This window comes from Acanthopagrus latus, chromosome 4, assembly GCF_904848185.1.
Source record: "Acanthopagrus latus isolate v.2019 chromosome 4, fAcaLat1.1, whole genome shotgun sequence".
Lineage (NCBI taxonomy): Eukaryota > Metazoa > Chordata > Actinopteri > Spariformes > Sparidae > Acanthopagrus > Acanthopagrus latus.
The window spans coordinates 11397275-11528265 of record NC_051042.1 but is presented as its reverse complement, the minus strand read 5'-3'; the positions used below and the strand labels follow the sequence as shown (position 1 = coordinate 11528265).

At 39.8% G+C, this 130991-nt stretch overlaps 6 protein-coding genes and 1 long non-coding RNA gene across 19 annotated transcripts; 1 reads left to right on the top strand and 6 right to left on the bottom strand.

Annotated features, from left to right (window-relative positions):
* Nucleotides 1-4916: 4916 nt before the first annotated feature.
* Nucleotides 4917-35871, bottom strand: celf1 (cugbp, Elav-like family member 1). Of its 9 annotated transcripts, none has more exons than XM_037095485.1 (16): nucleotides 35205-35577; nucleotides 28155-28286; nucleotides 21707-21894; nucleotides 21392-21474; nucleotides 20034-20082; nucleotides 19604-19693; nucleotides 19256-19390; nucleotides 18551-18630; nucleotides 18155-18316; nucleotides 17952-18021; nucleotides 16923-17045; nucleotides 16430-16543; nucleotides 14764-14949; nucleotides 13306-13449; nucleotides 12588-12760; nucleotides 4917-12230 (listed from the first exon to the last, which is right to left on the bottom strand). In XM_037095485.1, the coding sequence occupies exons 1-15, from the start codon at nucleotides 35291-35293 to the stop codon at nucleotides 12633-12635; spliced, it is 1773 nt and encodes a 590-aa protein (XP_036951380.1). In that variant the 5' UTR covers nucleotides 35294-35577; the 3' UTR covers nucleotides 4917-12230; nucleotides 12588-12632. The 9 variants fall into 9 exon arrangements, with proteins under 9 accessions (XP_036951380.1, XP_036951381.1, XP_036951385.1 ...); XM_037095486.1 differs by having other exon boundaries at nucleotides 4917-5714; nucleotides 35205-35576; XM_037095490.1 differs by lacking the exon at nucleotides 35205-35577 and adding an exon at nucleotides 35659-35871 and having other exon boundaries at nucleotides 4917-12760.
* On the top strand, nucleotides 33790-35194 carry LOC119018107. 3 transcript variants are annotated; one of them, XR_005074654.1, is made up of 3 exons: nucleotides 33790-33913; nucleotides 34435-34515; nucleotides 35024-35194. It is a non-coding gene; the product is annotated as an uncharacterized LOC119018107 (long non-coding RNA). The 3 variants fall into 3 exon arrangements; XR_005074652.1 differs by having other exon boundaries at nucleotides 33793-33913; nucleotides 34432-34515; XR_005074653.1 differs by having other exon boundaries at nucleotides 33793-33913; nucleotides 34403-34515.
* A 2169-nt stretch (nucleotides 35872-38040) lies between the features above and the next one.
* On the bottom strand, nucleotides 38041-46620 carry mtfmt (mitochondrial methionyl-tRNA formyltransferase). Of its 2 annotated transcripts, none has more exons than XM_037095496.1 (9): nucleotides 45854-46620; nucleotides 42881-43078; nucleotides 41754-41876; nucleotides 41583-41685; nucleotides 41420-41495; nucleotides 41226-41332; nucleotides 41074-41152; nucleotides 39167-39240; nucleotides 38041-38357 (listed from the first exon to the last, which is right to left on the bottom strand). In XM_037095496.1, exons 1-9 carry the CDS (start codon nucleotides 46063-46065, stop codon nucleotides 38220-38222), a joined length of 1110 nt encoding a protein of 369 aa, XP_036951391.1. In that variant the 5' UTR covers nucleotides 46066-46620; the 3' UTR covers nucleotides 38041-38219. The 2 variants fall into 2 exon arrangements, with proteins under 2 accessions (XP_036951391.1, XP_036951392.1); XM_037095497.1 differs by having other exon boundaries at nucleotides 41241-41332.
* Nucleotides 46621-47004: 384 nt separating this feature from the next.
* On the bottom strand, nucleotides 47005-56931 carry gpt2 (glutamic pyruvate transaminase (alanine aminotransferase) 2). The gene is made up of 11 exons (XM_037095495.1): nucleotides 56425-56931; nucleotides 55837-55926; nucleotides 54422-54530; nucleotides 53193-53326; nucleotides 52830-53073; nucleotides 51523-51602; nucleotides 50350-50486; nucleotides 49733-49907; nucleotides 48385-48540; nucleotides 47689-47801; nucleotides 47005-47415 (listed from the first exon to the last, which is right to left on the bottom strand). The coding sequence occupies exons 1-11, from the start codon at nucleotides 56716-56718 to the stop codon at nucleotides 47259-47261; spliced, it is 1689 nt and encodes a 562-aa protein (XP_036951390.1). The 5' UTR covers nucleotides 56719-56931; the 3' UTR covers nucleotides 47005-47258.
* Nucleotides 56932-61245: 4314 nt separating this feature from the next.
* Nucleotides 61246-69304, bottom strand: c4h16orf87 (chromosome 4 C16orf87 homolog). The gene is made up of 4 exons (XM_037096488.1): nucleotides 68979-69304; nucleotides 67053-67152; nucleotides 63863-64042; nucleotides 61246-62147 (listed from the first exon to the last, which is right to left on the bottom strand). Exons 1-4 carry the CDS (start codon nucleotides 69042-69044, stop codon nucleotides 62029-62031), a joined length of 465 nt encoding a protein of 154 aa, XP_036952383.1. The 5' UTR covers nucleotides 69045-69304; the 3' UTR covers nucleotides 61246-62028.
* Nucleotides 69305-71587: 2283 nt separating this feature from the next.
* On the bottom strand, nucleotides 71588-88040 carry vps35 (VPS35 retromer complex component). Of its 2 annotated transcripts, none has more exons than XM_037095576.1 (17): nucleotides 87899-88040; nucleotides 86635-86733; nucleotides 84289-84385; nucleotides 83904-84027; nucleotides 82717-82899; nucleotides 80930-81149; nucleotides 79991-80074; nucleotides 79754-79863; nucleotides 79353-79449; nucleotides 78412-78560; nucleotides 77665-77872; nucleotides 76556-76711; nucleotides 76098-76220; nucleotides 75824-76003; nucleotides 75220-75459; nucleotides 74390-74533; nucleotides 71588-73163 (listed from the first exon to the last, which is right to left on the bottom strand). In XM_037095576.1, the coding sequence occupies exons 1-17, from the start codon at nucleotides 87899-87901 to the stop codon at nucleotides 72984-72986; spliced, it is 2397 nt and encodes a 798-aa protein (XP_036951471.1). In that variant the 5' UTR covers nucleotides 87902-88040; the 3' UTR covers nucleotides 71588-72983. The 2 variants fall into 2 exon arrangements, with proteins under 2 accessions (XP_036951471.1, XP_036951473.1); XM_037095578.1 differs by lacking the exon at nucleotides 87899-88040 and adding an exon at nucleotides 87015-87790.
* Nucleotides 88041-99305: 11265 nt separating this feature from the next.
* Nucleotides 99306-129627, bottom strand: LOC119018426 (plakophilin-3-like). Its single transcript, XM_037096080.1, has 13 exons — nucleotides 129122-129627; nucleotides 119786-119874; nucleotides 116084-116703; nucleotides 115244-115367; nucleotides 114849-115053; nucleotides 114512-114671; nucleotides 113208-113316; nucleotides 110242-110406; nucleotides 107898-108077; nucleotides 107569-107722; nucleotides 107223-107418; nucleotides 106068-106155; nucleotides 99306-100627 (listed from the first exon to the last, which is right to left on the bottom strand). The coding sequence occupies exons 1-13, from the start codon at nucleotides 129327-129329 to the stop codon at nucleotides 100586-100588; spliced, it is 2340 nt and encodes a 779-aa protein (XP_036951975.1). The 5' UTR covers nucleotides 129330-129627; the 3' UTR covers nucleotides 99306-100585.
* Between the last annotated feature and the right edge of the window lie 1364 nt (nucleotides 129628-130991).

The following is a 130991-nucleotide window of genomic DNA, read 5'->3' as shown; positions in this document are numbered from 1 at the left end:
AACTCTAAGAGCCTCAGGTATCTATTTAAATGAAAAACATATGAGGAGTTTCTGGGAAATGTCTGGTAGCAACTCGTAGTCATGCACTGATTACATTCAGGCAAACTTTCCCTTTTTGGAAAAATATACATATTGTTAACTAGCTATCAAATGTAATACCTTGGGATATGGCATTTAATACGTTTTAATACTTTTCTAAGGGCCTTCATTTAGGCTAAATTGATTTATCAAGTTTTAATACTTTTTAAGACCCATCAGACACCATGTATGTAGACTGATTACTATTACAAAATCACACTGTAAGTTCAGAGGATGTGAGTAAATGAAACATCTTTATTGTGTAGTCTCATCCTTGACCATCAAAAGCAGGCTTGAGAACTGTCCTCCAATTTTCTGTGGAGTATAGTGCAGCCAGGGCACTACCTGACATGATACAGGCTCCTTGGACGCTTAGATTGTGTTTGATAAACATATTGGCAGTACCTACCAGAAATACAATTCAAAGCCCACTATTTGAGTCCGACAGAACACACAGGAAATACGGAGATTTCTCGAACATTTTATTTGTACAGAAACCAACCAACCAAGCATCACATAGTCGTCTCACACAAATAACAGTTGGATTGTGCTGCTGTGGTGCTTCATGTGGTGCACAAAGCAAAGATCCAATATAAACAATCCAAGATTTGGAGACACAGATCTCACCCCAAACAAAAGAAAACTCAGCCAGGGTTAGTTCATCAACAGTTAGTGAATCAACAAAATGTCACACTAAAATCACAACAATGTCATACTAAAAGTAATGATAATAATAATCAAATTTCATTTTTTTAATACAGTTGAGTGAAGAAAAAAAAAAAACTTCACAAAAATATTTCAAAAGGCTTCATCAGTTTATCATCAATCCATGAGCAAGTAGTTCCAGGTCAGAGATTTTACCTTTGAACAGTTTCAGTGTCAGTGTGCTGGATTGATGCGGGTTTGATTGATTGACTGACTGAAGACTGTTGCAGATGCAGGATCTTATAGAACAGTCATAACCCATATAAAAACACCATGACCCAGAAGGCACCTGGAGGAAAGACCGTTTCCAATACGTGACAGGGAATCCAACCCAATGTACCAGAGTTAGAGCATATGATTGTTATTTCTTGATGCTGTCTAAACTCTTAAGCAGAGAACACAGACTCTAGTTGGTCATGTAATCACAAAACCCATCAATCATTTAGCTTTGTAGACATGCCTTCAAGTTTGTGAAAAACACATTTCTTTGAAAATAAAGGGGCATACAGGTCCTACCGGTTTTAACTTATTTAGTTCAAATCAGGTACACTTATTGAGATCCAATTATTAGATTTTTCACATTTTCAAATTCTCTTACAAGATTTAAAACAAAGATCAATGTACTTCTAGAAGAACAGTAATGACTTGAACTAATAGGCAGACCTGCGATCAACAACACCTCAGATATACACACTGTATGTCTGTGGCCTTGAAAATATTGCAGAGAATTTTTCGTTCTTAAGCAATCTAACAAGTGTAATGTGATATTTACACTTCATACCCACTCAATCAAAGCATACACCTTCAACTGCTGTCATAACAAGAATGTAACAATAAGTATCATTCTAACTGGGCAGCCACATGATATGGGCTGACTATATAGCCAGCTGGCGCATTATTTAATTAGGACCCTCTGGTGTAACAAAAAATAAGCACTTATGCTATTAATAAAACACATACAGAGTTCGTTTAGTAAAGGTCAAATATCAGTGAGGATAAAGTGCACGTCAGAGGGAATATTTGGACAAAGCTGAACTTGAAGGTCTGCAGTTTTCAGGCCTACACAGCTACTGATAACATGAGTGTGGGGATAAAGTAGAGTTTGGGATTATCTATATTTTCCCTGTCACTGCTGAGTTGTTTTTTAATTGAGGAATATGAGGAAATGAGGTGTCTTATTCTGACTGGAAGTCTTGCTGCTAAAGTTATAATAGAAAAACGTCTTGGGGGGGGGGGGTTCATTGGCTATTGCGAAGCAGTCAGGCTGCCCCTCCACAAGCAGCCTACTGGCAAATACCAGCTTGCTGAAACCAAGTAATTCAAGCCAGGTTTGTATGGAACAGTGGCCCTCCCTGCAGACACTTTGCCTTTACGCTCTGTGTGGCCCAGAGACCCAGCTGTTAGCCTCTGGTGTGGGGGTGTTTAAAGGATAACGGACAGCTGGCAATCCACTCATCACGTCCAGCAATCCCAGACAGACCACACACAAATGCTCACAACAGCATAGCATAGATTTTAATAAATGAAAGTAAGGAACAATGTAAATGTGTTAAAAATATTTGTTTTTTGTGTCCTTATTTACTAGATTTTCCCTTTTTGCAATCTCTGGTGTATACAGAAAAAAAAATAATTTCTTTCTTTTGCTGGATTGAAATGAATAACTCAATGAACTGATGATACATGGACCAACATAAAAAAGTCTCATTTTACTCCATATACCAGCAGTTACCTAGGAGCAGATTTATTTAATTGTGTTAATTTCATTTGTATAGAGCCCACTGAGGATCATGGTGATAATCTTTTTAGGAATACTTTTGCGTTACCTAGCAATATTTTTCTTTCCCTCTGATCCTTTTGAGATGCTTTATTATGGATCAAACAAACCAGCACTCACCTCTCCCCTGGTCTTCTGCTGCTCCTGTCTGGGTCACTTGTCCAGCGCCATTCTTCATGCAGCCTGTCTGCTTAACCTAAGGTAGGGCAGACAGGCTGGAGCACAAGCAGGGCTGCACAGTGGCAGCGGACAGGCCAGTCTGCTCTAAGTAATGAGCCAGGAGACACTACAGCTGCCACAGCCAAAGTGCCAGTGTGCTCAGAGCACCGCATCAGCTCAGCAGCTGGCTGTTTTCTTTTTACAAACCAGCTGCAGGACATACACAAGGACAACCCATTAACCAGATATAACCACTGAGCATACAGTAAATAGCACACTTCTCTTTTTTGCGTTGTGATCAATCTACTTAAATGGCCCATGACTCCCTCCTTCCAGCTGTACAACAGGACTTCCCAGCCACAAAGAAGGGTGGACACAGGAGGAAAGCAGAGATCTGGCACCAGGCCTCAGGTCAGACCAATCTCCCTCCATCCTATTATACAGTGGACTAAACAAATAAAATAACATGTTTCATAAACGTATGTTTGTGTTAATCGGTTGTGCTTGTGTTTTTCTTGTGGCTGGTTTGTAAAAGCCATCAGCCAGCAGCAGAGCTGGTGCACCAGATTATGGGCCGGTTGATCTGCAGCTGATCTGCCGTCTAGCCTGTCCGCTCTACCTAAACAGCCCGGAGACACTGCAACTGCAGTGAGAGTGGCTCCAGAGAATGAGAGACCTCCAGAGTAGCAGCAGAAGACCGGGAGCAGGACATAGGAGATTGGTGTGTTTAACAGCAAGCTTCAGCTCATGAACTGCCATAAACTTAGCAGTCTGTGAGCCAGACCAACTGTGTGAGTCATAGTAGCCCTAATAAGTAATTTCCCATTTAAACACACAGACTCCAGCAGCTCCTAGCTGGGTATCTGGGCGAGAGAGTGGACAAGCAGAGTGTTCTAAGTATGCCTTTTTTAGAATATTGTGTATTAAAGAATCAAGGGTTGGTAATTTTCTGAAATTTAAAACTATATTTTCCACATTTTCAAGATACCCATTTCTTAAACTGTTATTTAGAGTTTAATCAGTAAATATTTTTCATTACCTCATCAGATATTGAAGTTCAAAGTTTTCTCATCGCAGATATAAAAACTTGTCATATATCATTATTATTATTAAAATCTGTTTCCTTATCTGCCTTCAAATTTGCTGTTTTGGCTGGACAAACCGGGGGGTCATCAATGTCAGTCTGATACACTCTCATCGTTGTGTGTCTGCTGCAGTACTAAAGTTTGGAGCAGAGGTGATAATTCAGGAGTATAGTAGAGTTAGAATCAGATGAAAACTGCTCAGTGATTCAGGTAAAAAAATAAAAAAAGAGACTCTATTGACTGTCATTAATTACATCTTCCACAAACTCATGTAAATTAAGGTTTCTAAATTTAAAATTGAACACTATTTCATGAACTTTTTAAGTTTTTCAATCTCACTCTACCTAATCGGTCCTCCGCTTTCTTGGTATTTTGTAGGTAGAACCATAAAGAACCAACTTAGGGATTTTCTTTTAGACTTTTTAAAAAAATATATTTTATTTTATATTGGGGCCATAAATGCATCACATAACAAAAAAACTACACAAAATGCAAATAAGTTGTTTCAGCTGAATAACTCATTTTTGAGGACAAGATTAATTCAGTGGACAAATTTCACATTTTGTTTGCTCAGCTGAACTGCTGTACTGTAGGAAAGGAAACTAGCAAATAATGGGAATGCATTGATTTAAAATTAACCAAATTAAGTTAATTTCATTTTTCATGAAGTTCCACAACTCTAAACCTTCTAATCCTTCTAGGATTTTTTTTACAGTCTCAATTTTGTTTCTATAAAGGAGACTGTTGGAAAATATGGGACCTGTATAATAACATTTTATTCAAGCACAAGGAGATCATGGATGAATAGTTACACTCAAGTCAAATTGCTGGTCCACTGGTCAGGGAAACAGTCAGTAGCCTAAATAAGCGTCGACCTGTCGGGTCAATGAACCACACAAATAGTAATATAGCACTGTTTAGGAGTAGGTCACTGGTGTTTGATATTGGTCTGCAAGCTCTCCTGGTATATATAAAAAAATGATTTAATGTTGCAAGGGGTCAACTTGACATTGAGCCTGAGTCAGTTCTTCAGTTACAGCTGCTGTACATGATGCCACCTGCCACACCAACCAACCTCTGACCAGTAAAACAAGTCAAATAACAAGGGGGGGAAAAACTGATTGTGCAAAACATTTGGCACCAGTTTATTCATCATTTTTAACTTAACACAAACTAGATCACATTTTGCCAAGAATTTCAGTGCAGATATTAAAAAAAACATGCATACTAAATATACTGTGACAAAAGTCTTTGTGTCTGATTCTCCACACAAAAGAGCAGAACAGCATCATGTGCTTGTGGTGGTGTGCCGACAGGCTTAAAGTAAAATCTGATTTTTACAATGACAATAAATGTTACCTCCTTATAACATCACTCAAACGGGAACTCCCAAGGATGAACCCTTAGCTAGCCTAGCATTAAATTACAAATGTCCAACAACACATGATCACTGCTTGAAAAGTTTCCCTAACTTAGGAGACACATACCGACACTCATACACAACATAGCCTAGAGAGAAAAGCTGCTTTCACACAAAAAACACAACAAAACCATAGGATGGGGCACTGGGAGGACTGCTCCACAACACAGGAGATAAAACAAAGTTAAAGGTCAGACTCGTGTCAAGCTTTGCAACAATCTAGTGGTTATTAGTCAGTTCTAGAAAAATAGATGCTCTTTTTGTTTGTAATATTTCAGATTTAACTTTTAAACATGTTCATTGGCAGTCTTTCTAGTGCCCCTGTTGGCAGCTAAGAGGACATATGGGAAACAACAAAACAAAACCTCTAAGTAATCAATGTCAAACACAAGGTCAAAAGTGAATTTGGAAGCATCAGAGAAGCGCAGAAGACAAGGACTGGACGATGAACTGTGACGCCACATCAACATGCTAGGGGCAAACAGGAAGAGATCTAGAAAAAAACAAAAAGAAAAACACAACAGGGAGACAAACCTAGGTTAAACAGCAATGGAACACAGACAGACAGAGAGAAAAGAAACCAAGAATGATCATCACTATGTGGGGTCGATCAAAGTCTAAAACACTCAACAGTCAGTGTCAGGAACAGAGTGAGGATGAGCCACATGCTACCAGAAACTGAAGTGGATGACAACAACAAATACACACACAAAGACACACACACGCAAAGGATCAGGGAGAGGTCACGCCAGGCTGCCAGACCAGTCCACATCTATTCATGTATGGAAGCTGGGGAATGCCACTGGAAAAATTACTTATTTTTTTGTACACTGATCTTTCATAATCAATTATCATAAAGAGTTAACTAGCGATTAAACTAAGTGATAAAGTTTTACACTACATGCTGTAGTGACTGAATATCTCAATGGATTTAAAATAAACGATTTTAAAACAGTATTAGAGTGCCATAGTTTTGCATGTGTTATCCTAATTACAACAAATGTAAATATTCAAGAAGAAAGAAGCTAACCATTGTGCCAATCGTGTTGTTTTGCTTTAGATCTGACGTCAATTCAAAGCAGTCACTACTTTCCATTCACTTGAATAATAGAAAGAAAATCTGCATCTCAAAATCAGTAGACTCTTAAAACTGCGTGAGTTGTGAGATTCTTCACTGTGAATGTCAGCTGTTTGATTTTGCTTAAAGTTATATTACCAAGTCTTATTTATTCAGCTGTATTGCAGTTTGCTGCATTTCAAAATGCAGCTTTGAGTGAGAAGCCTGTATCTATCTTTGTCAGATGGATTTTGCTGACCAAAGTGGACCACCATAAGGTTCGACTCGGCCCACTATTAATGTCTAGCAAACTTTTTTTTAAAAAAATACTTTTGTACCAAGGTGATGTTGGTTTTAGCGACATGTACTGACCAAAGTTCACTGAGCAGTTTCACACAAACCTAAATGGAATTTGACTACTTTTACAACAAACTGTGATTTTCTTGACTTGTAAAATTGGCTTTTAAATCAACGAACACGCGTTATTCATGGCACAATTCAATCGTGATCAAAAAAGTATTTTTCTTTCCCCATTCATGGCTGCTTTTCTGGATATAAGGTCCCATGGGGCACACCAGAAGGGATGGGACAACACCTCTCTTTAAAAAAAAAAAAATATATAAATCGGCACGGCAGGCAAGGTGACATTTTGCACTGCAGGTCAGTAAATAGACCTTTAAAACAGTAGGCATTTTGACATGATATAGTCAATATAAACAGGTGTTACTAATGACAAACAACAACAAAGTTTTCGTTCTCTGAGCCCTCATTAACGTGATTAGTAACAACTTTGTTAACCTACTATTTCATGGCATAATGGTTTCTGTGAAAAGGTGCAACAAAAGAACTTCACCCTTCCTGACTGCCAGAGGTAATGCTTAGTATTTTAATCATAAAAGTCATGTGTGACCTTGGATGACCCAGACCAGATAAAACTACTGGTATAATCCAAGCGATCAGTTCCTTATCATCTTCTCGCTTACACAGGTCATTTTCTGTAGTAGCATTAAGTTAAATCACCACCTTCATTTCCAACAGTAATCGGTAAGATCAATTGGCATTATATAGATAAGTGTGTCAGTGAGAGGAGTGTCTTTGGTCCTGATGCTAAACATATTGCTCTCTGTATCTTTGTTGTTTTAATGATGTTGGCTCATACTGACTAACGTTATGTTTGGTATCAGTGATGAGTGTTCTTGCTCCCCTCTCACTATAGTATACATTATTTCATAGGTAGTTCACAGCAGAGTGCTCTCGCTCATGCTAAATTAGTGGTAGCAGGAGCAACTTTGCCGGTCTCAGCTTAGTCTAACTGGTACGGTGAAGAGAGTGTTCATACTCCCCGCTTACTGTGTACTGTACACTGAATGAAATCCTGTTCAGCAGTTTGCAGGGTGCTATCACCAAGGCTAAGTTGATGCTTTTGGTATCAGTTGGATTTGACACCAACTGTGCCAGTGAGTAGAGCGTTCCCGCTCCCCTCTCACCGTAGTGTGGCATTTTGTTTTGTATCTTGTTCACAATTAGCAGAGCACTGTCACTCACTAATTTAGTGGGTAGCAGAGAATGTGCCGTGTCTCAGCCTGATTAATTGTTACTGTGCTAGTGAAGACAGTGTTCCCGGTCCCGTCTCACTGTAGCATTGTACATTACACCCTGCTCTCCTATTTAGCAGATTGCTCTTGCTCAGGCTAACTTGGTGGAAAGCTAGCAGAGTGTACATTTAATATCAGTTTGATTTAACAGTTACTGTGCAAGTTAAGAGAGTGTCGTCTCTCTCCTCTCACTGGTCCCCTAACACAGTCAGCCCAGTGCTCTCACTCAGTATGACTTTATCTGGCTGTACCATCTGGTGTTGTCATTTGAATCAATTCCCATAACTGTGCCCTATATGGTTCCTCTTCAATCTAAAGATGGGCATGACCGTTGCCCCACTTGTCTTGGCCTCAAACATTTGAGGGAGAGTCCCTAGAGGACTGTGCATGAAATGACTGGCCGACATGGAGTATCTAATGGGTGAGTCAGGCATCCCCTTCTATGAGCAAATAACTTCAACCAAGGCGTTGTGAGCTGGTGCTGGAGGAAGATGTCATATCTTTGGCTAAAGTGGATGGTTCAGGCTAACCAGAGCAGACAGCAGTTTTTGGGTCTGCGCAGGGACATGCCACCCTCTGGTAGTCCTAGGCGTGGCTGCTTCATCCAGACGAGGTGCAGAGCATCAGGGGTCTCTTCGGCACAGCACAGGTGGATCTCTTTGTCTCAGAGACATCAACCCTTTGGCCCACCTGGTTCTCCCTGATAGAGAAGACTAAACCTTTGGGCCAGGATGCTTTGGCTCACAAGCGGTCAGATTGTCTTCACTATGCCTTTCCCTCATTGCCCATAATTTTGTCAACACTGCTCAGGGTGCTTTATTGTGGTCACTTTTGGTGGCCCCTTTCTGGCCAGCCAGGTCTTGGTTTCACTGCTGCACCGACACTGCTGCGGGATGCCCTGGGACCTCCCCAGCAGGAAGGATATCCTGTCTCAGCTGGGGGTTCTTCACAGCATGTTAAGGCCATCACTTCAGCAAAGTGTGTTGGAGAGATCCATGCCTTGTCTGTGAGCGACACCTGTCCGAGATGGAACCCAGATAGCTGCGGTGTCACTCCGTGGCCCAATACAGCATTCCTCCCTAAGGTGCTGGCATGCTCACACCTCAATCAGCCAATCCAACTTGGACAGTTTGACCCCCCATCGGGGAGAAGCCAAGTCAAGGCACAGTGCACACCCTAAGAGCTTGGGTGCAAGCTACTGCATGTATACAACGGTCACACCAGCTCTTTGTCATTGATGGTGGTGCTAAGAAAGGTTGCACTCTCTCCATACAGCACCTGTCCCATTGGGTAGGGGATGCCATCGCTTACGCATACAGTGTGACAGGTCGTGCTGTACCATCTGTGGTAAAGTGTCACTCTGCCAGGATCAATGTCACGGGCAATCCTAAGAGGTGTACCCTTGAAGAACATCCGTACTATGGCCTTGTGGGCATCACAAGCACATTTTCCAGATACTACAGAGTGAATGTGGCCACCCCCCACCCATTGTGTGTTGTTCGTCAGCTGAGCTCCTTTGCTTCATCATTATGAGGTGGGTACCTTAGTCCTTGCAAGTCTGTTGTCACAAGTCATCCAGTGATAGCCACTGCCAGTCAGAGAGGGTGCAAAACAATGATGGTTATGAATGTAACCACGGTTCTATGAATCCTGGATGAATGGCAGACTTCTCAGTCACTTGTTCCCTTGGAATCTTCTGAGTCACGAGAAGACTCTGTAGAACTTATCGACTGGATGACACCGGTGGTATACCCGGTCAGGGGTCATCCGTGGTCACAGGTCTCACATCTGAGAAAAATACTTGTTCTGCGTGTGCAGAAGATGGAAGGTACACAGTGATACGCACTGCCTCTCACAGTCATCCAGGGTTCTAAGAACCGTGGCTAAATTTGTAACATTCATTCTATGGCATATACCATTTCATTTTCGTGCCATAAAAAAAATAATAATAATGGAAACCAAGGTCTGCCTAGATAAGAGGGAAATACACATCTGAAACCACACAGCAAGCATTTTAAAAATTGGTCAGTCAAAATGTAAGTATATATGACTTCCAGTTAAGAGATGTAACTTTTGTCTTTCCATTTACACAAGGCTGTTCTTACATTACTGATTCACATTAAGTTATAAAGTGTATCGCCAGGAAGTTGCTCTCAAGTGGCTGACAGTAAGCTGACTGCTACACCGCCCTCAGGTCAGTCCTGGTAGCAGAACAGTATCAGAGAAACACACCGGATGATTGTAAAGTTAGAAAAAAAGTCAAGTTCATAAAGTATAAATAGTAGTGGTAAACTTAGCCAAGTTCTTTGATGGGTTCACGTAACTGTTGTAAAATTTCTTTTCAACAAAGATCTACAAACTTTCAATGTAAACCCATTTATCTGGAACAGTGATCAACAACATCCTGACTGCTAATAACAACAGACTATGAAGTTCATGCCTGGCTTATTATTATTTACATCCTGCTGTAGTTTTTCAGTAGTACATTTTATGTGATGAATGATTTACAAGTCATCCAGGACCTTACCACTATTAAACAAGCTTGAAAGCAAACAGTGGTCTTCAATCAAGACACAGCTGGATCAGCTACGACTACAAATTCCCTGATACATAATCATGATTTTTGTGCAATAGCTTTGGTACACAATATACCAAGAAATTTCCAACGCAAACATAACATAAAAATGGGACAATAATTCATTACACATGACTGACCCTGGAGCAGTGAGAAACTCTCCAAGTACCCTGGTCATACTCATATTCTGCCTCAATCTATGGGCCTGAAATCAGTTTTCAAACTAGTTCCACTATTAGAAATACACTCAGGACTTCACGTAATGTAAAGTTGATGAGAAGATGACTATTAAATTGAATAGAATGACAGGACCAACATGTTGACATTGACTTTTAGAATAAACTATGCTCCCTGTGTTTGTGGAAAATGAGTGATTTATTCAGAGATGAAGGCATGTGTAACAGAGAGGGGGGTCTGTAGAAGCACTGATGGATCCTACACACACAGTCCATGCCACATGACAAGACAGTAGAACACATTACCAAAAGGAAACAACGCTGAACAGACAAGGAAAGGACACACACCAGGAGATCAAATGGAGTTGTTGGACTTAACATTTGTTTTTCAAAATAATTTCAATTCAGATAAATAATTTAGGCAATAAATAGTTCCCCGACACACAGGGGAAGTATAAAACCTATATAAAAATAGAAAAGGCATAATAGTAAATATACATCTCAACAATTTTTCCGCTTTCTAGTTCTATAAAAAAAACACACATTCTTGCAAGTTTAAGCAACTAACAGGTTTGTCTTTAGCAATTTGACATTTATATGAATTCTCCAATCACAGAAGATATTCAGTGAGAGACATAGTGGTGTAGCCCTCTATAGATTGGCTAGCAGCTAGCTAGCAGGACAGTAGCTGAGGGATGATGTTGATTTATTACAAAACACCTGGATTCACGGTTGAAACTAACTAAAACCATAAAATGTATTCATACAAAGCATTACATCTGCAGTAGACAGACTCTTGGATATCAAGATGAGTGGAGCAAGCCTATGCTGTTTGTTTTTATTGCCAAATTTCACAGTATTACTAGCAACAGCTGACAGTTGGTCTTCACAGCCACATCAGCCCAACCTATCACCAGAGTGCAGAAGCACAGGAGGAGCACCACCAAATCATGCTGTGTTTAGTCCTCCAAAAAAATCTATACTTCACAACTGCTTCACTACATGCAACATCAGCAGCATTAGAAATGCTCCAACCATCAAATAAATAAAAATATAGTTAAGGCTATGATGTGCATGCAGAAATCAAATCCAGCCAATGTTTGGATACAAGACAACCATTCACAAATGTGTAGCCCCCCCACCTGAGGCCACTCAAGAAGTGTGAGCCATGCAACTGTCACTACACCCAGACAACAAATCAGATATGAACTAGCATCAATGTGTTATCTTTAGATGTAATAAATACGTGGCAGTCCAAGTAACAGAGATAACCATCTGAGTATGAACGCTCCTTGCTCTATCAACAGAAAGTGTTGGGCAAACGCTGAATGAGGACAAATATCTTCTAAATGGTATCTGCATGTTTTGGTGGAGCTCCTCCTTCTCTACCTTACCTTACATTAAGCCTCATGGCTAATTTGGGTGGGTATCACATACATTATTTCAATTCAAGAGATAATACAATTATCCAATACATACTTAGGGAAAACCACACATTTTGGTATGTGAAAATATATATATTAACTAAGTTTGATTTCTGCTTCCTAATGACGTGTAGTTCTGTCTTTTCCGGCGGCTGCCTACTTTCATGAGTTTGATGCTGGGTCTGGGTGGTGCAGGGGAAGGAGAACAGGAAGTAAAAACACAAGGATTTGGCACCTGACTGTGAATGTGCAACACACCCTAACACTCAACTCATATGTGTATTATGTACCACAGCAAACATTCAAACTTAAATGAAAATACACCTGTTTTGTTAAAAAGGAAAACAAAGTGCATAAACCACAACATAACATAAGAAGAATCCAGTCTAGCCTGAAAAATCTTGCATGTAGCGTCATATGTCTCTTTGCCTGGGCATGTTCTAATGACCAGGTGTGGCAGCGCAGCAGACATCACCCCATAATGCACAGACAAGTTTCTGAGTGGACCAGTCTTAGTTGCGTATTCATACTCCACTTACCATAACACCACCCTGCCTAACTAAGTCTGCAGTGCCTCAGCACCTTCAGTAGGGCTTGCTGTCATTCTTTGAACGCTTCAGCTGCACTTTCAGCCTCTTCATACCAATCTGGAAACCATTCATTGACTGGATGGCTGCCTGTGATGACACTGGGTTGTCATAGCTCACAAAGCCTGAAACAGAAATATAAGGACTCATGAAAAGAGAAGATACAATCATGTGAACCACACAGACGCCAGCTTCAGTGAGAAAAAAGTAAGGGGCTACAATTTACAGTTGAAAAGTTATTAAATAACTCCTAAATTATGCAAATCGGTCAGTCTCAGGGGGTTATGGTTTAGTCAATTATTACTGTGCAGCAGATTGACATTTTGCCAAAAACACACATGGCTCGTGTATTTGAACTTCTGACATCAACTGTATCTTCTGTGCAACATCTAATACCCACTGTCAACCAAAATACTGACAGGTTCCTTGGTGTTACTTTATTTAAATGAACCACCTTTCAGTCCACCTGCTGGACGCCATAAGGTAAAGCAGGTTAAGTCCTTTTCAAATCAAATACTAAACTATCAGGGTGCTGCGTGCTCGTGATAAAACAGCCTTAAAACTTTTTAAGTTGCAGTGGAGACACAGCACTGCAAGGTTATGGAGGAACTGATTCAGATATTTTTTTGATCATAAAAAGGCTTATATTCAGTGGTTTGAATGAACTCACCAAAACACTTGCTGAGGTTAGTCTGTTTGTCAATGAAGACTTTAGCAGAGATCACATTTCCAAAGGGCATAAACATCTGGAGCAAGTCCTGGTCTCCAAACTCCTGGGGCAAGTGGTAAATGAACAAGTTGGCACCTTCTGGACCTGCCAAATCAAGGAGTCAATGATACAAACATTCAGCAAAGTCATATTTTAACTACCTATGACTAAATATTTTAACCTAATTTTAACTGTATTAATTTAGAATACAGTCATGCTCAAGTTCCCTCCAAAGGGCACATGAGGTATTAAAAGTATATTGATGAGCCAAGTGTGTCAAAGGATTAATAAACTAAGGGAAGAGTTTTTTTATGCCCATGCTTGCATCGGTTAACCCAAGTGCACAGATTGCTGAACTGTTTCTTTTCTTCAGTGCACAAGGTCTGCCCGTGAGAATTTCCACAGTCACATTTTTTCAACCACATGACCCCATAGTATTATAAGAAGTGAACTGTAAAAAGAAAAACATCCAAAAAAGAAACTGAATGACTGAAATGAGATTATCTGAAAAGGAGGGCTAATATTAACACACAAACAAGAACAAGCCTTCTGTTATGGACTTTAGCTTGTTTTAAAGTGGATTGGTTGACAGGATTATCAGAGGCCACGTCAGAGAGAAGGTGGTGACATCTTACCGGTGCTGCGACTGTCGCTGGCTGACGCAGCAGATTTAAAACAAGACAGAATCCTTAGCAGAAGGTGAGATCAACACATAGCACACACATCTCTACCAATCTGTCTACAACAGAACTTCGAAGGTGCGATATGTAAGCCTTGGCCATTTTAATTCATGATAACAGTATATCACCAGAGCAATCACTAACTGCTGTCAACTGCAGCTGCGGCTATCTAGGAAGCTCAGTTAGCCATACAGCTAGCAGTCAGGGCTGGGAGCTCAGAGCACTGGAGATGTGTTGGTGTTTACATTGCTAGCACAGAAGTTTTGAACCTGGACAGGTCAAGGCTAGCTGGTTAGCATGCTAAACATTCCGATACATAGACGTCATGATGTGAAAAGTCTTGAATGTTTGTTATTAAAAAGTAAACTTATATATTGCACCTTTAAACAAGCATCACAAAATACTGGGGAACTTGTTATTCATTATTCACCTTCATTATTCAAAACATTAATTACTGATGGCTTTTTTTCTTTGATCTGCAAAGGGAATCTATGGCAGCCTAGTGAACACAAGAGGCACATTAAGAGAAATAGTCTAAACTCACATATTGGCCAGCAGCTCCTAAGATTTTGTTTTGTCAATTGGTGTCCAAATTGGACTGAACTGGACTGAAGAAAGAAATATTTTGAAGAATGCTCATATACAGTGGCTAAATAGTAAATAGTCCCCAATTATTTATGTGTTCACTTCATCTATACTGTCTACAACCCTTTTTCCATTCCCAGACCAGAGAACCTACCTTCCTTTTGGCTGCCTGCTGCTGAGACACTCTGCTGGGACAGCAGGCTCTGGTTGTACAGGCTGGGCAGAGCAGCGGCAGCATACTGCTGGATGCCTGAGTAGGCCTGGCTCAGTGCCTCCATGGTGTTTCCTGAGCCATTAGACAGGCCTCCAGAGCCAAGGCTGCCATTCAGTGCCGCCATACCTGCAACAGAGTTACAAGAACACAACAATGATATGGGTGAAAAGGTGAGCTCTTTTCACTCAAAGTAATGTTGAGTTTCACATAAAATGTATCAGAAAACAAAGTAGTTCAATAAGTGGGCAAGTCATAATCATTGTCTCTGTTTATTATTTTTAGACATGGTAGGTCAAAGCCTCGAACAACAATAATAAACTATGTACAGACCATTTTTCAGGATAGTCGGTCTACATGACAAATTACATTACACAAAAAAGGGATTTAATTAGAGTGAAGAATAGTGCTCTCTCGCTAAGCCGTACAATGTGAAATAAAATTAAATTCTATAGATCAGTGGCGTGTTCAAGTGTGAGTTTTGTCCAGACCTAAATCTCTCACAATTGTTGTGTTCCTCTGACACAATTATGAACACCTGTAGGAAGCTTAAATGAGGCATTACTTATGTCTTCAAAGTGGCAGGCTCTCTGTGATTTCTTAAATATAAACTATAAAACTATAAAAAACCAATAGCAGCAGTATAAAGGCTGGTGTGTCTGATGGCAATTACAGGCAGCTAACATCAACACTAAGGTTGGGTACCGTTCAAATTCACATACCTGGAATTCGATGCCGGTACCCAACTGTACTTTTTCCTGTACTTAGATTTATCTGTACTAACAAAAAAAGTAATTTCAGGCCTAACTAATTAAATCACTAACTAGAGACTTGTCAGCAGTGTTTATTTATTTTTTGCACATTCTATAGTTAAAAGCATTAATTTGGTGCACTCTGAGAGAAGAACTAAGAGGCTATATCATAAATAACATTAACGTGAATGAGAAATAGAACATTTTGAATGTGAAAAAAGCAAATATTTTGGCATTCGCTCTGTTGCCTGGCAAGTAGTTACATAATTATGACAATTTACTTGGTACTACAGCTTTGACTATACACTATTAACACAAGTCTATAAGCTGTAGTCATCATCAATCCACTGTAACTAAACTCTGTTGTAACTTAAGCTTGTTACTGAGAGCCTATCATTGTGTTGTTTTAAAATGATGTGCATCTTTGAAAAGAAGACTTACTATTGTCTTCTCTGACTGGTTGAAAACACAAGTTTCATTTTGTGCACGCCTGTTCACACACAAATGCTGTATATGCTTGTAAAGCACACAAGTCATTTTATGTTAAGTATGTTTGTAAATGCATTATGTGTTAGTGTCAAGCTGGTGGATAGAGTGATTCTTGTACAAAATTGTTTTGGGGAATCAAAGAAAGCATGTTGTAATATTTCCTCATAGAGAGCATACAAAGCTCACATACTGTTGGTTTAATACCGAGGTTCCGGGCATGCTAATTAACACACTGTTTTAGTAACTAAACAGCGTGTTGGTAAAGAATTTCTAAAGCAGAATTCTGTCTCACAGTTATGTAATCAGTGAATATGGTTGGACTAAAAAGTAGTCATAGTAGAAGTACTAGTCCAGTTAAGGGTCAGTACCTGCCAGGGAGCCCATGTTGAGACCAGCTCCAGAACCAGCAGCCAGAGACTGCAGGGCCCCTAAAGAGGCCATGGGGTTCACTGATGAGGTGCTGCTGGAGGTGGGGGAGGAGCCTGCTCAGGGAATATTTAAAGTTAATGGTATAATAGACACAACTGGAAAACATGAGATAGAGCTATGTTACAGTGCTCAGGTATATCAGCATTTTTACACTGTCATTATGACTATATCTTAAACTGTAGTGTCTATTTTTTTTAAAGGGCAATTTGAAAAAAAAATGCATTTGGAGAAATATTGTTTTATAAGTAGTTGTTTTCTACCTCTGGAGGCTTTGTATATTGCTTAGTTCTAGATTATATAGAAAATAAATATGTATATACTTACATATATTTATACAGATGTTTAATAGTGAGAGAAGAATTTCCAAGATTATGTGTAAGATGTTGAAGTGGATTCGAACTATGAAACAGTACTGTTGATATGTTTATTTACCTGAGCTTGTTAGTGCACTTAGTGGGCTACTAGATGTTGTCATGGCACTGGAGCCTGATGCCGTGGCCTGTGTGGCAGTTGCTGCTGCTGCTAAAGCAGCTAAGTTCTGCATTGCATTAAGACCTGAGAGACACACACAGTGAAGTTGAAGACTCCACTCACCCCTTCATCTGACCACTAATGTACACTGCCTTGCCAAAAAAATAGTCACCACATAACTTAGCAAATAGCTAAGAGCTTTCCCCTGGATAATTACAGCAGTGTTTAGTATGTTTCATATTATCAATGAGGATAATTGGAAAAAAATTTGCTTTGGAGCACAAAAACTGGACTCTGGAGCAATGGAAAAGGCCTGGGAGTTTTGATCTGGGGTTGATTCAGTTGGTCAGGTTTAGGTTCAGCCACATTATGTCTCTAAAAATTGAGGTCAGCTGACTGCGTGACAGGTTTTCCGTCAATGGATTTTTTCTTCCCTGATGGGCATTTGAAAAGATGACAATTCCATGATTCATTGGCCATGAGGCATTCATTGTCACACACTGATTGGCCACCACAGACTCCACACCTTAAGCCCATTGAGAATCTTTGGGATTGTGCTGGAGAATAATTTACACAGCAGTCGAATCCTCCACCATCAATACAAGGTCGTGCCGAAATATTAATACAACTCTGGGTGTAAATAAACGTTTTGTCATTGCATAAGCTTTTCAAAACCATGCCAAGGCAAATGCATGCCATAATCAAAGTTTAAGGTGGTCCAATGTGTATGTGACTTCTTTTTTGGCCGGGCAGTGTATTTTTAAACAATGTATTAGGTCATGTTCTCTCCTCGATTTTGCTGACTGTACAGGTGTGATGCTAGACAGTGAAAACTGTCACTTTGACATTTACTTCTTCTAAACCCAGAGGCCATGACTGAGAATATTAGTCAGCCAACAATACATATTCTTATAGTCAAATCTTAATCTTACAAAGCAAACACCTCATGGTAGAATCTTAATGCATACATGTGTCTGTATGTGTGTGTACCTGAAACAGGGTGCAGATTGTTGAGTGCATTCCCCGTTGAAGCTGACTGCTGTAGCAGCTGTAAGTAGAGCTAAAGCCACAAGAAGACATGAGAAAAAGCATATTACATTCAAAGTTTAAAACTGATTAAATGGCTTTGTCAGTAGTCTAATCATTAACTTTTGCAAAGAAAACCCACAGGGGCTCTAGACACAAAATCTCACCGCTAAGTACTGTGGTCCCAGGCTGTTGAGCCCAGTGAGGTTTCCCCACATGGAAGCAGCACTGAGCTGCTGCATCTGCTGCTGCAGCTGTTGGGCCATTCGCTTCTGCTCCTTGTCCTTTTGAGTGTCTGCAAACTTCACTACAATGGGTGATGAGCAACCCTGAACAGAGACACAGGAAATCATCTGCACTTTGACATCTTAATACTCTGATATTCAGTAAATACAGGTGAAAACATAATCAAATAACTGAAATTATTATCAGAACTCTCCAGGTTTAATTGACAATAAACTGTTTGGGTAATTTCAATGATGGATACACTGCAATCCACTCATTCTAACATGAACAATTTCATCAACATCTTATACTGTTTTCTGTGTGAGGCAGAACTTCACCTCCATTGTCTGGGACTGGTGCATGGACTTGATGGCTGACTGGGCCATTTGTCTAGCTGTGAATGTCACAAATGCACAACCTGAAAGTGAGAAATGCAACATATCATGATTTATGCAGAGTATACAAAGGAAAATTCTACTTTGGCAAAATTTCAGCGTTGGTGAACTTGAAGAGCGTATTTCAGCTGACAATATCTCCTTATGGATGCAAGAAGAAAGTACTGAGGGAAAAATACCCTCCATTGCTATAAAGACACTTGCTTATTTACACATCCAACAGGTATGGAGCAATCAAATTATCATTCATTAGGAGTTGTGTTTCTGTTTACCTGGTGACTTTAAGTCTGAGATACACTGTGCTTAAGCTCAGATAACTACTGAGGACTTTTGTGACTCTTTCACTGTCAAATGATTAACTACGTTCAGCTAGTTGCTAACTGTGTCCGGCTGCTGTTTGGAGCGGAGCAAGTCTTTTTCACTGAAAACAGCTGACATGCTGATATGTACGATATTTGACACCTTGATCAGTGAAAGTGAAACAAAACAGCCAAGTTGTCAGAGAGCTATTAATCTAAAACAATAACGAATTACACCCCCAATGCAATACACATCAATTCATTACTTAACTTATCTAAAGACATGACTTTTTCATGACTATCAACAAGTCTGCTGTGTGCATGTGTGTTAGAAGAGAATATGACCTACCACGGCTGAGTCCATCAGGACCTCGAAGTATCCGACACTCCTCTATCTGCCCGTATGGTGAGAACATCAGTCGGATGTCGTTCTCATTACATTTCTTGGATATCATTCCAATAAACAGCTTCCTGTCCTCCACTGCTGTAGTCAACACAACACAACACAACATCAAACACACCTGCTCTGTGTCAAGGTAAATGATGCAATACAGCATTCAACATGTCCATACACTATATTACATCATGTGTCTTTTGCAACTTCATGTCAAGGAGATTGACTTTTGTTTTTGTTTTTTCGTTCATTTTCTAACTGCTGAGCTCTGTGCCACTCACACTAGGCCCAGTTGTTCCGTACCGTGCTGAAGCACCATTGTCCCTCCTCCTCTGTCTCCCACTGGCCTGCACTCACATTGCTCGGGCCACAGCCGGGCCTGAGCATGGTTACCTCATGTACATACGTCATCATGTCATAGCGCAGTCGCAGCACAATGGAGGAACAACACAGAGAACATGACTTTACTGACTTTTTTGTGGCTTATTTTGTGTCATTTTGGTCATAGATGACCCTCTCAAATTCCTGGATTTCTTGATTATGCAAGGCGGCATAATACGGATGATATACTTCATGTCCATGTTGAGCACCCCTGCTATAATTTTGTTTGTTTAAAGCAATAAGCTATATTAGGCTTGTCATTCAAATTAACATTTAATGTCACGGAATTACACAGATGTGTGCAACTATCATAGGACAGAGAGGACTGGTGGAAATGCCAGAAAATCCTTACCATTGTTTTTCTCACTGTCAGCTGGCTTCATCTGGATTGGGTGGTGCATCTGAATGAAGCAATAAATAACACATTAGTTTTCATAGCACTGAAATGTGCACATCTGTGTTGTGCAGTGCATTTTAGAAATATTAGCAGAGCTGGGGATAACAGAGTGTCATGGAATGAAGAAAGACAGTCATGGTAGTGTAGATCCACATATAAATATAAATACAGACAAAATGACTATCAATGACTACCAATGGAAAGAAACAAAGGATACAAAGATCTCTACCCCATCATGAAACAACAGAGACAGAACAACAAATGTGCTTCCTTGATTGTAGACAAATCAACCACACAAGGATGGCTCTACAAAGACAGGTTCAGACTACACATTGTTTTTGTTCGTTAAGATGGTCAGTGTGCCAGACTAGGCTTTACAGTCACAAATTCTTGCTTTCACTCGGCAGAGAGATGTTGCAGTCGCTTGGCCAGCAATCATAGCTTGTCGTTTTTCACAACCTGCATGATGTTAGCAGGAGTATGGTGCTTAAGGGCAGAGTTCCGGGAACAAGGATGTAAGTTATTCGGTCCTGCATAAAAAGCCACATATCTTGTTAAATATTTTAACTTTGAATTTTCCTTGAAATTTTTTTAACATGAAAGTATTGATATTCATTGCTTATATATTTAAAAAATCAAAGTTGCTGATTTTATTTTAATTAGACAATTTTCCTAATTTGAAGTTAACACAGTACAAATATCTACAGTTGAAATAAAACCTTTGAATGTAATATTACAGCCAGTGAAAATAAATACTAATTCTTATTATCATTATTTTTTTAAAAATCATCAACGATGAAGGAGTAATATAATACCTTTGAATTTTTAACAAGTTCACATACAAACATTTCAGTGAAATTAGAAAATAATCCTTCTCGGGAAAACTACAGTCAAACTAACCCAAAAAGTGTGATGATATAGCTCTGAAGCTTTATTCAGCCAGATCTGTGGCTCACATTTTTTTGAGCAATCAGCAATAACTATTTACATGAATACATGTTGCCAGTTTAGGGTGATTAAGAGTGAATAACTGATGACTACTATCACTATATGTTAGACTCATTTATCCATTACTGCTAGACAATGACCTCTGGACCAAAATCTGAACCAAATCATTGTTGATGTCAAATAAAAATAACCTCAAATGCATTCAAAGTTAATTGAAGACAGACAGCCTTGTATTTTGATGATCTGGTAATGTTCACTCTCCAAAACTGAAACAAGCTCTGCGCTCAAGCAACAGACAGGAAATTCAAGGAGTCCATATAAACGAGCATGCACTGAAAGGGCAGTTAAAGGAGACTGTCACGTACCCCTGGCAGAATCTTCATGTTGTGCAGAGCATTCTGTGCTTCCAAGGCTGACTTGCGAGTATAGTACGTTATAAAACAGCAGCCTGCCAGAAAATGAAAAAGACACCAATGTCACACACCAGACTCAGTTACTGGATTACACTTGTGCTGTATGGAAGGTGTGTTGTGGCTAGTTTCTAACAAAATGATTACTTTTTACATACAGTAATAAAGATTATATTGAACTGCTAAATGTAAGGCTTACATATAAGACTACAACAGAATGAAACACTGTTGTGTTTGTGCATGTGTGTTATCAAGTTACTACAGGCTGACCTTTGCTCTGTGGTGGATTCTGGCTGCGGTCTCGGAGAACATTAATCTCATAGACTGCTCCATAAGGCTCAAATAGCTCCCGAAGCTGCTCCTCAGACCAGGACCGTGGAATCTGTCCCACAAACATCTTAATAGCATCAACGTCTGGTTGGTCGGGGTGGTCCAAAGACCCATTCATCTTCTTCCCACTTCAAAGACAAAGAGCAGTGCATTAGATGGAGTCTGTCCTCTCATGCTGTCACAATCTCAGCTGTTATAATCACGCGTAGCCGAAGCCCAACATCCACAGCACTGTGTCAGTGCTAGACTAATTACTATCACTGGCTTGCTACTCAGTGCGACACCTCTGAAAAATACACCTTAAATTACAAAAAGATGCTGTAAATTGACTTGGGACGAATCCTATTTCTTTTCTCTGTAATGCTACATTGTGAGGAGGAGAGCTAGTTGGCGATTAACATCCCTGTGGTGGGTTGGCTAAGGGGTCTGAAGGTCCCTCATTATTAGCTTTTTTAGGTTCATATTTTCATTTAAGGTTAGAAACCTTAAATAAAATGAAAATAAAACAAAAACAAAAAAAAAACCAACATTTTTTTCTCACACTGTGATCCCTCTGTCTAAATGCTCTGTTTTAATACCTGTGTCTTTAAGGCCCTCTTTCGAAAAGCCCAGTCTGCACTGATCGGTCAGCTTTCAGGCCTTAGCAGACACTGTCCACTGTATAACCCTGCCTGGTGTTTATAAACGACAGCCATGCCGGAAGTCCAGACAGCATGTTTGAAGGCACTTTTTCATTATCAACAGTCATGGAGCCAAAAGCCTACAGCTAATGGAGCAAATAAACCGAAAAAGCTAAATACGCTGCAGGACTGAGAGTTTATGTTCAGAGAATCATACTGTGTTGAACAATTAAGTTGCAACTATAGATGATAATAATGTAAATAAACATTTTGATTTTGCAACAGTTTACGTTCAACTCCGAGCAGTAACAATTGTTTTTTTGGGACAGGTTCAAGACAGTGGTGAAAAAAATGTTAGTCTGGAGCCAGGCCCTAGCATGACAGTACCTTCCTTCTTCTTTTCTGCTCAACCTGCATGCCTCTTCTCTCAATCTCTTATTGCCTGTCCATCATTTTCAACTGGCTTAGTTAAGACACTTTGTCCAGCCTTGAGCTGATACGTCCATTGATGCAGAGTCTTGGTTGTCAACTAGGGATTCCATTCAGTGCCTGACTCTGAATAATGATGTTATTTCTTAGTGGTCATTTGATTGAGCTTACTAACAAGTAGTAGTGGAGCAAGCATTCAGATCCTTTACAAAAAAAATACAAATAACATACTGTGAACAGAATTGCCTAGCTGTATGCCTCTGCCACCTGGTCAAGTTGCAGTTTACATCCATGTTTACGCAGACTCATAATAAGTCATGTGACAAGAACTCATACCATGAGTTTCATGGTACTAAAACGTGATGATATTTCTTGTCAAGGTGGGCAAGTTGTCTCGCAAAATCAGTACATAACAGAGATTACCCATACGGACGTGGCTAGGTGCAAGGTAAATTCCCATTTACCTTGAGCATAACCTACTGTATCCACCAAAAAATCTGCATCATAGCAACCAATTCTTCAACTGAAAAAATGTTGCGCATCTAAAGCTCTCCGAACTGGGCTCACTGAGGACATATCATAAAAGTGTTCACTGAAAATGCCCCCTGATTATGTATAACAGATGCCACTTATTAATTTTGATAGAGAATCACCCAATGGGGAAGTTGTGAAGAGAATGTGATGTGATAATGTGTTGCTTTATTAACATTGAACCTGAGGTTATATCTTTATCACTACAATGCTTGACCTACTGTAGTCTACACCTCAAGCTATTTCTGGCCTAATAATGCCTATATAATAACTACACAAGGCTACAGGTTGTCAACACTGGTGGTAGTATAAGACAGACAAGGTAATCAAACCTCAAGTGATGAGACTGACACAATACTGAAACATGATGAGTTAAAAAGCTATCTTAGACAGACCAGCATGATAGAGTCTATTAGCATAGAAGATGTCCCCACCATTTGTTAATCATTTGTGTGGTGGCATTATGCAGGTGGAAACAATAAATGGCAACAGAGAGACAGATAAGGCACCAACAATATCTAAGAACTGTGAGAAAATAGTGCAGTACACCAAGGCTAACACAAGCACACAGAATTTACACAATGTTGACTAATGGCTTTGCATCTCATCAGCATATTCATCGCAGCTAATATGAAGCCGTTTTTCATTGGGGAAATCAGCGACTTCTCTACACACTGGAACCACTGTACACCATCCAGTCACATCATGGCAGCAATGCTTTAGAGTTTTTGCTATATACTGGGGGTAGGCTATGAAGAAAATCAGGGCTGGATTTTTGACAGATCTTGCGATTCTATGAATCTCACAAGGTAACGTGATTTGGAAATCTGGACTGATGAGCAAATTCTCAAGTTATGTGAGAGGGTTAATATTATATTGTAAATGTTTCAAACATTGCAGAATTAAAAATGTCTTTTGCTGGACATAACTAACATCAGTCAACTCATATTTATATAATATTAGAGGTATATGGTGTTGGCAAATATCTGGACATTGGTCAGTCATCTTATCAAATATTATTATTGGGCTAAAGCTGACATAATTTCTTCTGAAAAGTTGATCAATTTAAGACACAAGGACCTTAGCTGTTATGTAATCAGTACACATTTCTTAGATCAATGCTAAGAAAATGCAAAAAATATTGCAAAATGCAGAATCTAGCATCATCTAAGATAGCACCATTTTAAATGACACAATCAATCTGTACATTGAAAGTGACAGGAATATTTAAATTTACACACTACTTACTATCTACTTATTTACTCATTTACATTTGGTAAAAACATTAGTCTTAAACATAGTTTAATAATGTTTTCTTTGGTTCTAAAATCATATCTACCAAAATTATGGCTTAGGTCTCTCAGCATATAATCATCCTGCCACTGTTAACATCTTGCGTATCTTCATTATTGAAGCATCCTATATCTATGTCTATGAATGGTGCTATTGAAGTTGTTCATTAGAGCCTTGATTTAAATGCGAAGTACATGCCTCAAAGTGAGCCCTAGCGGAGGACAAAAAGGCATGGAGATGCACAACACTAACAAAATCAAATATCACAATTGTGATTAAAGATCATGGTATCAATATACAGATACACTGTGACATTACTTTAGGTATGACAGATGGTGCTTTCAGAGGAAAGTTGCCAGTAAGTCTATTATTGAAAATAAAACCAATAACATTGTGCCGATGACCATAGTGGCCATTTATTTGTTGATATCAGCTTGTTAGAGCAGCCTATTAATCATAGAACTCTACACAAATAATATGCCAAGAATCAGAGACAGATTTCCATAAGAAAAGAAACTGATTACCAGAGTCTGAATACAGAATCTGTCAAAACAGTGCCCAACCTTAATGTAAAGCGGATAGGAAGGTACCTCAACCCTCCTTGTTGCACTGGATTGCTACATGGATTCAAATCACAACAACAATATCTGACTACATTTATTATTTGACAGAAAAAAATTGTTATGTCAATGCACTTAATATTTCATTAAAAATGTGGAGTGATCGTTTGAAATGAAATGTATTGTATTAAAAGTGTTCACAGGTTTAGGTGAACAACACAAATAAACATCAGGAACCTTTAAGCATGACAAAACTACAAAAGGAAAACAAATAATCACTGTTCACTTCTCATTAGGTCAGTTATCCCCCCGACATACTACAACACAGCTGCTCATGATTCATTACACTAAATCAAATCAGATTAGTTCTTTGTAACTAATTTCCAGCGATACAGGACAACTCTGGAAAACATATAATAGCCTACATACATGGCAGGTCAGAGGAAGTTACTTACACAGGACTAGAGTTTAAAGAGCAATGGTCCACCATCATCTCGGGGAGAAAATCCAGTTTAAAAGAAGCCATGGTGGCAGAATGCTTCTTTTTCTTTGTTCTTCTGTGATGGTGAAGCTAAATTGATGTAGTAATCAGAGGGTGGTGGTAAACTCCAGATCGTACACTTGTTGGTCAGTCCCTGGTTAAGTTTATAATAATGTAGCCAACAGTGCACAAAGGGTAGAAAAAAACAGTGTGCTGAAACAAACCAATCCACATGGAGATCCTGTCCACTGGAACACCAAAGACGGCAGGCAAAATCTGACTGAGGAATCACCCTTTTTCGGGTGGAAGAAGAGTACAAATGACAGACACAAAGTGACAAGCCTTCAGGTTGGCTTTCCAGGTTCTGGGACTGGAACTAACCACTGCATGGAGATCATGGAAACAGAGGGCTGCTGGGATCACTGGGGCCAGAGAGAGTAATGGCAATTTGGGGTCCCACAATCAAAGTGCTGATGATCCACAGCCTTTTGTGAACATTTCTCCTAGGCCAGCAGATCTGGCTGCAGCGTCAGATAAACAGGGTGTCAGATTGATGGTGATAAGGCCCAGTGGGCAGAGGGAATGAAAGAGGGAGTGAATAGTACTCCCCAGCCAGTAGCTAATCCCCGGACTAGCCACACCAGGGGCTAACAATTAGGTTCCGGCCTGAGGGGGGCTGTGTTTACCCTGTTGTCCAACAGGCTGCACTCGTTTGTGTGCGTTGTGTGTGTAAAAACAGAAGGGAGCCAATGTCAAATGACACTGGCTTTAGTCTTTGTGCATCCCACAATGCACACACTAACTCACATGCACATACACATGCACACCTATTAAACAAGATACACGGGGGATGTACACTATGTAAAGTAACACTGGACTAATCTATCTGTCAACCTGCCTTCAGGTAATTGTCAGCTAGATTTCTCACCATAACCCCCGCTGCAATTGCTGCATATTGTTTTCTATTTCATAATTGATAGTGATCGGTTTTATATTATTTTTTTTTGTTCCACACATCTATTGTGCAACATGCACACAAATCCTCTAAGTAAAGCATATTTTCTAATTAAACACACATCATGAAATAACATATGTGCAATTCCTTTCTGATTAATAATGACAAACCTTGTAATTAATTGGATATATCTTTTTAATTGTTTGACAGCCCTAATAAAAACTACAGAATTAATCAAAGAAAAATATATATATAATTAAAAAATGATTATATATAATAAGATGAAATGTTATCTTATTCACATTTCTGCAAATATGCACAAATACATGCAAGCAATGGCTACTAGAAAGAAAGAAAAAGGGTTGAGAGTAAAAATAAATAAGGCCTCTGTTTCAGATAGTATACCTGGACTGCCATGTGACTCTCATCCCCATACTGAGGATTATTTTGAGAAAGTGGTTCTCCAGCACATCAAAACAAAATCCCTGCACATCTATACCCTCACCAGTATGCATTCAGAACCAACAGCTTAGATTCAACACAATCTCACCCATGAAGCTTACTAGAAAACTGAACACTTGGGCAGGAGCACAACACTGCAACTGGATATTGGACCTCCTCACAAACAGACCCAGAGAGTATGGACTGGAAGTCGCATCTCCTATTTATTAGTGCTCAACAACGGAGTCCCCCAGGGACATGTGCTCAGCCCCCTCCTGTTCACACTGCAGACCCATGACTGCACTCCCTGACATCAGAATATCTCAATTGTTAGGAAAGGCAGGTGACACCACCATCATTGGCCACATTATAAACAATGATGCGAGTTACTGACCCTAACCCTATCCCTACAGTTAGAATGCCTTGAGAGTTCGTTACAGAGCCCGAAGGACAACATAGCCACAGTCTGTTCACCCTGCTGCCATCTCGAAAAAGATACAGAAGTACCCGCAGCCATACCAGTAGACTTCAGAGCAGCTTCATTCCTCCGATTCCTCAATTCATCATCGACACTCAATTTTTATAAAATAAAATGGACTCAAACATAATTTAGTCTTTTAAACCCATGTGTTTAATAAATTTCAATAAATTGACCTTGTAACCTTATGGCAGTTTCCTTGTATATATATATATATATATATATATATATATATATATATACACACACAGTTGGTTTATGGATGTTGTAAACCAATGTTTTGTGTTCTGATCTGAGAGCTGTGACCATGATGAATCAGTATGACATTTGGCAAACTGCATATCATTGTAGCGTAATAACAACAATAATAATAACAATAACAATAACAATAATAATAATAATAGGGTCAGTGCACATACATTTTTTCTTTCTGCCATGGTTAAACCCCCTGTATTGTAGGTATATCCTCCATTATTTATAGTTTATGTATGGACTGATTAATTGATTGCTTAAGCGTGATACATGGCTGCAAGATATGCAGATTTTCTATAGTTTCCCAGGCATCAGAGAACTGGATAGAGTAGGCTGAATGCTCCTTACCCCCCTAGTGCCAAGTTGGAGACTTCCAAGTTAGGGAGAGGGAGTGTGGCCTGCCCAGTCTGCTCCGGAGACACATACAGGGTTTCAGGGTCCAGGCTATCCATCCAGGGCCTTGCGTAACTACTGCTTCTACTACCATACACAAACACAGGAGACACAATACATCAAGAACCAGAAACACAAAAAACAATTACAATTAAAAACAAAGCAACAGTGAAAGAACACACACAAAACATATTTACACATTTAGCAGAGACAATCAACGCATGAATCAGTAACCCAAGCTACAGATGTCCCTCCTTTCAGAGCACGCCATTACTGTGGGTGTTAAAGGAAGAAAAGGAAGAAAAGGAGTGGGGACTTTTATTTTATCCAGCTGCAGTGCTTGAAACAAACACGAGGTGCCAAATGTGAGCAGCCAGGACTACAGTGATAACATTAGGGCCCTGAGCTTCCCTGTCCTCCCACTGGAACCAGACACTGTGTGCGTGTGTCTAAGCATATTCATTAGCAAATTACTGTGTGGAGGAATACAAATCCTGGTTGTATATTAGTTTGTTACTCTCTTACTATCATGTGTCAGCTTCATACCAAGCTGCCGCTGGACAAACCAACATTTCTGTTAGCCTACAAACTAGATCTTGGTGTTGTAAATATTATGCGCTACAAACAGTAATCAACATCTACAATTACCTTCACTACTAACAAATAAGCAGTTATAATCTAGACCAATAAAGCTTAACAGTGCGACAACCAGAACTGCCGGCTGTAGCTGCTGTTAAGTCCAGCGTGCACACACAGGTCTCTGTGAGAGCTCATCCATCATCTCCAGGTAGAACAATTATTGTAAAACACTTACAGTCTTGCTATTTTCATCGTGTGTCACATGCAAACAGCAACAGACACTGGACAAGGCTCAAAATCAATGTGCATATAAATAAATAAATGCGGTAAAAAATCAATCAATGGACAAAATTGAATAAAACTTTGTGTCAACTTACTGACACTTTTTATGCTCTGACTCAGGCTCTTTTTTAAAGATAAATGTGCACAGTCTGCATATAGCCTTCCGTTTGCGATGACTGTGTTGTTTTTACAGGGAAAGAAGCAAAAACAAAGAAAAAACAGATGTCTTTTTATACCAGATGAAACAGTAAAAATATGAAATGACAAAATGCTGTTGCAACAGCATTAACAGTTCAGTTTGAATTAAACACGGGTATCACATATAATTGTGTACACAAGATCTGTATCTGTTTTAATTCCTCCTTTGCGATGTCCTCTTCCTTCCTTCTTACTGTCCTTTACTACTTTTATTTTCTTATTATCTATTTATTGTACCATATTCCTCTCACTTCTCATAATCTTTTTATCTATTCTTGATTCCTTCATGTGATGTTGCCTTCTAATTGTCCTGTATTGCTTGATATTCTTTTATACTTATTTTTGCATTTACTTTTTTAAATTATATATTTGTATTGCTTTTTTTTTGTTTCAATTTTTTATTAGGGATAAATTACATAGTACTGTACAGTACAGAAATACAGATGTTGCCCTATAGTTTTTTCTTTTAACATAATAGGAACAATGAACATTGTCTCCGCATAAGAAAAAGTAAATAACCTGCCTAAAAAAACATGGTAAATATTTTCCAAGAAATAAGACAATACAGACAGGGCTGGGCTGAGCTGCATGTCGAAGTGTCCTTGAGCGAGACACTGAACCCCACATTGCTCACTAGTGAGGGCCCTGCGATGAGCTGGCGACTTATCCAGGGAGTACCCTGCCCTCGCCCTGAGACAAGGCTGGGATTGGCTCCAGCAGCAACACCCCGCAACCCCATGGAAAGGGATAAGCAGTTCGGACAATGACATGACACGACATAAGACAATACAACAGACTATCGTATGGACGCAGTCCAGTTGTAAAAAAAAATAGTTTATGAAAGAATTCCATTTCCAGAAAAATTTATTGGAACAGCCTTTCACTGTACAACGCATCTTCTCCACTTTGAGCAAAAACATAACATCCTTGAGCCAAAGAGATATAGATGGCGGTTTAGGAGACTTCCAGAGGAGTAAAATGCGACGTCTTGCCAGAAGAAAAGTAAAGGATAAAACTTCTGATTGTAAGGAGTTAATACCAAGTTGTACCAGTGAGACCCCAAATATAGCAATAAAGGGTTCTGTCTTTATTTGGGTGCCTAGAGCCTTTGTCAAAATCTTTAAAAAAATCAGCCCAGAATTTGTGTAACGTGGAACAGAAGAAAAACATACAACTTAAATTACAGGCAGAGGCATGGCATCTATCACACTGGTCTAGGGTAAACTCTGTTTTAAAGGTGCTATATAAATAAAGCCAAAATAGTTAAGAATTTGTCATTTCACAAAGAAGTTTCTAAGGGAGTCTTGGGATATCACTAAAGTCTGTTCACAAATATCTGCTGCTTATCTTACAGCACAACACCTGATTAGCATTACATTGGACCTTTTGTTCACTTAATGGGCCACTGTCCAGCAGCTTCCAGACCCCGCAAGGTCAATATCCACGACCTTAAAATTGCATTTACAAAACATGTAGGGCCTACTTATACACAGTCAAACTACTACTACTACCACTTTTTAATTTACTGTAATAGTAATAATACAACAAAAATAAAAATGAAAGAAACTGACTATAATATATTGCAACAATCACAGTCTTGAATAGCCTGATTCTGAACGATACAGTTTTCACATTCCATCAGCCCATTATGTTGCATGTTGTTTACCGTTGCTATTGCAACATGTGACAACTGCCCCATCATCTGCAGAACAATAACCCATAAAATTTACAATGTGGCGTAAGTTAACAAAATCAACTACTGATTACAACTTACCAGAGCACACAATAACAAAAAAGTCTCTATCAAGAGAGGTTGTTTGACTGTGTTTTGTCTGACTCCCCGCCCACAACCTGTCCAGTTTGGTAAAACCTGTCAGGAGTCGCCTCCCACCGGCATAGCTCTTTCAGAGTTCACTGAGGTGCGCAAGCTCCCTTACCACAACAAGGTAAAAGGGGTTTTTTTTGTTTGTTTTTTTAAACTAACAGCCATTAAATTTGTCAAATAAATTCTAAGGGGTGGGGAAACAAAAAATAAGATTAATAAATTAGCACAGTTGTGGTGCTGAATGGACAGTGCCCCAAAATAATAATTGAGCAATGAGTAATACTGGATGAATATAAGGACAGATCAAGTGGCAACAGCAGCTCTGGCTGACACAGCCACTGAACCAGGACAAACAAAAAGTATCTCAAACAATACTAAGGAACTAAACTGAAAATGTGCTTCACTGTTATATATCTAGGCAGTGGAAGCAATGTTACAAAGTAATAACTTCAAATTTCACAGTAATAGGCTGGTGACATAGTAAAACATGATACGTCGGTGCTGTTAGCAACCAAGCTGCTAACTTGGATGCAGTAGCCTTGTGTAGTCATGAAGATGCAGACACACGTATTCTCCTTCATGCCCAGCATGCAGTGAAACAAGGACACCAATCCCTGATGATCAATGCCAATGACACGGATATTGTAATCATAGCCACTTCTGTTATGCCCTCTTTGATGAAACTTGGCCTTGAGAAAATGTGGGTGACTTTTGGCAAAAGAGGGAAGACAAGATGGATCCCAATACATGAGGTGGTTTCAGCCATAGGACCAGAGAAAACATGCGGTATCCTCTTCTTCCATGCCTTTGGTGGTTGTGACACTGTGTCATTCTTCCATGGCAAATCAAATAAGTCTGCCTGGAAAACATGTGACGTGTGTAAATCAGGTCTCAATCACATTTGCAATACTCAGCAACTGTCCCTCTGCAGTGGAAGATAGTGACCTGCAAGCTTTGGAGAGATTTGTTGTGCTAATGTATGACAGGTCCAGCGATGTCACAACTGTGAACGAGGCCAGGCATGCCAAACGTGATTCTCATGAGGGTGGATACGTGTGGAGACAGGCATTGAAGAAGCTGACACAGCAGCAATCTCACCATTCCAATATTCTGGTCACATTGGAATTAAATGATTGAATGATGGTGCACTTTTTCACACAGTGCCCTTGTTAGTTTTAGCACAGTCTAAAGTGTCCAATGAACTATTCCTCTTTGATCTTTAATATGCAAATGTTTCTACATACATTTATTGTCTGCAACCTTTACAGCCTCTAATAAATTGATGGTAAAGTTCTGCCCCACTTGAGTATTTTGACATACAATTGTGTTAAGATTAAACATTTTAATACGTTTACTTTTTGAGATACCACCTTTATACTAGGATGCTGACCTTTCAGATTCAACAGCAGCAACAGCAAGGACTCAAAAATAAGCATGCATCCTTAATCAACATCATGGCAGTAACTGCATCTTTTACACTTCACGAGCCATCCTTTTGGAATAAAACTAAAAAGAGCCACAAGGGTGTATGAATTGTAAAATGCTGGCTTACTTTTTAACTATAACTATTTTCCAAAGCCATACAGAGTCCTTGGGTCTGTTAAAAGACCATCTTTGGTCCTCTTTGTGATCTGTGTTTCTCTGATTGCTCATTGTAAATGTCATTAAGGCAGAATAAACAGCGGAACTGTTATAAAACTGATTTTAACAGTTTCATTTTATAATGATTGTGTCACCACAACACAGCAGCTTGGGAATATCTGGTGATTAAAAGGAAGCGGTTGATTCTTGTTCGGCTGTCTAACACAGACAAATATGTGAATGACAACATCTACACAACTAATTTGATGTATTAAACACAGCATAGTTGACCACAGAGAACAGGAGGAGACTCAACAGTGGCCATGAATTGTTTTCATCAGTACAACCGTTTCTGTTATGATTTGTTTTCATGCTGATTTTCTCAGACTACATTGCAGCCACGTAATGATTTGGTCATCTTGGCTGTCAGTCCTAGATTTTGGCCGTGAAACAGTTTCATTGTTTTCCAAATGAGAATAGGATGAAGGAGGAGATTTGGATGTTTTTATGTTGTTCAGGTATTCATTTTGGAAAGATTAATTAAACAATTAGAAATGCAAATCTTTTTCAATACAAAAATGGCATTTTAAAATCTATATGGCCTAATGTAGCCATAGTTTTACTGTTGAGTACTTACAGTTACCCAAACCCACACAGAATTTGGCGACCTCATCAAAACCACACTTACTTCATAGCATGCTGGTTGTCAAGTTTTTTAAATTACTTCATTTAGATAATCATGTACTTGTTTAACATTAGATACACTGATACTTCAAAAGTACCACTCTGCTATACTCATCTTCATACTTTGGCAGTATGTAACAACTCCTGGGGATAAACTACCTAAAACCACCTTTTCATACAGTAGCCAAGAGAGCTCAGTGCACTGCAGCTTAAGAAAAACGCATGTCAAGAGACCAAACATGAGCAAAATAAGAAAAAAATTAAGAGAACAAAACTAACAATTATAATTTACAAGATGCAAAATACCAAATACATGTGTCACCAGAGGCCACTCAGAAGCACAGAACACGACTTGGACACACTTGTTGCCACGGTAAATCAAGTCCGTCACGGGATTATATGCCAGGTTTAACACGTCTTATGTCTGACTTCTAAAACTGCAAACTGACATGACCTGCAGGACTTTCAGAGTGAAAAAGTATAATACTAGGGGTGTCACAATACACTCAGCTCACAAGACAAGACAATACACAATCCTGGATTCAAGAGAACAAGATGAGACAAGGTTTTAGCTCTATTTTTAAGAAAACATTTTAAATGATATTCAGTTAGAGGTTACAAAATGCAAGACATTCCAGGTCCATTTTGAAAAGTTTTAACTAGGAGCATTTTGTATTGAATTTCACTTCAGTTTGAATTGTCATATGGAGTAAAATCCATGAAGATTATGTGAGCACCGTAAAAGGTTTAGCCACAAACTCAACTGACTGGCTTCTCTTCCGTATGATTTATCATGAGTCTGGAGACCCTCTAACTGTGCATCTGTGAGCTTCTAACTCCTAATTGAAGCTGTTTGTGATGTAATTGAACTAGTAAAGAACAGTATAATAACAAAAACAAATGTTTTCTTAGTCATCGGTGCAAAACAAATAAATGTAAACCATAATGAAAGTAGTACTCTCTCAATACATGAAGTGCAAACAGAGACTGACCAAATATTTCTTCAAGCATGATGCAGAGCTGAGAGCATGACATAGCCATGTTCTTTTTCCAGAATATAAGCATGTCTACATTTTCTATCAGCAGCTGAGACCTCTGGCCACTAACTATGTCTCCTGCAGATGAAAGGACAAGCTCACTTGGAACAAAGGTGGCAGAGATGGAAAGGTAAGCCATCACTGAAAAGTTGCACAACTGTACAAAAACGACAAACAAAATGCATGCACAACGGGGCGTCCATTGGCATCCCATGTTCAAGCCCCATACATACTGTTTCTGTCTTGTCTGTCACTCTATCACCGTTAATAATAGATAATAACCTTTATATGCTGCCACCAGTGCTTACAAACTTGTAGCCTTGTGTAATTATGATATAAGCATTTTAGACCAGAAATTACAAACCTGTCAGTCATTCTTATGATAAAAGATCTAACATCAGGTTCAATGTTAATAATATGCCAAAGAATGTCTTGACGTTTTTCAATGTGTAACTTGAAAGAATAATATTTGAAGAGTCAGAACAGTTGAGCTTTGAAAATCAAATTGCTACATCTCACCCTTTTTGCCCTCAGTTGAACATACACCAAGTGTACACACCAACTTTTTAAAATACAAAAGGTAAAAAATAAATAAATAAATAAACATACAAGTATATATATATATTTATCTGTTACAGGTTGCAAGGGGCAGGTGGTTGACAAAAATCCATATCGTGCATCCCTACTGGGACCTCCAAGAAACTGCAGATGAACATTCATTCAACATCCAGAAACTCACATTACTGACAATACCACTGACTACCCTTGGAACAAATTAGACACATTTTCGCACACTATGGTTTGACCTAGTCTAGTTACCTTTTCAGCAAGGTTCCTTCATGCGAGTCTGAGATGACAGTGGGAGGAGTAAATGTGGCGACTTCCGCGTTCGGTGACATCACGTGCATACACTATTTTCAGATGTATAACGTTATAAAATTAACCACAAGTCCTTTAACAAGCGTAGCAAGCACCATGCCGTTAACCTAACAAGTTAACGGCATCCGAAACATACATCATAGCTTAGTTATATGCAAGCCAAACCAACTCTGTCATAACCTAGTTTTATCAACACATTACTGTCAACACGAGTCGTACTGTCAAGCTGCCGTCCAGCGGATGAAAGTAGATTCCACTTCAAGCCTTGACAACCACTGGTGCAAGCTACATGATTAAACCGACAATTACTGACAAAGCTACAGCACTGGGGGTATGTTTTGGTAACGTTAGCTAGCTGGAATAGCATTTCGTTAACTTAAAATGAACAACTTACCCGTGTGTTTTTTTTTACGCCACAGTTAATTTGACTTGTGCTTAAAACAAAATGTCGTTCTGGACGTTTGCTTACAATATCACGTTATTTATACTGTACTGTTGGAAACAAGCTGACGACTACATAGGTGAATTAGTTGTGATCTGTCACTTTAGACATTAAGCTAGCAGTCACTGTGTAAAATGGCAGTCTCCTGCTGAACCGTTACCACTCGACAGCTGCAAAGGGGTGGGGGGCTGTGGGGGGCCGCTATGAGCCAACGTTAAATGTGATATTTGCTTCAGAATATATTTAAATGGCTATATGGAGGGTGTAATCTTCCAATGGAAAACACTTTTCTGAATGAGCGATCTTTGGTATTTGCTGTTCTTCGCGACGGGATTGAAAGTGCAAGTTAAAGCTCCCTGGGTTGAGTGTAACGTGGTACGGTCCATATAAAGGAACCCTATCTTAGACAGTAATAATTTGCTAATTTCTTACAAGATGTACCAGTTAATAAATTCCAGTTTTTAAATATATAATTTCAGAGCCACAAGATACCTTCAGTACCATCTAACTAAATTATTTTCAACTAAAGTTTCCCCAAAGTAAAACATCAGGTGAGAATGAGTAAAAAGTATATCTGTGTCCTATTAAAGAGTCTTTATGTTTACATAATACATGTCAACTGTTTTAACAGAAGAACAACAAATGTGTCACAAGATCCCTTACATTTTGTTAAAAGAACGGTGACTGGGATCTGTACTGTGTAGGAGACTTTACAACATGAAATGATCAAAAACACAACAATCACAGCAAATATAACTTTAATTTAAAAAAAGGATTTTTTACTTAACTTTAAAAAGAAAAAACAACGCTGAAAGTATATCAAAAACACATCTATTGAACTTGAGAAGAAAAGTAAGAGTGAGATGTATAAAAATGCTGTCTAAAACGGCTCTGATAAAAATTGTCAGCTGGTAATAAAAACCACACAGAACATCAGATACCCTTTTTCTTTTTTTTTTAAATCAGCCATTTCTATAATTTTTTTAGACGTTATGATCTGATTGTATAATAATTTGATCAGTCATGAGGTGAATATTCAACAAGTGGCATGTTGTTCCTCTGATATTAAAAGTCAGAGAGAACAATAAAATCATTGCCATTGGGCATCGCAAAAAAACAAACAAACCTGTGGCCTTATTAATGACCAGCAGCCATGGTGCACTTAATTCAAGTAAGATTACACCTGTATACAAAGCGAAAGGGTGAGAAGTATGTGGACCGCTACTGAGAAACACTGAGGTTGTAGATTGCAACCAACTTTAAGTTCATGTATAAGTTATAGGTTAATTCAAAAATGCATTCATTGCACCCTGATGTGGCCGAAATCTGAACTATAACTAGTAGTGGAGTAAAAGTATGAAGTTGTAGAAAATGGAAATACTCAAGTCAAGTACAAGTACCTAAAAATTCTACTTAGGTACATTACTTGAGTAAATCTAGTTAGTTACATTCCATCACTGATACTGGGCTACTGTAGAAACATGGCAGACTCCATGGAGGAGGACCCACTTCCTCTGTAGATATAAAGGCTCATTAAGTAACTAAATTGTATGCTACCATTTGCATTAAACAAAAAGTACAGTAGAATAATTGTTGAGATGCTAAATTGTAGACCAACGTGTTAGAGACCAAAGGAAACGACTGAACGATTGACCAACCACACATTACCATCTCCATTGTGGCAAAAAATAATCCAGCCTTTTAGCTTTGCCTCTCTAGTGGGCATGGAACACAACTCAGATAAACCGTTTATAGGTTCATATCATTTAACACATCTTATTCCCATGTTTACGTTTTCATGTGTGCATCTTAACTTGTAATGTCAAAAATCATCATTTTTAAATATCATAAAGATGGATTTTGGCCCCTGTCACCACCACGCCCCTCTGGTAAAATGATTTTTCCTTATGTGCTATTGTCCACACACATCAGTATGTTGTATTTCCAAGGGGGTTAGTGGTATCATATGTAAAGACAAAACACCTGCAAATGAACTTAAATCAAATTCTGTAGGATCAGTCATAGTAGTTGACAAGAACCCAGCCACTATTACAACACTGTCTGCTCATTTGCAGCTAAGCTGTAAGTCGTAGTGTGTGTATAGCCTTGCAGTGATGTGTGTATAACTAGGCTCCTGGGCCACCGTTTTGCTAACTTCATCATTGGAAATACAGCATGTTATTGTGGGTCAACATGTGCCCTTATGACAGGCATTTTTAAATCAGACACTTAAAATGAAATAATGAAATCTCACATTAGACTCAAAACACACATAATAGAAATGGAATAGAAATTTAAAAAATGGAAATAATCAGGATCCATGATTTTTCCTGATATCTTTCAGTAAACAGCACATTCATTTATTCAGAGTATGCAGCATACATACAGTAAATGCCCTGTATAATCCTTTGTCTTAAAACAGACAAGAGCAAGACCAACTAAGATGACGTCATGTCTACAGTGTTCACATCGAGGAAGAAAATATTTGTCACATCACAATGTTCAGTTCTCTCTTATCTGTCGTGCTTCAGTTCCACTTTTTTTTTACTGACAAACAGTCTTTCAGCTGCCTGATGCAGGTAGCCATTATAGAAGTCTGCTGCTGTCAGCCTTTTCTTCAAGAGTACCATCTTGAATCCGACCCAGCCATCCTGAAACATTGAACCAAGATCAGTACAAATGTTGGCGTCACAAAAAGTATCAGAATGAGTTAAATGAAAAAGAAAAAGGAAGGGGGGGGGGGCTGCTTTAATTTTGCTTTTGATGCCTTCCTCTGTTTAACTGTTATTACGGGTCTTCTGCATAATGTACATTTCCACAGCAGTAATTCCATCATTGCAACAACAGTCATGTCATACTCACTTAAGAGAACACTTTCTATAGAAATAGGAATACTCTTTAAGCTAAGAAAAGACATTGCACTACGCTACACTTTGACTAGTTGTTTTGTCATCTTTTAAAAAGCAGCTGGCAATGAAACGGAACATTTTCCTACATTAGAAATCTCCCAGTGACTCAAAGAGCAAATCAACTCCCTTTCCTTTAAGTTTAATGTGAAACATCAACAGGAAACGTTAAGTTTCACAGACTGCAGATTAACAGAGATTGATGAAATGGCACACAAAAGGGCTCGACACTCACTCATAAAGACAGTCATAAAAATTATGTCCTTGGACTATAAATATACTTAATATCCGCTTGATTCAAGGAACATTTGCACAGGTTGTAAAATTCTGAACAGACCTATCCTGACCAGACTGCTGTTAGGACAATTCGCTGCAAGGAACATTGTAAAAAACGCATATTTTAAATGAATTAACATAATTAAATGAATCACCTGGCTCTTTTTAAAGAGAAATGTTTTGATGTGGCGATGGGAGTAAACAAGGACAAGCATGAAGGTTAAGGTCATTGCCAGAAACGAATAAAATAAATGTAAGTCTAACTGAGTTGGACAGACCTTACAGCAGACAGCCAGAGTATTGGACTCCTTCTGAAAGCTGACTGACCCAGGGGCCGGTCTCCTCCTCTGATCTGAAGAAAACACGAGTGATATTAAATGTCAGGGTCATGGTACTAAGGATATACATTACTTAGTGTCATAGGGCTACATACACACACACACACACACACACACACACACACACACACACACACACACACACACACACACACACACACACACACACACACACACACCTATCAAATCTCATGTTATGTAGACTCTGGTTCTCTGGTTCTCTCATTCAAAAGTGTATTTCTGATTATTAACTTAAGGTAAATCAACATGGACAATGATCTTTTAGGCAATTTAAAGACCCCATATAGTTTGTTGTGGCAGGAATGTTTAAACTTTTTTTCCTGAAATGTTCTTTTCTTTTCCCCCTGCAGATTGATATGTCAAATGCAACCACATTCTACAAAATGTGCTAAATTTCAAGCTTCCTGACTGGATGTTTCTTTCTGCAGTTCTCTGTGAAACTCAAATTGATTCCATTTCTGAAGTCATCAAGGACACAATCTTTAGAAGTGAATTATAGTTTTAGTTCAAAGCTGCTTATTGTTTGTAGTGACTCTTCAAACCGGAAAGGGATTTTAATATTTGAAATGATGTAATAGTCAATAGTACAGAAATATATATATGTCATACATATGCTATTTATTAACCCAGTAAATTACCCCATTCAAGTCAGTATTTAGTAGATGCACCTTTGACCACAATCACAGCACTGACTCTGTGTGGATAGGTCTCAATCAGGCCTACACATCTTTACACTGCACTTTTATTCCATTATTCTTTGAAAAACTACTGAAGCGCTATCAGGTTGCATGGAGATTGTGCGTGAATAGCCCTTTTCAAGTCCAGCCACAGATTCTCTATTGGATTGAGGTCTGGGATTTGACTTGGCCCCTCCAGAACATTCACCTTGCTGTCTTTAAACCATTTCTGTGTAGAAGCTGAATGCTTCGGGTCATTGTCTTGCGAGAAAATACATCTTCTCCCATTGCTTCCATGTTACCCTCTATCTCTACAAGGCAACCACAGCCTGCTGCTGAGAAGCATTCCCACAACATGAGGCTGCCACCACCATGTTTCACAGTGGAGATGGTGTGTTTGTGGTGATGTGTTTAGTGTCTACCAATGCCAACCATAGCATCTATGTTATGATAGGACAAAAAGCTCAATTTTGGTCTCACCAGACCAGAGAACCTTTCTCCAGTTGACCTTGGAGTCTCTCACATGCCTTTGGTTGAACTCTAGTGGCGATTTAATTAGCTTTCTTCAACAGTAGCTTTCTGTTTGCCACTCTCCCATAAAGATTTGACTGGTGACAGACAGGGCAAAATAGGTAGGTGTCTTGGTGGCTTCCCTCACTGGTCACTCAGTATGTGAGGACAGCCTGCTCTAGGCAGATCTGTACATGTGCCATATTCCTTCCATTTCTTAATGATGGATTTAACTGAACTCAAGGAGATGTTTGGAAATGTTTTTGTATCCAAGAGCTCTTTTCACAGAGTTTTTTGGAGTGTTCTTTGTCTTCATGGTGTAATTGTAGCCAGGAATACTGATTAACCAGTGACTGGACCTTCAAACACAGGTGTCTTAATACTACAATCACTTGAGACACATTCACTGCACTCAGATGACCTCCATTTTACTAACCTCTGTTACATGTTCTGTTACAAGTTAACATGCACCGTGAAACAAAACATTTCACTTTCTTAACCAGGATGATTTTAAATTCAAACACATATTAACCAGATACCTCAAATACCTGATAAATATGTAAAAAAAAAACAAAAAAAACATGCATGTAGTGTAAATATATTCATATACATTCAGTAATCTGTTTTTAACAAACGTACCTGATAATGTAATGTGACATCTTCCTACAAAATCCAGGAGTTTTATTGTCTCCCCCATCCACATGGTCCTCAAAGGTATCTTACAGCAGAGATAAGGGTCATTAGAGTGATATTCAACAGTCAACCATTGCTTAAAATAGACACCAACCTACATCAGTCATCATTACCCGGGATCCAATGGCGCGATACAGACGATCGATGCTGTCACAAGTCTGTTCCTCCCACACTATCCAGCTCATGGACGTACTGATCTTTGGGGCTGTTGGTGGCCAATGATGTTTTAGTTAGAAGACTTCCTTCTGTCTCACATTTTGCATGACTGTCAGTGTAGTTCAGCTCTACTTACCAAATGTTTCTCCCGTCCGGCTTTGGTTCCTTTTATGTGCAAGTCTCTCCGACAGTGTGGCCAAAGTGTCAATTAGCTGCAATCCAGAAATCAAATACAGCAACTATGTTATTATCCTGTTAAAAAGACGATCAACCATCTTCCACATGTTTCAACAACTCACCAGATGCGCTCCCTTTGTGGCAAGGGCAGCTCCAAGATCATCAGTTGTACAATTCTCAGGTACCTGATGGAGTTCCTGGTTTACAATGGGACCCACATCAAACCTGAGAAGTGAGGATATGTTGAGTTTGCAGTCCAATAAGTAGAACACTGAGGTTTTCTCTTTGTATACCTATGAGGACGTATCTGCATGATGGTGACTCCTGTCACAGTGTCGCCGTGCAGGATGGTGTGTACGATGGGTGCTGAACCTCGCCACCTCGGCAGCAGGCTGGGATGAACATTTAGAATCCCGCTGCGGAGACACATATACATTTTATGACTTAATGCTTTAAGCTGGGGTTGGTGAGATAGTAAAAACCAGACACGCGAGCTAAATTTTGAAAGTATCCCACCGAAAAAAATCCCACCCTCTCTTCAGGTTGCCCTTCAAATATACTCCTCCAAAACACCTCTATAATAAATGTCAAATAGAATTCTTACTTTTTTGACAGTCTCAAAAACTGGTATTGTCATCTTGTAGGAGGGCCACTCAAGAACTACAAGAAAGCGCAATATTTCTGAAATTTTCATTTTTTTTCCATTAATAACTTGATAGTACAAAAATGCTGTAGTTTGTATACATTTTTACAGCTGCAGATCTTTTTTCCCTTCTCTTAAACACTTATCGAAACCTTGCACTGAACTAAAAAATGAAATACATTTGACCTTTATTTCTTGCAAGACACCTGCCAACAATTCTGCTCATATTTTCTTTTTAACAGTGAAAATATATGTTTCCTTATCAACGACTTTTTTTAAAGCTTGCACTAGGCCTGCTGCGTAGTCGGTGTTCCAGGTGTCATGCCAATTACATAATCAATAGTCTGATGGACGCTGCAATTACAAACTGCTGAAGGCGTCCATTCTGTGCAGCAGCGGGGGTCACGATAAGAATCGCAGCACAGAGCAACAGGAGTCACATTTCACAAAGACCTAGGATGACTGACTGACAGGGCTATAGTGCAAGATTTTTTTGTCAACTCAAAAAGCGGCCTGGGGTCTGGTAGTTTGAGACCCATGGTTTAAAAACAGACAGTTTGGCTGATCATTTTATTGTTCAGCTTTCCAAATAAGTTTTATTCTACATCTGACTACTCGTGCGTCTTGATGGTTATGACCTATTTTTAGCACAGACATTGGTCAGTGCAATTCTATCAGACAGCTAATGGGTTTAGGGTGTGGCCTCTTCAGCCAGACCAGGGCAGAGCAACAGTCCACATGTTTTACCACATCACGGATGGACAAAAAAACGCTTACTGTGGGAACTTGTTGATCAGCGTCTTGTGGAGTAAACAGCCAAACGACACCACCACGCCAACATCAAACCGTCCATCTACATTGTCAGGGGGCCAGGTGTGCAGGGGAAGCTGGTTCTGTTGAGCAAACTTCTTCACTGGGACATTACCCGAAACAGTAACAACTTCAAGGGACTCCACTATCCCTTCTCTGGAGGTCCTGCAAACACAACATGGAAGTTAGTTGCCAGGCACTCACATCCCTTATTCCAAGTTGATGAAGGTTATGTACGAGTCATTTCATGAGTTTTCGTGCCACCTGTGATGCACTTCAGTTGTCTTTCCAGAGCTGAAATGAAGACCGGGACTTTGCTATCTGACCCTGCCTTTTATTCGAGACTCTAGGGATAAGATTTGAGTTTAATTCCAAATCTTTCGTGAGTTAGATCGTTTTGGAAATGGGATTGCCAAGATGACAAAAGAACTTATACGATGTTAAATGTTGTCTAAACTAGGGTGGGACCAGTATGCTTTCTTTGGTCCAATATTGATACAGATTCTCAGAAATTAAGGAGACTACATAACGATACCTGGAAACGATATTTATTTGCAGTGCTAATGAAATTCTTGTATTGTCCTTAAATGCAATTATAGGTACTTTACTTCAGTATTTGCATTTTCTGCTACTTTATTCTTCCTCTCCACTACATTTGTTTAATACATTTAGTTACGCAATACTTTGCAGATTCAGATTATTGAGTTTTTATGGGCTATTAAGTGTTACCAATCAGATATTGTTGTGTGTGGGACACTTAGTAAGAGGATGCTGCATAAGAGCCAAGTTAGCAGTTTCACATTCACATTTCATAATCAGAAGTCTGTATTTCAACTGGCGCCCAACCATTAAAGTCAAAGTCAAAGTCAAAGTGTCTGTCAATCAGACCATGCAATTAGTGCAAGTAATTACAAAGAGGATCGAAATTGTGTTTCCCCATACTCCAAATGTGCAAGTAATATTTTAACACACAATATAAACATAATAGTGCACACAGATATAAACAAATAAACACAACATACAGACACACAGTGGGCGTATACATTATACAGAATAGAAAATTCACAGTGTGCAAGAATTTGATTCCATTTTGAGGTATGTTACTGAGGTGCAATAATAAAAGGGTGCAATATGGCAAAGTTCAGAAAAAGCAGCATGGTATGTAAACACTATATCAGTCAATATCAGCTCAGTGCTGATATACTGGCACATGTTATGGAGACAAGGTTCTGTTGCCATACATGGGCATGACTTAAATTTGTCACTTACTACAAATAATTAGAGGTCCACATTGACAGTGGAGCTGAGCTGGCACAGAGAGCGGAGAGTGGAGAGAGTACGTGCAAGAATCCATCAACACTTAATTGCTAAGTCTTGCAGAGACTCAAGATTTATGACAGCTGCATGAATATTCTGTTAATTGTTTTGAAAGAGCCATTTTAGAGTACATTGTACATCATGGTATTGCCAGCAGTTTGGAAACAGGAAAAGTCTAAAACTCAGGTTTTAAGTTTGGTTAAGATGGCAGGAAAGATAACGCGAACACCTGAACACCACTACCCGTCACCCCATGACACATTTTTGAGCAGTCTAATATTCGGCAGGCCAATATGATACCATGTGTGGAACTCTGTGCTGATTAATTCTGGAGGGAGTAGCAGGGTCACTATGTTTAAGCACAATCGACTGTCCAGTTGCTATTCTAAGTTATTAATGGGCAGCCCCTGGAGGGCAGACAGAAGATGTAGCTCAAATCTTAGATAAATGCAGGTTCCACCCATTGCTGTTTATTTGTAAGCGAGACATATTGCTGGTTGTATGTATTTATGTGTTTATGCATGAAGTTACGCATGTTGTCAGAAATATGCTTAGAGGGGGCGCCATTCAGCTCAGTTGGTAGAACAGGTGTCCAAAGCACAGAGGTTGTGTCATCGCTGCAGCGGACCCGGGCTCGAATCCCCGCCTGGGGCCCTTTGCTGCGTGTCACTCCCCCCCCCCTCAGTCCTGTTTCCTGTCACACCTTCAGCTGAACTATCAATGAAGCCATATAAAAAAAAAAGCCAAAAGAAAAATTGTGTTATGCAGCATTTATATGCATGTAAAAGGGTCTACAAAGTGCTCCTGAAACACATGGTTTGGAGTGGAGCCTCTTCCATAACTTATGTGTGTCACTATGTAACCGGTGTTATATAAATATGTTTTTAATTATATATCATAACATATATCCACTTCAGTCATCTAGCTACTGCTATAGTATGCCTTGCTCAGCCCAACTTCTGATTGGCTACATCCTGTCTGTAAAGTAATGCACATGTGCAGTTCTCACAAGATTGAACAAAAGCCAGATGTCTCACTCTGTAGCCTAAACAGAGCGATCAAGACACAGTGCAAAGAGGGATGCTGCAGCAATACAACATATGAGAAAAATAATATGTTTTTGAAAGTTAAAGTATGTATACCTAATCTACTAGGACCCCAATATAAAAGTATGCACCTGACAATTAGCATAAAATGACCTCTTTAACTTAGTAAGTTTTAACAGTGTGTTAGACTCTGTGATGAAATTGCTGAATTGTTGATCCAAGACAAGTTTCTCCCACAGGAGTCAATAAAGTAACCTTAATCATAGCACAAAACAGGGCTAGTCTGGTAGGCTGCAGGACTATCTACACAGTAATAAGGATAACAGAGATATTAATTTCCTTAAGTCTACCGGTGGATGTTGAGAGCACATGACAGTCTAAATATGCAATGGCAAAACATCAAGAAAACGATGCATCAAGGAGCATGCCCAACAAACTTAGTGACCTATAACTCAGAATAGTAAACATCCCTCCCTGCCCTGTACATGTTTAGTGTCATGCAATGTATTTTGTGACTAGCATTTGTATGGCTAAACACTGGGTGGTGTGTAGTAGACTGCTGGTGTCAGACTCGTACCAGCTGGATGTGAGATGTTTCAGAGATTCCACAGCAAACTGGTCAGAGCCAAAGAACAGGAGCCTCCAAGGGGGTCCTGTTGATGACATATGTCTACAGAGCCAGCGATGCCGGCCATCAGTCCCCCTCCTCCACCCGGTGTGTCCACAGCACCGCTGGAGGTGGTTCAGGATTCTCAGAGAAGCTCCTGCTGTCCTGCTGTTCGTCCACATACTGACGAGAACCGTCTCTTCAGCTCAACACACCCTGTGTCCACGCTGTCGGTGCTGACACTGGCTGTGTTTCTATGACTGTATAAAATTTGCCCTATTCTTACTCAATGCCTGCAGCATAGGCGCCGCCATGTTTTCCGTTACACTTCCGCCCCGTCGTCTTCTTCGTGGATGGTGGTTGGCGATGGCAAACAAGCTTTCTGCCACCAAGTGGACACTGGTGTAATGTTTATGATAGTGTCGGAGATTTAACCTCCGATTTTTACCCTAAAAACTCGTTAAATTACATTGTTACATTACGTTTCATTAACAGGTTTTACTAGATGGGAAAATTCTATACAGGCGTAATTGTAGTCCCCTTAACATCCCACTATGGATGTAGTATCATTTACGAATAAATCCCTATTCAACAATTGGATAAATGAATATGGTCTGTATACTGACCGATATCGGCAACATTATACCTAATGAGACTGACTTTAATTTAATGTCGTGGCTGATCGGTGTGTTGTAGTGCGGTCCCTTTAAGAGATGGAGCGGCGCGTGGGAGTGAAGAGTGTGCACGTGGTGAAGCGAGTGACGAGGGCGAGCGGCAGGTGAAGTCGGGACAGCTGAGAGGAAAGTTTAGCCATCGTGACTGTCATGATAAACATTTTCTTTCCAAGTATATGTAAACTTTTGACCACAACTACACACTTGTGATTTTTTTTTTTACTTTGTTAAAAAAAAACGCAATACCAAAACAAAAACAATTTTGTAGCATTTTTGCAAACGCATTTATAGTGGTATACAACGCCGTGTACACTTTGTATGTGCGTAACAAGTGGATATGTCAAGTCCTTGGCCGAGCATGAAAAGCACGTTGGATGGTGAAGAGCAGATGGTTGAATGCAGGATTTTCAGTGGATGTTTACCGCTGAGCAACACAGCACAGAGCAATGAGAGCATGAATAACTATTTATGGGACAAGAGGATCAGTGCACTTCATATGTTGTTATACAGTCTTTTCTCTTATTCAGGGCCTCATCTGTAAACAGGTGGAGGATCCTTTGCCTTTTTAAATATCATCTGCGAGAAAGGCACACATTTATGTAACAAACCCTTCTTAAATACAAGTATAACTCAAAGCAATATTAACATTACACAAGCTGTTAATTTTAAATAGCACATTCTGCCTAAGTCTGGGGAGGGGATCAGTCTGGTTTCTTTGACATTTCTCTGTGTTGATCTTGGGTGTTTCTGTTGGTCTGAGGTTCCTGTTGTGAATACTCTTCAAGGAATCTGAGGTGGAACTCCTTCAGCTTCTCCAGGAGGACTTTCAGCTTCTCTGGATTCGGAAGGATGGTCATTCTAAGAAACAAAACGCACAATGAAAACAAATACATAGCATGTTTAAATATATTATGGTTCCATTTCAATTCATGGTCCATTTGTAGATTTAATGTTGAGATATCTTGTGTAAAAATTGGGCACATTTAGGCTTGTGCATATAACATCTTAAATTCAGCAAATGTGTCATAATTTGCCACTTTTAAAAACAATCTATCCAAGTCTTGTGATCTTAAATCCTATTGCAAATGTTAAATAAGGCTGCATTGGCGTGAGGAAGTGTTTATGTCTCACCTGAAGTGATAGGTTCCCTCCCTCTGGCCAAATCCACTTCCAGGTACCACACAGATACCAGTTTCCTCCAGCAGTTTGAGGCAGTACAGCATGTCAGGAGCCATAGAAAGGGACTGCAGACACATAAATTAGAATGATACATTCAACTGTGACTCAGGTTTCCAATAGGGTGGCTGCATGTCGACAGTGTTAATTTACTAATAATGCAAACCAAAGATTTCTTTATGCTGCGGCTTCACATTAAAATTTAACTGGGCAGACGCTTTTTAGCTCAGTTAGTAGAGCAGATGTCCCATGTACAGAGGCTTTGTCTTCGCTGCAGCGGCCCTTGGGTTCAAGTCCCGGCCAGGGGTTCCTTGCTGCGTGTCACTGCCCCTCTCTCAACCTGTCATCTCTTAAGATGTTAATGACTAAAGCCATAAAAAGGCCCGAAAAAAAAAAAAAAAAAGATGGTATTCTACTTACAGGACCCACAAGTGTTGCTCCCAGAAACCATGAACCCTTTGAGTAAATGTATTTATGTATTCAGATCTCAAACTATGCAATTAACAGGCTGGACTCAAACCCCAGGCCGCTGCATGAAGTTTATTCTTTAGTGTCCATATGACCTTAAGAGAGAATTTGTTTTCTGAAAATTCATCTTTTGTAGAAAAAAAAGGAAAAATTTCAAATTTTAGCCTGGGTTCAGTAACAGACCTGTGCTTCCTGTATTGCTCGTGGTGGGATGAAGATCTGAGGAAAGGCATACATGGCTCCTTGGACTGGGTTGCACGTCATCCCAGGCACCGAGTTTAGAATTTCCTCTGTCAGCCTGGCTTTGTGAGCCAGGGCATCAAGGACTGCCCTTTTCTCCTGGGGACCAACAGAACACATCATACATGAGGGTTAGCAAATAAACGATGACCATCATTTAAGATGCAAGTCCACACCCAAGGGTCACCTCACCTCGCCTAATGTAGGATCAGAATCAGAAATCAATTTAATGTCCCGCAGATGGGGGAATTTGTTTGTCACAGCAGTAACAGAATATTACAAAAACAGAAACATATTACAAGAACAGGAACAATAGCAAAAATAAGAGATACAATTAAAAAGGGAAGAAATAGTCATATGGCGGAACAACACAAGCATTCCTTCCTGGAAAGCATACTCCCCACCTCAGGTGTAATCACATCAGAATGTTTTAATTACTTAAGTTTGAACTGTGAATGACTGGATCCATTTCAGTTAAAGATTAGCGTGAACATGTTAGGCATCAAATAGTTATTGGCTTCTCATTGGGCTGAGACAGGCTGTGCACTGAGCAAGAGCTGATCTCCTTCTGCATGCACAGGACAACTAGTTTATTAAAAAAAAATTAAAAAAAAAAAGTCTGACAGCCTCACTCACAGCCTCACTGTGACATCACTCACTTTTCATTGGGCCATATTAAGCAAAATAATGCATTGTCACAACCGTTATTTCCATCCAGGTTGCATTCATTTTTAACGAAGATCTTATTGATGGTGGGAGGGTTAGGCCGCTGCATAAAGTCTTTTCCAGCACATTCCAAAGAATCGCAATGAGGTTAAGGCTTGGAGTCTGTGGAATAGGGTAAATCTGGCCTCATCAGACCACATGACCAATTTCCATTCCTCCAGAGTCCAATCTTTATGCTCCCCAGCAAATTAAAGCCATTTTTTCCAATTATCCTCACTGATAAATTGTCTCTCAAGGCTACACAGCTGTTAGTTCCAATCCCTCCACTTGTCTTCTCATTGCATGTGTGGAAATGCTCTTACATTCACTATTAAACATAGCTATGAGTTACCATCATTTCTTTCTCAAAGATGATGGTTCATTACTATCCATCTAGGTTTTAAGGACAGTTTAGGAGAAGGAGTATGTTTGATCCCTCAACAATAGTAATTAATGCTAATGTTAGTGACAAACAGATTGCATTTCTCATTGCTGCTTAACAATAAAAGCAACCCAGTAATTTGCTGAAAGAATGCTTGTAATGTTAAGGTGCAGCGAAGTGAAAACAGAGGCCACAGACACACACCTTGGTAAACTGAGCATAGGAGGGCTCATGTCTTTGGGGGGGATTTACAATAACGTCCATCGCTGCCTGACCAGAGACAGGGGGGCAGAGACGGACAGACAGCAATTTGACCAGCTGGGCCTTCACTTGCGGATCCATGTTCAACACCTCCATGTAGCCTCCACGGAAACCACACCTAAGTGGGAGACAGAAAAAGAAACACAGATATAATAGTTGAGTCTTGGTTCAAGGCAAAAATTAACGCTACACTGTGCCCATGTACTGACACATGCATTAATACTGAACCGTTTGAAACAATATTTCCCATTAACCAAATGATTATAGTCAAACTAAGGCCTGTATGTATAATTCACGCAGTGAATAAGAGGCTGGAGGATGTGATTCATTTCATGGGAATTAAAGGTTCCCCGTCAATTACAGCAACAGTGGAAAATTAGTTGTGGACAGGACAAAACCTGTGCACAACATTTAGTGTCATGTCTCTGAATACACAGATAACTGATGAAGACATACTGAAATTGTCAGGTTATATTAGTGTACTAGAATGTCACTCTTGCTTGCTCACCATATTATGAGAGAGGAGCTGAATGTGGGTGTTTAGTGCAGAGGATACTCACTCTCCAGTGTAGCCTTTGGAGGTGGAGTGGAAGGAGGCCAGCTCCACATTGCTGAAGTACTCAGGGCCCATCTCATAGAGGACCTTCTTGAAGGAGTGGAACTGACTGTCTGGTGAGTACACATTGTCCTGGTACACCTGTAACAACATCAGCCAGCTTAATCACAATCTGGTAGGAAAAAAAATAATCTCTCCAATTACCAACACATTCAGTTTTGCTTAAATTGCAGCCACGGTGAGCTCCTGGTGATACCTGTATGAAAATGTCAAACGAGAGCCAGTGGAGTGTAACAGAAGGCACAATAAGAATGTTCTTTTTGCTTTGTTTTTCAAAAGGACTATTAGTTATTAAAGTAATGGGACAATTGTTAGAAAAAAATCTAATATTTGAAGCAATAAATACAATGTGTACCAAAATAAATACATCATAATATAAAAGGGCTTCATAATGGATACATTATGACTCAACAAGATAATTTATTTCTGCTGCTAGACGTCCCTCTATGGAAACAAAAGATGTCTGCCGAGTGGTGTGTGGGAAGAGGCACTGCTCAGCTGCTTCAGAGCCGGCAAGCTCTGGAGGACAGAGTGCAAAGCTAGACCTTCTGGAGGACTTCACCAGGAGTACATCAGAATCTGTTCTAAAAAGGGCTGCGGAGGAGATTTCGGGATTAAAAAGTGGATTCATTTCCACTCCCATTTCTCAACCTGACTGCAGCGATGAAATGTTTTAAAGTTTTATTCATGTATGTTTTGTTACATTTACTGACTTCTTTCCTCACTCCGACACTCTCCTGAAGTTATAGCGACTGCCAACCAAATAAAATGCACACTAGCCATGAATGAAATCCAGATTTCACTGGGTTTGAACACTGCTGTATACTTGCATTTTCACAAATGTTTTCAACAAAGACATTTTACACATTGTATCTATCGTGTGCCATTTAAAAACTGGGAGCAAAGAGTGGAACTGATTTGATTTCAACTTTACAAAAAAAAAAAAACTGCTATGCTAAGTCACTGGAACACACCTTGAACCTGGGCACAGGAACAATAACTAAGGTCTAAACAGTTACGTTTTTTGGATAAAGGGATAATGATTTTCGGATGTTACAGAAAGCTTATTTCTGAAGATGTTTGGTATAACAAATTAGATGCTGGCAGTTGAAGTTACCTCATCAGCCATGACAAACAGATTCTCCTCATAGGCGAAGTGGAGCACCTCCTCTATACACTTCTTACTCTGCACCTGACCTGGAGAACAGAGTGGGGAGAGAGATATACATAGTATTACCACTGGAAGTAAATATGAAGCTGGTGTCAGGTCTTAACAGAAACTCAAGAATATAAAAACTGCAATGGAAATGCAGGGAAAATTAAATGAGTACATGTGGATGAGTGTTGTGAAACCAAAAAATTTAAGTACCGGTAAGTGGAATTGTAAGTGCTATAGCATTGGAAACTGGACTTTCTTGAAGACGTTTCAGCCTTTCATCCATGAGGCTTCTTCAGTTCTCACTCACTGGAGGGGAGTTGCAGGATTTTAAAGTCTGTGTGGGAGTGTCCTTACAGAGTCGTCAAGGACATATTTGAGCTCTGAGTTTTAGAGTTGTTATTAGGGCTAGGTGATCACAGGTTTGAGTGGTTGCTAAGCTGTCTGGGGTGAGTCCTCAGTACAGCATTGTAGTAGGGTGATAAGTAAGTCATAGGCCACCTCTTTGGTTCAAGGACAATCGTTCCAGTTCGACATATATGGATTCCTTTACTCCTCAAAGGACACATTCCAGTCTCAGTGTGTTGCTATGTTTGAAGTGAACCAGGATATGATGTTTATCAAAGATCCTGCTGAGTTTCTCAGATATTTCCCCCACATAATGAATGGCGATTTTGTTACGTTTTCTCATCTCCTCCTATACCCCTGCTCTGGATCTTTTAATGGTTTTGACGAAGGTCCAGTTTGGGTAAGCAAGGGTTTTAAATGCTATGAGCAATTCTACAAGTAGAAAGAGAATTAGAATTAAATCGAAAGTAGTAACAGAGATGATGTAGCAAATGTAATCTTGGCAGCAGAAAAGGAGTTCAACAGGTACAATTACCTCAGACAGTAAGGTATTCACCATCAGATAATCTCTACTGTGACAACAACATTCCAAGAATACACCACCCCACCCCTGTGGTATCTTTTATTGTTCCTTAATGTGTCAAAGCAGTTTTTTTGTGGCGCTGCTACGATCATCTAAGAACCCTGCCTACATTTTAAGGGTGCCATCTACAGTGGAACACGAAATGTGGAAATGTACATTTACGCAGGCTATAGGTGTCACCTCTTCACCTGTAGAGAATTTTGTGTTTGCAGCCCAGTGAGAAATGTTTCTCTTATAAGAAACCAGTTGTGGCTCTTACTGTTCATTCCAAGTTTACCATGATAAAAAGTGAGACCACATTGTTCACCGTCTCAACAAATGACTATCAATGTCCTACCTGTGGGGTTTCCGGGGTTGATGATGCAGAGCACCCGAGGCTGACAGTGGTGCTTAGCTGTCATGTAAGCTCTCTGTAGTTCTTCAATATCCAGTGCCCAGCAATTGGCCTCATCCAGGTAGTAGTTAATGTGAACTGCCTCCAACTCGGAGATGGCGGCAGAGTACAGGGGGTACTGAGGGATGGGAATCATCACGCCCGTTCTCGTTCTTCCTTGACCTGATACTAGCAGCTTCAGGATGCTCTAAAATAAAAAACATAATCACTATTATCACAAGTCAACCCAGTCATAATGCTTTCCAGTTACTTCCTTGTCACCACCCTGCCTCCTCTCTCCTGTCAATCCAAAAGAGCTGTTCATACCATGATGCCGTCACTGGCTCCTGTGGTGAGGTAGATGTTGTTCCAGTCAGCAGGGACACCCTGGTCTCTTTGTGCGATGTAGTCAGCAATGTCCCGTCGGACACACTCCACCCCCTGGCTGGCACTGTACGAGCCTGAATCAACAACAGACAACATACTGGATACACTAAGTTTGAACATGCAATAATAATAATAATAATAATAATAATAATAATAATAATAAAACTCAATGTGGGTATTACTTGCAGAAATGTCATAGATTACATCTGACTGCAGTATTCAAGGATGACATGACATTCTTGTCAGAAGTTTCTCCCCTGCTGAGAAGCACTATATTGTCTGTGGCTTGTACATAAGGCAGAGCAATCAGCTAAGATTTCCATCATGACTAACTGCCACACTTAGCTTGGCAATGATGCATAACATTAATGATACATGCGTGCACAAATGTTCTCTATTCTACCATATTCAGTAGTGAAAAACAAGTTTGTGCTACAATGGGAATATTAAACTAAAATATGCTGTGCTTCACATTGGCTGCCATCATCGAAATAATAGTTACTATAAATAGATTTTAATCACACAGTGGTGTAATTGTGGTTGTGAAGCACAGCATAGACTCCTCTGCTGCACCAGGTATTTGTTGTGGCTAACTTTGGGGCTAATCTCTTTTCCACATTATTCACCTGCTGGTAAACAAAATCACTCACATACACACAGAACAGGTAAAAAGTGTCTTTACTCCTTTACCATTTTCAGACAGTTAATCAATTTAGAATTAGCTCTGCTTACTGCTGACCTCGCCAAAACCAAAGAGTATTTCTGTGTGAACGCCTCTGACATGGACAATCTCCTGTTTTGTGCTGCATGTGTGAACAAGCAAATCAAGACAATATCCTGATCTGATTTCTGGATGTGGTCTGGAGTTCATGCCAATAATAAACTTACATGCAGGACTCTTGTCAGGTTTGTGTGTCTGCTCTCAGTCAAAAACCACTGTGAGGGGAGAAACTCCATTCTGCAACTTGTTTTGTAGTCCAGACACTCAGATCTCTTGGATTTGATTGTGGTAAATCTTTTCCAGCAAGACAATGTAGCTGGTCACATCACATCAATTTCATAGCACAAGTCAGACTGCCCCTTGTTAAATGGCTCTATTGTCGGCTGCTACTGAACTTAAACACAGACACATTCTAGGACATGGTTGTGTAAGTACAACACACACAAACCTAGGCTGTGTCCTCCACAGTCCTGGAGGATGCGCTGGGCTCGTTGTTTGGCATCATCGGGGAAAGCTGGACTGTCCATTAGTTCTGGGAAACAACACAGAGCCACTACCTGCACAAGCAGAAAGAAAAATACAATTTCAAACACAGAAACAAGGAGAGATGGGAGAGGCACATACCTTAATGTTTGCCATGTTAATAACTTAACAAGAGTGCGCATCGACAGCTTTCATGGTGAAAATTGTTTGTTGAAATGATATTTTCCTTTCAATATAGCAGACAATAAATGTAAACCTTTCCTTCTGATAGACATTTTGTGAATCTCTTCCCCAGCAAGTGAACTGCAGATAAGTGAGGTGCAGCTTTTTCTGTCTCATAAAGACAAAAATAGAATGGGAATATGCCAGACAGTTGGGTCGACCTCACGCTGGTGCCAGCAGACGGGGAAAACAAAGTGGTAAGGAGACTGTTTATCTCCACGGCAAACTAATAATAATAATAATAATAATAATAATAATAATAATAATAACAACAACAACAACAACAACAACAACAACAACAACAATCTTTTCCTTTTTGATATGGAACAATATATTTCTCTACATGTATCCCCAAGACCATGACTCAAAATTTAAGTGGGCAGCATTTATCCCTCCAAAGAATTCCTTAGACAAAACCTGTATATTCTGTAGTAATGATATTGGAACTACTGACCATATTAGTTTCATACAATAGGCTACTACTGTTTTTCATTTATTTCCATAATTGGCTGACACCTGTAGCTCCATCTTCCATCAAAACCAAATTAGCACAGCTACATTCTCTCTGCACTTTTAGCACTGTCGCAGAACTTCTTTGTTTTTTATTTATTGTAGTCTTACCCACATTGTTCCAGGTGTCTACACTATAGTACTCTCTTCTCAAGTGTGATATTTTGATATTATATGTGTTATATTATCAGTGAGGCTGGGGGACAACTTATTCTTAAACTGATTCTAAGCTTGATAGACACCCTTTGATTCTGACTGGTTGTTCAGTCCCATCTTGCTCTTCCAAAGCTTAATATTGTTATCTTTTCTTTTTTTTTTTGTTCATCGCTGCTGAGGAGGATCTGGAAGGAGCTGGTGATGGCAAAGGGACACCTGGTGGAGCCAGATGGTCTTGTTGCTACTATGATAGGACAGGTAAATGAAGATGAGGAATGAATGGTCAGCTGATCTGATGAAGACTTTTTCACAGTCACTGCTGTATGTTACTATATGCACAAGGAGATGAAAAAGAAAAAGCTGGCAACTTTCTAACAAAAAGAAAATGATCACGGAACAGAGAACGGTTTCATGCAGTTAATGACTCGAACTACAGCTGAGTGATGACAGTGGGTCTGATGCTTTCTATGTGAGTGTCTGTCCAACCCTCACCTGACGAACAAAGGTGATCGGCTGCTGACCCATGGCATGGGCATCACCAATGTTGGCCTTGATGACCTCGGTGAAAGGCTGCTTAACTCCCTAAAGACACAAGAAAACACACACACACACACACACACACCGTCAGGCTAATTAGAGACTTAATTATGCTGCTGAATACAGAACACCACTCCGATAACTGCGCATACTGTGAAATATCTTTAGAATTTGTTTAGTTTAGCGAACAAAAGCCGGCGGAGGTTTGAAGAGTACCTGCTGGTACCCTGCTGGTCTAACCGCTCCTCACAGTATGACGCAACCGGCTTTAACTCTATCATCCACAAAAGCTGCATCTTATGTTCCGTCGCTTTGGCGCTGTATGTAAAATCTTAACAACGCAGTGGAACGTTGACATTGTGTCAATTTAAATAGGGAAAATGTTGCGTTTAATAAAATATCAGACTTAATTGTCGGTAATAGTGGTTAAAACTAATTCCGTCAGCAGGTGTAGTGAGGGGGGTCTTCTCGCTGTCTCAGCGAATGTGCTGTACACAAACGAATAAACAATTAGCGGACAGACACGACCAGCGGGACGCTCACCTCTTGCAGTCCCCTCTCGATATCACCCGCCTTGATAACGATAGGTCCTCTCACGGCGTACTCCACCGCCTTCACCTGCGGGTTCAGGGTCGCCATGGTCAGCGTCTTCTCTCGCATGGTGACGGGATGTCCAGCGTCCACGGTGGCCTCTGCCGTGCTGAACCGCTTCAGTCCGTATTGCTCCGTAGGCCCCTGCGTTTGAAACCGGGCGTGCTGCCATCCATGTTTAGAAAGCGATGTCGTCCGGAGGGGGACATGCGACGAGCGACTCACTAAGTGTTTAAGACGATGCATGTTTCCTCAGGTTCGGCCCGATGGTTTATCGATCAAAACAGCCGGTTATTATTAACGATATGTCGGTTTTGAAGCCATTACAGAAAGAGAAAGGCTCTCAAGTTTAAAAAACGCTGGTACCGCTGACTCACTGTGTTCTCGGTTGTCTGTGAGACTAAATTAACATGGATGAATTACACGCGCACCATTTTATCATCCGCCCTCCATTTTTTTTTTCACGAAAACTTTATTGACAACACACGGAAAAAAGCTATTGTTAGTTTTAACTCTTAACTTGAGGTTACATACACCAGTTTATGTAAATTCAAATTGATGTGTATAGAAAATAAAATGACATGAAAGAAAATGAGGAATAAATATGGACACCACACATACACGTGTGGCCCTTCAGCAGATACACTATTTTTTAATAATATCGACAAATTGACGAAATTGAATATTCAATTGAAATTACATTTTTGTAATTTCATTTGTATTATTTGCTCTTAATATGCTATATTTTGGAGGGCGTGAATTGAGTATGATCAACGTCATTTGTAGAATATATAGTAAATGTATGTAAGATCTTGCACTTTCACAATAAACTATTTTTTTAGGATTACTCTAAAAAGAAAAAAACGATACAAACCAAATGTGTAAGCCTACTACATGTAAGCACAAGTTAAATTGTTTAACAATGCTAACTGTACACTAGATGCAAGTACTCCTGCAAAAACCAAGGAGTTAGTGCTGTTTTTAAAAACTGTGACTTCTCTGAAAACTGTACAAAGACATAGGAATAAAAAGATAAACAAAAAAACAACAACAAAATGGCTCAATACAGCTCATCCAGCATATCCATGTCACTGGAATCCCCGAGATCCCAAACTGACTTGAAGGACATCATTTAAACCCTTTTCCAAGCTGGAATTGTCACTGTAGCAGCTGAGCCAATGCTTTGTTTTCGCAACATACCCTGGAATGATTAGAAGACTCACAACACTGCTCAATATCTGACCTGTGTGGAACATTTGGGACAAAATGTGGAAATATGTCCTACAAGATATGTCACATACTACAAAAAATTCACCTGTCACTATACCTTTTGGTAAAGAGTCAGAGCAAGTAGAAGCAGCGTCTTGTTATCAGAAGGTCGTGGTTCGATTCCCCTGGTCTGCATGTCGAAGTGTCCTTGGGCAAGACACTGAACCCCAAAGTGGTCCTGATGTGCTGGTCGGCACCTTGCATGGCAGCCACCGCCATCAGTGAATTACTGTGAGTCGCTTTGGACAAAAGTGTCTCCTAATTGTAAGTCGCCAAACTTAACGTGAGTAAAAATTTAATACATGACCTGATGTGCAAACTTTTCTGCTGGAGTCTTGGTGGTTACATTTTCATCAGCAATGGTTGTTGTCTATCACTGATACCAACAACTGCCATGATCCCACTCTACCTATAGCTTTTGTTGTGATTGACAGATCTTTGACACAGCTGATGAGAATGTCAGTATCATCATCGTAGTTCCTTATGTCCTGAGCTGGACAGAGTGATGTTTGTCTTAGCCTGTGAGCCAGCACATCCACCTGAGTTGTAATCAAACATGAAAGCTATTATGAGTTTTTTTTATGAGTTTTATTTATTTGTCAAATTCAAATGAAGGGTGTTTTAAGATAAGATTTAAAGAGGCTATTTTGCTTGCCTTAGCTGGGTAAAGGAAAAACATATTTTTATAGGGAAAATTGGAGTAAACATATAGCCTGTCTGCAGTCTGCATGTGCAGAATTTTGAGCTATGGCAGTTCAGTCTGTTAAATAAATGTTGGCTTGTCTGGAGAATCTAACTGATTTCTAAAACAGTCCAGATTCTTCTGTTAAAGCTAGGGTTGGTAAGATGGAAAAACCCTCAAGCCCAGGCTAGATTTTTAAAGTATCTTGCCACTAAACCCCGCCCCCAACGCCAAGGCCTATCTCCCCGACAATGCACGTGCTGTCCGACGACTGCCGAATGCTGCCGACGGAGTCCTCACAAGCAGTGGGGAGGACAGTGTATCGGTGCAGCAGCTGGCTATGGTAACATTAGATATGGCAAAGCTAAAACATCAAGATTAGTGGTGGTATATTTTTGTTATCCTCAGTGATTCACAGAACACTGCTTGTGCTTTTTTTCTGACAAAAAAACACACCTACAACCACTTGCTTGTACAGTATATTAACCAGGGATGTAACTTGGACACACAAGTGCCCTAATCAGAATCACATTTCTTGCCAATTCCTTTTCAATAATTACAATTTTGTTTTAACACTAAACAAAGTAAGTAGAAAAACGTAAAGAAAGATGAAGGTCTTTCCAATGTAATATAAGCTGGGACATCTGTTGTTTTGTCCAGGAATGTCTAAAATATGGACAATTGAAAGAGTATGTTCACAGTACACGGAGGACAATTAAGCTCTGTTCCATAAAAATATCTAATCATGTTGCTCATCTATTGCTTTACAGGCCAGAATTCAAGGACTACATTTGGAGCAATCATGTCAAGTGCTGGAACTCTATTTGTTTTTCTGTATTCACTCCATGTCTGGCATTATCTCTGACTCGTTTGTCTTGTAAATCTAAATGATGCCCTTTTCTTTACACTTCCAGCATGAACAATCAACCCATCCCCATTACAGTTCTTACACTTAACATGATGCATTAATAAAAACAACTGAATTGGATAAGACTGTTCTTTACTGAATCTTTCAGAACACAGTGTTATTGTTTAGACAATATACAGAACAATTAGTGTAAACAACTATATACATGAAGGACATCCAAATGTTTCTTATACAGACAGGTCATTGGCCAACAGGTTCGGCTGCTGATGTCAGTGCCGTCACAGTCCTTTGTTACAACATTGCTTGTCCAATTCCTCAGCTCCTGCAAATGAAAAATCATCTCTGCAAAATGTATAATTACCAAAAACTGGAAAAGGATGGAGAACTTCATGCATTTCCGGGAAATAAGGTCACTTCTGAATGTGTTAATGGGGCATAAAATGTCACTGATTCTCTCAAAGACAAAACAGGACAGACGCTATGTTTAAAAAAAAAAAAAAAAAAAAGTAGTAATAGATGTCTGGGTCAGGATGGGTGTACAGTGTTTCCCACATTCTACTGTGGTCAGCTGACTGTCAGATCATGAATTGAAAAGCAAAGTGTTGTAATGTAAATGTAATGTGACTGGTAGGACCAGTACTTGAAGCATTTTTCTGGTGCAGCTAATGACATGATGCCATTCCTTTTTGTACTGTATCCCTGCTGAGGAGCACATTCGTGCACATAAATTATGATCAGAATCATTTTATTAGTCCTGCAAACAAGGAAATGTGTTCTTCACAGCAGCCAAAGGACGGTTATATTACAATAAACAATATTAATAGTAAAAAATAAACAATATAATAAAAAGGCAAAAAATAGAAAGCAAACCAACATGATATGACTGAAGGACACATGCATATATGAAATAAAACCATCAAAGATACATATTACATGAATAATAGTGGTCTGATCCATGTTGCTGTCAGCATCAAGTTACACTCACCAGAAATAGTGGAAACATCAGGACACGGTTCTGTCGTGAACTGATGCTTAGAAGGCTGGAAGTTGACGTGTAGTTCTGTTAAATATAGAGCACAGAAACAGGCAACATCAGCACATGTGCAAACCATCCGGTTCCAAGACTATAATGAACATCACATAATTGCCATCTAACGATATCTGCTTACAACTACAGTGCAAACTATATTCACAGATATATGCAATCCTCCCATGACTTCCAAGCAGTGGACTTGGCCTTTAACATGTGTAGCACACAATTAGTCCACCTCTCACATACACCTCATCTAGCTGATGCCCACACAGACCAGTGTAGCCGTGCATGTGTCAACGCTGCAATATGGATTACATCCACAACACGAGAAGACGCTGGCCTGCCTGTAAGCGGTAATGTTCTGGCAGTAGGCTGTCATAGCTACCTGGCAAACGTTGGCTAATACATACTACAGCAACATCAGGAGCTTACCTTAGCTACCTTGATCACATAATGCAGTTATAACACATTTCCCTCTACCAAAACAAACCAGCTTATTACCTGTCCAACAGAGACAAAGCTACTGCTTCCGTTTTCAAGCCTTTGACTCCATCAGTTGTTGCCATCGTTGAACAGCCACTCCAATGTTGACCTGTCCAACATCTTTTTGTTTGATCCAGTTGGTCTTTCTTATCTTGCTCCGTTTGGCAGTGCAAGCTGCAGCTGCTACTGAAAAGTGTGGCTGCACTTCCTCTGCCATTCTTCACAGCTCCAGCAGTGCGGTGAAAGAATTTACCACCCCCAGCTTTAAGTTTTATTGTTGGGAAGTTACAGAAACACTCTGGTGACCAGTGGGTGATTTTTTAAAAATAGAATCTGTAAAGAAGAACGTTAGAGGCCAGACAGTCTGACATATTTCGGGTGAAAGGTGTCTTTACCATGTAAAAATGTCTGTGTAAATCGTTAAATAAGAGTAACAGCTGGTAGAAAAACAATATATACTGTATTGTGATTTTATCACAGTATACAATGATGGTATTTATGCTATGGCCCATTGAACAGAACATCAATTTACCAACAATAATGTCGGACTTCCTGTATGATTCTAGGAAAGTTTGAACAATACTTGTAGAAATAATGGCAATCCAAGAAACATCTTAATTCAATTTTACACTAATGGTTTTCTTCTGAGCATCAGTCTCAATCACACAGGTATCATTTCAGTTTATAAAACAAACAAACAATGAATAGAGGTGCAGAACAGACATATCCCTTCCATTAACATGGAGTCAACTGGAGATATGCACATGATAATACAGTTTACTTCAAACAAGTGAAAGTAGTATTTATTTAGTTTCTCACTCTCCTAAATTCCATTCATTTAAAATTAAAAAGGTATTTAAAACACATTATGGTGTGGATTTATACAGATGTATGTACCTCAGGCAGGAAATGTCATCAATACTCCCTTTCTCTGGATCTATCAACAACACTCTATGTCATTACAACACATAAAGCGTAGTCTAGCTTTTAGTCCAGCAACATGTGTTTGCATGTCTGTTGTGGGTGTATCATTCCAGGTGTTAGGAGATCTGAGATTCCTTCGATGAAAACACCCCCAACTTCAGTCTGAAGCTTCGGCAGCTTTGAGAGTCTCAGTCAAAGTTCAGCTCCAGCAATTTCTGCCTTCTTTGGTCATCCTCTTGCTTTTTGAAAGCTTTTCTATGATTCTCTGTGTGTGCGCTTTTTTATTCAGGCTTTAATCTATAAGATGAGCTGTTGACCCAGAATCTTGCGGTTGATCTCAGCCAAGGCCACAGAAAACACAAAGGCCTTCTCATCAGAGAGACTTGCATAAATATCCACTTCCTTCTCCTGTTTCTCTGTAAATACAATAAAAACAGTCATTCATTGACATCTCATTTGGCAAATACAGTATTTAATGGTACAGATGCTCCATCTGGCTGGTGTGGAGGGTGAGACAGGAAGCAAATGTGTCTTTAAAATATTAAGCTATTAAAGGTACTGGGAACCTATTTAATAGGATCCAGCACCTCCTCTGTCACAATCAGTTTTGTATGATATTATGTTATCTAACCTGTCCTTTTATTTCCAACTGAAGTTTCCAAAAAAATCACTTGATGCCTATTTTGGAGGCAAGATAAAGGGAGCAATCATACCACATTGAGACTCCTGAAGTGTGGGTTATTTAAAGCGAGTTATGAGTTCTGTGCATGAAATGCAAGCTAAGCTGGTATATGGTCTAATGCTTTTTAGCGTCTAAATATGCCTGTATATGATCACTGAAAACCCCACCAGTAAGTGGGCATTTATTTGTGTTTGGTTTAGAGAGATGGCAGGTCTACGGGATGAGAGAGGTGGGGGATGACACGCAGCGAAGGGCTGCAGGTCGGACGGAAACCCTTGGATGCCGCAGCGAGGACAGAGCCTCTGTATATGGGAATGGGATGCATGCTCTACCAGCCGAGAGGCCCCTAAGCTGGCATTTGTCCTGTTAAATGATTAAATGAGTAGCTTCCCCCCCCTTGTGGCAGTCAACAAATGGAGGGAGGCAAGTCGACGGGGAAGCTCAGGGAGCGAGAGAAAGTAACAATAATTAGCTGTTACTACAAACCTTTTCCTGCTGATTTTGAGTGATTATTGTGAATGCTCTGATTAATAAATGTAAATAATATTCATAGTCAGTCTTTTTATCTTACTGTAACCATGGTAATATTTAATAATGAATGACTTTACACTTGCTTGAACAGTACAAGCAGGTATACAGTTTGAGTTTGACCTCAACTCTACAAAGTTACTCACTTGCATGATGCAACTCGTGTACAAGTTACAGCTCAACTCCTACACAATCACATAGATCTGAGGTGCCTTCAGACAGTGAGTGGTTACCTGGGGATGTCTAGGTTCTGTATTTTGAAGGGGAAGTGGCAGGTCACTGGCACAACTACAGGCTACATCACATCCTTATTGCAGTCTATGCCATACACCACGGACCACTGCTATCCTTCTAGTGTAACATCATCTAGTTACATTTGTGCTTGCTGTAATAACTCCTCTGGTTCATACTGGCCAGTAAGAGATCCCTTCCTAATAATTTGCTTCCAATGTAAATGATAGAGGACAAAATCTAGACTATGTTTCTCATCTTGTGCAAAAATATATCTTGAAGTTTATCCAAAGCTAATGTGCTTTCATCAGTGTGAATTAGAACAATCAAGAGGTACTGTACATACACATGCCTAGACTGCGGATATGTACAGTAGGTAAAGCTACAGACAAATACAAAAAGTTGTTCCACAACTTGTGTGGAAACAGCTCCATGTTCTAATCCAACAGGATCCTAAACTATTTATTAAAAGTAAACCAAATTGCCTTTGTTATCATAATCAGATATAGACGACAATAAGAGAAACATTAAGTAGACAAGGTGTAATAAAATATTGTATAAATAGCTCACAGAGAATTGTTGTGTTTTCTTGGGAAAGAAAAAGAAAACTGATTGCTCTTTTGTAGTCTGGTCCATTCAATAAAGATACAGAAACTTTTTATAAAAGACCTTAAGCTACGATTATTTTACCTTTTTCCTCTTCCTGTTTCTTCAGCCCCACTGTTTTTGGTCTGCCCCGTCCCCTCCGGATTGGATCTGTTTGGCTATTGGCCCGGGATCTTCTCCTGTTTTCCATGTCATTGGTTAAAGAAGAGTCGATCCTCTCCCTGCGGATGCGCTCTGTCCTTCTCCGCTTAAAATCCAGCTTGTCTGGAGCAGAAAACATGGACGATAATTACAAAACAAAAATATCACCATGTGAAGAAACTCTCAAGAAAGAAAAAAAAACGGAACCTATAAAGTTTACTTAAACTTCGACCGGATCACGACAGACTGCAGTGTATCCATGGTGGACTATATAATCCTACTCTCAGATACATAAAATAGAACTTCCCGATGCCATGTTAGCTTTCAAAGTGCATGCTTGGACACAACCGATTAACAGATAGCCCCAGCAGTGTTCACCAATCTAACTTTCACATGAATGAATCAACGAAGCTAACTGAAGAAAGTGACACAGCAAAGATAGAGGAGTGCAACATCACTCTGTACACAAAAGAGACAGCCACTGAAGCACAAATCATTATGACAGAGTGTTTTGGTTCACCTATTATTGAAACTGCATGCACAAGCACTCTATGTAAGAAGGACGCCGCATTATCTCCACAGTGGAGGTTGGCCAATTCTCCGCCAGAGTTTGTTCCCACAGAACCAAGCAGCACCGGTGTAAAGTCGCACCGGTGTGTAACGTACACAGCAAGCCAGTGCTGCGGATCCAAAAGAGGTGTGACGGTACACGCCATGATGATGACGCCTGTATGTTTCCCCAGTGTCTGCCTGTTAATGTAAACATGTACCTTTTCCCTCTTATAAGCTGCCAAAAACACAACTCGGTGCTAAGTCACTGTTGTTTGGTCCTGCAACATTGCCTTGTGGGACATTTCTTCTTATTTTGTTGAGTAAAGGATCTGTTTAGTTATCAGACTATAAACACCATCAGATCGATGGTGATGGGCATGGTTACCTCTTGTACGTCATCATGTCATAGCCCAGTCGCAGCACAATGGAGAAAAACACAGAGAACATGACTTTACTGGACTTTTTGTGGCTTATTTTGTGTTGTTTTTGTTCATAAGAAGAAGCTAGCTCTGATCTTCACCTGGGCAGAGATGGTGCCTTGAAGATGACTGTGTTCAGTGATGCAGTGTGGGGGTGACGCGTTCCAACAGTAACCAACTACAGGAATATATTTCTTTTAGCAGTAATGGAGCTCTATAATGTGTTATTAACAAAATTTCAGTAATATATTAGTACAGTTATGTTATGCAACACATTACAATTTGTGTTACCGACTGAACTTAAGTGTTTATTTTTGTTTCGCGCTTGACCGCATAAATATTGACTGTGCACGTTTTTAATATAGTCCAGCCAATAAGTTATTTGTTAAGTCCCTGTGTGACAGAATGAGCCATAATACATAATACAATAATAGATACATACAATAATGAAGCCTAATCCTCCAAATGCACTTTCATTTAAAATTCTTGTATCACATATGCCCATGCATTCCTTGTTCTGTGGACTAATAATACACAATAAACTAATAAAAGGCATAGAAAAAAACATTTTTGTCCTGTCATGTCTTATAGGCTACATTACAGGATGTGTAGGTCTATTGTGTTTCATATGACTATGACTTTGATTCTTTGTCTGCCTAAAAAGATCTAGGCTATTTAATTCTTGACTTTCTTTGCATCCAATGTCCCGGGGTCGATCTAAACCTGTAGACAGTTTATAATCACATGGATGCTGTTATAAAGTGTTGTGATCAAGATCCTGACCCACCACGCAATCTGGAAAGTTAAATTTTTCGCTCTAAATTACATAATTACATAATCACCATCAGTATAATGGACACTGTCTGACTCTGTCACTCGCTGGGAAGGAGGCTGTATTCTGGAGGAAAGTTCACTGATGTCTCGGTCTGGTGGGCTGACCGTCTCAGTTTTTTGTTTTTTTCAACACAAACACTTGGTGGGTAAAAGTTTTTTGCTGGTGAAAGACGCTGTTTGTCAGGCAGAAACACGAGGAAGAGTCGGGAGGACAGGCGAGAGGACGGACGCTTCTCCACGTATATCTGCTGTATTTTTTTCCTCATAAAGTTGCGAGGACAGTTACAATTACTACAATACTTTAGTTTGGTGCTGTAATGTTGCTTTGTGGGACATTTCTCTCCATTTAGTTGATTGAGGGACTTGTGTAGTTATCAGACTGTAAGACCGACATCGAACTCATTCAAACTCAAAAGATTAAGTAATTTCTATGGTCCACCACAAACAAGCAACTTGCAGACTGCCTTACCAAAAAGGAAGCTTCTGCTATCTGTCTAACATTTCATTCATGTCTGACTTTTTTTTTCTTTAGCAAAGGTCACAGGAATGTTGTTAATTACTTACATTATTACCTGCATTTTTTCAGAAGAGAGTGAGTTTAAGTTACAGGCATTAATATATTATACTGCTTGCTACACATGGTGTTGATGGTCTGATAATAACTTGGTTACATTTTACCATATGTGTGAGCAGGAAGCAGGAACTATTGTGAAGCAGAGGTGACGTGTCCTGTTTGGTGTGTGTTTGCAATGAAAATGAAGCAAGCAGTTATCGAACAAATTAAAATAATTGTTTTCTTGTAATCTAACCCAACCAATTTCTTTAACCGTTTCCTGTCATGTTTCAGTTTATACATCCCACACCCCTCCAGAGTCTGACTACAGCTGCCCATGAGATTATAGTGCTATGTTTTTAAGCTATGTCACGAAACACAAAATGTGTGTCAACATTTTGAAATCTCCTCAAAAGCACTTAATAAATGCTAGGACTGGGAAAAAGTCTAATATCACAACATTTTTGACAACATCGACACTGTGACAGTATTGTAAGAATGACTATTGGTATTTTGACAAAATATTAATATAATGAAATTCTAGGCAACTTATCAGTAATGTGGACATAATAGCAAGGTAGGTGATGGCAAGTATATAACAAGTAGAACAGGCTGGTAAGTTCAGCGAGTCTGACAGTCAGAGATGCAGGTGTGGCAGAATGAATTATCACTTTGCTCAACCCACATTTTTAGAAGAATCAAGAAAGCATTAAACCCAAGGTCTAACTACATTTTCAGGTATAACTCATAAGCTTTAATGCAGGCTTAACCTTACCTGCTATGGCTGGAGAAGACCGCTCATTTAATTTGGCATTTAGGAGTTTTCTGCTAATGAACACAAAACCACATGGACACGACTTGCACGCTACTGGAATCTAGAGAGAAACAAACAGGAAACATACACAAGATTTAGTAAGATTTATAGTTTTAGCCCTGTAAGACTATTGCTAATGGAATAAGGGTGAAGCAGGATATGATTCATGCCCCACTGGGTTCACCCATTACCCACATGTACAAACAGTAACCCATTTCATGAGAAATCAATAAATATGTAACATCTCACCAATGTGTCACCGCACAATGGTGCAACACAGTACATCACCTGCACACAGATGACACAGACAGTACAATACCTGAGATTCACTACCGAATGAATCTGAGAACAACATAAAGCCTACTGCTGTGACAAGCAGAGACGATTGAAAGGCACTTTAACAGTCTATCATAGAGCAAAATAGGATGTGCAGTTGGTCGGCTTACTGAAGACCTTCACCAGTTTTGCAATGCACTCCTATAACACAGTCACACTCAGGAGAAGAACAAAGTGGATGCAGCATTTGTCATTGTTTTATTCTATGCATTCTTCTTCCTTGTCAAAACCTGGAGCCTAGATTACCCACAATGCCACGGGACCTAAAACAGAACTATTTAGACATTAAAGTGTGTAAGGGTAAGTTAACGCTCAAACAAAGCTAGTTCATATTAAGGCCATCACACAGCCACACTTGAATGCAGAGATAAAGGGGTCTTCGTGTAGGGGACCACCATATCGTACATATCTGGGGCTTAACAGCAGTTAGTTGTTCACAGGAAGAGTGTCAGAAATAGTTGTGTCATGAGTGAAAAAGGGCTCTAGAGAGAGTTCAGACTCTGGCTCCTGTCTCATCTTTACTGTGCATGACTCGAATGTGAATGTTGGTTTGTGGGTTTCAGGACAGAAATGGTAAGACAGAGCATCCCACCCTAAATTCCAACAGCAAAAAGTTGTGTATGTGTGTCAGTCAACACTATTTGACTGGCAAGCAGTTCTGATGGAGTACACTGGCAATTTTATGGTAGCCGCGGTTAATGTAGGCTATCAACAAGAGGTGAGGAGTGGGCTACAGAGGTCTGGCAGGCTCACTTATTTCTTTTTATTCCAGGTGACATCACCTGAGGCTGTTTGTCAGATTTTGCACAACTCCCTTCTTCAGAGCTGGTAGGCCTGATCTGCAAACATACTTTGAATTGTAAAATGGGTGGAGCCCCCCTTTAAATGACGAAACATTGTGGCATTAATTTTAAAGCCAAAAAAAGCTGGTCCCTTAATTTTAATTAAATGTTTCAAATTGACTTTTAGGTTAAAATCCCCGAAGCTATGATACAATGAAAGCCGTAACATATTAGTGTGAGCTATAGAGAAATGCTCATGCACTAGTTTTTTTTTTTTGTTTTTTTTTTGGTGAAATGAGCACCGCTCTTAAATTCGGCCAGCAAACTCACGAAACATCAATTGTTTTAGTGAATTTGACCTCCAAACTAGTCCCCTCGACAGCTGGCGTGAATCTAACGTGTATATTAATAGGGAGTCAATTATAATAGCACGACAAATAGTATAATTGACCAAACGATCATTGGTGTGTACTACATATGTTAGTTAAATACCAAGCGATGAAATTGGTGTCGTCACATCGACAGTTCAGAGAGCATGAAGGCTATTCTCAGCCCAACAGCATAGTACACGTTAATTTGTTCAACTCTTTACTAGAATTTTGTTATTTTGTTGTTTACACGTGTGCAGTGAGGCTGCCACTGCACCCCAATCCCGTCTCGAGAGCTGGCTGTAAATGTGGCATGACGGTTATCGCGAAAATTACGAAGAGGACGTAAACTGGACAAACAGTAACTATGTTCAAATGTGAATGAAAATCTAAATTCTCACCTGTTGGTCGCATTCAGGACAAGATTTAGTAGCCATTTTGACTTTCTTTGTTTTATTTGTCGACATAGTCGGTTTCCTCCAGCGACACCCCGATGATAGATAGCTCTACGGTAGCTCGGCGTTACAACTTTTCTCTGCGACACATGGACAGCAAATTAATTTGCACCAGCCTACGCTAACACATGGATGCAGAAACACACACACATACACACTATAAAGCTAAATGACAAAACACATTTCAGAAGAACACACACACACACTCACACACATTACAGTACACTAAATGCTAAATCTGCGAGCATGCGCAAGGAGACTTCTTCTGCTGCTGTGATGCATTCAGGGTCCGTTGGGGAAAAATAGAGGATATGAAACTGTGACAAAAGTCTTCGAACATTCTCTGGAACGTCACCAGTATTTCTCTTGCACATTTTGAAATTTGTACTTTGTATAGTAGTCATTTGACCATGTTATTTGATGCTACAATGCTATTTATAGAGAGCTCTGTATGAGAACAAAATCATATTTCCGAATGATTTATTATAATTATATACTTTCTCATTAATTATTTAAAACCTTGTATGTTGTCAGCCAAAACTCCGATCATGAAAAATGTATGTGGTGTCAAATGTGTGTTTTTTTTTTTTTTAATCATTATTATTTTAAGTGAAGACGTTGTTGTCTCACAGTCTAATCATGGGACATCATGCTGCCATCTGATGGTGTCAGTTTGGTATTGGGCAGCCCACGCCTACAGAGGACAGCAGAGAGGCACTCCAATAACCTGAGGTACAAACCTCTTTCATCCATTTCAATGGAGCATGGCAGTTGTCATGATGGGGTTTCCATTTACATTGCCATAGTCAAAAAGAAAGATCGAGGCCACTGTATTTGATATATATTTACCCACCATACCACACAAGTGATATACACACCTGCAATTACCTCATATTACCATGGGTGCTGCCACTGAGTGGGAAACATAGATCTTGAGTTGTTTACTGTAAAACAAGTCTATTTTCATTCATCGTGAAAATAATCAGCAGATGAATTTATAATGAAAATATTATTTGCAGCCCTTATGTCCCACAGATGACCTGAGACCAGAGCAGCATTCACAATCACAGCTGTTTCAACACAAATTAATTAGGGGACGTCATACATGAAGGTATGAGGAGAGCTGGGTACAGTTTTTCGAAAATATATGAACTGTTTGACATCCATTTGGGAAGAGGTCTGTCTGGACCAGTGTGTCACATGATTCTGCAGTACAGGGAAGTGCACATGATTATAGAGGGGCAGGGGCTCAAAGTCAGAAAAGGGCAGTATGTGTGCCCCAACATTTTTTCAGGCCTTAATAACACACTATGTAGATTAATTTTTGTAAAGTTAATAAACACAGCACTTATAGAAAGCTAACTACTTAGCTGTGTATCTTGTGTAGCTGTGATATGCAATTGCCATTTCTTTTGTGTCAACAAATTACTGTCAACATGAGTTTATTCACATTGTCATTCACATGCAACTCAACTGCAAATCTTAAAAAGCAATGAAACACTGGTTTATTATTAGGCTATTTATTGGAGGGGCAAGTGCAAACTAGAAATACAGGTTACACATCTAAAAATGTGACGAAACCAAGAAATGACTACTATGACTGTTAGTAGGAACAGCAATGTTTACAACAGCAAAGTGACAGTAAGCTCAATATCTGGAGGAAGTTTAAGATTTGTGGCAAGATAAACAGCCGACACAGACAGCTGTTTCATTAACAAGCAGTTAGCTTAAGAAGCATATATGGGTGCTTTTCTGAAATATGACTCATATTTAAGCACGCTGAATAAGTGAAAGGTGACTTGTTAGCCCCCACGAGGAAGTCATGTTAATGGATTTATAACTCACAAAGGTTCAAGTCGCTCCACTGTCACATCTCATATATGAGCGTGGTGGAGTTCTAAATGAGTCAGTGGCTTCTCTCTCTCTCTCTCTCACTTGCATCAAGCATGCCTAAACAAATTACTGAAGTGTGGCTACTCACTTCTGAGTCCTTTTATGACACTTTTAGTTCCGTTTTTTTGGGCTTGTGGTCTCAAACTTTTGATCAGTTGATGAACAGCCTGCTTGAGTTTAAACGCAGTTTTCAATAAATTGCCCACTTGTTGTTTTTTGTCTCTTGCTCCTGTTTATTCTTTTTGCATTTTGAAACTCTACTTAAAAGCTGCTTATTATCCACCAACGCGTAATGCGAATACTTGTAATTTTTCCCCCGGTCTTAAGATTTTGTTCAGGAGTGTAGTTAACATTCTGATTTGGGAATTTTGGGAATCATGTGCTTATGTGCAAGGGTTCATGACGCTAAACACTAGGAAACACTTGAGGATTAACATCACTCAAAGACTTAGGTGCTCCCAGAAAATGTCACCCTGGCTTAATGGGCACTTCTTATATGCCATACAATCAACAGAGTTGACAGAGTTGGCATTTTTTAAAAAAATATCCCAGCAGCCCCAAACATTTGAGTCTTGTTGCATAAAATAATTAACATAATGTTAATATTATATTAACAATATAAGCTTTATCATATTCTGTGTGTAAAATAAACACAATGTAGATATTGTTAATTTCAATTTTATTTCAGCAAATGACAATGATAATTGCTATTTAATCTGCATTTTTCCTTATCTGATTTACAAGTGGGTTTACATACAGATACAGAAAGGGGAAAGAAATCATTCAATACTCTCTCCAAAAAAAAAAAAAAAATCAACAATAATAATTAAGAAAGAGAGATTAGCAGACAGTGTCAGATGCTGCAGCAAACAACTCCAAAACCAAACTTGTACATCATAAGGTACTCAGTATGGCAACTTGTCAACTAGCATACAATCCTGAGGAATCACTGCACACCCTCCACAACAGTTTGATCTGAAAGGACAGCGTCACCAAGTAACAGGGTTTCATTGATGGACAGAAATAGGACAAATTTAGTAACTGAAGTTGGTGGGATCCATATAGAATAAACTGAAAACCAGGCCTTATGGTACAAGCACACTAAGCATGCCATCACATGCTGCAGCTCTGAATGTGTCAATACACTGGCGAGAAATAAGAAATCCAGAAATAAACCAACACATGAAATATGGAGTCTGAGACAAATCTGACATTATTAAAAACAAGCTCTACTCATGTGTGAGCTTAAGTATGACAATTTTTGCAACCTACAAAACTACTGGATTAGTGAGGCTATTTGTCATTTCTTTGCAATCCAGCTGGGATGGCTGGAGGATTGAGGATCATGCAAATTGCTTCACAATTACTAACTGCCTTAACTCAAGTTCATACAGTCAGAGTCTGACATGATGAAAAGATGCTCTGCTCTTACACATTTATCAGTTTTTAATGGGAACAACATTGTTACATCATCCCTACGCGGCCAAACTTTGCATGTGCTTCCATTTGTCTGGTCTTCAGTTTGGGTGGTCCCATCGTAAAGAACAGCAGTGTTATTGATTATTCAGGACTGGAAACTAGCTTGTATGTAACAAAGCTGTAATACCACTACTTGATTCTGTAGCCTTTATACACTCAACTAATACATTCACTTCTCAATATGGAAAGACGTGAACAAGTGAGGGGTTGATGGCTCAGTGGATACACCTACAACAGCAGTCTACTATTGACGATAATATGATACAGGTTAAAGACAAATTGGTCAAGTAGGAATTCTGAAAAGGAATGGTGCCTAAGACTTGTGCAGGGTTTCTGGCACGCTTGGATGTAACACCTCCGACCTGCTGCAGAAAACAGTTCTGCTAATGAGGGACAGTGAGGAGACGATGATGCAGGAAAATGAACAATAGTAAAATGAAGGAGTGAGTTCTTTTTAGCTCTTCTTGACATTTATTTTTATTCCTGGCCTACAGGATGGCATTTGTGTGTGCAGTCGTATATTCATAATATAGTGAAAATCTATTGATGGGCTTCACATCCTCCCAACCTGTGACTGTTTTAAAGGACCAGGCCCTCATAGGCGGGGCCCTCAGACTCCGGGGATTCTCTCTGCAGGCGGAGATGCTCCAGTGTGTTGTGGAAGTGTTTGTTGATCTGCTCCGTTTCCTCGCTGGCCTCCAGGTTGGGGAGATCTTCCCTGATCTTTTGGATCAGCTGGTTTAATACTTGGACAGTCACCTGGGTAGGCAGAAGAAGGGGCACAATGAAGAATTCCTGTTTGTAGTGTATTTAAAAGGTTAAAACTTATATTGGCTTCATATGAGTGCAGCCACATAAGAACGTGTACTCTTGTGTGGGTGCCTAGAGAGAGTAAAGCAAATTTCTTGATTACACACAAAGTCAATGCAAGGAGAAAGACAATGCAAAGACTGCATTGAAAATATCCAACTTTTAGCAAAAAAAAAATTGGTTCGCCTCAGCCCCCTTGCTCCCACTGGCCAGCTCTGGAGGAGAGAGTCACGTAACACACATCCCATTATGCCTATACTGACTTCAAACATACAGACATACACACCCTTGTTGCAGTCTGTTGCTTGCTGGCTACAGAAGACACTTATTTCGGTTGCTTGTAACTGCGATCTTGCTTTTTAAGTCACTACCTACAGCTCACGACAACAGTTGAGCATCAGTACATAGACGGACTGGTAAATTGAAAGCTTTGACTTCCAGCTCCCTCTTTACCACAGCGGTCCGGTCTACTGTTGACGCTGCACCAAACCTCCCGTCACTCTCATGTGCCACTTTCCTGTCAATTGTTAACAAACCAGATCAGGTGCAAGGCACAGCCCTGGCTATAATAAAATATATAATAATACAATATCCATTGGAAACGTATTTGACTTTGTGCCAAGTGTATAGACACAGCTCCCACTTTGGTTATACAGGGAGTGGATAGCTTGTTTAAAAAAAAAAAAAAAAAAAAAAATCAGCCTTAGGTCCACGTTCAAAATTGCTGATCCCCGATCAGTGGAAAAATCAGGACATCCCTACTATCCTGTGATCAGTATTTGATGTCGGTAATGTAGCAATGCACCAACAAAATGCAGTGAAGAAGACTACAAGCACAAAAGCATTGATGTAAACAATGAGAAATCACTCTTTTTTTAATTTTATTTTTAAAACCATCTTTCCAAATGTTGTACAAAAAAAACTCCACAGAACAGTTCATCTTCCTAGGACTGGGTGAAAACTCTGCAAAAATGATTAATTTGAGTTTGTGGTTTTGGACGATTTAAAAAAAAAAAAAAATCGATTTTCTCTTTAACTAGCTCTGCCACCGCTCCCCACGGGCTCCCATAGTTCATAGAGGGCTCCGCCCTCCCCGCATTGACTTTCCACAGAGAAACAAACTATAAAATACTTTTTTTAACCCATTTATAAATTTGACTTTTATGGTGTCTTACCGCATCGTTTTCCCTCTCATAGAAGCAGACATATCTGTTGAGGATTTCAATGAAAAGCTGGACTTGCAGCGATGGGTCCATGCACTGGTTGGCAATCTTCAGAGCTTTCTTTAGACATTCCATCACCCGCTTACCATCACGGATCTGGAGATGCAACATCAATAGTTAGCAATGACAGCCGTGGTAACACACATGTACAACATAAATGTGGCAGACCAATGATTTAGCAAACCTGTGGGACAAATATTATCTGTAATATAATAAGATAACTATTGGGTCTAAATTCAAGTCTAAAATAATTTGAAAATCTGCTTCCTTTTATACCAATTATTTGCATTTTCAATTACAACTATTTGGGGAACTATTTCTACTGAAGGCTTGAACTGTTTGAGTCACGCCCACCTGGGCCTTTGGTGTATGTCAACCACCAACTTCCTCTTCTCATTTTCTGTCTCCTATGGTATGACTTTGATATAAACAGGCAGTAATTGCACCAAAAATACAATTAACTTATTTCAATTGATTACATTTGCTGTATTCATATAGGCTTAACACATCTAATTACTGAAAGAAGTGCCACAGTAGGCTTTAGTGTGCTTAAGACAGATGGCTTAACTTACATTTTCAAATGTGCATTTATCATCCCCACGTGCATAATTCTAGTGTAACTGTGTTACTCCTTGATTGAACAAATTACAGGTTGCAGCTGAACCCATCATGGTTTCCAAGATATAGCTTCAACTACATCAAATACCTTTACTCAGAGTGATAGTATGTACAAACATTTTTGTTCCCTTTTCTGAAACCCAAAATGAAGCAATTCAACGCACCTCTTCACCATTTTTGTCAGTGCTGCGACCAGACCAAAAGAGATGGGCGCAGATACTGACGGCTCTGCACTGGTCAGGCTTTTTCAGCAGCTTGGAGGCAGCCAGAGCACACTGAGTCCTCAGCGGCTCGTGGTTTTCCTCACTGAAACATCGCATTCGCTCGAAAGTTCCAATGATCAGTGTGATGGCTGCCAACTGAGCTTTGGAGTCGCTGATCTCATCCTCGTACAGGGAGAAGGCCTGGTAAAGGGAATGTATTAATGGGTGAGCTATGGTTGGCAGGAAAGGAGGGAAAAGCAAATACAACAGTAAAATATTTTAAAAATCCAATCGTCATGGTTACCCCTGTCAAAATTTCAAAACTTCTAGTCTGGATTTGTCGACCAGTTTTCAATGCTACTGCCTTCAACTTGCACTGTGTAACTTATTTTTATGAACTAACATCACAAATTGTGTTTTTTGTGTCTTAATTTGAGACACTTTCACACCTGTACTTTAGTAAATCTTATTTGACCAAAAATGTGCTGCTTTCACTTTATAACCTTTGTATATATAATTGCTTATAAGGGATTCAAAGAACTGACAGTTTTATCAAACATCCTACCTGTGACATGAACTCATAAGCTACAGTCTCGTGGTTCTCAAAGCCAATCTCGCCTGCAGCAAGTGCCCCCTGCAGGAAGAGTCGCAGAGGCAGCTCCGCAAGCTCAGCCTTGATAAGTGCACTGATGGTCTGGTGAGCGAAGGAAAAGATCTTCTGGCACTTCTTTTCCCACTTGTCATCCTGATGGGAAACAGATTTTGGATAATGTAAAAATAGGATGAACAAAAGCAGAAATCCAGCATTTGAAATGTGGTGAACAGGAATGTTTGCACACCAGTGAGGAGTTCTCCTTGTATCTGAAGGCCAGCTGGTAGGCTGCGAACACCAGAGGAGGGAGTGTGTAACGAATCCTTTGGTTTCCACCCGCACCAAAGTGTTTCCGGGCTGTGTTCAGAATCTGACCACAGATCACAAAGTCAACATCAATGAACAACACATATGACAACATAGACACTGTAGCCACCAACCACAAAGTCACATTAAAATCATGGCAATTCCAAATCGGTTATCATTTTCCAAAGCTGTATGTTATGTCATACCTTGACATAACTGTATGTTATGTCATACCTTTAGCCAGGGTGGTAAGTATATTTAAAAAGTAAACACTACAGCATGGTTTTCAAGATACTCAGCAGTAATATGAATTATGGTAATAGCAATACATGCTAAATCTGGCACGTGAAATACATGTGCTCTCTGGTATGCTCCTTTAATGCCTAGAAAAGGACCCACAAGGTACTGTTGATCAGGATCTTCAGAGTGGAGCAGATGGATGAAACGACCAACAAGGCTCTGCTCCTCAGCAAAATCTTCGGGGTCAGGATCGTCAGCAGGTTGGTCTGGCTGGTCCTGTATCAGTGTGGATACCAAGTTCAAGATGGCGTCCACCTAGAGAAACCAGGGATGGAGGGACGGGTTTAGACTTGACACACTTTTCTCCAGAATTTGCAAAGAGAAAAGTTACACTGTAAGAAACATGCTCAAAAGAGGACACAGCCTCCTAGTGTCTCTAGGGTGAAATCTAATGCTACCTTAAACATATAAACCTAAGCCATCTTTATCTGTGGTGGGACTCCCATTACTGTAACTCCCTGAGTCAAGCATTAATCATAAATACGGCTTAAGCGTAAATTTATGTCTACTGCCTATGTTAGTGCCAGTGATTGGTGGGTGAGGGTGGTGAATGGGTGAGTAGCACTTCTATCTTTAATGTAGGGCTGCAACGTATATTTACTTTTCAGTACTATCTTCTTATTACTTTCACAATTTAACAATGAATCCTTTAGTCTATAGATTTGTGAAAAAAGCCAATCACAATTTCACAGAGCCCAAAGTTTGGCTCAGTTTGCTTCTTTGCCCAACCAACAGGTTGAATAGCCAAAGACTCTTTATCTATTATCATAAATGACAAAGAAAAGCAACAAATCCTTTTATAGGAAATGTTTGACATTTTTGATTGAAAAATTGCAGAAAAGTTTAATCAGCAAAATATTTATATATATTTTTTTCTGACTGCCTAGTTGAAGTAGCTCTGCTTAACAAACCAATGACATATGCTGTTTTTTCCCCCCAACTGTCACTATGATGTTTAACCACATGTTTACTGGCCAACCTTAACCACACCATGGTAGTTGTTTTACTGCTAGGCACAAATACTGTAGAAGTACAAATGTCACCAGTGTGTAAGCAAACAGAATCTTCGTAATCATCCAATATCAACAATCAGTCTGGTGATACCAGTAAGTGCTGCATTCGCTGATAGTTATGTCCAAATTTTGAACCCCCAAAAAAAACAAACAACAAAAAAAACCTTGTGCTAAAGTTGTAACTAGAAATCCGACCTGTTCCTGTCCCACGATGGTAGTGTTGTAGTCTAGCGTGTTGCTCAGCACGTAGCAACTCATGCTCTTGCGTGATTCGTAGTCAAAGTACTCGAAGAGCGGTGGGAAGTGCTTGAGCTGCAGCACCGTTAGGATGTTGTTGTAGGTATCCACAGGGATCTTCAACAGTCGAGTAAGTTCCTTTGACACTGCACTGCTTGTCGCTATGCTACAGGACGGAAAAGGAAAGGGTCAAAGTGTGACACAGAAGATGGACCAAGCAAGGCAAAGATTATATTCAGAAGAATATGTTCTCTTTTCTACCCGGTCTATGATCATATTTGAGATGGAAAGGTTTGCATGGAGAAACATCTTCCACCTTCCAGTTAACATTCAGCACAGATACTGATGGTGATTACGTGATGTAATTTAGACCAAAAAACATATCTTTGTCACTTTGTGCGACGCATGGTAGGTCAGGATCTCAATCATAACATATTATAACTGCATCCTTATGATTATCAACAGTCATACATTTTCAGAATTTTCAGGTGGAAACCAAGGTAAAAACCATGTGTACCATCATGCCCCTTTTGCTTCTGCAACGCTGGTATGATGTATGAAATGACACATTGGAGCGACTTAATGCTAGTGCTTCTTGGTTCATTGTGAAAATACAAAAGCGCTGCAGATGCATGCCTTTGTTGCGGCGATATTTCACAATCTCTGTGTGAAAAGGGCTAGTGTGTCAGGACTTTCGGTTCTTACTGTTCCAAGTTGAGCTTGTTGAATATCTCCACGGTGCCCTCCAGGACCTTATCTACATAGTCCACACGATCAGGATAACATTTCATGGCCAAATTGATGAGAGAGACCTGAAGAGAGACCACGTCCTCTGATGGCATGTCCTGGCGAGACTGAAGGAGGAATCAAAGAATGAAAACATCAGCAACGTTTGCTTGAAACTTCAATTTGAAATCACCATAGCTGGGAAGTATAGCTTGATGAAATGAATGAAAGCTGAAAAACTTCTAGAGGTGCTGCTGATCCAGTTTTACAAAGCCATCATCCAGAAATGCAAACTTCAAAGTCAAGAAATGAGCACGGAGACATTACAGCTGTGTGCAATAAACCTTTATATAATAATCAATTTAGTGTTATGACAGACTTGGCTTTAACAATAACCAAATAAAATAATTCATGTACTCTGTGTTTTATAACTCGTATACTAACATCACAGTTTAAAAGCCAATATGTGCCCAAAAACCTTGCTGTCAGCAGAAAATGTCGATGTCATCAATGGAAAACTACTAAGCAGCAGTGAAAAATACTCGTCCCAGAAAAATGCTGATGTCAGCAGCTGGGAAAGACACTGGGTATTTGTCATCACCAATCATCAGTTAAAGGGCTTCTGATGGGTGGATGATAAGAATTATAGGTGGAGAGCACAGGAGTCTCACTGAGTATATAAAGAGGGCCTCAGAGGTCCGAATTCAGTTAGGTTCCAAAATTTGCACAAGTTTGCTGCTGTTGCTGACTTGACAAAACTCTTCTGAAAAAGATTCTGCCTATCCTTTCTCCTGAGTATGTTGTGACTCCAGTTAGTACTGAAAAGGCCTTTTTGGCAAAGTGTTGGAACACGATCTGGATTTTTCTCTGACCCAAACCTGGACTCCTGACAACAAATATTAACCTGTAATGTGACCTACTTGAATGACAGTGGCCACTTGCTGAGAGAAGATGTCAAAGAGTTTGATCTCAGCTGGAATACCAGGGCCGTCTTCTCGATGGGCAAACAGAGCAAGTCTGGAAATCATAAACAGAAATTTTTACTTACAATGTTAATAGAAGTTATTTTGCATTTTTACAGAAAGGATCCAGTAATTCTTTCCACTGTACATGGAGCGAATGATCTGGTTGAATTTAAGGACTCAAGCAATTGACAACATGAACACTTAACTACTCTGATCCATTAATCGGCTAATTTAATTTGTATATGCAAATAATGACATTGCTAATGCAGTCAAATGTCAAACCCCCAAAATACTAACATATGCAACTGAGACCCTCATTCCATATGTTTGCAAATTTACAGTGAATTCAACTGCACCTGTCAATGAGGGCAATGATGATGTTCTTGACATTGACGTGTTGATGGAGCTCAGCACAGGAACGCAGGAATGGGTTCAGGGTCTGAAGGTGGAACTCATCTGGGAAAACCTTACAAAATGAAAAAAAGTTCATTATATTAATAAAACTTAGACTGGATACCAGTCGACATGAATTCATGGTCAAATTTGGTCTGACACTAATCCAACAGATTGTATTGATGTGTCCAAGTGTCTACCTGAATGATGCACTCCATTAGATACTCCTGAGCCAACGAGTCTCTGCAGTTCACAACCTGCTCCAGCACTCCAGAAAGAACAACCTGTAGAGAGAAATAAGAAGGAAAGACTGACATGTCACATGCTGCAAACTAGAGCAAAACCCAGTAGAGTGCAAAACTTCACCAAGGCCCATCAGTCGCTTTTTGAGCTCACTCAGATACCGGCTACCCAAATATGCCAGATTTTTATTTGTATTTTTAAATCATGATCCATGCATTATAACCTGAGAAATAAAAAAAAAAATTGTCTTACAATGTTACTGAAAGTGAGAGAAAAAAAAATCAGTGGATCTGTCCCTTTCCCAATTGGAATCTTTTCAGTTGTTTTGTGTAATACTGCTGACAGACCAACCAGCGAACCAGCAGACAGACAAAAGACAGGGGTGAAAAAAAAGATAATAAACGCTGCTTGAATAGTGAATAAAAGAGGTACATCAACATGCAGAGACCAACTGACAACAGACACACACACACACAGTAGGAAGGAAATAACATAGAGGAAGCAATTATGCTTACGAAATACACATAAATGAACATAAAACAAAAACAGATGTATTACACTTAAGGTTTGATTTGGAAAAAGCCATTAATAATAAAGAATTTCTTGTAAACAGCATTTCATAACATATATAAAGCTTCCTCCAACTCTACAAATTAGATAACTGCACATTTTTTGAAGGGATTCTTAAGCATAGCTTTCTCATTGATCATTCATTTATTAATTATAAAGTGAATTTCAATTAGCCATAAAATAAAACAAATCACTATAAACTGGAATTCTAATCTTATTTAGAGTACATGAAGAAATTAGTGCCAAAAGAAGTTATATCCCTGCAGAGAAGTGTTGCCATGACAAATGAATCTAACTGGTAACATCAGACACACACAAACACACACCTGTTTGTACTTGTCCACATTGACACCCTCCAGCTGGCTGAGGCGAACGAGGTTAGTTCCCACCAGGATCCTGAGTTCTTGTCGCTCCTTTTCTCTCTTCTCTCTGTCTCGGCTGTGACCCTGATGCTGCATTCGAACCCATAACTTGTTCATTTCAGCAAAGTTCAGAAGGACAAAGTCAATGGAGTCGTTGATATCACCGGTCATTTCCTCTGATCCCCTGTGGAGTAAGATCACACTTTTGGTAAAGGGTCACAGTAAAATGTGAAGCTTGATATTAAACTCATGTCTAAATGTTAAGTACAATATGAAACAAGCACCCATCAACAACTCACCAGCTTAGAACTCTATTGCTGAACTTAGAACTCGAGGTGTCTATTATAATCATTGTTATTATTATAATCCTGCTCCAGCAGTATGTAAAAGTAATATCTCAGATACGCTATAACCAGTAGGATGCAACAAAGCACCCTACTGGTCCATCAGACCAGTCTATTTTAATAAATTAAAATTAAAATACTCTGCTTGGTACAGAAATGTTTGTCTGATATAATCTGAAGACTCTAGAAGTTTTGTAAATGTCTTTTATTTATTCTATTTACAAAACACCCAGAGCCCTGCTTGTCAAAACATCAGTCCAAAACCTAAATATGATCATAAATGACAAGAAGAACAGCAGCAAAATATTACATTCAACAAGCTGGAAACAGAAGCTGTTTGATATTTTAGTTTGAAAAACAACTTAAAACAAAGACTGCACTCCTGATTTCTTCAGCGATGTGCTCTCTCAAAACAGAGTTCATTCTGTACTGTCTTATATGTTCTTTTAAACACAGTAGCTCTCTGCAGATGCTCTTTCACTCCTTTATCTAGTGATGCTAAAAACCCACCAGTCCTCTGAAAATGCCTGGATATTCTGGGCATACGCTTTCATCATGGCCATGCAGGGTGAGCTCAATCGCACCACACAACTTTACACAGTGTATTATCTTAGAAAAGATGTTCCTGTTTTGGTCAACCTGCTCGTTGTCTTCAGATGCCTATCCTATAGCCTTCATCAAGCTGAGTAGGAATGTTACCTCTACCAAACATGCCAAGAGACATTTTCCACGTGGCTCTTGGTTTGTTCATGCCTTTTCACTTTTTCTGCAAAAATAAGCGGTCAAAGATTGACTGATCCATGATGGTTTGGTTCCTGCTGTTTGAAAAAGGAGGCAGGGAAAGCAAAATAAAGCACCGATCTTACTCCTGCCATTTAGCCACGACTTCTTAGTAAACGGGCCTCATGAAAAAGACGGGGTGTACCGCCTTCCTGTGTCTTGCGCTTGTTGTTTTATTGTGCTGCTGCCAAGTCCGAACTCTTTCACTGTAAACTTTTCCTGCAGTGTTCTCCTCTCAAACAGTCAGTAACTAACTGAACTTTCTTTCTCAATTTTAGTATATTCTTGTCACTATCACTGAAGGCTCCTCCAACACTCTACAAAATTCTACGTCATCTGTTCCTATGTCAACTCCTTTATGCACTGTTTATCATGGCTTCAGGGCGGTCAAAGTCACCTCTCAGTAACTTAAAACATTTTTCTATGCATTTTCACCGCAGATTATAGATGTTACTAAATGTATAACACTGAGGTTGCTCTTTTAATAATATAAAGTCTTATTCAATTAAGGTCTACATGACACTTCTTCATGTGGGGCAGCACCCTTATTGAGGAGCCACCACTGGTAATGTGTTCAAAAAATGGCATAGATGAGAGACGAAATGAAAAAAAGTTGAACTTGCTTACTCTGGCTGCTCTCCATCATCTGGCAGTATGTTTCGGGTGCACTGTAGCAGGTAGTTTCTGAGGAAGAGGCCTCTGAGTGGGTGCTGAACACCACGACACATCTCAACCAGGTCCTTCAGAATGTCCTTACGAGACTGAGGGAAGGAGCGAACGTACACCACACCCACGGTGATGAGCAGATAGCTGTGGAGAAAGGGACAAAAGCTTGGTCTGAAGGGAAGTTTCTAAATACTTAAATAAATCAGCTTATAATCAAATGGCAGCAATACCCTCTCACACTCTCCCAAAGAAACAAAAGAAAAATTACATAAATACATTTTTTTTAAAAAGGGACAGGCATGTCTGGAGCATTAGCTTTTAATCATTAGCCTACTGTCCCTCCTGCTCTCTGTGACCTATACTGGGATCTAATTAGAAGGGAAAAAAAGATTTTAGGATAAGATGAAGACAAAAAAGGAGAAAAAAAATTCTATCCTAACCCTGTCACCAAGGCTGAAGGCTGAGCTTACCACTGACTAAGATTGTTTTTGACAGTTTCTCACTGAAAAGGATGTTAACTTAAAAAAATGTGTGCATCTTATCTGAGATGCAATAAAACCGTTTCTTAACAAAATCTCAGTATTTTCAACTCCTGGTGGCAGAAAAGAGAACAGCATGTTGGAATTTTTGAGGCTGACGCAGAGTTGGAGGATGCTGTGTGCTACAACCCTGAGGAGCTGCAACCATAACACTGCGGGAAAGTGCAACATGAGAGAATAAGACCCTGGAGATACTTGACTGTTTAAATATCTGACAGATCAATAACATAGTAAAAGCTAGTTCTTTCCTCTTAGTTGGACTATGTCTATGAACTATATTTGTCAAAGAACATGCGCTTAGATGATTTAGGTACAGCAGCAAACTGACATGATGTTGATAATGTTGTTGTTGTTTACAAGAAAATTTATGTAAAATGGAGGTTGAGTCAAGAACCAATCTAACAGATCAGTTTCTGTACGGAGACAAAAGACCGCGATGTATGTTAGTATTTTTACACTTTGAAATGTTTTATCATTAACACAATGAATTTAAATTAAAATGTGTGCAGAATGGTGAAAGAAAATAATTTCTTCAATGTAAAATAAGGGTCTTAATCCTACAGAAGCAACTCCCTGTTTAATTAAAGTATAGTTTCAGGTGATACCTACAGTCTGGGGATTATGTTGCCTGCATATTGGACCAGCTCATAGAGATCTGCCACCTTGCGTCCCTTGGCAAACTCATCAGTCAGATAAACCTCTAGGTAGTGGAGTTCGTCAGAGATGGCCATATCTGTAAAAGACTGTTAGGGAACCGTGCAAACCCATCTTGAATAATCCATAAACAAAAACACAGCTTTTAAATGACTGACATAAGCATTTTAAGCCTGTGCCAGGCTGTTCATCATATCTGATGCACTCAGATGCTTTTCTGACTGTCCAAGACAAGTTATTTAAAACATATACCAAAACAATCTGAAACGTGTCATTGCATAGCCTTGTATCTGTCTTAGTGCAATGTCAAACATGTAAACCCGACAACTGTAAAGGATACAGAGCTCATAGTAGCTCTTTGGAGAAAGCATGGAGGTCCTCAGCTCACCCAGCATATTAGACGCATGCTTCAGAGCATCCATCAGCTTGCTCTTGTCCTGTGGACCACACAACACAGTCAAACTATAAACATGCAAAATAATCACAAACAAAATATTTCAATATCCAATAAAAATATTTTAATGATAATATTAATAATATTTTTCTCCTGACATCAGTTATTTCACATACATAAGTTATACACAAAACATTTTAAAAACATTGGTATGTATAAACAAATGAAAAGGTATTCATTGTTTGCACAGAATTATAAGAGCCACACAACACAACAGGGAGCAACTTATACTGTCTTTCCAGCAAATTGTATGACTCAGTTCTGCTTGATGTGCTTTGGCATCATATTTTTCTCAATTTCTTTTCCAATGCAGCTGATATCCCCTTAATGAAGGTAGGATTTCAAACTGAAAATCACAGCAACGCTGTGAAACTGCCCTGACATCTTCAATGTGACACAAACACAAAGGAACAATGGATGATATCTGTTCATTCTGAAATCCTTTCATTGGTAAACAAACAGAGGAACCTCTGCACTTTATCTATTATCCACATTTTGTAGGCTGACATTTTTTTTTTTTAAATTGTCTGACAGATTATAAAAAGTTGAGGTGCAAACTGTGCAGGATGTCTGTGTCGATTGTGAGAGAAATTCTCAAATGTCCCTTCTTATTTTGCTATATTGTGTTTCATATGAAACTTAATAATAGATACAACATTATTATCTAAGCTAAATTAAAATCTTATTGTTGTTTTGCTTCCAACACGCGTTCTGTCTTGTGATACCTATGTGGTTGCAGAGTATGAATGGATGTATTCATGTATTGTATGTGAGCTTATGTGCCGTGAAAATGTACACAAAGGAACTTAGATAAGGAGTCATCCTGAAGATGAAGTCTCTTTGGTGTTTTGATCTTAGGTTGACGTATGACACACAAAAGTGGTTGAAGTGTATAGGAAGTGTATGTGTATCATGAGATGGAGGTGGAGATGTATTCTTGTGACTGTACCAAATTGAATGTATTGTTCCTAATTATCATAGCTGAGGAAAGACTGCCTCTCCTCAGTCAACATCTGTGCTCAGCTGGTGTGCGACTCTTGCTTGCAAGCAATAAAAAAACGTCTTGAAGAAATACTGTGTCAGAGCTTGGTGTTTGACCAATTCTCATCTGCCATCCACAAGTGACTGATTTACAGTTGCCATGACACGATCCAGTGACAACTCTCACAGATTATTCAGTGGTCTGCCCACTCAACTTGTTGCAACCTTGACACAAAAGGACCAGGCACAACTTTTTCTCATGGAAAACCAAAAACGAATAGTTCCAAGAGAGTCAAGTTGAACCGAGCCGTACCATGCAGTGGAATTGCAGCAATACCAAGGTGCTGTTCCACTGTCAGCCTTCAGAACAGTTGCGCAACGGTGTTCTGGAGAGTTGTACAGCATTCTTCCAATAAACTTTCCCTCTTAAGTTTCTCACAGGATCAAACATAGTAGAGCATTAAGTCAGCATCATTCCCTGCATGAAAGCATCTATGTCCATCTCTCATTCATGTGATAGTATTTTATAGGTAAATACAGCATGTCTCTGAATTGCAGCAGACGCTGCAATCCAATAAGCACTATATGTGTTTGTGCACATATTAGTACATATAAATTCTCTCAGACCATGTTTTTTGGATGTGAAAAAGAATGTTAAAGAATGTCAGGTGGTAAATTGATTTCATTACAGTTCTGACAGCATAGTTTAGGGCCACCGAGATCCTTTTGGATCTATGTAGCTCAGTGAGTGCCGCAGGGTCGCAATGACCATTCCCAATTCTTTTGTTTGTTTTTTAAAAAATAGGGGATTTAGCAGCTGATGGTGAGCACCAGCAGTTAGTAGTATATGAACAGCATATGTGTCTTCTTAAAGGCATCTTGGTAATAAGACTGAAATGCAATTTAGTTTCACTTCATTAAGGAATTACAATGGCCATTTCGTCACGGAAAAAAAATCTGAGATGTGAGCAGTGATTCATTGGTCCAGACCAGCTATATAAAAAACAAACTAACCAAAAACCTGCCCTTGATATTTGAAGTAGAAAACATGTTCTCCTTGAGCTGTAATGCATGATAAGGAGGCCCTTTTCCTATAGAAAACTTATGAAACTATATGCTGGAGATGGCAGTATTTTCTCTCAGTAAACAGGTTCTTCAGGTTGGTCAGCTCATCACAAGGGGCCTGATACTAATGGTTTACACGGTTATCAATACAACAATTATATTCACAACAAATGGCAATCATCCTACCAGGCATCGCTTCATCTGGAATGACTGGACCTTAACAGCCTGCACAGCTTCATCTAGAAGCTTCTCCTGTTCGTCTTGGGGAGACTGCTGTGTGGTCGGCTGAAATAACAGGAGAACGGAAAGACAACTTAGAAGAATCTTCGCTGGATCTACTAACAATTCTTAATATCATTTTGCAGAATGAACCAAGAAAGACATGAACATCCCTTTTGAATTGGAAAAAAAATGCATTTATCTGGTTTAAATCACTCTGCAGTGGACTGTTGTTCAGTGAACTGTACTGAATTACAATAACTACAGAGGTGGGAACACCTTGACAACATCACATTATTTAGCTATTTTTAGAAAGCAAGATTCGAAATACACTTAACACAACTTACCGGGTTTAATATAATGAGGACCTTGCCAGGAATTGGATTTAACAGATGTATTGTTTGTGTGTGTTTGGACAGATGTTTTAACCGGGCAAATTCCCATCACTCTGTCATCTGATTCAGACCAGAAGCGCTATGAACTGACAGTGACGATGTCCTGTGTAAAACATGTTTCGGGCCACTATTTCCGGGACCCTGGCTGGTCCATAGTAAGTCCCCCAACTTCACTTCTCAGTTACAATTCCCCTTAGAGCACGATCAAATGTTATGTTCTCAGCTAGCCAACGTTAAAATGTGTGCGGGTGGCGCAGGCAAGTTCGCACCAAACATATCCGTGCACATGCATTTGCGGTAATATGTATGTAATATATAGCATATGTGGCAGTTTGGGTACAACACTGGCGCTTAACAGCCGACACTAGTACTATTTGTTAACGCTGGGACGATTTCAGTCCAAAACATTGAGCTTCAGTGAAATATGACACAGCAAAGCGGAAGAGCAAGCTAACAACAGCTAGCCTCACTTGTCAAACCGTCACCTGTTTTGTCCTAGAAGCCTCGGGGGTTATACCTACTGTCTCATCTGACACAACACATAACGCCGAACACACGGCTTGCTAGCTCTGTTATTGTAATGCGAATAATACAAATGAAGTAGAACACCTAGCCACTAGCTTGCAGTGGGTAGCTTGTTAGCCGAGCTATCCGCTGTCTAACGTTGCCTCAGAAGCGTTAGGCCATGGCAGCACTCACATACAAGTCTGATTTTAGGTCAGTTTAAGGTAGACACTCGACACTGGTTGTTCCATTGGCCGACACTGGACACAGGCAAGCGTTCAAAAGAGACATGCAAGCGCACAGAGTAATATTCAGTTTGGAAAAGTGCTTACCATGGTTGTTTTATGTGTATCAGATCAGTCGCAGAAGCTGGCCTGTCATGTGACTCACATTAATGCTGCCTTCACGGTCTGCACTGAGCCTGCACATCAGAGAACAGGCGTGGTCAGCGCTCCACCACCTACAGGATGGGTGACTCTGTAAACTGTACGATGCGTGTAAAGTTACTTTTTCTTTTATTAAAGCCATATGAGAAAACAGAAATGATCAGAATAGGTGCACATTAAATGACCGATGATAGATGCTAATAAACATAGTAGTAGTAGTGACCTGTCTTACATACCTGTCATGTACATGCATACAAATACATACATACATACATACATACATACATACATACATACATACCAACCACACAATATATATATATATATATATATATATATATATATATATATATATATATATATATATATATATATATATATATATATATATATATATACACACACACACACACACACACACACACACACACACACATACACACACACATATAATTGTGCAACTGATTCATATGTTCAATACATTTCTACCTCAGGTCCGCACTTTTTGATCAGTTCAACAACAACAATGATGATATGAAATCTTCCGTCTACATTTGCCTTCCAAAAACTCTAACAAGCATTTGCAAAAAGAATCAAGCTTTAGCTATTAAATGTAATAGACTGTGTACACCACATTTCTTTGGGATAAGGTCAGGACTGAATTACAATCCTATCAGCTCCCAGTCAGAATCATAGGTTTGTATTTTCAGAATTATGTATTTAAAAGGCCTCTTTAAGTGGAATTTATTCCAAACTACTCTTCAGTGGCAAAAAAAACTTGAATGTTTGTCTTCACTTCTTGACACCAAATCCAAGTAATATGAGAAGGGAAGATGGGCACAGTCATCTTTTGTTTTAGAGTTCTTCTGTTTTATACTAAAGGCAATATTTATCATTGTTTGCATTGCTTAATTATCTGTATCATAAGAACAACATCTTTAAAGTATGATACTGTCTTCTGATGACCACTCCTTTGAGGTTTGTTACCTCCTTCAGTGGTGCCAAAGGCCAAGCACTTTAGTTTTTGTCTGCAAGATTAGAATACCTGCCAGTGATACAATCAATTGAGCCCCTGCACTCCGATGACCCTCTCACATTGTAGTCCTAATGATGAGAGCTCCTCTGCCTGTGCCAAGGAGGACGAGGGTGACTGTAAGGAGACATTTCTCCAGCCACAGCTGCTGCTTGGAAACCTTTGTGCACTTATTTACCCACACTGGATCTTTTCTGCACCTTGTGATTTATGTCAATTCTGCCTTTTCTTCCTTTCCTTTTCTGTGGAGCGGTTCCCTTGGTCAGCAGCACTTAGTTTGGACCTCTCCATCTTGGAGAGAAAAGGGACCCAAACACAAAATCTCTCAGCTTGAAAGGATGGATGTGCTCTTTTCCAGGCTCTGGCAGGTCTGAATATTAATTAGGGTAAGCACATACACACTTGTGGACTTCTGTTCATATCAGAGTAGCTCTGTGAGGTGTCAGCTTGCCCTTGAGGACATAAATATAACACTTATTGTGGAGTTCAGATAAACACTTCCCACCCAAATACCTCTGCAGACCAAGTAAAGACCTTCAAGGCTACATCACCCCCGATAGCAATAAAATAACATTTGCCTTCCTTAGGCCAGTTTTGAAATGATAATACTCCCCAAAACTGCTGATGCTCCATATACACAGCTAGTCTGAGGAAAGCCAATTTTATTGCTTCTTTAATCAGCAGTTTTCAGCTGTGCTAACATAACTGCACAATGGGTTTTCAATAATCAATTCACCTTTTAACATGACAAAGTTGGAATAGCTTAAACAATGCGCTACTGGACGACAGGAGCAATGGTTATTGAAAATGTTCTTCTGTACATTTATGTATATATTCTGTAAGAGCAGATTATGGTGATGTCGACTGTTTTGTAGTGAGTCTGATGTTAATTGGCGGTTTTGCCTATATAACCTAGGAACCTTTGTGTCTAGGCAGGTGTTTCCAATCGGAAGAGGAAAAACAGTTTTTGACCGCTATTCAGCTATTGTGCTCGATGCATGTTTTGCTTGATTAGAAGTGTGATCTTCAAGTTTAAGATACGAAATAAATGGATTTTGTGCATCGCAAAAGAAAAGCAAGTGGACTTTTATTCATCAGTCGTGGAAACGTAAGCGCGTCAAGAATATTTCCTGTTGAAAAGCCTCAGTGGCTTAAAGCATTGGCTTAGCCTCTACAAATCAAGTCAAAAACTGTCTGAATGGTTGACAACAATATACTGGATTTGTCGCGGTAAATGGTGGACACGAGGAAGACAGAGCCATATGGTGGAGGCTTTGTGCGGTAATCGACGCATCAGCTGAATGCTCACCTGTCGATTGGAGACAGCGGTGAGGGGAAGCCAGGCGAGGAGACAGCGGTGAGAGGAGACGCCGGTGAGGGGAAGCCAGGCGAGGAGACAGCGGGGAGAGGAGACGCCGGGAGAGGAGACGCTGGTGAGGGCGCCGAGAAGACTTCACCGGCCGCAGCTTTGATAAAGATCTTCAGAAATAGGTATGGTAGCGCTACCACTAGTATAGATGGCCATCTAAATCTAAAAAGTGTGCACACATAAGGGCGTAATTCCAATGCATTGGTTGCTGAAGTGGAACAACTTGACTGGGTTTTAATTGACTATTGTTGACGGTCGGACTTTAAATGGAGGATTTAGTGCTTAACGTTGACACGTCGTCAGGTGTTGATGTGCCTGATGCTACTGGTAATGCGGACACTGTGGCCGGCGGTAGCGACACGCGGACAAGTCAGCGAGTGGTCAAGTTGTCTGTTAAAGGGCTCGCGGATAAGATCGACCGGCTGCAAAGTGGTAGAAAGGCTAAATTAAATAAAGCAAGTGCTTTAAAGAAAATGATACAGGGTTCTATGCAAAGTTTTAAGATGTCTGAGGTACAAAATTCTCTTCTTGGGTTTATTGAATTGTGTGACGAAATAAGGTGTTTGCATGATTCTTTAATGATTTTGTTGCCACAGGAAGAAAAAGAAAGGCATGAAACATGGTTCAAGGCTAAAATGATGTTCAATAATGAATTCATTGATGATGTTGAAACATGGGTGAAACGTAATGAAAACCAGGTGTCTGAAACTGAAAATAATTGTGATATGGGTGCTAAAAATGATGATATAAATCCAAATGACAGTATTTCTAATGTGGGTAAACATTCAAATAAAAGTGTCACAAGTCACAGGTCAAGCACCACTTCCTCTGTAAAAATAAAAGCAGCAGCAGAAAAGGCTGCAGTGATGGCTCGAATGGCCGCCTTAAAGGAAAGACACGCACTGGAAGAACAGGAGCAAAAAATAAAAAGGAAAAAGGAACAGCTCGAGTTGGAGACTGAACTTGCTGCATCTGATGCGGTGTTGGCAGTTGTGGAGGCTATGGATGGACAAAGGCGCTCTCAGGCACCAACAGATGGTATGAACTCTTATTTTGAAAAGGAAAAAAGGAAGCTGGCACAACAAACACTCAACCCAATGGCAAAGGAATATAAGCCTACAGCTGGTAAACCACAACAGCAAATGGATTGCTCAATACAACAAAATAAACACGCAATGGACATGCAAACAAACCATAATAAACCACACAATCCAAAGTCTGTGGAAACATCACAAGGTTTGCAGCATGATGAAACAACTGCTTGGATAACACAAACCAGGAGGCAACACATGAATCATGGACAAAGTGCTCAGACTTCACTTGATGATATTGTAGGTATAATGTGCAAACAAAACGAAATCACAGCCTCTTTGGTGAACCAACAACGCCTGATATCTTTGCCACCACGAGACATTCCTGTCTTTGAGGGAGATCCATTTCAATATCAAGCTTTCATAAAATCATTTGAGCAAGGGGTGGAGGATAAAGCAGGTAAGGCTGACTGCTTGTACTACCTGGAACAGTTCACCAGAGGGCAACCACGGGAACTAGTGCAAAGTTGTCAACATATGAACCCGGAACGTGGCTTTATTGTGGCTAAAGCTCTGCTTCAGGAACATTTTGGCAATGATTATAAGATCGCCAATGCATATATAGAAAAGGCTTTAGCCTGGCCAGCAATAAAGTCAGAGGATGTTAAATCTTTGCAAGCCTATGCTTTGTTTCTACGTGGATGCCTCAATGTGATGGAGGAGTGTCCTCATATGCAGGAAATGGACATGGCAAGCAACATGAGAAAAGTTGTTTATAAGCTGCCGTACAAACTTCGTGAAAGGTGGAGAGCTGTTGCGCATGATATAATGGAAAAATACAATCAAAGGGCTCATTTTGTTGATGTTGTTGCATTTTTGGAGAAGCAAGTGAGGATTCTTTCTGATCCAATTTTTGGAAATATTGAAGCACATGTACATCAGAATGTAACGGCTTTAAAACCCTTAAACAAATTAAAAATGCAAACAAGGACATTCAAAGGGAGAGGAAGCAGTTTTGCAACTACAGTAATGCCTGGCAACTCCTGTGAAGAAAATGCTCACACAAATAACATAACTAAACAGGATCTTGTGTGTTGTTCTTGCTGTTCATGTGCTCACCTCTTGGAGAAATGTCAACAGTTCCTACGTAAAAAACACAGAGAAAAGATCAGATTCCTAAAAGAAAAAGGAATATGTTTTGGATGTTTAAGAGTTGGACACATCAGCCGTGACTGTAATAAGCGCTTGGTCTGTGAGGTTTGTGATAAACAGCATCCCACTGCACTTCATATCCCAAAAGCCAATACTGAATCACAGCAAAGAAGTGAGCCACCTGAAGTAGATTCATCAACTTCTTCCCAGATATGTGGATGTACAGGGGCCGGAAATGACCGCTGCATTCTCTCCATTGTCCCAGTGCAGGTTAAGTCCACAGGAGGAAATGAAATTATTGAGACATATGCGTTTTTGGATCCTGGTAGCACAGCTACATTTTGCTCTGAATACCTTATGCAGCGACTGAACATCACAGGAAAAAGAACTCAGTTTCTCTTGAAAACAATGGGACAAGAAAAGGTTGTTCCCACCTTTGCTGTGTCTGGAATGGAGGTTGCAGGTCTTGCAGGAAAGAGTTTTTACCCCTTGCCTGAAATTCTCACACAGAAGGAGATACCAGTCACTCCAGACAACATTGTCACTGCTGCTGATTTGGAAAGGTGGCCTTATTTGTCCAAGGTTCACGTCCCTACCATAGAGGCCAATGTCGATCTATTAATAGGATCCAATGCTCCCAGGTTATTGGAACCATGGGAAGTTGTGAACAGTCATGGATTTGGTCCATACGCTATAAGAACAGTGTTGGGCTGGGTCATCAATGGGCCTTTAAATGGAAATTGCGGCATTGATAAAAGTAAGCCTTCCTCTGTGGCAGTAAATAGAATTTCGGTGTCAAACTTGGAAGTCATGCTGAACAATCAGTATAAGAATGACTTTAATGAACGGCCCTCAGAGGACAAAGAGATGTCTCGAGAAGACATGAGGTTTTTGGATATTATGGAATCCTCTGCAACTCTACAGGAAGAGAGATATTGCCTTAAGTTGCCCTTTAAGAGGCCTGATGTTCACCTGCCCAACAGCTTCAAAGTGGCAAAGCAAAGGATACTTGGATTGAAGAAAAGGTTTATGAGCAACCCGGAGTTTCACAAGGAGTATTCAAATTCTCTAAATGATGTCATCGAAAAAGGATATGCAGAAAAGGTTCCTCTGGAACAGTCACAAGGCAGACCAGGAAAGGTGTGGTATATACCTCACCACGGTGTCTATCATCCCAGAAAAGGCTCCCTTCGAGTGGTGTTCGATGGTGGAGCAACATATCAAGGCACGTCATTGAATAATGAACTGTTGCAAGGGCCAAATCTTACCAGTTCACTGCTTGGAGTCCTCACTCGTTTCAGGCAGGAGCCTGTGGCGTGTATGGGTGATATCCAGGCCATGTTTTATCAGGTGAAGGTTGCAGAACAAGACCGAGACTTTCTGCGCTTTCTCTGGTGGCCGGATGGAGACCTCAGCAAAGAACTAGCAGAATACAGAATGGCAGTGCACATGTTTGGGGCAGTGTCCTCACCTAGCTGCGCTAGTTACGCGTTAAGGAAAACTGCTGATGACAATAGCGCTGACTTTTCTGCAGAAACTGTTCGAGCTGTTAAACAGAACTTTTATGTGGACGACTGTTTGCTGAGTCTGAGCTCAGAAGAGGCAGCAATGCAACGAGTCCAAGAGCTCAGCGCGCTCTGTAAGAGAGGTGGATTTGTTTTAGAGAAATGGGTGAGCAACAGTCGTTCAGTACTGCAGACCATTGCTGAGGATCAGTGGGCAAAGGACATAAAAGAGCTTGATCTGGATAGAGACAAACTTCCCATCGAGAGAGCTTTAGGTCTGCTCTGGTGCGTCGAGTCAGACTCATTCAAGTTCAAGATGGAAGTGAAACAGCAATCTTTAACTCGACGGGGGATGTTGTCTATAACCAGCTCGGTGTATGATCCTCTGGGATTTCTGGCACCAGTAACGCTGTCTGCTAAGATGTTGCAACAAGAGCTCTGCAGGAGAAAAAGTGGCTGGGATGAGACCATACCAACAGACATCTTGCAGCGGTGGGAAATGTGGTTGCAGGAGGTGAAGCTGCTCTCATCATTTAAGGCTGAACGCTGTTTAAAACCGATAGGCTTTGGTGAACCCCTAGGCAGCCAACTGCATCACTTTGCAGATGCCAGCAAAGATGGCTATGGGACAGTAAGTTACATTAGATTGAGGAACTCCAGAGGTAATGTTCATGTTGCATTTCTTTTGGGCAAAGCCAGAGTCACACCCTTAAAGGCTGTAACAATTCCAAGATTGGAATTGACTGCTGCCGTCCTAGCTGCCAGAGTGGATGCTATGCTAAGGGCAGAGCTTCAAATTCAGTTGGATAAGTCTGTGTTTTGGACGGATAGTACGTCAGTTTTGAGATATATCAGTAATGAAGACAAGCGGTTTCACACATTCGTTGCAAACAGGATCTCAGCCATAAGAGAAATCTCTAACCCCTCTCAATGGAGGCACATTGGATCCAAAGATAATCCTGCTGACGCTGCATCCAGGGGGATGAAAGTATCCGATTTTCTGAAAAATCAAAGCTGGCTTGAGGGACCCAGTTTTCTCAGGAAGTCTGAGGCAGATTGGCCAGTAAGTAATTACGATGTCAAGGTAGAGTCGGATGATCCAGAGGTCAGGAAGGAGGCCTGTGTGAATGCCACTGTTCATGAGTCACTGAATGCCACTGATTACCTCATCAGTTACTTTTCAGACTGGAGAAAGCTTATGGTGTCAGTGGCGTGGTTTCTGAGACTAAAAAATTATCTGAGGGAGCGCTGTCATCAGAGAAAGGCCTCTAGACCACGAACTGGTCCAGTGGGAGGAGAAAAGGCCACTGTAAAACTGAGGAGCAGTTCTTTGACACCAAAGGATTTGGAAAAAGCTGAACTGGCTATCATTGGCTACTGTCAGCAGCAAAGGTTTGCAACTGAAATTTCCTCACTGTTGTCTGAGAAGGGTATAGTAAGCAAACAAAGTTGTATTTACAAGCTTGATCCTATCTTGGAAAACGGACTCTTAAGAGTAGGTGGGAGATTAAGCAAAGGAGCAATGCCGTCAGAGGAAAAACATCCCCTTATCCTTTCCAAGGAGCAGCATATCTCCAGACTTATTCTCAGGAATATCCACCAACGGCTGGGACACAGTGGGCGAAATCATATACTATCTACACTCCGGAGGAAATATTGGATAACTAATGCTAATGGGGCTGTGAGGAAGATCATTTCTCAGTGCAGCTATTGCCGACGCCTTAATGGCAGGGCCATGGAACAAAAGATGGCAGATCTACCTAAGGAGAGAATTGTTCCCGATTTGCCCCCATTCACAAATGTTGGAGTGGATTATTTTGGGCCTGTGGAGATAAAAAGAGGCAGAGCAACTTGCAAACGTTATGGAGTGTTATTTACCTGCATGGCCAGCCGAGCAGTTCATCTGGAAGTAGCACATTCACTGGAAACAGATGCTTGCATAAATGCTATACGGCGGTTTATCAGCAGGAGAGGTCAAGTGGTCAGTCTCAGGTCAGATAACGGAACAAATTTCATTGGAGCTAAGCGAGAACTACGTGAAGCTGTGGGTGAGCTGAATCATGAGCGAATTCAAGGAGCTTTAATTTCGGCTGGAGTTGAATGGAGCTTCAATCCTCCAGCTGGGTCCCATCATGGTGGAGTTTGGGAGCGTATAATACGCATAGTGAGGCGTGTTCTGAACTCAGTTTTGCACCAGCAGACACTTGATGACGATGGACTCCACACTGTCATGTGTGAGGTAGAAGCTATTCTTAATGACCGTCCAATTACTAAGCTGTCTGATGACCCAAATGATTTGGAAGCACTCACTCCCAACCATCTCCTTCTCTTAAAAGGAAAGCCAGCCTTACCACCTGGACTTTTCAAACCATCTGACATGTACGTGAAGCGTCGCTGGAGACAAGTTCAGTACATTTCAGACTTGTTTTGGAAGCGATGGATTCGGGAATACCTGCCACTATTGCAAGAAAGACAGAAGTGGAATCAAAGAAAACAGAGTTTGGCTGTTGGGGATGTAGTTGTCATCATGGATTCATCAGCTCCCCGTGGTTCCTGGCTTCTTGGCAAGGTGTTGGAGATTTTCCCCGATGCAAAAGGCATGGTGCGTTCTGTGAAGCTACAGACTAAAAACAATGTTATTGAGAGACCTGTGACTAAACTTTGCCTGGTACAAGAAGTGTAAAATTGTGTCACTGAATCTGCATTTTCATACATTTATCTTGCTCTTATTGTTTTGTATTGAATTGTCATGTCTGGCGGCCATGACAATTAGGGGCCGGTGTGTAAGAGCAGATTATGGTGATGTCGACTGTTTTGTAGTGAGTCTGATGTTAATTGGCGGTTTTGCCTATATAACCTAGGAACCTTTGTGTCTAGGCAGGTGTTTCCAATCGGAAGAGGAAAAACAGTTTTTGACCGCTATTCAGCTATTGTGCTCGATGCATGTTTTGCTTGATTAGAAGTGTGATCTTCAAGTTTAAGATACGAAATAAATGGATTTTGTGCATCGCAAAAGAAAAGCAAGTGGACTTTTATTCATCAGTCGTGGAAACGTAAGCGCGTCAAGAATATTTCCTGTTGAAAAGCCTCAGTGGCTTAAAGCATTGGCTTAGCCTCTACATATTCCATTAAAACTTAACCATATCCAATCAAAAATAGTAATTTGCCATATTAATAGTTTAGTTATAGTAGTTACTTATTAAAGTTTATAACTTTTGAGCAGTTGTGTAACTACTTTGAAAGTAATTTCAAAGTTAATAAAAATATAAATATTGTTACACACTGTCCAACAGAACCAATTATCCAAAACTTTCTTGGTTGCTCTTGGATATTTACGCTGAGTGAAACAGCTCAACATCAAGAACCTCAGAGACGGCATTTTGAAATATCCTGGACTGGTCAGTAGCACTGCCACAAGAGGGCAGGGAAGATCCATCTGAGCAGCATCCATCTCATCCACCCTCCAAAACTCTGTGACCGAGGTCAGGAATGCTCAGGCTGAGGTTTGTTAGATTGGAGGGAAGAGACAAATCCACTGGCTCATCTGTGACCCCTGTGATTACAGTGGATGAAGCTTTGAAGCTCCATGAGGGGAGAGTGGCTTACTCCACAATCTGTACCTGACATTTACCATATATCTTAGTATCACAGCCAGCCTGCTGCTGATTGTATCCCTGCAAAACAGACTGCTGATCGGTTACTGCTTGTGTATATGGTTTTAAACAAAAAGAAGAATGACGTTCACGTCAAACTGCCACTTACAGTAAATGACCTGAGAGAAAGGTCAGACATTTTGTATAAAACACTACGTTTATCTGACACCTACACTTAGAACTTCAGCTCTCAGATAGATGTGGCGTAATAAAAAAAGTTCAGTGTTTGACTGGAGTGTAGGGGGTCAGAAGTATGAGGAGGCAGAAAAGAGAAAGGCTCAAATCAAGTACATCAAAACGCTTTGTCCAGCTTCTGTGGGAAAAAATGTCCTAGTCCCATTAAAAAAGTTGCTGTCGGATAATTATTAACAATTCTAATGTTTACCATGATTATTATAATCTTCGTACCTCCATGCACACTCAGTTTAAAGCAGCATTAATTCAATTGGTGGGGGCAGAATAAGCTGTAACACAACACTCTCTGTGGGTGGCGATGATGTGGTGGTGAGAGTAACAACATCATGTGACCAGTAAACGAGCTGGCATGTGTGGACTACAAAAATGGACACACAGGTAACAATTCATGAGGGGAAGAAAAGACACATTTGAAACTACTGCAAAGTCCATAAATAATGATGCTGTTCTTTCTGTCCACATCTTCTGTGTGCAACTCAATACGCTTGATGAACTGTAAACTGAGTGCAAGAGAATGGATGTACAATTTGATGAAATTAACTACACATGGAGATCTTTCTGCCTTATATAACTCATTTTCTTATTCAAGGGTGGCTGGTCTTTGTGTCAAAGACCCTCGCTCCAGTTTCTCCCAGTGCTGATCCAGAGGCCATTCATTCCCCAGTCAGGCCCTCCCTTCCTCCATCCTCTATCAGATAAGCTCCAGGTCTGGAGGTTGCAGTGCTCTCCCCCGCACATCCTTCCTGAGAAATCCCCTCGCTTATTATAAGTCCTTCACCGTGGTAGCCCCTCTGTCATCTGTGCTTTAACTCTTTTCACCCTCACCGTTTGTCCTACTGCACTGTTGAGACATTATAAAGCTTCAGCTTTTAAGCATTTTAATATTTTTTTTTTTATTTTTGAGCAGATTATTATATAGTACAGAGTAGGAGTATCTGATTTTTCTCTCAAATAACATACTACTTTCACCACTCTTTGATCCTATTCTGCTGAACATACAGTGCATTTTAATGCTCAAGGTTTAATTGAGCACCAGATAATATTTTGTGAAGACAGGTCAACTGCACTTTTTTGGTTGATTTGTGTTATATTCTGTGCACAGTTTCATACTTCTGAATCCAAGTTTGTTTTTGTTTTTTTGCTTTTATTTTTCATTTGACACATTTAGAACAGCTCTTGACTCGGTTCAAATGGTGAAAGGGTGTTTAGACAGTAATTGACGTTTTGGTGAAGTATGTTTTTGTAGTTGATGCTCTCTTCTTAAGACTGGCATGGAGGCCTCTCATGCCGTTTCCTCAGTTTCCTTCTTTTATCAAAGTGAAGATTAAATGTTAAAATTTCTGTGCATGATAGCCATTTCCATTCCCAGGACAGCTACATATAAAAAATAGACAGATAAACAAATGCAATACGAATAAAGTGAATACAAATTGTTTATATCAAAACCTATATTAAATTTGGAGCTGCTACAAACAGCTCCCTACTCATAGACCTGTTTCTTGTCATTCATGATCAACATCTGAAAGAAAAACACAAAATAATTTGCATCTTAACACTGTAACACTCAACACTAAAAACAACCACACATGCTACTTTGTGAGGCTGTGCCTGGTTACAGTGGTGCTTTGAGCTGCATGCTCAAATTTAGCAGATAAAGTTTACCATGTTTACCATGTTCATCATCTTAGTTTAACATTTTCATATGCTAAGATTAGCACTAAACACAGACATGCATCTGATCATCACCAAAGTCAGGGCAGCACTGGGATAAAAAAAAAAATCAGGACTGGAATCATAACTGACCACATACAAGTTATGTTACTAGAATATCTTTTAGTTTTAATACTACACACAAAAACTGCTTGAAAGACAAAAACAAAACAGCAACAATTGTCTTCGGTTAAAAGAGTTCATACTACAGACAGAAGTATTCATACATATCATTTTTGGGCTGTTAGGTACCTGGTGCTTCCTCAGAGCTCTGACTGGACTTGTGATGCTCCTCATGAAGCTCTGGTAGCTCTGATTATCTGGAGCACCTTCCATCTGATGGAAGAGAATATACAGCCTTGTTTTTTCTACATTATTTCTATTTATACACATCTTTCCTACAAAGCATGATTATTTGTTGATGCCACTTTCTTTTGTTTGTTTTTTAAATCACATACTATATAGTTGGGAAGGACAACAGTGATAACTACATTCTGAGGGGCAGTCCATTTTTGCTGTTGTTTTTTTAAAAAAAGCTTTTTTTACTTGTAAAAAAAAAATGGACAGGGGCTGACGGCCTACACATTTTGACTGACTCACATACTTTGGGTCGCAATCTAGTTGTGTATCTAGGGAAGGCATCATGTATTAGATATTTGCAACATCAGTCCAAAATAATCTTTGTTAGTGTCAAATAACACAGTCAGACGCAATACACACACAGAGCACATGGTAGTTTGGGGGGCGAAGTCCTCAGTATGTGAGCACCATTGAGCGCAGGTTGTTACAGCCTTTCTGCTTTAAACTAAGCCAAGTTAAACACAACCACCTGAAAGAGGGCACAACTTTAAGTCTGTCTTCGCCATTGGCCCCAGTCCACTTCCCCCCTGTAGGTCCACAGTTAATCTGCTCATTAAATCCTTCTGCTGTTCGTCTTCTTCTCCTCACAGCAACCCTGATCCTGAATCACATCACGTGCTGCAGTTTAGATGGTGATATCTGTGAAGTCGCGTCTGGTAAACCCTTTCTGAAAAACATAAAAAAAAAAAAAATGCAAATACTGACAAACAATGTCAAAATAAACATGCTTCCCCCAAAAAATATGCGGTGTTTGGGCTAAACATTCTGTCTGCAGCTCGTCAAGATTGTACCTTACTAACTTCCCAGTTTGATTTACTTTCTTGTATCCACTTTGCACGTTTTTATCAGCTGCAGTCTGTTAAAAACTAGTGATGCACATAACATTAAACCACCATTGCTGATGAAAGTCTATCTGATGTGAGTCAGGCACAAATGTTCATTGTGATGTTTTAAAGTTTTTATCCACATTATGGATGATTATGATGTTATGAATGAAAAGCACCGTTCTTTCAGTAAACCAATTGATTTCTCTTGGTTTGAACATCATTAGGAACATTTAGAAGGATTCAAGTAAACAGCTCAACAAAATATATATCAAAGGTCTAGTTGCACTGATACATTTTAATGAGTATTCTTACATATTATATCATTAAACCAGCAGACTATGTGTTACTATTTGGGAGCAGTGGAACAATCTGAAGACTGAACAGTGAAACCATCACACTGACAGTCTTACCACTGACATCATTACCTCATAAAGTTGTTTCAACAAACATTTTAGCAACCAGTTGCCTATTAGACACATATTCAAGAGATAAGGAGCGACATTAGCATTAGCTGACAAATGTAAGTCCAATATTCGCTCTTGTCTCAACTCTGGGTTTGTCTCCACCAACAGCAGAGGGAAATATCTGGCTCTATAGCTGCGAAATGCTCCCGTGTTAACCGGCTGTTTGTTTACTTGCTGTTAGCTGTTTTGGTGCTCTGTATGTACTACAGAGTGTTTATTAAACTGATGAGTTGTCTGCCGCAGTAAAAGAGGCTGATAAAGTGCAGAGGAAATATTTCCAGATATTTTGTTTCGGAGCGGTTTGTTTGTACTGTGACTGGTGAAGACAGCCAGTTGACAGAGTGTTGTGTGAACTGCATGAGATCGGGCTGAGGAGATCACAGCGGGTTATCTATGAAATGTAATAACTTCACCATGGCCACCCAGCAGTCAGATAAACACATCACTTTTGTTTGCTGTGTCAGGTTCACTTTCGCTGTGGCTTGTGTGTGTCTGTGTGTGTGTGGAGGGTAGGAGACAATAAACAGAAGGAACATAACAGTGTTCGGGAACTGCCAAGTCCACCGAACCAAACTCTTCTTTTATTCATCCCAGAAGGCACAAAAGAGACAAACCCACAATATCGCAGCCAGATTCTCTGCATTCCAGCTGAGAGCAGCCACTAAGAAACTAAAACACTGCAAGGCCAGATAAGGGCTATGATAGACACAAGTAGAGCATTCAGTAGATTAAGCAGGGATCTTAACAAGATATTGTAGAGAAGGAGTTACAAAAAAAATCAAGGAATTTGGGATTGTTACATCTCTCTACTTGTGTGATTGCAATTTTATCATTGTCTTATTTATTCTTGTTACTTCCACGTCAAACAAACCCCTACAGCAGTTACTAGATTAAGAGCATTCTATCTAACATAATCAGTGTGGCATTCCACAGCAGATTGGTAAAACATCCCTCTATAAAAGGAGCTACTTCTCCTGTTCATGCCCGGACTGCTGTAATCCTGTAAGCTACTCACTTTAGATCTTTATCAACTTCATAAACTTGGACAAACCAACTTGTTGTCGTAGTTGCAGGTTAACATGTTGTCAAATTTTTGAGTTGCAAGCACCTTCTCTGGAAGAACAACTCTTCCCAGTTGTGTCCTCCCACACGACCCTGCACTCATTGTTACAACACCTGACTTGTCTGAATACAACCTTTCTGTTTGAGTTCACTCTCACAGCTCCACAGCTCTCATCTACTGCGAGATCATCTACAGCTGTGCTCAGCAAAACAGAAACTTAAAGACCCACTGAAAATAAATAAGATATTGCCCAAGTTCTGATCACGTGTACTTGTTTACATGTACTTGTTAACTGCAAAGTGCTATCTCTTGGTAAATATCAAACGCTGGTCAAATAAAGATCTCACACCGAAATCTCAAAGTTCTCCTTCCTAACAATCTGAACAATCGTATTAGATCCCCCTTGTAATTATAGTCTGCTCACATATTCTGTTTGACTTGTATGTATGAGTCTGTTACGATCTAACTGCTGTTTAACTGTAACTTTATTTAGCAGGATGTGTTTCTCAGAATTTGGTGGACATCAAAACATGGCTAAAAAAGTTTGTATTGAACTTATATTCATCAGGTGCACACAAAAAATGAACGATTATGTATCTTCTGGATGTGTACATGATCATATGTCCTACTAACCTCTAAGTTCTGTTGACAGCTTGTTGAAAAAAATCAGTTTATATAATCTCAAATATTGTGAATGAAAAAAAACAAAACTGCTGCATCTCTGTCAAATGTGTAGCTTATATTAGGAACCCAATAAAGAAACATCTCACTTTCAAGTAGCCCTGACTCCATTACTGTCATCACAGAATATTAAGAGTAAAAAACTGCATCACCACTGAGTTCCATATGTGTGCCATGACAGATATTGGCCCAATCCAAACTCAGAGAAGAACTTTAGTTACTCTACAGTTCTAATTGCTATCAGCTAGAGAAAATATTTGCATTTGCAGGCTTCCAAGATAAGGCATGACCAGAGGCTAACAAGATGCAGGCTTTTAGAACAGAGTGAAGGAGGGAAAAGAGAACCAATAGGAAGAGAGGAGTGGAGGTCATGTGGGTGACCCCCCCCCCCCCCATTATGTGCAGCTGCAAACTACAAAATCATCTGGTGCAGATTATCCACACCCACACCCACATTCTGCTCTCCATTTTAACTTTAGGCTCATGTCTTCATAAACACTTGTAGCCATGAAAAATACCATATAACAGTGCTATGTTTAGGTTCTATCTCTTAAATGTAGGCCTGCTTATCACAGTTTTTAAAGGCCATTAAGTACTGCAAACTGTATTGTCCCACTGCACAATAAGATAATAGTAAATCTGGGGGGAGTGATTAGAGTTTTCACTCAGTAATATTGTAATAGCCATTTTACACAACAACCATCATCCAAGGCAAATATGCTTGAATTACAATATTTGTACTTAAGTCAATATAATAAAAAAATCATTATACACACGCAATAGACAACCTTTGTGTTTTAACTTATCATTGTGGAGTACCAATTGCACAGTGTTATGGCTGGCGAAAAAAAAAAAGAAAAAAAAAACACCATCCAAGACTAGCTTTGTTCTATAAACCTCGCTTTACTTGGTCTGCTACTAGGCTGAATTTTTTCCCATAAAAACAAAGGTGGAATAATGACACAAAGGAAATGCGTCACAGCCTGAAACAGGAAGAGGCATTGTTTTCACTGTTTGCTATTCCCGACTAATGGTGGAACAACTGGAATAACTGCAGAACCACTATGCTTGATATGTTTCTCCTTACCACCAAGATGTTTTTGGTGATTTACCTTTCATTGAAACATTTTTATTCATGTGATATACAGCAAAACCACCAACCAGGCATCCCCACCAAATGCCAAAGATCTCCACGCAACAATTACAATATACCGATATTAACAATTTAATACCACAAAAGAATTACTGCAATTTCTTGATTTCATCTCCCATAGTTTGTCATATAGAGATAGTACCCTGTGCATTCTTCCAACTAATAACTCCATATTGATTATGTCAACATGAGTAATGATTAAATTAGCTTTGGTGCCTTTATGTGGAAATTTCCACCACAAGGCCAGCAAGCAACTTTTTGGGATCAGAAATGGGAGGATGGTAACTGTTTTACCAGGATTTGAGACAGTTTAAAAACAGAATTTTTTCGATCATTCGTCATTCATTTCATCAGTAAGCAACAAAATCTGCCCACTTACAAAAACAACTGGGTCTGAGTTTCTTTGACTTTTCGTGGCACTACAGTCAAGGTTTTGAGGTTGGATTTGGATTTTTTACCATTGTTTTAGTACAGTACCCAAGCTGCTAGAAGTAACCATGTTGCAAATGCTGTGTTGCAGAGGCACCAAAATGTATTGATTCCACTTGAGGAAAAAAATCTAAATACTACTCCTTACTACAATCTGAATTACTTAATAAGAAACATAAGTTCCACTAATTCAGTCTCAGTAATGGTGATGTATATCTGAGTGTAACAGAATATGTAGGTAGGCTTAGAGAATACAGCACAACCTTCAGCTATACTGGTTTGTCAGGAAACATGATGACAACTTGAATTAATTCCTTGTTAGGGTTCCTTGGTAGGACCCAATCATTTTCATCCAAAGCTGTAGCTCCCCTCATCACTCAGGAGAAGTTTAGTGTATCAGTTTTATTTGCATCAGTTTTCTGGCTCTCACATCAACAAGGTTTCCAGACTGGCAGCTATCTTTTGCCAAAAAGCGTAGACTATCCACCTCACACTACCTGTTTATTAATGAATAGCAGACGGACTAAGTTAGCAACTTAGTTAGATAGTTGGTGAACATGGTGGAGCATTTTGAAGCTAAAAGACATTTCCCTCAGAAGATGGTGAAGAACGAAAAGGAGAGAGAGTATAACAGTCATTGCTGTTGTCATATCAGTTTTATTGTTTTTTTATTCTTTAATGTATGATAATTGTCTTTTTAAAATAAATTAATACAACTTATAAATAACTCAATATAATATATATTTTATAAGCATTTTAATATATGTTGAAGAATAAATGCTTTAAGATGCAATGATGTTAAAACCCAGATGGTTTTACTGAGGGAGACAGTAAAGTATATTATTGGATTACACCTCCATATGAAAGCTAATGTTAAGAAGGACAGAGAGCTTGATTACATGCTGCAATGACAATCACCTGAAACTCAATATCAACAAAAGTGATGCTTATTGTGGACTACAGTGCTTTAAATATGGATGTTGCTGCAAGGAAGCTACAAATTGTAAAATGTGGATGCTTCACGCACTTCTTCAACAGCAGCACAGAAGATCTCTACAAACAGAATAGATTCAAGGGACACCCAACATTAGTGTCTCCCCTTTGTTGCTGGGTAATGGTGTGGTGTGGTAATGGTTCTGGTGTCACAGTGAAGTTTACCTTTGACCTTTTTGAAATCAAATGTCATCACTTCATGAGTTATTCTGTCAAAGTTAGTCTATGAATTCTCAAATGATCAAGTGCACTATTACCTGACATTTTATAGAGTAATCAGTGAATCAAAGAAAAAAATGACTCATTAATTAACAGTAGCACTAATTGTTTTTGTGTTTGTCTTTTGGCTTTAACCAAGATTTCAAGTGCTTGTTATTGCTTTTCTATGTGGATCTCTAGGCAGTTCATGGTGATTTGCTATGTATTTGCTGCAATGTACTGTAAATACAATATTTGAATTTTGCATGTCTCTTGGAATCAGCAGTAGTGGGTCTCACCATTTTGTAGTCTCTGTGCAGTTTGCTGTACTGGAACATGTTGCAGAGGACAGTTGAGGCTGCTCTGGCAGCTTTTAAACTCCCCCCGCTAGACCAAGACACAAAGACAGACAGAGAAAGACAGACAAAGACAGAAAATAAGGAGGATTAACAAGAGGAAATACCACAGTATAAACAGAGAGGAGAAACCCAATGATAAACATATGTACAGTCATAAACAGGAAACAGAGGTCAATAAGAAGTCACAGGCATGGCATAACTGAAAGATAGGAGGACCTAAAAAATATGACCCATTAACAAGGACAGTGATGAAAAGCACTGTTGCAATAAAACAGTTTTCATAGATTTAGCACAGGGATGGCTGCGCATGTATACGTGGCAGGCAATAGCAAACTTAGCTGCATTTTTGTTTCTATTTATTGTTTTGTTTTTACGAAAAAAAGCATGTATTATCTATGACAGAACCCATAGACAAAACCCCCATCAATATAGAAGCTGAAGTGCAAGGATTGGACTGAGTGCTTACGACATATAACCACCCTGCCAAACCAAAGAACTTCCCAAGCAGTGTAAGCACCCCAAGAAGGGAAGAGGATCAGAGCTAACTTACCCAGAACTGGACCATAAGCCTAAAGCTACTCCACTATCCAGCCAACACATTTCTAATTGCACAAAAATAAAATAGATGAATAACTCACTAACCGGAAATAAGAAACTCCTGTGCCCACATTTTTAGAGAGACCTGGCTACATCACATTATTTATGTACAAGCTATTGTACATGTACTAAAAACATGTGCCAGTCAGATGACTAATGTAATTACTAACATTTTAACATGTAACTCTCAACAGAACCTGTTCCCAAGTGCCTCAAGACAGCCACCACTGTCCCTGTACCGAAAAGTCTTAGGCGTCTAGTCATAATGACTCAAATAATTTCATTTTATCTTATTCTATTTTAATATGAATATTTGTAGATATGTTGTGTGTATTTGTGTAGAATGAATGGCCAACAACTTACATTTTATTGTAAAACCATGTTTTCTAAAATAACAATAGACCAACTTTGGCCTTTGATTGAACATAATTACTAAGCAGCTTTGTTTTCCACCATACATAACTGATATTTAAGGATTACAGTACAAGTCAGTTCTACCTGTTGTCATGGGATGTCTTGATGGCCATCAGTTTTGGCAGGCCATTGAAGTACAAGATGTCACGGGCTGCCAAGGAACTGCAGGTGACCAGGTGATTGAGGGCTCCACAGATGTTGACCACCACCTCACTGGATGGTGTTTTCTGAAGACCATCGTTGGGCAGCTTAGACACCAGGACTCTAACCATGTTCTTAGCTAAAAAGGACAAAGAGCAAGGATAGTTCTCTTACAGGACTGTTTTTCAGTGGATGCTCTGAACTTTGAAAGCTGCACCTTTTAGTATGACACTCAGAGTTTCCTGCCCAAGGAAGTCTGGAACAACAGCAGTCCCGGTCTGAATCTTACCCATCTGGTCTTTGTTGGAAAAATGTCTGGCCAGATTTCTCAGCAGGCCAGTCAGAGGCCTCAGTTCCATTTCACTGTTGCTGTCTAACAGATCCAGCAGGATGGGCAGCAACCTCTCCTGCTCCACCACCACCCCACTCAGCACTGATGCCCACTGATAGAGAGGGACAGAGATCACATGAGTTATGTTCTGTTAATTGTTTGCTATTGTAGGATTTTCTTGCTCCAGAATTCAATTCCAGAGCAACCAAAAAAATAAGTCAGACAGCTCATTTTGGAACATAAATACACACAGATAGTTCATTATTCTACGGTGTGTGAAATCTTACCTTGGCATCTCCTGCAGTGATATTTTGCAGGGCTCCTATGGCAGCCTCGCGACTGGTGGAGTTGCAATCGCTGTTTTGCAAAACAACCTTGTATAGCGCCACTACCTTAGGATGCCACAACCACTCAGCCCCCTTCGGCTGTCGTGACACCTCAGACAGTATGGAAAGATTCTGGTTGCGCTGCCGTAGAGAAAGTCAAAGAGAGAGAACATTTCAATTTATTTATGTATTTGTAGTTTATATCACTTTTCTGGTATCAGTGTTATGTTATGGGGAGTGTGTGTCTGTGTGTCTTTTACTAAGGTTTTTAAGGTAAGGTTTAAATGTTGCTGGTGAAAAACTCCTCCCGACTCACCCTCCCTGTAACCTGGCTAATAATCTAAGAAATGGAAAACCAGGTCATATATAGTGTAACAGGTCCCTTTCTCCTCACTCTAAGGGTGACTATGAGGACATACATGTAACAGTGGGCCTGATGTTTACTCTCCATTACACTCCATTGCTATTGAAATGAGAAATGTGATCTGCTGACTGTGTTTGTCATGTTGGAAACTGAGCCTCCCTGTGGACCTGTGGACACTTCTAAGGTTTCTATCTGCTAATCCACTTATTATATGACTATCACTGGGATACCTTAGTGAGGCCTGACCTGCTCAATACAAATGGTTTGATGTAAAGCTAGACTTTTCGAGGAGAAATAGGTGACTGGTACAAAAATGACACATGCACATAAAGTGTGCTGCTGAAAAAATCCATGTATTTGAAGATGATGGTGCATTTGACAAACAGCACAAGATGTGAGACAAGATGCATGTGTATTAATTTTGTGGTCCAAAGTTGATCATTAATCTACTGTATATCATTTATACAAGACAGGCAGTTAAATTACATTATAACATAACATAAAGCAGATATAGATTCATTCTCTATTATATTCAATATCTATTGTTGACAATTAAAGCTTCCATATTATGCTTATTTTCAGGATCATGCATTTACTATATTTTGGGTGTTTACTGGAAAGTGTTAAAATACTTTAATGTGAAAAAGCACATTATTTTTCTCATACCGTCAATTGCTGAACCACTTCTATCTACCCTGTGACTAAATACGTAGTTTTAGTGCCTATCTGAGGGCGAGACAGTATAGCTGGAACATGGATGGAACTTAACAAAAGTCTTGTTGGCTCGTTTAAAGAGAATTTCTGAAAAAGGGCTGTGTGCATTTAGCTTTTTGATACCTTCACAGTATTTATAGCGCTCAGACTTGTTTTATAATAAAAAAGGAAATTGCAGTTTATACAATATGGGACCTCTGAAGCATTTACTAAGATGTATATGTGGATGTTATGCCCAAGCACTATTCAGATGGAATGCATAACGTATTGGGGGTTCTCTAGAGATTTCGTTCGGCTAAAAAAGGATGTGAACAAAGCGATTGTGACATACAGCACAGATAATAAGTAGTTGACACCAGCACATGGCCTCTTGCTATGCAGCAGAAATAGCTACAAGCACATGTCAAGTGAATGAGAGCATTGCTGCAAAATACGTCACGTAAAGGGATATAATGGGTGTGGCTATGTCAGGGGAGCTGACATAATATCCAACAAGTTTCTGATTTTACAAACTCTAGCTCTAACAGCAGACATGCATTTGGGAGAATGTTATAATCACTCTCAGGGAAACTAATGTAAATATTCACAGAAGTTCAGATTTGTCTGTATTTGACTAATCTGCTTTAATATCACTCAATATAATCTTTCCTACTAATTTCTATTAGAATCTATGGTTACACTAACTGCCAGTAACTCTACATTTTGTGTTTTAAGACCAAATATTTAGATTATTACAGGCCAGCTTCAAAACAAGCTGTAAACACTGAACTATTATCACCTATGTTGTTAGAGTAACATGACACCTATTGACACATTTCACAGACACAGGGCAACGTTAGCCTTTGATTAGCATGGTGTTTCTGGCCAACTGTCAAGTCAGTCTAGAACTTTATCCATCTGTTCTTCAGTGCTAGGTGTGTAGTGGGCCTTTTTCACTGAAAACAGTTCTCTGCTGCTGATTAATTCAAGGCTGATAAAACCACAAGACAATGAAAACAGTATGGGAAAGTTGTGGCCACAAGCTGAAAGTATAAAAATACAAAACACTCTCTCTGGGGGTTTGTCACTTCTAGCGATCTCTTCTCTCACAATACACAGTCATGTGACACATTAACATGGAAAGCTGAGTAATGCTGCTTTTACAGTGTGTGGATATGATGGAATTCAGCTATGTGCAGGACACAGAGTATTGGGGCACAAGATTGAATAACCGGTGATGAATCTTACCTCAGTGTCCTTTTTGCTATACAGAGTAAAGCAGCCGATGGCCTCACTGTCCTTGATGGCAGAGCCTCTCGTTGGGCCTTCCAGACGTAGTCGCACTGAGGGAGGAAGCTCAGTGTATAGCTGGTAGGACAGATTCCTCATCACACACAAGCAATTCTCCAAACCCTAAACATGAAGAAAGTCAGAGAGAGAAGAGACAAGAGGTGTGACAAGAGGAGGGTGGAAGTGGACAATCTGTAGTGAAAGCGATAGCTAATTTACCTGAGTGGATGATCTGATGTTAAACATGTTACTAAGAGCATTCCTTTTCTGCTTGCACTATTGATTTGTACACTTCAGACAACTCGACATTATGGGGACATTTTTATGTTGACAAAAAATAGCAACACATTGGGGCATTGTAATTTAATCTCCTTGCATCAGGACTAATTTACTATTGGTCATTTGCTCACGGGAAATAGCTCAGGTTATCAGTAAATAACCTCTGAAAGCAAAATCTGATGTGACAATTCTACTGTTGCATAGAAACTTAGGTGGTGATAATTAACGTCTTGACTTCAATTCAGCTGACCCTAGAAACACAAATGCACAAAATAAACTAATGAGCTATTAAACTCAAATAATTAAGCATTTGAAAATATTAAGGGTCAACAATCATAAAAGGAGATTAATTAAGTACAGATATTCCTAACTGGGTTTAAATTTCCACTTAGTAGTGTGGAACATTGATCATCTGTTAAAATAATTGAACCAATCTATGTGGTAGATTGTGAGATAAATCTGTGGTTAAAGGATAATTATTGAGATATTTCACTCTGGACCAAAGCCATTCATCCATAGAAGCTATGCAGCTAACACAATAATTAAAAAGCATCTCATTTAACCATTTTTAAAACAACAAAACATGAAGAGCCCAACAGCTTCTAGTGTAACAAGAGAATAATACTTTGACAGCGACCAAAAGCATTAGACTCAAAAATCCTTGTCCTTGTCTTGTCAGAATGGCCAGTTATAGGAAAGAGTGGATCTGGTACTTGTACTTAAAAAGCATCATATCAATCATTCATCAATTTGTAGTGAATTCTTACCTAGAAGAGCCCAAACTAATACATGTGATCCCTTATCTAGGTTACAATTGCCACATAATATTGATAACAGCTTTTTTCTTTTTAATTTAGTTTATGTGCTGAGAATCAAGAATTTAAAAGGATCCAAAAGTTGTTCTGCCAGCAGACTACAGAGGATGGCGTTAATCTTGAAAACAACAAGCAACATTGCTGCAAATTCACCTCACTCAGCACTTCAACTTACAGCCATACAGCAGATTTTGTTTTCACTACTAACATGCGATCCGAATCAGATTTTGATGAACAGTTTAGATAAAATATAACACCTCCAGAACTGTCCCCATGTATTTTCAGTCTTAAAACTGAGGACCCCCCCATATGGCCTCAGTCAGGTGCAGAATGGGTTCATGTTGATGTTTAAAACAAGCAGCACAATTATTCATTTTCTTGGTTAAAGGTTTATCCAAGTGGCTGTTAAGTAATTTTGGTCTGTTGTATCTTGACAGTGCTCCTAACTCAAGTTGATGCCTGTTGAAGTGTGCCAAACCACAATGAGTGAGGAAGAATGTCAGGAGAACAGTTTCCCAACATCATAATGAGCCAGTGGAAGTATGCATTGAGAGATTAAGTATTGAACTGGGTCAGAAGCTGATGTTCCTTAGCGATTAGTACAATACCAGTGTAACCGCTAGCTATACCCAAATAATTATTCATTAATTTACAATAAATCTCATGAAAAGCCTAGTTTATCTTGATTCTGTGCCACATATACTGAGCCACTTTAAATACTCACTAGAGCTTTAATTGTGTTTTAATCTGCAACGAAATATAATCCACAAATAACGTACTATTTCCCCCTATTTGAGTAACATGTTAATAAAACTACACTGACCAGCTAATTTAGACAGCTTCTGAGCCTTTAAGAAAAGTTTGATGATGATGATTCACATCTTCGGCAGAGGACTAGAGCTGTCCAGAACTAATCCAACGGAGCAGTCCTGGGGGTGAATCCGGCATATTTTAATGGTTAGTATCAGCTAAAACATAGCAGATCAAATTCTAATCCTTTCATAACCGTTCTACGCAATTCTGTCCAGTGCTGCGGTGCTACCTCCCCTTATGAGAGTCAGTCTGTACAGTGCATGCATTCCACTGCATATTCAGGTGAAAATAGACACTGACTTAGAGTTCAGACACAGAGTTTGTCAAAATAAACAGACTCCATAAGCTTCAACATTAAACGTTGGATGTTTTAACGTTGAACGTTTTATCTTTTTTCTCTTTCTTATGACAAAGAGTGGTATCCAGACCACTCACATAGGAGCTACACATTATCATTCAGTTTTATTCTCAAGTTATCTGTCTAGCTGATTGTGTCATGTCAGTTTCATGAGTTACATTCTCCACTGTTATTCCTATCACAATAATTTAAGCAAAACTACTAAATGGTTTTAATTCAAGACATTTAGTATTTGGATCAAGTAGACTGTGAAATCAAAGTTGTGGGAAATTAAGAAGGTGATAGCTGTTATTGCAATGTGATCAACATGGTTAAGTCCCATAGAAAGTGTGGGGAGGTCAGAAAGTGCTGACGACACACTATTGGTTTTGGTCTTGAGTCATGGGATTTGTTGACATTAAGAAAAGTATAGAAAAGCCCAAGCCTCATTCTCTAACATAGCTTGTTTTTAAATGTCAGAAGATGCTTTGGAGTCTGTCATTTTGTGTAATCCTGACTTTGTAGTCTTTTAATTTCCAGCGTTGGTGGTTAGCCCTCATAGCTACTGACATTTTCAAGAGACTGCCAGCGTGGTGTGCTGTAGCCATAATGACCATCATGATTTTCAAATAATCATTTACAGTGCGTCAAAGTGCCATTACAGTGCTGGTCAGAGTTACCTTGTCATCTGGCCTTTCCTCTTGTTGAATGTAGGACACCAGAGAGTCCACCAGGCCTGGCATATCTCTCATTTTCTGTCTCGTCCTCTCATTTACTGAGCTCAAGTTCCTATGAAACACATAGATTAAGACATTTACATCAGGACTAACTTGTCAGAACATAATGCAGTAAAGCTCTCTGTCTAGAAACTTTGATGGCTGAGTGATTTTAGTATAAACTTTCTGGAACTCTCTAAATCCCCCCAGTGACTTGACATTGGCTAGGAAAAAGTGTGGTTGTTACTTTTTAATAATCCTTTTTAGCCATGTGAGCAGCAGGTCTACTGACATGATGATGTCATCTGGTCATTTCACATCTTTGGTCCTGACTAAATTATGTCAACAAATAATGGATGGATTGCAATGAAATTCTATAGCAACACTCATGTCCTGAGAAAAATATTCTTAAGACTTCGGTCATCCCTGACACTACCTCTTTTGCCACCAGCAGGCTGATATTTTGGTTCTGATGAAACGTTATATTTGCCTGATACTTTGGTTTAAGGCAAGGTTGCCCAAACATTTTCCTTTGGAGGGCCCAAACTGAAAATTCAAGGTGGGCTACAAGTCAAAAGCAAATACCTACTGTATTGTATTTTATAATACCACATGGTACGAGGATGCAAAGTTATTTCAATATACATTTTTCCCAGTAGACATTGTGACCTGGACTATTAGGTAAACACAAATGTTCCCAATCATGTTAATCAAGGCTCTGTACCCAAAGAGAACAGAACCTTGGTTTCTGTGAATAGTAACACCTGTTTATCTGCCATATCATGTCAAAATGGCTGCAGTGACAAAGGTCTATTGACTTCTTGCACAAAGTGTAATTCAGCCTGCCATGCTCATATTATGTCATGTCATGTCATTGTCCGAACCGCTTATCCCTTTCCATGGGGTTGCGGGGTGTTGCTGCTGGAGCCAATCCCAGCCTTGTCTCAGGGCGAGGGCAGAGTGCTCCCTGGATAAGTCGCCAGCTCATCGCAGGGCCCTGCTCATATTATGTAAACTGAAAAAACCAGGGGTCTACATATTCAAAGAGCCTCTCCTACATATCTGAAGTTGTTGTAAGTGGTATTTTTTTTAACAAAATAAGTGTTAAATAGTTATATGTTCCAACAGTAATGACTATTATGGAGTGTTTGCTCGTAAACAAGTAATGTGACGAACTCAGTCGTTTGGTATGATGACACTGTTTAACCCACTGAACATTAAAATGTGATCAAAACCAGTGCTAGGAAGTACATGATGGGTTGACTCACCTGAGGCAGCCAGTTGTGTTGAGGAAGATATCTCTCTCAGGCGGGCTGAGTGGAAGGCTGCCACACAGAGGAATCAACACTTTATCTGTCAACTCTGGTAAAGCTTCTTTGGACAGCTTCTCCTTCAGGTGGTCTCTGGAGGACAAGTTCCACAGGACACCTGCAGCCATGACAAGATTTTATTTTGTTGTCTGATTAACAGACTTCTTCAAACCAGTAATATAGTAAAGGAAAATAATTAAGACCAACTGGATAAGGTGATTGAATAATGGCCTGGGGAATATTGATGCATGGTGGCGCTCATGAGCAGAGTTCAAATCAATCTGAAAGCAGAAACCTGTGATGGTCTTTCGAAGCTCCTCATCGGGTTGGCTGAGGATGCTGACAAGATGCATCACTCCACCGGCATCCACCAGCGCCACTTTGTTGTCAGAGTTCTCATAGATGAGGTTCCGCGTGGCACCAGTGGCATAACGCTGCACTGCTTGGTTGTCACTGGAAAACAGCTTAACCAGAGCTGGAACGCCATGCAGGGCACGAATCTGAGAGAGAGGACCAGGAAGAACACACATCATATCCTGTAAATTCATACACCATCACAGGATGTGCTGGTGATGAATGAATGGGAGACTAGATGAAAAACAAATGGACAATAAAATATATAAATAGATAGTTACAAACAGGAAATGCAGGAAATATAACCAAACACAATCAAGAGCAGGCTGCTGTCACCTGGTTTTTGGCTTCATCGCTGTGATAACACTGGTGTTGTATGTATGCAGCTCCCAGAACTTGCAAGGCAACATCTGACTCAGAGAGATATCTGACAGCTGTGGGCATGTCCAGACCCTGCATCCTACACACAAACACAAACACACACGCACACAATTATTTTGTTATAAAACATAAAATATTTGTCACACTTGTCCATGGAGCTGATCCCAGACGACACTGGTCAACAGTAACCAATAACCACTGAACTGCTGTGCTGCCACCCCATACAAACAGTACTTGAGTAAAAGTCTAAGGGTGCACTCACACTTGGCCCAGTTGTTCCACACACTGCGAAAGCATGATTGTCCCACCTCCCCAGTCCTCCTGCTGGCTTGCTCTCGAATTACTCTGGCCCCAACCGGGCCAGAGCATGATTACCTCTCGTACATACATGTCCATGTGTCGAAGCACACCTCTTCCAACCGTGCGACTTTGGGGTCAAATGTGAATGGGCACTGTACAGATTGCCTAGTGTGAGTGTGCCCTTAAAGTATCTTATATTAAATGCAATCAAGTACCAAAAGTCATTTCTGTCAAGAAATATAATAAATACTTAAATATCAAAAGTACAGATAAAAGTAAATTATACATATGTCTTTGACTCTGATGCAGCAGGAAATCTACCAACAATATTTGCCTCCACTCAGTATCTGAGTACATGTAATTAGTTACTTCCCATCTCTGCTGGCAACATACACCCTACAAGCAATTCAACTGATAAAGCTGCAAACGAAGCTGAACTGGCTAGCTGTAGCCAAGATGTTGTGGCCAGGAGAATGAATGAAGAACATGTCTCACTCTTCCAGTGGGTCGTTGCTATGTATCGATGCTCCATCCAAGATATCCACCCCTTTCCCAACGCTCCTCACACTGCGGAGCGAGGCGGCCCGGTGAATAGGGGCTTGGTACTGCCCTGTTCCCATGACATGACTTGCCCTGGACACATGCTGCTGCCACTGTCTCCCCCAGCCATCCCCTGCCATGGGGACCCCTCTTCCAGTCCCCACCCAGCCATCCTGACCCAACGTGGAGCCCTGCTGCTGGTAGTGCTGCTGTCGGTTGGTAATACGGCTGATGGTGCGGTGAGAAGGGCCTTTGTAGGTGTACTGATATGGAAGCTCCTCCTCCTGCCAGTGGCTCCTGTCCTGTGCCAGTGTCCCACTGAGACTGCGCCTTAGGGTGCCGGGGGGAGGCACAGTGATTGGGAAGGAGGCCTTCTCCTGAGGAACAAACACACTGATAGGAAACGCCTCCTGGTCTGCCTGGCACAGTGACTTAGTGCGTCTGCTTCTGCTGTGTGACTGGGAGGTGTGGAAGCTGCTCTGGACTGTGCTGGCTTCTTTATGCCTCACTCTGGAAGTGCTCTCCACAGCAGAGCGAGAGGAGAAACCAGAGGAGTGAAGGGGTGCTGTTGGCATCTGCAGGGTGGGGGTTTAAAAAAAAGGTTAGCTGACACCCTGCAGCAGTTGGAGAAAATTAATCTTATTGCTAGATTTCTGATACAGAAATGTTCACAAACACACTTTCATGTCTTTGTTAGCAGTGCAAAAGGTTGTTATAGAAAAGCTCTTACAGCAATGGCATGGACAAAAAAAGTATCACTATTATCTTCTTTAATTGATACTTTCACAAGAAACTGTATCTGCTGCTAGGAAATCTGTTCTGGGTAGCTGGACGTTGGTGTAGGATCTTCTTATTCTCTCCTTAAATAAAGCAAGCTTACTGTTAGCTGCAGGAAACTCACTGCTGTATTGAATTGTTAGACTGGCCAGTTAAAAACAACAGACAAACGTCCTGTTTATATTTTTTCTACATTGTTTGGTCTGAAGAATTTTCCTTCTCACTGACACAAAGCCAATCAGACAAGAGAGGAAACATTATTAAACAATGCTGGTTCCTTGCTTTCAAGTGTGTGTGTTTGTGTGTGTGTGTGTGTGTGTGTGTGTGTGTGTGTGTGTGTGTGTGTGTGTAGCCAAACACAAGCAAGTGAGTTAAAAACAAGAAGGCAGAACACAAAATGTGAAATCGCGAAAAATCTAAATGAGTTATTACAAGTCAAAGGAAAAAAAGTGATAAAACAGGCAAAATCACAAAAAAAGAAGGGAGGAAGGGCAAAGAAAAGTTAATAAATAAAATCAAATGAAAACAGAAATAAATAAAAGAACAAAACAATAAAGGACAATGAGATGATGACATCACATCAAGGAATTAAGAGCAGATATAAAGTTTATGAGCAGTAAAAGGAATACTGGACAATACATAGATCATAAGAAAATAAAAGCAAGAAAATTATGGTAAGAAGAAAGGAAAAAAATATCACAAGCTATGAATTTAAAGGCGTCTAAGAGCATTAAAAGGAATAAAAGATGGAAGGATGGCTTTGGAATGAACAGAGGGGTCCCACCCAAGGATCTTAGGCCGCAAATAGGCTCATATGGGGTCAGCAGTTCTACTATGAAACCCTGGGCAAGACCGAGACAAGCTTTAATGGTGATCAGTAAAAAAAAAATCTATTCTAAAACAGACACAGAGCCCCTTAAGAGAAGCTAGAATAGCAGTGACATGATAGTGTCTGTTAAAACCAGAAAGAAGCGTAGCTACTACACATAAAAAAGCTAAAAGCTGAGTTGAAGACACTTTCTCTTAAACATTGGATAGAAAGTTTAGAAAGTGGCCTAAAGTTATTAAAAACAATGGGATCAAGGTTGGGATTCTTTAAGAGAGGTTGGACCACAGCATGTTTAAAAATGCATGGAAAATTACCATTACAACAGCAGCTGTTAATAATCAGTAAATTACTGGGATCAAAAACCTTGCATTGAAAATCTTTCTCGTAAATGACAGGTTGAATGGTTAGCTGCAGAGGGTTGTGAGATCGAGCGTGCTCTAGCGACTTGGTCTATGGGAAGAGATGATGGAGGTTAAAGCAACAGGGGGTGCTGGAGCAGACGGTGGCCTGAAGGTGACCTGAGGTGAGACAGGAGAGGAAGACGGGGTCTTTGGAGTGGGTGTGTGTTGTATTAATAGTCATGTATGTGAAGTGGACTGTACTGCATGCTGGATATTTGTGGACAGCAATCTGGAGGTAAAGCTGTAATGTTGACAATGCTAATAACCTCTCCCTGCAACCTGAACTCAACTGAAACCTTTGCACTCATAATTCAGTCTTTCTTTTAAAGTGAAGCTCTTGCCAAAATGCAACCTAGGCTTTCTTGTGAATGTATTTCAGTCAAATCTTGGTGTAAAAACATAAATACGACAAAAGAGGCGCTTATAAGATTCGCCGTATTGTTCAAAAACTCTCCTTTTAGTAAACTCTGTGTACACAAACAATGTTTTCAATGCTCGTGTTCACGTGTAGAGACCCTGGTGATACTACGAGCAAAGTGTCATGTTGTGTTGAGCCTTCTTAGTGTTTTAAAAATAGTGATTTTGATGCTATCGCTAATTTGCCCCATGCACTCCCATTGAAATTGAGTTTGACCTGAAAATATGGTAAATCTTAAAAGTGCTTCTTTCGCTGTAATTATACTTTTACACAAAGGTTTGACTCATATACACTCACAAAAAAAGAGATTCACTTTAAAAGTTTGGGGAGTATTATGACCATCTGTCTTTATTTTCTCTTTTTGGTTGTGTCTGATTGTCTGACTGCTCCTGTTCTGTATGTCTTCTTCTAAGCAACATAGCTGCCCTACCACATCTCAGCCTGAACTGAACCTACTTACTGTAGGCCATGTATTCTCTATTTTTGCAGGGAATTTGGGTGAATTGGTACCCTGAAGTGACTTTACAATTAACAATCAACAAGTTAAGACAGGGTAGGTATTTTTCAGGCAAATTTAAAGGTACTTTAACTACAATTAGGCCAGCAAAGAAAAGGAAATTAAAAATGCTTTATTCTAATGTCCTTATAATCAGTCTTTAAGTTAATAGGTAATAAGGTTATTATATGTAATTAATAGCTGCTTATTAGCATTAATAAGACTATGGAAGTGTTAATAATAGAATATCAACACATGTATTGCTTATATTACTATTATATACATTTATAAACACTTTTAATAAACTTGTTAACAGTTTACAGATGCTGTTAAATGTTAATAAAAGCTTTCTCAGTTCCTTATATACACAGTTAGAAAGGAGCAATTACTTAAAATCATCTGACACATTTTGATATTGCTAAACCTCTACTATGTGTTTTTAAGACTAAGACAAACTTCACTATACCTTTTAACTATGCACTTATTCAAAAAACTTAAACTAAATAAATAATATGTATAACAAAATTACTTAAAATTAAGCAGGATGGCAACTTTCTCAAATCATGGCTATAGACAAGATCTCAGCAATTAACTTGATGAGTATGATGTTATTATTACTGATACAAATGCTGGCCAACACAACAAAAATAAGACAGAGGTTATAATATATCTGAATAATCTATAAACAATCAAGTATGTAGTATTGTGTAAAGCAGTACTGGCAGGTGGTACTCACAGCCATGACGCGGCTGGGTGTTTGTATCATGGACCTGGAACTGAAACCCAGGGTGTGGGCTAAGCTCTTTGCCTCAGGAAAGCTGTAGTCTAGACAGAGAGAAGAAAGAAAAAACAGTTGTGTCTTCGATCAGAATGCCACTGTGTCAAAAACAACTTCATATTCAGAAAGTCAACTCAGATTTTCTTTACTGCACTGATGTCTATTTTCTTAGCAGGAAACTCTGTGTAGTCTGGATCTGGATTAATAATATTGGAAAACTTTTTTGCAAGCGGATCCATGCGACTAAGGACTCATTGATCAGTGTTTAATAAAGATAAGATTGTGGGAGACACAATCAGTTGGGTTGCTACCAGCTTTACGGATCACTGTTAATAATGAACTTCACCATATTTCAGACCATTGATTGTTATCTAATGTCTAGTCCAACGCTTGTGTCAAAATGGCGTGACTTGCTCTTCAAACTCCTTCTAGAATTCTGGAGGCATAGTCTCAAACTGCCGGCCCCCTCCCCCTCCATCAAGCCTGCGACTCGATGTCAAAAATACGAAATATAAAAATATGAATCACTTTAGTCATTGCAATTCCAAAGTTTTACATAAATGTCTTTACTGATTCTCTGGCAATCCATCCACTAGTAACACATTTCAATGCAGCAGTCAGAGGATATTAGGAAATACTGTCTGGGAACTATAGGTGTATGCCAATCAATCAGGTAGATATCAATATTTTTCAGTTTGGACGAAAGTAGCAGAACATGGAACTGATCAACATGGCTTTCCATAGAGCCCCCTGAAGCACTTTGTCAAACAGGGATTGGGCAGAACCACTGTAACTCAGATGGATTTACAGTACCTTGCAGATGGAAATGATAAACACAACCATGACGACATATGGATGAAGGAACCTTACATAGACTGAACACTAGAACCACATGTATCAACACTCTCAGACTTTAGAGCACAGTAAACTAAAACAAATAAATTAAATATCATATGATAGTGAGCTGCTGAGTTGAACAAGGAGAGCAAGGGGGAGCGGAGCCTGTCGAAAATGGCTTGAAGAAAAACAACACACACCATCAGACCAGCAGGACGGAAGGAAGGGGGGGGGGGGTTATGGGAGGGGAGCTGGGCTGCATGCCTGAGCATTAGCATCACCCAGTCAGAGGTCAGGGAAGGTATTCTCATACAGGACCCCCACGATAAGGAGAACACAGACAGCATTTTGGGGACTTTAAGCAGAGAGGGTACAGGGACAGCTAAACATCCAGACGGGTTGCCGTGGTAGTGCAAACTCAATGTCACTAAGCAACATTTAACTCCTCCCATGGCTACGTCTATAACTAGCTTTGGCATTCTCCGGTAGTAGATTGCTGGACTACAACATCAGTCAGTATCGAGTTAGAAGTGTGCATGCTTTCTTTGTGGAATGTTGTAGCAGTCCCCAAACCAATGCTACTTAAAATCCATATCAAGAACTAAATAAACATAACTGGGATCTCTTTCGCCTTTCTGTTTCGGATCTTCCCATGCCAACTTGTTTAAGGACACAGCTTCAAAAGCTATGCTATCTGGCAGATATATTCAGCAAAATGAAGTAAATGAATGAGTCTGCAGGACTCAGCAGCATATTGAATCTGTATCAAAGGTGGATGTCTCCTAAAAAATCTGTAAAAAAGGACATGTGTAGAGGTTGATTTAAGTCAATCATAAAATGACATTTGATCAACTTGATTGGTGGTTTTAATTCAATGATCAAGAAACCCACTTCCCTAGTCTGAAGTAGAGAGCTCTTGGATGTGCTGTCTCTCTCTGGCTTACAGATGCAGTTTGACATGTCCACTCTAACACAGTTTTGGGTGTGTGTGAAGAAGGAGCACCCTGAGTTGGCTCACATACTTGTGTGAGGCCTCTTTTTATACAATGACTCTCACGAAAACAGAGCGAAGAAACAGAAACTGCCTGGAAAAGAGTGTGATCACTACAGTTGCCTCCCTGTCACCAAGAATGTAAGGGCAACTAATCAAAACAGAGTTCAGTGCATGCGATGGATTCTAATTTGAAATGGAGCATTTCGAAGTGTTTTTCTTTCAGTTACAAGGTTGTTGTTTATTAAATCAGTGACGGTTCATTGCTGTATTGTCCATCTGTTTATAGGCGTTTTTTGGCTGAAAAATGTTTGACAAAGAAGTTAATTCACTGAAAAGGTCTGAGAACCACTGGCAAACCAAATATCTATCAGGCTGTGTGTGGACAAATTCACACTCACATTCCTTGAGAAGTCAAGCACATGGGTGCATTGCTAGATAAAGTTTAAGCATGTTTTTAATTAACTCCCCTCTCAAAGTTTTATGACCGTAATTAAGCCCATCTCCCGAGATGAGACTGTTTTCTTCGGTTTCTGCAAAACAAGAAGCCTCTCAGTGATTTATGTGTTCAGCTCCCATCCATCCAGCCAAGCTCCAATCTCTGCCACAAACCTTTTTTTCAACTAAAGCTCCAATTTCTGTCCCATGATATCCAAAAAGCAACCTTGGTCTCCAGTACTAGTCTAAAGTAATACCAGGGTTCCCACTCTTATCTAGAGATAATTTTCCAGGACATTTTCAGTAACGATCTAGCTGGTATGGAAGACAGGGATCACCCCCAAACACTAATATGTTCCTCTCAGTGGAAGTTATAAATTCAAATGATGTGCAGTCTATGGCTATAACTGACATGACATGTTGCATGTCGAGAAATCATGACAAATTGATGCAAATAAACCTGCAGATATACACCACTTCACGTTATCAATATAACCAAGTTACAATAATGGTTTGGGCATTGATAGCCTCAGTTCTCTCATTTCTCTCTCCTGTCTCTCATTATCGGCTAAGTAAAAGAAAAAAAAAAAACAAGAAGAAGAAGAGGAAAGAACCAGCAAATGTATCTGGCATTGGAACAGTCGATCAACACTGGAGGCTGTGTCATCTATTTTATCATCTATTTCTGTGATGGAAAGTTTTCCAGTTACACCACTGAAAATGGACAAAGTCATTAACTACGGGATTTTACTCAATGAAGGCAAAGGTGCAGTTTTCTGAATCTGTTGCTCCATGCCAATCAATCAATGTAACGGTATTTAACAAGCTGGAAAGAAAGCACTGTTGATCTATAAAACAAATAAAACTACCGGCCAGCAGTGACTAATATTAACATTTTGAAGCATAACATAACTTACATTATTTGGACTTCTGGCCACTCGAGTTGTCAAGTTACATTAATGGCATCCATGTCAGGTGCTATGCAAGGGGTGTGTCCACAGCTTGCATTTTCCAGGACAAACCCAAGATTTTCCAGGGCATTTTGCTTTTTCGCTAATTTTTCATGTGTAATCCATGACTGGTAAATTGGTCAGCTGTTTTTCAGGTTTTCCAGACTGCATGGGAACCCTGAATACTCAGTCTTATAAAACTGTGCCATTCTTGCTATATTGCACAACACACAGTTGTTTTATAGTTTCTTTTAGCATAATGAATGAATTCAATATGCCAGTCAGCCACAACATTAAAAAGACTGACAGGTGAAGTGATCAGTCATTGATGATCTGGTAACAATGCAATGCTCTTGACATGCACCACTCACCCAAACACCACTTCTGACCAAGTACACCCCCTCATGGTACTGGCACTCCCAGATGGCAGGGGCCCCCCAGCAGGAAAATGCGACAATACCGCATAAATTGCTCAGTAACAATCTGAGGAACATGAAAGAGAGCTGGACACTAAGACCTGAAGACCCAAGAACCCTTATCTCACACGCTCAGAAGTCCAGCACATCCCACAGATGCTCAGTTAGATTAGAATATGGGGAATTTGGAGGCCAGACTGATGCCTTGAGCTCTTTGTCATGTTCCTCTGTTAAGTCCTGGGCAGTTCTTGTGGTGTAGCATTGCATTGTACCCAGATGATCAATGTTGATCGATTTCATCAGTTAGTCCTTGTGGCTGATTGGTGCAGTTTTCAGGTTACTATGCTTTGGAATTTTAAAGGGGGAGTATTTGACCTAGACTTGGCATGAGACAAACGATAAACAGGTCACCAAAACAAGGAAATCATGTTCTGGAGATGGCAACTTTATCAGTATTTGCTAAAATCGTTTTCTCAACTGTCAAATTTAATCAGACCTATTCAATATCCTCTGTCATTTAGTCCTCAAGTTTCAAGGCCGAGTGAAAAATATCAGACACTCAGTGTGACAGCAGGACTTACTCCACTGACCGAAGTACAGACCAGTCTAAAATAAACTCTGATTACATGCTGTGAAGAGGAGATTGGAAAGGAATGTTCAACACATGAGGTGGTCAGTGAGCTTGGGAGGGGTGCTGAACCAGCTAACTGTTTTTACATTACAAATGAAAGACTGGAGTCATCACCCCCTGCTCATCACACTCATCCACAAAGCATCTCTTTTGACTGATTTACTTCTTACTAAGTTTGCAATATTTTGCTCTGTCCAGCCTCACCATCTGTTGCCTTTGCTTTAATCTTCAGTGTGGCTGCACTGCATCCACATTATGTTGAATTCAGAACACTCTGTGTGAACAACACCTTTAGCTTATTTGATCCCATTCAACTTTCAATGTCAAACAAAACAAATGTCAAATTTAAGCCACAGTAGGGAATGCATTAATATTGGCTGATGAGTTAAAATGTATGATAAAACCTGGCCAAAAGTTTTGTTGTCCAGATGTAAGGAATAAAACATGTTTGTGCAGACCAAACTGATGTCACATCATCATGATTTGATTTCAATAATTTTTTTGAGAGAAAATGAAAATTCTGATTCTAAAAGAATTATTTAAATTAATCTGGAATCATACTGCATTCACAGTATCTGTCAAATAAGTGCAATATGATTTCATGTTTCAATATCGTGCAACCCGAGTTTGGAGTGTTGGTTGTGAACGTCCCCAGAAATTAAAGTTGCATGACTGCAAGAGGGAATACGCACAGTGTCTATGTGTATGTGTGGTTAAACAGCATTTATGTATCTGTGACCTAAGGGATACTGTCTGAAAGGCTCCCTGTGACTTCACTGCTGAAATGCCTGAAACTTGAAATTTGACACAGTGAGTCTCAAACACCTTTTGTCAAAACAGAAATAAATGATAACCACAGGCTATCTGGATCCATCCAAAATTCTAAATTTACATCGTACACTTTCAAAAATTGTCAACAGAAATCAACTTTAGCACAAGTTCAATCAGGAAGACTTGTATTATATAACCATCTTGGACCTTCCAGTGAGCTCATCAGACATCCTACTCTGCATCTATTCCATTCAGATCTACAGCCATTGCTCTTCACCCCTGCACCACCCCAAAAGTGTTGACTCCATTGTGTTGATATTCCTGTACAGCTCATGGCATCAGAACCCCCTTAAAACATGACATCACAAGCATCTCTTTCAATTTAGTCTCTCCTGATTTAATTTTCAGTTATGTGTTTTGTTTTTAATGAGTTTAAACGACCTAGTATTGTTATGTAACACCATAAAACATCTTTACAGTATTAGTAATGAAAAAGACACTGTTATTTCACAAAAAAAGGAGTTTCAGTCTGATGAAATGTGATCTTTGTTGACAACAAGATGTGTAGTTCATCATGAATGAAAGATGATCTCACAGAGTTTATACGCAGCCTTCAACCTACATCCTGACTCCCTCATGGGTCAAACTGGAATCCTGTTGTCTTATCAGACAGAAGGAGGAGTAGTAGTCGTCAGGAGGCGAGATTTCTCCTACCACTCCCATATTTTTCTTTTAAAAAGACTAACACAGGATCATGATCCGGTCTTTGATGAGACAGACTTGGATTATCTGAACTTTGCAAGCTGACTGGCCACTATGATAAACATGCATGTGTTAAGACACAGAGTTCTGTGTTTAATAATTACTATTGTATCTTAATTAATAGAACAGAACTTATTGTGCAACATGTGAACATTAATAACTCCAAGTTTCCCTGACTGGAACCTGTAATGTCATGAATGACAGTTTCCATAGGAAGGGAAAAAAACAGGAAATGACCAGGAAATAACACTCTTGCAGGTTCTCCCAGCAGACAGGTCTATCTGTGTGTTACAGAAGATGAATTCACTTTGTTGAATATAATACATGTATAATTTACCTGTAACAAATCTGTAAAATGGTAAGAATGAATGCCTTTTAAAGCAGAGCTTCAGTATTTAGTCAATGAAATCCATTAGTTTTTGACTATTAAATTATTCTTACATTCATATTATTTTCTGTTTCTGTTTCTTTTCTAGTTTCCTTACTTCTCTATGACTTCTGGATATCTTTTGGTTGTGGACAAAAGTCATTTAAGAGGCATCATCTTGAGCTTTGTGAAACACTGATCAAGATTTTGCACCATTTTCTGTCATTTTAAAGACAAAACTAATCAATCAAAATAGAAAATAATCGATAGATAAATCAACAATAAAAAGTTTGTTAAGCCTTAGAAATAGTAATACAATCCAGTAAAAAAAAGACTAGGGGCTCTATCTTAGAATCAGCGCAAAGTGGCGCCCAGTGTGTCATTGCTAGTTTCAGATCAACACAGTTGTCATTTTAATTGCAATAGCTACCTGTGCGCCCATGGGTGTGGTGGTCTTTAAATGAGGTGTGGTCAGGTGTGCTGATGGTGGATTGGCATCTTGAGGCAGCAGAAAGTGGCATGCTTTCAATTATTTTAAACATTTCCATGAACGCAGTAATGTATGGGAACAAATATCGTGGAAAATGTAATCTACAAATCTAAAAGCTCTAGTTTTAAACTCTCCAAAGGAAACGAGCCAGGAGTGTTAAATAATCAGTGAAGTTTATCAGCTGTTCCTGCACGTTAATGTAGCGATTCACACATCTTTTCTGCTGCTGAAGGATCGCTGCAGGTAATGTCGTTAATATTTTACTTATTAAGGTCCAAAGTCTCCCTCTCATCCCAGCAGTTAATGATCAGGATGATACTTTTTGTGATTCTTCCTGCCTGATCCACAGACTGGCGCACACACAGAGGGACGCGCAGCAGTACTCCTCCTCCTCAGTTAAATATCACTGCAGTTTTTCATATGCAGTCAAACAGAGTTGTTGATGGGACAGATGATAGTGAAATGCGCTATAGACCGTCCAGAAATGGCCCTATGTCTCAAACCTTTATCAATCCTCTGAGGAGTCTTGCCATGAACTAGACCACAATCACAAGCATGTGCATGTTGAACTTTAACACAAGGATGCTACAGCTCTCTTACTGCCCCCCTGCCATGACATGTTACAGCTTCAATCAGAGTTAAAGTAAGCCCATCACAGTGCTGAACAGGAATCTCTGTTTAGTTGATCACTGAGCTGAGTGAACGTAAGAGTCCGATTTCTTACCAAAAGTAATGATGAAATGGAATTTCAAAATTCCCCATCATCTGTTTCCTGGATGTTGTCTGTGTAACAGATTTCCCATCTTGGTTGCGCAACAGCCCAGGTTCACAGCTGCTGTTCTGTGTTGAGACTTTAATGACCTGGACCTCAAGAGTAATAGTGTGCTGACGTCCAAGTGTTCAGTCTGGAATTTTGTTTTGAAATTTGTGTGTACGCCCTCTGAACCCCAAGATTACTGTTACTCCATCAAATTAGCTTCATTCTGTCTTGTTATGTGTGCATCTTAGCAAATTCAGGAGGTACAGTTCCTACAAAAGACAGGTTCAAATCAAAGCAGCAGAAGCATTGCATTACTTCCCAGAATGCAACTGGATATAGCGTCCCTCTTCCAGTATCTCAAAACATTTACTAAGCTCTGTATATATGCACACCCTCAATAAATAACATTAGTGATTCTTCCATAATTCAGTATTCAGCAACTAACGTGAGTAACAGGAATTGCCAGAGGATCTTCCGCTGAATGTTACTCATCCAGGTCCCTTCTGCCAGTATGACTCCTGCCTCTGGAGCAAAACCAGGAGACCCCTCTGTTTTTCAAACATTCTACAGCTGCACAAGGAAAATAAAGTAAGACTTCATAACTAAATCTGAGTTTAATGTTTAATGAGGCTCAGGCTGGGACACCAGGCTGGGATTGAGCACAGGCTCCCGGACCAACGAATGTCAGTTTGAAGACAAGATGATTCAGTGCGGAGTTGATTTACAGAGGCTCTGATCAGGACAGGGACAGTAGCAGGGGAGGAGTGAAGCAGTAGAGAGAGTCGTGCATGTCTAACTAGAATATTTTCATCTTACTCTGTGAAGTCAGGATTTATTTTGACCAAACCTGAGGCGATATGGAAAAACAAACCAAGACTGCGTTGGTCCCATTTGAAGGGGCACGAGACAGGACTAGCTAGTGGGTGCTAACTTCAGTAGACATACCTGCAAGAAAGTAAATATCTGTCACTGACGTAATGTCAAGGCTGCTGTTATTTTACACTCTGTTGACTATGTTAGATCAGTTCTCGATTCTAGTCATATATTACAAATTTCCCCTTCTATGTAGTGGCTTGTACCTTGGTTTTGTTTCCTGTTACTTCAACACGACTAAATAAATTAATATCTTTATCTTTCAACCTTATTTCCGGCAGCAGAAGATGCCTGTATTCACCGCAGAGCCTCTAACTAACCCACTGCACACATACCTGCCCAGCACCAAACGGCAGTCAGACAGAGTTTGCAACAACCTGGTGAATCCTAGGGGAGCATTGAAAGAGTCATTTCACTGTGGAGCTGGTGGAGACCAAAACAGAGCAAAAAGAGAGCCTGAATTATCACCGGGCTGCCTGAGTTTTACAAAGGTGAATGTTGCTCTGTATTTGCTGGACGAGTAAAAAGGCAACAGTTCACCCACAACAGCTTCATCAGATGATAATGTGTCCCTGTTGCTGCAGGTCTACGTCACCCAAAGATGAGAAAAATTCGCCTTCATTTCAGTGGAGCCCACTCTATTTCCTTTTTCTGTTTCACTAGACAAATCCCTCTCCTTGTAACATGTTATTGTTGTGTCGGACATATAAAATGCCTATTCAATAGCAAAATATTATTTGTCATATTTAACATAAATACGATTTTAAACACATATGGTAAACCACCTGAGACAAACTTGTGATATTTCTTTAAAATGTTGTTTGTGTTATGTACTTTAAGTGTTTTTTCATGCTACAGCTACAGTAACGGTAATTACAGTTTAATGAGCATCACCTGTTGACGGTTCACAAAAGGCTCATTCGAAGCAAAGTTATCCGTTTTTTCCTTCTTTTTTTTGTTTTGTTTTTTGTTTTGTTTTTGTTTTTGTTTTGAACGCGACGTGCTCACCTGTTGACCCGAGCTGCGAGTCGTCCAGTCTGGGCAGGGAGGAGGACTTCTTCTCAGCCAGCCGCATCCGGACCTGCTCCCGGACCCTCCTCGCTTTAGCGCCCGGGTCCGCGGACGGCCCGTCCGAGGGAACCACATAGGCGGTGCAGGAGGAGTTGGGCTGCAGGGCGGACAGAAAACAGCCCTCCGCCACCGCTACGCTCATCATCCCAGCGGCGGACAAACACCTTCCCCCTGGAAAGTATTAAGAAAAGCTGCGGACCGGACCGGACGGGACGGGCGCGGCTCCTGGACTGACCGGGTCTGCTGAGCGTCCGCTGCGAAATGGAGATCCGTCACCAGTCCCGACTGTTTGTAGGCGGGACCTACAGAGTTAGGGGCAACCGAAATCCACCTATGACTGACAGGACAGGACGACCCTGTCTCTCTGTGTGCAATTAGGGCAACAGTGAGTTCTTTTTCCAGGAAACTTAATGCTCCCTCCCAGATTAAGTTTTATATCAACGTATAGAAAAAATGTTGTTGATAAACTGCTAAAAAAAAAGATGGTTTTAGGCACTGACAGCACTTGGTTAAAGGGACAGTTCACATTAAATTATTTTTAGCAGAGGATTTTTCCCAGAGTGACTTACAAGAATTCATATATTCACACACACTGATGGCGGTGGATGCCGTGCAAGGTGCCGACCAGCTTCAGGGTTCAGCACCTTGCCCAATGACTCTTCAGCAGCCAGACCAGGGGAATTGAACCAGCAACCTTCCGATAACAAGACACTGGCTTCACCCCTGAGACACAACCGTTGACGAGTTCAGATCCCGCATATGAAATACTCATCAGCAAAAAGTGACAGATTTCTTGTTTTACTGATTCTACTCATCACCATGATAGTTAATATAAATAACCTATTGCTGAGATCTGCTGATCCTTCATGCTTGACTAAGCTGAGTACAAGTTTTCATTTGCATTTACATTTAGTGCGTTTAGCAGATGCTTTTGTCCAAAGCGACTCACAATAACTACATTTGTCACATTGAAGCTCAACTATTCCCCAGTTCCACACTCACGGTTTCCCTTTTTCTGATTTCCGTTGCCATTTAGAATTCAACTTTTACAAATGCTTTCACTTTGGACATTTCTATTTCAGCTTTTATGTGTAAAATTGCTGCTCAAGTCTCTTGCTTTTTGGTGGGTGGCCCATTATCTGCCACACAGGCCTGTTTGCCTTGACAAAGACTGTTGCAGAAGTGAATGTTGGGTAGCCAAAAGGCAAGACTGATGACTCTGTTATTCTTCACCTGTGTGGCGATTCTTTATCATCTGTGATAACTGACATGTTCAAGGCGATGTGATGTTTGCCTGAGGCTGGAAGCTGAACTACTAAAGTTTTTAGATGAATGTATGACTTTGGTGACTCCCACTGGTACGATCAACAACTACACGGTGGCAGACAATGCAGCCTGATGATTCTGTTAATAAGCTGTACTCGTGTTGATTTTGGCAAACCACTTTGTTATCATAAAGAGTGATTTGTATGGAAGCCAAGAGCGACTGTGAATGCAATCATTATTTTAAAAACGCTGTTATCTCGTGATCACAGGTTAATGATTTGGTTATCTCACAATAACAAAGCTTGTTATCTCGTGATACAGAGTTCATTTATCTCATTATTTCTAGAGAATGAATGGCAGGTTTCTTGAAATAATGAGATAATTCATCGCAAGGAAAAGATATTTGCTCTCTCCAGAGCGCAGGGCAATTATGTAGAATCCAAATATGGCTGTCATTTGAACACGCTTGATTTCAGCCTTCAAGATCACTGTCACAGCTGTCGGGGAGGATTCATAACTCCTTTAATGATGATAACTGATG

Bases quoted from the DNA above. Each gene is read 5' to 3' on its own strand.
- celf1 (XM_037095485.1), bottom strand. From the start codon at position 35,293: ATGCACGTGATGTCACCGAACGCGGAAGTCGCCACATTTACTCCTCCC. The intron at 18,631-19,255 runs GTAGGTCATATT...TCTCACTTTCAG, and splicing joins TCCTGATGGACTCAGCCGTG to GTTGTGCATTTGTGACATTC. The intron at 17,046-17,951 runs GTACACACACAT...TGTGTCTCTCAG, and splicing joins CAATCTGCACCCTGTTTCAG to GTCTTAATGCAATGCAGAAC.
- mtfmt (XM_037095496.1), bottom strand. From the start codon at position 46,065: ATGTGGACGAACAGCAGGACAGCAGGAGCTTCTCTGAGAATCCTGAAC. The intron at 41,153-41,225 runs GTAGGTTGGTGT...CTCTGCTGTAAG, and splicing joins CCCGGGTAATGATGACTGAT to ATACCTTTGAGGACCATGTG. The intron at 38,358-39,166 runs GTCTGTCCAACT...TCAATGTTTCAG, and splicing joins CTCTGGCTGTCTGCTGTAAG to GATGGCTGGGTCGGATTCAA.
- gpt2 (XM_037095495.1), bottom strand. From the start codon at position 56,718: ATGCATCGTCTTAAACACTTAGTGAGTCGCTCGTCGCATGTCCCCCTC. The intron at 53,327-54,421 runs GTTTGTGTGTGT...TTGTTGATTCAG, and splicing joins CTGTGGAGGACACAGCCTAG to GCTCGTACAGTGCCAGCCAG. The intron at 47,416-47,688 runs GTGAGACATAAA...TTTGTTTCTTAG, and splicing joins GAGGGAACCTATCACTTCAG to AATGACCATCCTTCCGAATC.
- c4h16orf87 (XM_037096488.1), bottom strand. From the start codon at position 69,044: ATGTCGACAAATAAAACAAAGAAAGTCAAAATGGCTACTAAATCTTGT. The intron at 67,153-68,978 runs GTGAGAATTTAG...GTTTCTCTCTAG, and splicing joins GTCCTGAATGCGACCAACAG to ATTCCAGTAGCGTGCAAGTC. The intron at 64,043-67,052 runs GTAAGGTTAAGC...TTTCTGCTCCAG, and splicing joins GTCTTCTCCAGCCATAGCAG to ACAAGCTGGATTTTAAGCGG.
- vps35 (XM_037095576.1), bottom strand. The intron at 80,075-80,929 runs GTGTGTGTTTGT...TTCTCTCTACAG, and splicing joins ATGTGGACAAGTACAAACAG to GTTGTTCTTTCTGGAGTGCT. The intron at 76,712-77,664 runs GTCGGATTTCTA...TGGTTTCTCTAG, and splicing joins CCATCGTGGGACAGGAACAG to GTGGACGCCATCTTGAACTT.
- LOC119018426 (XM_037096080.1), bottom strand. From the start codon at position 129,329: ATGATGAGCGTAGCGGTGGCGGAGGGCTGTTTTCTGTCCGCCCTGCAG. The intron at 115,054-115,243 runs GTGACAGCAGCC...CCTCTCTCTCAG, and splicing joins GCGATGAAGCCAAAAACCAG to ATTCGTGCCCTGCATGGCGT. The intron at 100,628-106,067 runs GTGAGACCCACT...TATGTTTTTCAG, and splicing joins TGCACAGAGACTACAAAATG to AAAGGGTTTACCAGACGCGA.